Source organism: Sminthopsis crassicaudata, chromosome 2, assembly GCF_048593235.1.
Source record: "Sminthopsis crassicaudata isolate SCR6 chromosome 2, ASM4859323v1, whole genome shotgun sequence".
Lineage (NCBI taxonomy): Eukaryota > Metazoa > Chordata > Mammalia > Dasyuromorphia > Dasyuridae > Sminthopsis > Sminthopsis crassicaudata.
Window position 1 is genome coordinate 41676037 of NC_133618.1, and position 124978 is coordinate 41801014.

Below are 124978 nucleotides of genomic sequence, written 5' to 3' on the forward strand. Positions count from 1 at the left end.
CACTCTCTCTCTCAGCTGGATATAACCAAAAAATACCAAGATATCCTACTAATTATGAGTTATTTGGAAATCAAAGGGAAATGAGGGGAAAATCATATGGAAGAGAAAAATTATGATCTAGATCTAAGGTCTAATGGGAACTAGGGGGGGCCTTAGATGCTCCACTAAGGCTGGGCCAGCTTCTGGCCAATGAAGCACGCGATATCTAAACTACACCCTCTTCCAATCCAAAGTTCTTTACTCTATTGGCTCAGTGTCTATGATCTTGTAGGAAACTAAACATACCCTATTTCTTATAAAATTCTCAGGCGAACATTTCCTCAGCAATTCTGCTCTCAAATGGGGCCCCAATCCTCTGGTCTCATGAACAAGTGTGGAACTTAGATCTCCATCCCCTTAGAATTTGATGAAAGCCATTCCCTCTTATCTTACCTTCAGCCTCTTGTCCTTTTAGGTATAGCTTCCAAGGCCACATTTTTGGGTCTGCCATTCACATGCTCCCCCCCCATCCCACCCCCTCCCTATTCTCTCTTACAATTCAATTATCTCAAAAATTTGATTCTCAAGCGTTCTCCCTGCCCAAAATAACAGCTGGATTTTGCATTCAGAATGACATGCACGATATGGACAGTGAAGACAATGTCACAATATTAAGCCCCTAGGTGCCAAATATTGAGGATAAAGATAAATATCTTGTTCTCTAAGCTCCCAGAGATTACAATATAAATCATATAGCAATAATGGTAAAATGGACCAACAATTATAAGCTGGAAGAGGATTTTGACATTAAATAACCTCTAAAAGAAACAATCCCCAAGGTTATGATCGGCTTAAGTTAAGATGTAACTTGATTCCAGGCTTTCAGTTGGAAGAAAAGAATAGCTATTCCAATTTTATCAAGTTAAACAAGCTTACTAAGCTGTTCCCAGCCACTCCATCCTGCAGAGATCTCCATTCGCTGAGTCCTCAGTTATCTGCACTCTACAATGAGGTTCAGCATTCTTTACAAGACTTTGCTTTAGATTTCAGGACGCTTGAAAAGGGAGTCATCTATGTAAGAACAGTTAGAGACACTGACCACAGGTCTGTTTCCAAGATTCCCTCCAACCACCAAATTCCTTTTAACTTTGAAGTCTTAACCTGCATACATTTCACTCTCAGCTTTGTTCTTATTTACATTCCATTTAATCATGTAGTTCCAAACATTGGTCACACTTTTCTTTTTTATACCTGGCTTAAAGAAATCTCAAATGATATTCTTCTTCCCCTCCCATCTCCATCCACTCCCATCCCACCCACACATTTTCCAAAGAGACTATTTCCTGCACATGTGACTACAGCCACAAGACTTTCTTCCTTGTGGTCCCCTCTGCGGCCAGTTTCTCATCTGTAAAAGGGGTTTCCTAAAGTGAATTCTAAGCAGTTTTCATGCTGTCAATACTATGATCCCATGGAAATTCACTTTAGAGATGTGGCCAATACTGTGACTAAAATGGTAATTGAGTTATTTTGTACCCTTCCTCCTATAAGGTCACCATCTGATCCTGCCTTATTTTATTATTTGTCTAAATGCCCAGCACCTGGACTTGCATACAATAGCTGTGTCAGGGTGAATCCAAACCCAAGAATGATCAAGTACCTACAAAATTGTGAGAAATGAAACAGACCACACAGCAAAAGGTTGTAGCCAGGGGATGAATGGGCTGGGAAAAAGGAAACAGTCACACTCAAGGGGGGAGGAGGGGAAATGTTCTTGGGTCCAGTTTTTTCATAAGATGCAGATGTCTTTCAACAGATCCTCAATGCTTGAATTACAAATATCCTTCCTTGCATCCCCCATCCCTAATTCACCAATGTGAAGAACAGCAGACAACCATAAAAGGTTATCAAAACACTCAATACTGACTCAGTTTCACTATTAGAAAACTAGATCACAATAATTTAGTGACAAGATTTACATAATTGGAAAGTGGAAACTACAAAGCAGCACTTTTTACCAAATAATATATGACCGTCAAGTTGACAATTTTTTTTTTTTTACACTGATTATCCCATTTCCCATTTCCTATTTCATTAAAACTTCCAGCACAAATCAGCCATTCTGCTGAAAGGGCCCAAGATGCCTCTTCCCCAAAAAGAAACAAACTATTCCAACTCACTACTGTGAGCTAGGAAATACCAAAGCTTCTCTCCTTGCCAAAGGACCCAGGAAATAATCTAAGGGATTCTTTAATGTTGCACACTGCCTTATGCCACAGGTTTTCCCAGAGATAGTCCCAAACTTTTCCTCCCCTCGGCTTCAGCAAAGCCCTGCAGTTTAACATGAGGAGCTGACAATGGGGGAAACCTGGGGGCGATACATCCACACCTCTGGAGATCACATTTTATAAACAACTTGTATCTAAAGTAATGGAGCTGTTCAATTTCTTTTCAGAGTCTGGGGAAACATTGCCAGGACAAAAAGGGCATCCAGACAGACAGATGGGGTGGCAGGGGCTTCCCTTTCTCACGTGGGCCTTCCTAAAAGCAGAGACCAGGAGCCTTCAGTCTTTCTTTCAGAAGGCCTTGTTTCTCCAGTCAATTCTGAAATCTATTGGAGAACTGTGACTAATTCAATGAGGAGTTGGCTTGATCTCCCCTTTTCCCAGATAACATTTAAGTCAAAACAAATTACAGCTCTTTTGTTCCCCACCCCAGCCCACTAAAGGAGGCATAATCCCTTAATCAATTTCACCCAAGGAAAGGAAAAAGTCAAGCTTTCCCAAGGTGTGGGAAAACCTGAAGAGGAAAGATTGGAAACCAAGGGAAGCAGAAATTCAAAAAAGATTCAGAGAGGGCAACTAAAACAGATCAGAAGACAGAACCGGCAGCGTCCATCCAGAGGCCACAATCTACCCCCAATGTTGAAAGCCACAGATGCCAGAAGCAGCTCAAAGAGGTTCCATAGCTTCAGCAATTTCCCCAGATATCCTCCAGTCCCCCTACTGTGCAGCTAAACTCTAGGGAGCTGAAAACAAGGAGCTGACACTCAGCCCCAAAGTTCTGTCAGGCTCTCCTATTGCAAGGGGTGTGCAAGGAAGACTGGAGAAGAGCAAGGCTCCATCACCCAAGTCATTTCCCCACAGGAGCCAACACATTCTGGGAACCAGACTACACATTCTACAAGCCACGCCATGCTGGCAAAAACAATGAGATACAAGGTGGTGCTGATGACCTCTTCCCACAGGACTGCTCTGAATACCACAATGGGTTGTTAGAGCTGTTTTCTAGTGGTGGAAATTGTGGGACCCCACGGTCCAGGAAAAGTCTGGGCTGTTTTTTCCCCAGGTGGCCAGTCACTTCTTCTTCTTAGGGCCTTACAGAAATTAGGTTGACTGGGCCCATCCTATACTGGGGTAAGAGAGCAGGTTCAGCAGCCTCATAAATCTTGCTGTTGGGCCTTCTTATTGCCCCACATTTCCAGGTCTTCCAGCTGGGTATTATGGAGAGAAGCTTCGAAGCAGGTAGCAGACAGAATGCAGGAGACAAGACAGAGTTGGGGAGGCAAGTGGCAGTCCTTATGGGGAGAATGAATACTTAATCCCTTGCTGTACATGATGGTCCAGCCATTTTTATTGCTACAGATGGTAGAAACCTTTCTTCAGTACAATTACCAGGGACCTGAAATGATGTCCCAAAGCTTACACGATTTTCACTGAAAGAATACGGCCACACTGCCAGGACAATGAAGGCATGTAGCACTCAAAACTTCTATGGTGAAGATGACCTCCTGCTGCTATGTCCCTTTTCTAGGGTCTCCTCAAGTCACAGAGGCAGAGACCTGCTGCCTTCAATGCTTCCAGTGGAGAACCCCAGTCCTAAGATCATCTTTCACCAGTTCCATGTCACATTTCCCATAGATCCTCAATATTTTGGGGACCTTGCTGTGAAACTAACCTGGCACTGGAGTAGAGTCACTATGATTCCATAATGATAAAGTTATTGAATTGATACTGGGAACATCAGAAGTCAAACCCCACCCTAGGTTTAGTTCCTTTACATATCTCGTGTATTGTTTTCATCACCAAACAATTTTTTCCTGCTGTGGATGGCAGGAAGGAAAGAGCTGCTCCATCCCAGCATGGGATCTCTTCCCAATCCTTTTTGGCTTTGAAGCTGTCCAACAGGCCCATCTAAGCTGTGTCTTCACCTCGGCTCTGTCCCTTTACACATTTTGCTGCAGACAAGTTGGCACCCTGGGATATTCTTGACTCATTCCAAGTAAGAGACCAGAACCACAGTGGACATGGAAGCCAAATGATCCAGATATAATAGTTCACTAAGAAGAGTCCTAAGATGGGAACACATTGGTTTCTTCTTTTGCTTGTGTTGCAAATAGATTTGTTCAAAAGTTAATTTCTGTCCATTTATACCTAATCATAAAAGCTTATGTAAACATTTTTCTACCTCCCCCCATTATTTGCACAATTATTTTTTTGTTGTTGTTAAATCCAAACATAATTTGAAATGAGGTAGGTAATTTCTATGTATTCCCGCCTTAGTCTTTTTTTTTGGTGACTGGCCGAGAGTTGCGGCAATTTGAAAAACAAAAGTCCAAATGGAGCTGATGATGCACATTCAGAGGGCGTAGGTCAACTCGAACCAATGCTTTTCAGTTGGCAATTTTCTCAATCTCATCCAAATCATCCGTGTCCAATCTGTCAATCTTCTTATCTGCAAAGGAATTCAGCCAGACACAATCAAAACAGGAGCACCTGGACAGTCTCTATTTCAGCTACTGCTGCAACATGAGCACAACCCTCAAACTTCTGCTTTACCTCAAAGGAATATCCAACTACTGACAAAGAGGGCTCCCCTTCCTCATTTGACTCAGGAAACCTTAATGTAACCGAGCGCAGCATCGAGCACCACCTGCCACCCTGGACACTCTTGTGTGAGGGTTTTGGCCCTCCAACACAACAGTGGACTCCTTTTTTCCCTCCCCCTTCCCTGGTTCTCTAACAACAAGGGGGGAGATGACAGAGGAGAGATCCCAGACTCTGCCAGGAGCCCTGGCCGTCCCCACTTCACTGCCCCAGAGGGCAAACGCTCTGAGACACTCACTGAAATGCTCTTGGATTCTGTTGAGAATGTTCATGCTGTGCTTGCTGTCCACCATGTTCACGGCCAGGCCCCGCTTGCCAAAGCGCCCCGTGCGCCCAATCCGATGAAGGTATGTCTCGTTGTCTGGATTCCCATCCTTGTCCACTGGCAGGTCAAAGTTGATAACCACAGACACTTGTTCAACATCGATACCTGCAGGGCAGGAAGATGGCAAAGCTGACAAAAAGTGCTGACAGCCACAGTCTCATCTGGCAAACTCAGTGCTAGCAGCTGGTACCCACAAAACAAGGCAAAGGCCCAAGGGCCATAAAACAGTATACGCTGAATGGATCAGATTCACTCAAGATGATTCTCTCCTTGGAGGGAGTCAAAGCTTTTTCCCAGGGAGTTCCAGATCAACCTGCCTGATGCTAGTCATTTGTCACATTGGCCCACAAGCTGAAGCTATTTAAACAAAAAGCAGCAAATAGGAGGCAGAACCCTGGATGGCAGGGCTGAAGAAATTCTCTCCTCCTACAGCTTAACATCAGGAGAGCTCCACAATGTCCAAGAACAGAAAATTCCTAGAGGATCATCTAGCTGCTGACTGCAGACAAACCACCAGGAGGCAGACCATCTGAAGGCTCAGGAGTCATGTTGGTCACCCAGAGGGGGAGGACCACGTGGCTCACACATGGAGGGGCAATCCATCTCCAGCAGACCACTTCTGCAAAGGCACAGGGAGCTGCTGACTGGGGCTCTGCGAAAACCCAAACAAGCCCCCCCCTAGTCTTTCCTAGGTCCCCAGGCCTCCTTGCTGGGCAGCTTCTTCTCACCTCGAGCACACACGTTGGTGGTCACCAACACTTTTTCCTTGCCCTCTCGGAAACGCTCAATCACTGCAGCTCTCTGTTCCACCATCATTTCACCACTCAGGAGGGCCACCTGGTGGCCTTCTTTGGACAGTTCAGCTGCCAGCCAACCAGCTGTTTTGCGGGTCTGAAGTGAAAAGAATTTTTTTTTAAATGAAGATAATAGAAAGTGGTTTCAATCAATAAGTTATGAGTGAAGTTTCTGAACTCAAGATTTTTCAAAAATGTTTTCACTGGGGCATTTAAGACCCTTTCCCCAAGAATATAATGAAAAAGCTAGAAAAGGCCTTCAGTACAAAGTGGATCTTCTTTTGTGGACTAATAGGAAATCTAACCAAGAACCACGTAGCCTGAGAAGGTAGGGTTGGCTTCTGCTACAATGATGAATGGGATAACCACATCAATGAGATAAGAACTTCAAAAGAAGATGCTTTTACTACTATCTATCTACCCAGGTTACTTATACCTTCAGAATCTAATACTTAATGTGCAACAAGAAAATGGCATTTACACACATATATTGTATCTAGGTTATATTGTAACATGTAAAATGTATGGGATTGCCTGTCATCTAGGGGAGGGAGTAGAGGGAGGGAGGGGATAATTTGGAAAAATGAATACAAGGGATAATGTTACAAAAAAAAAAAAAAAAAATTACTCATGCATATAAAAATTATAAATAAAATTTTTTAAAAAATGCTTTTTATGTGATATTAGTCTAAAGTATTTTTAATGATGAAAACCTGTCAAGTTCCATTTTTCGGCATTTATCCAAAATACATCACCCCTTTTCCAAATCAATGATATTGCTGGGAGAAGACCAATATCTCCTATAACTTTTCTTTCTTCCTATCATCAGCCAACACTTAGTAACTAAAATGAATTTATCTGAAAGGGAGAGGACATACTTTTTTTCCAATTTGGTGTTACAGCCTCGCCCTGCTGAGTGCTACTCACATGACAGAAGATCATGGCTTGTGCAATGGTGATGGCCCCATAGAGATTACAAAGCGCCTGGAATTTCTCATCCCGGTTATTGCACATCACATAATACTGTTTAATGGTGTCCAATGTCTCTTCCTCTCGTTTCAGTTTGATGATATTTGGGTCTGGAACAACTTTTCGTGCAAATTTCCACACAGACTCCTCAAAGGTGGCAGAGAAAAGCAGCATCTGACAATCCTTAGGGAGCATCCTAAAAAGAAAGGCCAAATACACAAATCAGAATTTTGAACTGGAAAGTTACACAATGTACTTTCACATATTAATGAACAGTTCTAGGGATTGAAGACATATCCACTCCCTACCTTCTATCAACACACACACTTCATTTCTAGCCTGTATTAAAAAGCATGCAACAAGCCAGAGTAAGAGAAAACCCTCTAGATGTTAAGTTTTTTAGAAGCAGGTCAAAAGGAAAATTTGTGAGCAATATTCAAGTCTCAGACACAGAAAACACAACTTGGAAGCCAGGAAAGAATATGAATCTTACTCCTAAATTTAACCAATAATTAAATAATTAACTAGGACTTGGACAAGTCACTTTTTTTCTATCTGGGTTTCCTTTATAAATGTGCAATAATAATAATTCAGTCTCTACTTTCAAATAAATTAACATATCTTACACCTAACAAACTGATAAACTAATGAAAGATGGAAATGTTCAGTGGTAGAAGGTTTTGGGATAACAGACACAAATATATTGTTGGTGAAGTGAAGAACTGTTCCAATCATTTTAGAAAACAACATGTAATTATATGATAAAAGTCATGATGTTGTTCATATCCTTTGATCCAACATCGCTGGGCATATTTTCCAAAAAGGTCATATTAAAAAAAAAAAAAAAAAAAACTGCAAACAAAGCTGGATATCTATGAAAGGATGGCTGAATACTTTTTTTTCTATGAACTTAATGGAATATTACTGCATGCAAGATGATATGCCAAGAATTCAAAGAAATGTATGAATATACTTGTGGTAACTTATGGAGAATGAAGAAAGCAAAACCAGAAGAACAGTATGTATCTATGATGCCCACAAGAATAAAAATGAAATGTGCAATAAAAGCCATCAAATGGAAATTATCTACATTGCCTTATGTTGGTCTCAGAGCTCTGCCTGAGCAGCATCAGCAAACTAGGGCATGAAACAGAGATAGATACCCACTGTTATGATTTCAGAAATAATAACAGTGGGAAAACAGCACCAATAAAATTGTAGGGAAAAAATTCAAGTGTGATACATGACTTATTTTTGCCCTCCATGGAAAGCGTCACCATGGACAGCTCCCTGCAGGCTAAAGATCACCACCTGTTGTGCGTATGCATCTCTCCAGCAAACATATCCTCTATCAGCTAAGAGTTGGAAAGAGCTTTTCCCATTATCAATGAAGAAATGATCCCAGAGCATTCCCCTCCCCCCCTTGAAGATCACCTACCTGACTAGTGATCAAGTCAGAACTACTCTTACTCTGTTAAACACAAGATGATAGTCAACTGATTTCAAATCGCAAAGCTCCCCACCCCCTTTCTTCAAAGTATAGTCAAGCTGTTGCCAGCAGAACCCTTTGGTCTCCCCTTGATCAACCTGAGAAGGGTTCTGTTCCTCCTGCTATGGTACATGCTCCAGAGGAGGACTGACAAAATAGGCAACCTTGTGCTGTCAGCTACAGGGGACTAAGTTGCTAGGAAGGGAACAAATAATCAAACTGATGAAATGATGATATTTAAGTGGGCCTGACAAATAAACAAATCCCTGTATTTATAATTTAAGTATTCTGGTGGCAATCCTAAAGCTATCATGACAAAGACCAAGTATCAAGAGTTTTAAAGCATTCTGTCACTCCTCCCCCCCCCCCCCCCCAGATAACATAACTATAGCTTGCAAATTGCATTCCTATCTTAAAGCCAAGCAGGGAACTACTCTGGCCTCTTCTCATTAAGAAATTTGATTCAGCAAATTCTTCAGCTTCTAGGTCTTTGTGGAAAGAAGGCAGCTTTGGAATAGAGCCAATTTCCTCTAAGAAGATTCCCTGTCCCTATCCCTACCCCTACCCCAACAAGGCCCCCATACCTTTGGATTCGTATACTCTGATCCTGATGGCCTTGGGTGGCTATCATTACGTCAGCTTCATCGAGAACAAACACCTTGATCTTCTTGGGATCGATGAATTTCAGCTTGGAGCACCAATCCAGGACAGTGCCGGGAGTACCAATCACAATCTGCTCACTGATCTTCTGGCCTCTTTCCACTGTTAAAACAAAAATATGTTCTCCATGAGATTGCTTTTGGTCATCAAAAATGATTTAAAAATCATTTAAAATCATTTTCCGCACTTGCCCACTGTATGTGATCATGATGTTTCTTTCCTCATGCCTATGATCCTCTCATTGTCATTTCTTTGACCCAAAATACTTCCTTGTCCTACCTACTCAGACCAACCTTAGTCAACCTTCTGGAACTAGCTCAAGTTTCTACCTTCCTCAATACTATTTTCTGCCTAGTTCCACCCAGATTCTATGTAAAGTTCACATCTGTAGTGTGACTATGGCTCATTGGGCCACAAAACAATGAGTTCTTCCTGCAGCTGCTAAAACTAAGGAGAGGGATTGAACTAAGTATCATTTCAGGTCAAGATTCCCAACTTTTTTCAAACAATATTTTTTAGATGACAATCTCTACCCACAGAACCTTCTAATATACTTGCCCAAAAGAAATCAAAATCTAGCAAGACTCTTGGTCTGGCTTTAATTACATCAATTCCTACTCCACTGAGAAAGCAAGAAAGCATTGCCTCAAGTTACTGACAATTTGGATGTTCCAGGGAATGTTCCCTTCCAGAGGATTTCCTAGTATTTGATTCCTTTCACCCAAAGTCTAAATTGCTTCAAACTGATAGCATCTCTTCAAGACTGATACCTGTAGGTCTTATAGATTCTCCAAATTTCACCACCATCTATGTGCAATTGTCCTTCAATCCCCCACTACCACCACCACTATCCTCTACTAGTCTTTAAAAGTGACTCACATTTGTTGCCTCGAACAGCATAAGCCAGCTTAAGTTCCGGATAAAATTTGCCCATCTGTTCAATCACCTTTCCCGTCTGAAGTGCGAGCTCATATGTGGGTGAGAGGCACAAACACTGAAAAGCACAGAGTACAAGACATGATGTCTTTCTGGATATTTCAGCATAGCCATTTAATAAAGAAGCCTCCTACAATGTCCTACAAAGCAGCAGCACTGAAAACATTTGTTTTCAGGAACTAAGGCATATAGGGACAAAGGAGTTTTTACTTTTCTGTTGGGATCCAACAAGTGCAATGAAGGGCAAGGAACAAATCCTCCACCTCATCTTTTAACTACAATACCACTCACAACAGCCTTTTGACTGTATCATAGTAAGCAGGCAACCTCAGTGTTATGGCACTTCTACACAGGCGCCCTGACTTGAGCAACATTCCTAAAGTGGCTTTTCACTGCTGTTTTGATATCTCTTTTTAGAGGCAGACATAGCAATAGGTATAAGAGCTATAATTATGGTTTTTCTAACATATCAAAAGCTCAGGGGCAAAGAATTGCTCAAGTCTACTTGAAGGGCTTGAGATTCAGGTAAAAAGCTTCCCCCTCCCTCCAAAGACTCAATAGCGTTTCATACACTAAATGTCATCTGTTCTCCAATGGTGCACCAATCAGGGAACCCTCACCCACCATATCCTCACCTGGGGATATTTGTTCAATGGTTCCACTTGGCTGAGCATAGCCAGGACAAAGGCAGCTGTTTTACCAGTACCAGACTGAGACTGGGCAATGAGATTCTGGGGGCTGCATCAATACAGAGTAGCAATCTCAAAAATCAATTTTGAAAATCAATTTTGTTTTTTAAAATGTCTAACAGCCTAAGTTCAAGGATTGATGTGAAGATAATTCAAACACCAACTCTGTAGCAAAACTACTTTTTCTTTTCTTGTTTTTTTTCCTTATAAACTTAGACAAATAATCAAACAGAGAAAATGAGAAATAAAATCTGGCATACTCTTAATAGTTAACAAAGCTAAAACAAATAAACTAGACAAAAATACCTTGGCTCTATGCCTCCTTTTCAAGTCTGTCTGAAGTCCTAACTTTGGCTTTAAAATTGACATACTTTAAATTTTTAACACTCCTTTTAAACAGGCTCAAATATTTCTGGATTAAACGTGTTTCTTGTAAATAGCATATTGATGAAATTCTATTTTAAAATCAATTCTGTCACTTTATTAGTGTAGTTCACTAATTATCAAGCTTGTCTATTCTTCATACCGATATTCATTTTCTACCTCTTTTCTTTTGTTAACTCTGCGCACTTCTGAAATATCTAGTGATAGCCAATATAGGGTTTATATTTGAGAAGACTGGATAATTTCAAATACATCTTAACAGAAGTGGGAGTTTTGACTTTTCTTCCAAGAATCGTTTCAAATGTTTCTGTTTCATGTATTGATCTACCTGCCATCCTGGGGAGGGGGTAGAGGGGAAAAGTTGGAAGAGAAGGTTTTGCAAGGGTCAATGCTGAAAAATTACCCATGCATATATCTTGCAAATAAAAAAGCTATATATATTAAAAAAAAAATTTCTGTTTCATCTCAAGTACTCCGATTTCTGCTAATCAGATCATCTGGCCTGTGCTTTTTGCCTCTGCTTATATTACAGTACTATTTCTCCCATATTTCTATGGCCCAAGGCAGCCCCAGGCTCAAGAGTTTCCAGACTCCTTCTGGACACCAATTTTCTTCCATGATTTAACAATGTCAGAGCTTGGGTATTTGGTCACCTTCCATGCTGGGTTTTGCTTGGTAAATTACTGCTGGCCATTATTATAAATTTAAGAAAGCTTTCTTCAACAATGTTTTGGACTGTCATTGCAGTTTTTTACATTTTTAACCTTTCTAGGAGACAACATGGAGAGATGCCTCCTTCTCAGCTTTTTAGATCAATATTTGCATCTCTAACACAGATCAAAGATTCCTATATCATGCTCTAGCTAGTCCTCTTTAATCAAAACTATTAATGAAATGAAGAAATCTATTAAAGTAGAAGTTAAAAAATTCAGGTTAATAAAATTATTAAAAATACTTCATGGCAAAGACATCTTAAAGTCTCAGATATTATTGGAGGAATATTCATAATGATACTATAGTCTTAAAAATGATTTAAGCTAAACCACAGCACTGAAAATAGCCTGTAATTGGAAAAGAATTAAAACTACATCATAAAAGGAATAAACTATCCAGATACATACGGTTCAGCCAGCATCATGGGTAGTGCATTCTCTTGTATCTTAGATGGCCGGTTAAAGCCCATAGCATAGACACCTTGCAGAAGCTGTGGTTTCCTGGAAGAAATATAATGAAAATGAGCCATTAACCCAAATCATAATCACTTAAGTGATAATCAAACATCTTCTTGTTCTACTTCCATCCAGCAAGGAGTGGTTCCTAGTACTATAGCCAAAGATTTCTCTGGGACATTGACCTGTAACACAAGCACCTTCAACTTCAACACCTTTTTTCAAACTTAGAAAGTCCAAAATAACTTTTTAAAAACAACAAATAAATTTCCACCCACAAATCAGGCCAAGCCTGGATGTTGAAGTTTTTTTTTTTGTTTTGTTTTGTTTTGTTTTTTTTTTGAAAGTCACAGGAATGATGATATCAATTTTTATAATTATCAATTATATAATATATATGTATTATATATATAATAATATATATTATATATATTATATATAATATATGTATATTATATATAATATATGTATATTATATATAATATATATATAAAATCAATTATATAATTGCAGGAAATTTTTAAAAAGAACAAATATTTAAAGTGAAGTGATTTTTCATCGTAAAAATATTATTTAGGTTTTAAAATACTATTATACTTTTGATTATTCTTACAGACACAATCAGATGTAGGTCAGAATGAGGAACCATATAACACTAAGACCATAATTGGGTTGTAAAAAATTAAGAAATATAATGATAATGACCTAGTTTGAAGCTAGTTGTCAGCTGAGAAGACATAAGTCTTAGAGAGCAGATAATATGAGGGAGGATCTTAATTCTCTGAAAGATTTATTCTTGTCAATGATAACCAAATTAAGATTAGAAATATCTTTAATTTATTTAAGAAAAGAATAGCTTTGTTCACCTTTGATCAAAATGAACAGTAAAGGCAGATTCCTGGGGCTCTAGTAGCCACTCCTTGATATCACAAGCCTTCTGTCCACTTTAAACTACAGCATAGGATTGGACGGGGGAAAGAAAAGGTAGTCAGAAATCTCTTCCTAAGCTCCAATAGCCTAAAAGTCATTTTCTTCAGTACCTGACTCAAATTTATGGAGAGAAAGCTATATTTTATGCTTTAAAAAAAAAAAATTTACATTATATTTTTCTAATCTTCAGATATTAAAGTCAATTTAATTAAGTTATATGGTTCAAAAATATGTGACATTAAAAAAAAATTTTCAACTCCTAAATATACTAGAATAACAAATCTTAAAACCTTAACCAGTTATCAAAATTAGATCCATAAAAAAAAATTTTTATGCGCTAGCAAAATTTTGAATAAACTATATGCTTATAGTTTATACTCTGTAAAATTTCATCTTTTGTTTCCTAATTACTTTAAAATGTATATTCATAGTTGCTTGGGATAGAGTATTCTGATTAGCAGTAGTAATGAATCCTTTTTCTCAAAGCAAAAATGCCTGTATATTAATATACAATCAGGCTAAAATGCAAAGCATGATTTTCTTTCACAATAACAAAAATGTTGTTTTGATCTTTGATTTCACAAGCAGGTAGTTGTTACTTGCAAAATGTCAAGGAAAAGGAAGAGGAAAAAATAAACGTGGGTAGCCAAATTTACAATACCACATGAGACTGCTCTTTTAGCTAGTCTTGCTAGGTGGTTAGTAACTATTTTCTGAATCTGTTGCCAAGGATACACTAAGGAATTACAGAATGAAGATTCGGCCCATGATTAGTCACTTTTCTTTGATATAATAAACTCAATATTTCAAATATAACTTAAAATGTATTTTTGAATCAAATTTTAATTCTGTATCTACTGGCTATAGACTATAACCAAAGACAAGAGAATCTGTCTTTTAAGGAGACCAATTTTTTGTCATTATGTACATTCATTCTTTAAAAAAAAGTGATAAAAAAGGTGGAATAATCCTTCTCCAGTTTGAAACTATACCAAGTAAACAGAAATCCAAATAAAAGCTTGATCCATGAGTACTGACTTGTGTAGCCACTTATTTAAACAAGTAGGATAGTTTTCAAGTCTGTTAAAAGGAATAAAGAGGGGCAGCTAGGTGGCCCAGTAGATAAGAGCACCAGCCTTGAATTCAGGAGGACTTGAGTTCAAATCTGGTCTCAGACACTTAACACTTCCTAGCTGTGTGACCCTGGGCAAGTCACTTAACCCTAGCCTCAGAAAGAAAAAAAAAGAAAAAAAAAGGAAAAAAAAAAAGTAGTCTTTTAGGCTGAAGCACGTGAATTCCAGGATGTCATTGCAATGTCTAACAATAAAAAACACATTTGGATGCGGTAACTTCTTTATCCATTCCTAGAGCACTGAAAGCTTTATACAAGGAGTCCCTCACATCAAGCCTGGGACTGAGGCAGGCTCATCTCCCCAATTAGCTCTTTTCTGTCCAAATCCCATTCTGACTTCTCAAATGCATAAATTCTTCCTGGGGGTGAGGACGGAAACAAAACAAGTGATACTTACAGCCGAAGTTCTTCGAAAGACTTCACTGAATAGAGGGGAGAATTCGGATCCCTCTGCAGAACCTCCACTTGATTGGTGTTGTCCACAAGGTTGCTTCTAATCAGCTTGTTTAGCAAAGACTGAGCAGCTCTGTCTTCTACAAGTGGGAGGATAACGGCTACAATCAAACTGCCCACCCAGCAACTCACTCCCTCACCATCCAGTGAGGGGGGGTAGGCAGCTCCCCCCCCCCCAGCCTGGCCCAGCATCTGTCCTTAAGACTTCAGAGTCACGGTTTCCATTTCTTACTTTGGCATCCAACCTATTCACCAAACTATGAAAAGGATCAAGTTTTGCACAAAGGTGCGCCAAAAAAAAAAAAAAAAAAAAAAAAAAAAAAAAGCAAACTATTTAATGGGCAAAACTGACATCTTGCAATTTTCACCTAGCATCATGACAATGCACGCATTAGCTGACTGACCATTACTTGGAAGCCTGCTAGACAGATGGATTTCATCTCTAGATGACTTCAGGAACTTAGGATTTTGTGCTGCCAGTCCTGTGGAACAAGCTGAGAGCAAATATATTCCACTCACTTCTTCTCCACAGGGTCTTTGCTCAATCATTTCAAGTCATGTCTCACTTTTTATGACCCTATTCGGGGTTTTCTTGGCAAAGACACTGAAGTGGTTCCTCTTCTCTTCTCCAGCTTATTTGACAGATGAGGAAACTGGGGCAGACTAGGTGAAGTGATTTGCCCAAAGTCAGACACATCTAGGAAGTGTCTGAGGCTAAATTTGAACTCACAAAGATTAGACTTTCTGATTCTAAGCCCAGCCCTCTATCTTCTGTACCATCCACCTGGCCCAAGAGTAAGCACTCAGTCTGTTCTGAATAAAAAAATTCTAAGTTCTTATTTTTAAAAAGGCAGCTTTGAAGCACAGCCAATATGATTTATTAAGAACTTAATTCCCAATGAATTGATCCAAGAGAGTTCCAACAGACCTGAGATTCAAAATACCATCTGCAACAGAGAGAATTACAGAGACTGAATGTGGATCAAAGCATAATATTTTCACCTTTGTTTCCTTTTTCTCTCATGATTTTTCCCCTCCTTTTGGTCTGATTTTTCTTGCACAACATGACAAATGTGAAAATGTTTAAAAGGATGACTAGCTCTATTGGAAAAAGAGGTAAGGAATGGAGAGAAAACATTTGGAACACTTACTTTTATAAGTAAATGTTGGGGGCAGCTGTGAGCTATGGGAACAGCACAGAAGATAAGAGCATAGGCACTGGAGTCAGGAAGACTAGCTTAAATTTGGCCTCAGACACTTAACACTTCCTAGCTGTGTGACCTTAGGCAAGTCACTTAAACCCCAATTGCCTTGTACCCTCTTCCTTCCCAAGGAATGTTGAAAACTATCTTTGTGTATTCGAAAAAATAAAATACTATTGGAGGGGAGGAGGGGGAAAAAACTTAATTACCACAATCTAACTTCTCCTGGCTATAAAAATGGCAAAATTACCTTTTTCTTCTTCATCGGTCTTCCCTGCATTCTCATCAGCTTTGACAATATCTGTATCAGAAAGAAAACAGATGTTATTTAAGAGCACCTAACATATTTGGTCATTTAAATACAATAACAGATTTAGTTTCAGAGTTATCTAATGGTATTATACCTTTACTAGCTATACTCTGGCTATTTTGGCCACACCAAATGGCCACATTCATAACAAATGAAAAGAAGAGCTAACATGAGTTTTATGTGATTGTAAAGATAAGGCATTGGCACATGGAGCAAAATTTGCTCAAAGATGATTAAGGCTAATTCCAATGATCTTGTGATGAAGAGAGCTATCTACACCCAGAGAGAGGACTGTGGGAACTGAGTATGGATCATAATTTAACATTTTCACTCTTTGTTGTTGTTTCCATTTTGTTTTCTTTCCCATTTTTTTCCCCTTTTTGATCTGATTCAAATTCAAAGCATAAATCTCCAAGGAAAAACATCAATTTTTACATTGGCTGATGGTTACTAACTACTCACCGTTGGCATCTGGCTTGATTTTCTCTTCCTTGAGATGCAAGTTGCTCAACTAAGTGGAAAATAAAAAGCAAAAGTTTCAGGGCAAATTATCCAAACAGAGACTTCCAACCCTAAAAGCCTCACCAGAGAGGCCAGAGACAGGAATAATCTCTTACTTTTTACAGTACCTTTGAATCTAGATATTGGGGTCGAAGGCCAGATTTTTCTCTTGTGTTCAGAGTACCCGTTTCCATGTTTGCTTCATGACTGATGAACCTGGTTGATTCTGTTCGTCAGTCACACACTCTTGGGTGAGGCGGCAGTTTTAAGTGCATAGAAGTTGATCTGAACATCAGGAAAACTGGGTTCAAGTCCTTATTCTGACACATGCTGCCATGTGACCAAGGCCAAGGCACAAACCTGTGGATGCTCCAGGCATCTCAGACTCAAAGGTACACAGGATAAGCTACACCTCTGTCATTTGCCATACCAGCAGTGAAAACACAAATTACAAACTGATGTGGTACAGCCTTTGGGAATGATGTAGTAGAAACCCCAATACTTTTCAGGAAACCTCCAGGCCTTAGTAATGTAGCTACTGGAAGTGCTGTGGCATAATCTTAGAGAGTATATGTAAAAGAAAGGGAGTTGAGCCCGCTATCTTTATTCCACACCAAGCTATCCTTCAAGATGTCTGGTTTGTCATTCAGAGCTCCGAACTGCTTATCTTAACTTTGTACACAAATAATGAGCATTTCTTAGTTTCAAGGACCTTGTGGTTGAGGAACTTAGAGCAGGACTAGAGCACCCATGTGAGCCCAGTCTCCCCCTGAGAGCAGTTTGCTTCCCCTCTGCCTCTGACTTAAGTAGTGCCTTTTCCCTCTCATCCCCTCAGAGATCCCCTTTGATTAGTGAGAGTAACTTTCATGAAATAAAGGGCTTCTTTTGGCTATGAGAACACCTTTGTGAGTTTTTCTGTAAAGGGCTAGAACTGAGCAAATGCACTTGGATAATGGAGCACGTGAGACTAATTGCCAATTGGACTGTTCTCAATTAACTTGTTTGAAGGTTGACCCTCCCCAGCTGTTCTGTGCTGACTTGATTGGTGGGACAAAGAGGGGGAAGTGACATGTGTGTGTGGGGGGGGAAGAGTAGGAGGAAATTGAGGCATTCTCTCGTGGCGGTAGAGAGAGGAAGGTGGGGTGGAGAATACTAGATCTAATCCCCTGATGGTGACCTCAAGAGACCAAGAATAAAGACTTTTGGTGATCCTGACTCTGGCTGATTTCTGGGAAGACAGTTCCAGCATTTTTCCATATTCTGAACCGATCTCCTACCCTAGGACATTAATCACAAACCACCTCCAAAAACCTTCAGAAACACAATACTACCAATGACTTTGCATAGTGGGAAAATGTCATCTAAACATCTCAGACCTATTTAGATTTTCTCCAATGAATCTCAAAATGATATGAAAAACTGAAAGGAGCATCCATCAGTGGGCAAATAAACTAGGGCTTATGGGTTTACTGGGCTCAGGCTTGGTTTCAGTACTGTTTAAAATCGTGATTAACATCTTACAGTTACTACTCTTCATTCCTGGTCACTGTGAGCTCTTATTCATGGAAGGGGTCTTTAGGCCAGAAAACACTCTTGATTCATGATTTGGGGTTATCAAGATCAAGTGGTGATTATTCTTGGCTCCAGTCATTTTTTCTGGCTGTCCCTCATGCCTCCTCCCCTCCTGGCTTCTCAACTTTCCTCAAGACAACTAAAATCTCATCTTTTCCTGGAATCCTTCTCCAGTCCATCTTAATTCTAGTTCTTCCCCTCTGCTGTTTCCTATTTATTTTGGCCCCTGAAGTCCCTGAAGGTAGGAACTGCCTTCTACCTCTTTTTGTATTCCTACTTCTTAGCACACACAGAGCCTGGTAAATGTTAGGGTGCTTAAATAACAGTTTTTGGCGAATTGATTGTGACAGCAACAGCTTGAATTTATTTAGTACTTTATGATTTGCAATGTGTTTCCCTTCCAAGAACCTTAGCAGGCATGTGGGGGCAGATATTTTAACTTCCATCTTGTAGATGAATAAACTGAAGCTCACTAGGGTGACCTGTGAAGCACACAAATAATTTCTGTTTGCATAAAATCTTAGGTCTGTCAGTCTTCACTGTTAGATTACTAGGTGCTAACTCAGGTTGTCTAAAGAATTCTCTGTTCAGAGTTTAGGTTCCAGGTGTGTGTTTCTGATTGAGATCCTACCTACCAAAACATTCAAGTCCAGTTCCTGGGGGGGAGGGGAAAAGGGAAGGAACACCTAGTGGTTACCTCCATCATTACTCTCAACCTGAAAGATGAAAGCCATGCTGAAGCTAACACCTGGTGAATTTTTGGAAATGGGAGAGAAAGAACAGAAGAGAGAGTAAATCAAGAAGCCAAAGTACATACAGAGGAGCAGCACTTTCATAATTCCTTCTGACCCAAGATCTGGTCATACTATTTTCAAGTTATACCAATAGCAGTACATATGAATATAGTTCTAATGAAAAATTTATTTAGTTTCCTTTCCCAGCCCAAATTGTTCAAGGACAATTAGAAGAATTGGGAGACTCCTTTATCTTTTTCACAATCCCACCTGCATCTCAGACTGCTGAAGGTGATAAAGATGAAGACAAGAGTAAAGATAATGGTTGTGACATCAGTGATGAAGTCATCTCTGACAATGATGACAAGCATCATGAGGATGCTTTTGATATCTGGGGCAATTGTAAGTTCAAGGATCAGGATGATAAAGATAGTAATGAATATAATGCTAATTATGTTGATGGTGATAGTGATGCTGATAACCCCAAAGAGGCTGATGATGGTTATGGCCAAGATGACAAGGACCATAACACAGAGTGACATCCATTATGATGATGACATTAAAGATATTGACAACTTTGATGATTATGAGAAAATTTTTCATTTGTTATGCCCTGGACTACAATGAATACTGCAAGGACTTAAACCATGTCTGTGTCATCAGTTAGACTGGCAAAGACAAATAGAAAGCATGAATATGCTGCATGATATGCAGAGAAGCTTTGTAACACTTGGTAAACCCATCAACTTCACCTCTGGACCCCTGGACAGTATGTGCATTATTTCAGCACCATGGATCATCTGTTTAGACATTTCTGCACAAATTGTATCTTTGGAGGAACATCAGTTACTACAGTTCTGATTGTTGCATCATTGGCTCTGTAAAGCATTTAGAAAGTGGAAAATAAGAGGAAATTAGATAGGTTAACTTCCTGAAAGAGAGGGTTTGCTTGTATTTTAACAGACAGAAGGAAACAGATGGGTGGCAACAAGCACCTGGAGAGAGACAGAAAAAGAGAAAAACCTCAAAATAAAGGAGAAGATCTAAGAAACATCTTACACTGAAAGAGCATGGCTGATAAGGAGACTGTTAAAGATTTCCTAACACAAGATGAGTCTATTATAGGACTTTAAAACTTGCAGGAATTATTGGATTTCTGACACATGAACTAACAATGGACTTATGGACATGTATAAATTCTCAATTTATGATTATTTGATCATGTCATTTGTTACATCACTTCTAGCATGTGTTATGTTACTATGTGTTTATGTAATTATGTGTAATACCTCCATATTGATGGATTTGTTTCAAGGTCATGACCACCCTATGTTCTAAATCAAAAGAAAGGGGGAGATGTTAGATTACTAGGTGCTAACTCGGGTTGTCTAAACAACTCTCAAGCTCAGAGTTCACACCTTTAGTTCAAACCTTTAAAAGGAGTTTACACCTTTAGACTTCAGAAAAGGAGCTTGCTCATTGGTCAGTAAGGAGTTCCCATAAGTCCCTGGGAGTACCCACAAGCCCATTCTCTGGGAGGATATAAGGAGCCACCAAGGCTGCCTCCCGGGACATTGAGTTTGGAAGGCAATCTGAAAAGAAGAGTCTGGATTGGGGAAGGACAAGACTTCCTGAGAGAACTTGAAGCTGGAGAAGATTCAGAGCCAGGATTCAGGAAAAAGAGGATTTGAGATTCTACCTTCACTCTGGCTGGAGGCTCCAGAAGTCTCCCAAGAAACCTGCTCACAGAGAAAAGGATTTAAAGAAAAGAAACCTTCTCTCAGAGAAGGATTACAATTGAGAGACAACAGGACATTTACAACTGCTGGTTCCACAAAGGGAGGCTCTAATGGGTGTAACAAAAATTCACATGTATATGATGCTTGCTATATAAAAGAGCCTCTAACAGTATTGTCCTCACTTTGCAGATCAGGAATCCAGAGAGGTTATAAGTGACTTAGAAAAGGGCCCTCTGACATTATCCTGGTCATTTCCCCCCTCCCCCCAACTCCCATAGCTCTGAGATCTATCAAGCCCCCAAGGTCACATGGGGAGCAGATGACAGAGCTGGGAAGTAACCTCATGTTCTGGGGCCATAAAAAACTTAATAAATGTTTATTTCTTCAATTCCAACTTGCCTTCAGTCATTTAGCTAGCCTGGAGCCTATTCCCAACCTAAAACTGAAGAGATTCTAAGCCTGTGTTTCCTCCACTGGTCCCACACTATCTCTACCTAACATAAGGCCTCTAAGACAGACCCAACTGATCTAGCCCTAGTCTCTCTCCCCATGGAGCTTAAATTCAAACTGCTTCCCAAACTCAACCTCCCTAAATTTCCTACTGCAATCAAGGGCACTAGCATCTTCCCAGTCATCCAGGGCTTGCAATTTAGGCATGAGGCTCAACTCCTCAGGCTCTTCTCCCCAAATCCAAATCTATGGCCAAGTCCTGTAAATTCTATTTTCACTGAGGTTCGACTGTGTTTGACCCGCTGAAATGTCTACCCTCCCCTTATTTTCACACCACTTCTCAAATATACCTCCCCTTTCTTTCCTCTGACTCTCATAATGCCACTCCCCACCTCCCATGGCAGGCTCTCATAGCCTTACACTTAGAAAACTACCATAGACTATTCAGAGATCTGGCTGCCTCAAGTTTTTCCCCACTCCAATCTATCCTCCAGCCAGCAAAAGTCATTTTCTTATAGCAACCATCCAACCATGTTGTCCCTCTAGGGACTGGCTCATCGGCTCCTGGACCAAACACAAAGTTTTCTGTGGGGCATTCAGAGTCCTTCCTCACTTGGCCTCCTTGCTATTCCTCCCACCAGAAAATGAACCTCCCAATTGGGAGGCTTTTTTAACCAGCTGTTTCCCATAACTGGCTCCTGGACTCTATAGCTTCTATCACAAACCTTTCCCAGAGTCTGCAATTCTAGCTCTTACCATAACTTGCCATATTGTTGCCATGTTTCCTCCTCTCTGTGCATGCCTAGAGAGCAGGCACTCTGATTTTTTTTTTTTTTTTACTTTATCTGCAAGCCCAACGTGTAGCACACAGTAGGGGATTGAATGAACGCCCATTGAGTTGATTTGGGATTAGGCCCCAAATACAATCCTTGACCTTAAGGAACTTCATTCTACTGAAGGACACAACTTGTAGATTGAGGAAAGCATTAACAATCACAAGGAGTAGCCAAATGAAAGCTTCAGAAAAGAACCAAGTCACACTGTGCTTTGAAGAAAAAGCCGGATTCTGAGGGGCAGGGATGAGAAGACATCCCTGGCAAGGAAGGGAAAACAAGAGCAAAAACATTCCCCCCTCACCTGATCCAGGGCCCCATTTAACAAGCTTGCTTTCCCATCTCTTACCCAGAGTCTCTTCCATCCTTCCCAGGCTTCTCCTTAGCATGCATGTTGCCACCACTCCACCCATCATCCTTATCCCCTTGTCCTACAGGAAACACCTTGTATGTCCTGTTCCCCTAGCTCAGAACAGGAAACTTTTTGCTTTATCTTGACCAGAATCAGGACTTAACACCACTTCCAGTCACTTCTGCAGTGACAGAATTGTTCTCAGCCCCTTTTCTAGCTCCCCTTGATTTGGTTATCTTTCTCCCTTAGAATGCTCAAAGGGCTAACAAAACTGTGTATGCTTTTTGATCCAAAATAGGTCTATATCCCAAAGAAATCCAAGAGAGAGGAAAAGGACCTATTTGTCCAAAAAATTATATTATAGCATCCTATTTTGTGATGGAAAAAAATTGGAAATTGAGGCAGAACAAGTTGTGGCAGATGATTGTCAGGGCATACTACAGTGCTATAAGAAATGATAAGCAGAATGCTTTCAGAAAAATCTGTTAAGACGTATAAGAAATGAGTGAAGTGAGCAGAACCAGATTATTGTACACAATAACAGCAATATTGTAAAGATGACCAACTGTGAAAGACCTGGTTAGCTCTGAGAGCAATAAAATGATCCAAGATAATGCCATGGGACTCTAGATGGGGGGGAAGAAAAAAAAGTCATCTATCTCCAGACAAAGAACTGTTGGAAAAAAAGTGGGCGATAGGAAGAGATCGTCTTGCTTCTTGTATTTTTATCCAAAGGCTTAGACCAGTGCCTGACGTTTGCTAGATTTTAATAAATGCTTGGCTCTTTGTCTTCCAAAGGCAAATAGTATTGAATTCAGGGAATAATTCCTAGTAATGGTTAAAATGTCAACTGTATGAAAAGGAACAAAGACTGGAAAGCAGAGTCCACCAAGAATCAGACAAGTCACTGGGGTACAAGATGAAAGCAATGTCCCTCAGGGAAGTCACTAGCCCCAGGGTGAGAAGTTGAGGCCCTTATCTCCTACTATACCTCCCCCCCCTCATTACCCTCTACTGCCACAACAATGGTAGCTTCCCTATTTCCAGGCATCTGAAGCAGCAGCATCAACAACTTAAAAAGGTGCTAATGGAAGACTTTACCCCATCCTTCTCATCACTGACATACACATCTGAGGTTTTGGTATCATATTTGACTCCTCACTCTCTCATACTACACATCCAGTCAGGTGCAAACTCTTATTTCTACAACCAGAACATCTTCCTCACCTCCTCCCTTCTCTTTGCTCATGTGATAGTAACTTTCCTGACTATTTCACAATATAATCGCAAAGAAAAAGCAAAGTACATAATTATTTTTTGTTTTTCAGTTGTATCTGACTCTTCCTGACCCCATTTGAGGTTTTCTTGACAGAAAATCTTGAAGTGGCTTGCCATTCCCTTCAAGGTCATGACAGATGAGGAAACTGAAGCAAAGAGAGAAGTGACTTACCCAGGATCACCTGATTAAATAAGTGTTTTGAGTCCAGATTTGAACTTGGCACTCAAGAGAAAATCATGTTACTCCTCTGATTGGGCTCACTACAAGTTTATGTTACACAACTTCAATAGGGCCCTCAAAGTGACCAGGCAATTCTTCTAGCTCTTCCAAATCTTTACATACTTCCTCAAATTTCTCATTGCTGTCTTCCCCAGACTCTTTGAGAACTTTGTCTCATTTTATACAAAAAACTGAAGCCTCTTGCCATGAGCTCTCTCTTCTACCCCCTTACCCAAGCTTTTCTCCCTCAGGTAGTTTCTGTCACTCTCTTCCTTCATCCCCGTCTTACATAAAGTTGGTGGCTCTACTTACCAAGGTTAATGGCACTATTTGTTCAAGTGGCCCCATTCCATCCTGTCTCCTGTCATCCCCACTCTATCACTTATTTTCAATCCTTCTCTATTGGCTCATTTCCTACCAGCTAGAACCATGCCCCACTCTACTCTATCCTGAAAAAAAGCCTCCCTTGATTTTTCTAACTATCTTCCTGTAGCTCTTCTGCTGTTTGTGACTAAACTCTTTTAAAAGGTCCTCTACACTAAGACTTTACTCTCTCCCTTCACTAGGCTCCTTTAATCCCTCACAATGTGGCTTCTGATATAACCATTCCATCCGTACTGTTCTCTCCAAAGTGACCAATGATCTAATTGCCAAATCCCATGGCTTGCTCTCAAGTCCTCATTGTCCTCTCTGTAACCTGAGATCTTGTCATTAGGATACCCCTCTTTTAGTTCTCTGCCTCCTGCCAAACTGTCACTTTTCAGGTTCCCTTGCTGGATCCTTGTCCAAACCACAACACTCACCCTCTCAGTCAGATAGACAGAGCTCTGTCAGGGCCTTCTCTTCTCTCTCTAGACTACCATCTTTGGTGATCACATCAGTTTCCACAGCTTTAATGGCTATCTACCTGGGGATTCTCAAATCTGCCTGACCTATCTCAGTCTCTTTGCAGACTTTAATATCAAATGTCCTACCCCCTTTTTCAGACACTTCAAACTGAATGTATAAGGAGATGCCTTATCATGGTTCTGTGCAAAAATTCATTCTTTCCCTGGAAGCCTCTGCTACTCCTCCATTCTAGATCACTAGAGGACAATCCCATCCTTCCATCCCTCAAGCTCACACCCCAGGAGCCATCCAGGGCTCTTTGATAGCTTCTGCCTCACTCCTACCTTCTCCATTTCCAACCTGTTGCCAAAGCCCATCAGTTCACCTTTATGGCATCTTCTGTCAAGATAGTAAGAGACAAACCATTCTGGAGAGCAATTTGAAACTAAGCCCAAAGGGCGAGTAAACTGTGCATTCCCTTTGATCCAGCAGTGTCTCTACTGGGCCTAAATCCCAAAGAGATCATTAAAAAAAGGAAAAGGACCCACATGTACAAAAATATTTGTAGCAGGTCTTGTTATAATGGCAAGGACTTGGAAACTGAGTGGATGCCCATCAGTTGGGCAATGAACTGATGGTAGTTATGGTATATGAATGTTATGGAATATTATTCTTCCATAAGAAACAATCAACAGACAGTTTAGAGAGGCCTGGAAAGACTTACATGAACTGATGCTGAATGAAGTGAGTAGAAACAAGAACATTGTACACAGCAACAGCAAGATTGTGATGATCAATTCTGATGGATGGGGCTCTTTTCAACAATGAGGTGATTCAGGACAATTACAACAGACTCGTAAGGGGGAAGAGCATTCAGAGAGGTTTTACTGGAATTGAGTGTGAATCACAACATACCATTTTCACTTGTTTGCTTGTGTTTTTTTTCCCCTCCACATCCCCCAACATCTTTTGATCTCATTTTTCTTGTGCAGCATGACAAATGTGTAAACATGTTTAGAAGCATTGTACATATTTAACCTACACTAGATTGCTTGTTTTCTGGAGGGGGAAGGAGATAGAAGGGAAAAATTTTGAACATGGGGTATGTGTTGCATGTATTTTAAAAAATAAAAAGCTATAAAAAAAAAAAAAAAAAAAAAAAAAGAATAAGAAACACTGCTGTAAGCCTAAGCTTGGTATAACCACAATTCTTTGTGCTCAGGCTCTGGTTGACCTCGACCTTTAGCAAAACCATATAATTATTATATTGCTTTGATCAGCACCAGACAAACTGACAAATACCCACATTCTGGTCACAAATCCATGATAAGACTCAAACTTGTCACATTGAGACACCAAGGCCGCAAGCTCACTGCACAGCTATTGGCGTAAGTATTTTGAGATGTCGCTACACTGTCTCCAGCCCCCACAGTAAGAATGGTGGTCTGGTCTTTGTGTCCTTGCTTCCAAGCCAGTTCCCTCACTTTGAAATTAAGACCCACTTTCCAGACTCTAGACTGCTCTGTTTGGCTCTGGCCATCCAAATTTAAGAGGCCAATTCCATCCAGGTGACCCTCCCCAAATGTATCTTCTTTCCAGACACTGCCAGCCCCAGCACAGGCCCTGGTCCATCCCAGCAACTGCTCCTCCTGTCAGCCAAAGTGTTTTCCTAAAGTGCAGGTCTGCCCATGTCACCTCAGCAAACTCCAGAGGCCCCTTTTCTCTCTCAGTCCCCCCTCCTGCCTCTGTGTTCTTCCGTATAGTGGTGCTGGCCTCCTGGCCAAGTCTCCCCCACTGCACTTCCCTGGCTTCCTTCAAGCTCCAGCTAAAACCAGTCTTTTACAGAAAACCTTTCCCAGCCATATTAATGCCAGGGCTTCCCTCTGTTACCGATTTCCTCATTTCCCTGTACATAATTTGTATATATCTGTATTATTTGTTGTCTCTCCCATTAGATTAAGCTCCTTGTCAGCAGATGCTATCTCTTCCTTCTTTTTGTGTGCTTAGTACATAGTAGATCCTTAATAATTGTTTGAGTAACTGATTTAACAATTATTAAGCATTTATTTCCCAGGTACTGTGCTAAAGCCCTAGGGATACAAAGAAAACATAAGAAAAAAAGTTCCTGTCTTCAAACAGTTTACATTCCATGGGAAGAAAACAGCAAAACAAATAAGTAAACACAAAGTATATACAAAGTAGTTTCCAGAGGTTCTATTTAGAATGAAACTATGTGGGCAAATGGTGTTTGAGCAAGTTGAATTCTCTGGCCTTGTACATTTTTTTTTTTTTTAAGTTTGATGTATGCATCATTCACAGTCATTAAGCACTGCCACCCTGTAGTAATGGAAAAGGCAATGGATTTGTTGTCCAAGGAAAGATTTAAACACTAATTACTTGTGTGGCTTTGGGCAAAGCTCTCTAACCTCCCTAACTCTCAGCTTCCTCATCTACAAAATGAGAGGGTTGAATTAATTATTTTAACCTCAAGGTCTCTCTCTAAATCCCACATTATCAAAATAAGCAGAATTAAGGCAATTTAGCAGATTCCGTGTCTACATGAAAAACAGGCTGATGGATCAATTAAGCTCCCAAATAGGGCTAATGTGTGTGATGCCAGCATGATGAGCTCCTTAGGAGGGGTAGAAGATCAGACAGCCAAAAGAGTCAATTGGCCCATGCTGAAAAGAGCAACTTAAAAGTTTCTGTGCTGATAGTAAAATGGGAAGGAGAAGGGAAGAAGAAAAGAGGAGTGGAAAAAAGGGGGGGAGGAACGGGACAACATGCATTTAATTAAGGAGGACTTGATAATAGAAAGCACAATCAGAAAAGGAAGAATAATGGCTCATTCATTTAAACCATGTGCTCACTAAAACAATAACAAAATGGAAAAATTGAACAGCTTTCTTTAACTTCCTTTCTTTACCAATATCAATGACATATCTAAGACCAATTATGAACTAGAACAGAACTGGTTTCTTGGATATCAAATACATCTTACTAAACAATAAACAAGGAAGTAAAAATATCCCAGGGCACAGATCTTTTTTAAGCCTGTAAATATTTCGAGAATGTAGTCTAAAACTAAAGCAGGCATTAGTTCATTCACAAATTTATGAACTACTAATCCCCATACCCCCAATCATTCAAAGAATGAGGAAATGAAATAATCATGGGGTCTTTTTCAGTTCATCAATTCAGAAATGTTTAGTGGTTTAGCACACCTAGAATCTGTTAGAAATCTAGGTTCTGGGGCAGCTGGGTGGTGAAGGAGATAGAGCACCAGCCCTGAAGTCAGGAGGACCGGAGTTCTGATATGACCTGAGACACTTAACACTTCCTGGCAGTGTGACCCTGGGCAAGTCACTTAACCTCAATTGCTTCAGGGAAAAAAAAAAAACTAGCTTCTCAAAATAAACAAAAAGAATGAATGTTGGGCATCATTAAGGGGAGAGGAGAGGGAGGGGGAGGGTCAATAACTTCTTTAAACTCCCAGGCACTCATTCTAGAACAAAATTCTGGGCCCATTTCTAGTTGCCTTAAATATTTATCAAGGACAGAGTCCCCACATTTTGTGTAGAATCATGCATCTGTCTTTCAACAAAGCAGAAAAACATGTAGAAGATGTCAACATTCGCTTTCAGACTTCTCAATAAAACTGCCTCGGGGTGGAAACAATGACTCAAATGTCTAAGATACAAAAGTCAGCAACATTGTTGCTACTAGTTTGAAAAACTAGCCTGCCCAACTTTCAGATAGTTAGCCCTGCAACTGAACTATAAACCATTATGTTAAACCTTGCTATCAGAAAACTAACTGGTCAAAACTGTATCACGATACTGATTCAGAAGGCAGTTAGGTATCATGACTATTTCTGATAATCCTTCTGGGCCACGAAAAGGGCCACTATAAAAAGTCAGGTGCTCATAGCACAAACACCAAACATCCCGGTTTAGAGAACGATGCCTTCTTCAATGTTTACACAAACAACCTCATTACCTTTTAAGCACCAGAAATAGTCCGCACTGGAAAGGCAAGTCTCAAGTAGATAAATCTGACAAAACTTCTTTCAACTGAAGAAACAGCTCTACAGACCACGTGGAGCTTGGATATTATTACAGGACCACACAAGACACAAAAGCTAAAGATTCACTTCACAGCTTGAATAAAAGATTCAAAAAGGAGTCTTAAGGGAGGGAATCAATTTTGCAAATTACCTCCTGCAGCATCATTAGACGGGCAACTCCCAAATCCCCAGCTGTAGGTACTGCATTAAGTTACTTTCTTACAGCTGACGGTCAGCTACGAATTTATATAAGTTTTGGAGGGGGAAAAGTGACTTTTGCAGGGCTTTTTCATATCCCCATTCGTTTCTAATCAAGCTTTTCTCAGGCTCCCCCCTAGGTGCCCAGAACCGTGCCACCCTAGGAGATACAAAGACAAAAACGACAAAAATGAAAGTCTGTACCTCCGGGAGACGCAAACACATAATTAAATTAAAAACAAACACCAAGTAAAACACACCAAACAGGATGTGTTTGGGGGACTGGGGTGGGGAGACGACTACAGGTGAAGATAAGAAAGAGCTTCAAGTGGCACTGATGCCGATTCTGGCTGGAACCGAGGGACGTTGGCTGAGGAGGTGAGAGGGGGAAGCGGCCGGTCCGCCTCAGGAGCGCAGATCTCCCGCTGCAGCGAGTGCTCAGAGTCAGTCCTTCCCCCAACTCCCTGCTAGAACCCCCCGAAAACGAACCTGAAAACCTAAAACCAACCACTTCGGCGACTTACATGAACATACGCCCCGCTGCATTCATTCCTTAGGGCAGAGCGCCAGCAGGTGATTTCACCAGGTCTCTTGGGGTTTGCGGGTTAGGACCAAGCCTTAAATCCCGATCCCCTCTGACTCTCGTTGACTGGCCAACAATAGGTGGGCCCAAGCCCCACCTGGTTACAATTTGGGCCCTGATTGGCGCAGAGTGCTCATCAATAACCACTGTTTCAGTTTAAGGCCATCACCCCGAGAGTTTCCCCTCCTAGAACATTCTGGCCTTTAGCCCCAGTCAGAGTGGGGGCGGCCAGGTAAGATCGTCACACGAACAGGCCGGGCCTCCCACGGCAGCCCCACCTGCGGCTGGCCCGATCTCCATCCCGCCCCTGGACTCAGAGGACAGAGGCGGTGTCCTTGCCCAGGCCGCCCTCCCACGTCGCGGCCCCCTCAGTCCTCTCGGAGCTATGCCGCGCTCCGCCCTCCCCTGCAGCCCTTCTTCCGGAGGTCTCGGGCGCCTCACGTTCCATCGCCACCCAGTTGCCTTCAGCGCGGGTTCCGTCCGCATCATTGCGCCGGCGGCCGCTTTATGCCATTTCTCCCACTGCCCTCGGGAGGGGCCCCGCTTTGTCTCTAAGCCGCGACAAAGCCCCGGTCCCGCGCTCCGTTGGGTCTCCCCGAAGGTGCATCCGCAGCAGGACGGCCGGTCCGAGGTCACGCAGGCACGGCCGGCGGTCCCCGGTTAGACAAAGGCACAGCAGCCCCGGCCGCGGCAGCTCTCCTCTCCTCTCCCATCTTCGCTAACGGGCGTGGAGAGGCGCGCTTCTCTCCGGGGAGGACTCGCCGCGGCCCGGCGCCCAGGGAGGCGGCGGCGCCCTGGGGCCTCCGCGAAGAGGCCGACGCCGGGGGCGCGGAGGGGGCGCCCCCGCGGTATGCAAGCGAGAGCAGCGGAGGCTGCCCGAGGGCCGAGCAAGGGAAGCCTGGCCAGGCTGGCGCTCCCCGCGGCCCGGGCCTCTTCGTGGCCAGTCGTTTCCCATGACAGGAAACTGGGGCTGAATGGGCCACACGGCCCCCCCGGAACGGGACCGGCCAAAGGCGGGGCCCCGAACCGCCCGAAAGCCGAGGCACGCCCGCCGCGCCGGGCGCCGGAGCGCGGCGTGGACTGCACGCGCTGCCAGAAGCCGCCCACCCTGCCCAGGGCCTGTCGCCTCCCTTCCTAGCCCGGCCTCTTCGCGCCAGGCGCGGTCACTCACCGACTCGGCCGCCGCCTCCTGCTCGTCCACCGCCAGGGCCCACGAGTCGGTGGCCATGGTCTCGAGGGCGTGGGGCGCGGCAGGCAGACGCAGCGGGGACCGGCGCGGGGCACGGACACATTCGCAATGGCGCCGCGGCCAGGAGAAGGCGAGCGGGCAGGGAGGGAGAGCGCGCGCCGCGATGGGAAGCTTTAAGGCGCCTGCGCGGCCCCGCCCCTTTGGCTCGGCTTCGCTCCCTCCCACGCCCCCATCCTCACCTGCTCGGAGGTCCGGCCGAGCCCCGGGGGATGAGCGGGCTCCGGTCCCGGCGGCGTGCCGAGCCAGCCCCAAGGCATCTCCCGGCCCGGCTTCGGTCTAGCCCCTAAAGAGGTTCTTTTTCCAGCGCGCGTGCTGCCTGCCCCAGAGCCTCCCCGCCGAGCGCAAGGCTGCGGAGCTCCGGGACGTTCCGCGGCGAATGCGCCCTCCCCAGCAGCGCCCGCCCGCTTAAAGAGCCTGCGGCGCGCGCCGCCTCAGCTCTGCGGGGGCCCAGGGCGTGGCCAGCGGGCCTCCAGGGGCGTGGCCAGCCGGCCTCCAGGGTCGAAGCCCGCGTTCAGTTCCTTCCGCTCCTCCGGCTCTGCGAAGCACCGTGGGTCATCCTCCGCGGCCTCGTAGTTCCCCCCCTTCCTCCCCCCCCCCCAGAAACCCCGGCCAGACCGGCTTTGCCTCTGACCCTGGGTGACTCCCGGCGGTCCCGGAGGAAGGGGGCTGGCGCTGCGTGGGCAGGAGCTCGCGCCCCCGTTCTGTGGCCGTGTCCCCTCGGCGTCCCGTGGGCTTGCGCCTGAAGGGCGCAACCCTCCGCGCCTCCCGGGCGCCTCCGGCCGAGGTGCTCATTAGAGAGGGAACCGGCCCGGGGCAGGACTTGCGCGGCTCCCCGGACTCCTGGGCCCACGCTGCCATTTCATTTGCAGGAGTGGACTTTTCCATTTCAGGCCCCCACGTGTCAAGTTACAATTAACTGGCATTTTAACCAAATTCTAGCGCCACAGTTTGGGGTTAGTCTCGGGACGGGATTCTGGAAATCATTCTGCATTCATGTACTTCCACTACGTCAATCACAATGGAAAAATCAGTCTCCACCGCTAGCCTGGTTCCCCCCCAAACTGAGGGCAAAGCAGGCACCAAGACCGTCTCCCATCGTCATGGGGATGACCCAAGGCCTCTGGCTCAATGGGAACCCACCAGAAATTCCTTCCACCCCAATTTCTCCTAAGATCTATACTCACTGGGGTTCTAAACTATCCAGGTCTGGCTCCCAGCATCTTTCTGCATTGTGGATTTCTTGACATGGAATTAAGTTGAAAACTTCAATTTGGAACTACTTACTTAGGAAGATTTTACCTTTACATCGCTAGTTTGTAGAATTTGATCATCTCTTACCCAGAGAAAATGAAGACAAATTGTTGGGAGTGGGAGGAGGAGGTCACTGTGCAAAGTCCCACAGACAGCCTTCAGGAGCATCAGCACCCTCACCACGCAGCTCCTCAGACTTTTAAGTCAGGACTTCTGTCATTATCCTTGCTGACTTATAACAGTAGATACCGAGAGAGCAACCCTTCAGATAATTCTCATCAACAAGGACTTTCAGCATCCATTCTCTGAGCCCCCCCCCCCCATTTAGCTTTTTACAAAACAGAGCCTTGACAGCCCAGCTCTTGTTCCTTTCTACATGGCCATCACCTTTGGGGTGGATGGACTTAGCCCCTACCATTCTCAACAGCAACACATTCTCCATAAGGAGGGTGAAGCGGGGCCCAGGACTTGGGCTGGGGCATGGCCACTCATCCCAGCAGTGGCAGTTACCTCTTGGCAATGGCAGCTTACAACAGCTCCTGCTGCTGTGGAACCCAAGCTTTGGTGAGGGCCATGACTGGGATCAGATGGATAAGCCAACCAGATGAGGGGGAGGGAGGGGCACTAAATCAGCCCCCCCTTTTCTGGGTAGATTTTTGGGGGCAGAAGAGGCAACTAAAGGGAAAGGATCTGACCTTAGAGAAAAACAGGAAGCAGCATTTTATTCGTCTTCAGTAAGGGACAGAAACCCTGTCAGCTGTGATTAAAACAATGGTGAAAATATCAAGTCTTTGTAACTTGTCCTTGGTAGCAACTTGAAAAGAATCCACCAATCAATATATCAATCAGCATTTATTAAGCACCTACTCCATATCAGGCACTGTGCTGGGAATACAAAGACTGAGACAATTCCTACTCTCAAGGAGCTTACATTCTATATATTCATTCATATTAGTGAAGCTTCTGGAGAGTATGAAATAAAACATTTCACAAACCATATTAAGTAGGGGAAAATGGGGGCATAAGAGGAAATTTGCTTCCGGGATTTCTCAAGCACAGGACAGATGTGAGAATTAAATGATCTCTTTGCTGCTCATTTGCAACCCATTCTATAAAAAGCCATTTATGAGTTTGAAGACTAGACATTCATTGGATAAATAAAAAATTGACATTTTAAGGAAGTAAGGCAGTTCCACAGATGAATCCAGAGTAAAATACTTCCAACTTAACTGTTATTCTTAACTATCTGGCATGCTCCAAAGTGGAAGGTCTGGGTTGCTTAAAATTGGGAAGGCTACTGGGTGACTCTATATTCAGGCACATAAATGTGAGTCATAGTGAACACATGGTCTAAGAAAACCATTAGCACTGACTTGCCCCGAGATGGACTAATGGTGCATATGGCTAGACCCACTTGTAACTGTTAGTTTTCTGTATTGTGTAGAGTCAGCAGTTTTCCTGCCATCTGTCTGAAACCGTCCCCTATTCAGGATCAAGGTGTTCAGAAAAAGGGAACAATGCATAAAAAGGGAGTGTTTTCCAGAGAATCAAAAAATCATTAAGTCTTGTGTTGTTCAAAAAATAAAAACATTTGTTACAGTATGATTCAGTTTAGTTTATAGGTTAATAAAATTAACAACCAAAACATTATTGAGAAGTGGCCTTGTTCCATTGGGCTGGCATGGCTGAATGCTAAGAAAAATATGTGTCTTGTTTCTTTTGACCTGGGGTAAAATCCTTCCCAGAAATTTAATGTAGAAATATGCTTTTGATTTAATCAAAATTGTTTCTATGCGTAAAAAAAAATGTGATTTTCATTCATTCCTGGGTTTTGGGAGTAATAATAAACAGATTCAGAGATACAACAATGGGCATGGGCATGCAGTTCCTGGAGCCACAGAATCCACAGACTAGATATTCTCTTAACTCCTCTACTTCAGTGTATTGGGTGGAGTCAAGATTTATCACACTGCAGAGCAATTAATGTCAAAATATTCCTCTCTAGACAGGGTCCTAAAAATAACTCCAAAAACTCCCAGGAATGCAGAAATTCCCCCTTTTACAATCTTGTACTCTCACTCAGTGCTGGGACACAAGGCAGCTTACAAGGAAAGTCCCAGTTTGGCTACCTCTTCCTTCCCACTTAGGTCCCTTCAGTTGAAAGTAAAGGGAATGAGGGTTTAAATATTTAAGCCAAGGGTCTGAGAGCTAAAATGTACCTGAAAGGTATTCCCAAATTTTTCCTCAATTCACCCTCTGCAACTAAAGCTAGTGTAATTACATATTCTTTTCTGCTAGGCCCCAACATCCAGAGAGCTTAAGCCAAGGCATCAGTGAGACATTGGGCACATTTGTTTGGGTAAGACCAGAACCTGTGGGGTTGACCCTCAATTTCTCCATATCTTAGATGGCCAATCTCATCATTTCACTCTCTTGAGGATTAGTGTTTTCCTACTGACTACCAAATTCCAATTCCTCTGTAAGGTTTTATACTTCATGTATCTACTCCTCAGTATTCACTCAGTTTCCCTTTGCCCTCCCCGCTAGAAACACTTGTATCACATCAAGATCCTTTTGATTTTTTAATCAGAGATCAGGAATATGAGGCTCCCAAAAGGAGTTGACCAAAATATCCTTGTGATTTGAGTTTCTGTGAATTTAGTCTTCAATACAGTGGCCACCCTAGGGTTAAAGGTACAGCATAATGATTAAAATCTATTAACATAACAAAATAGGGAATGAATGTACAATTAGGCGTTTCTCATAAATACAGTCCGATATGATGCTCAGGAGGCCAATGAAGACATTTTTCAATTGATAGGCAAAATAGAGAGTTCTAACCAGACCTGAGTAGCAAATCTGCTCAAAGGCACAAGTCAGAACCAGAAATCGATCCTACGAAAGCAGGTATAGATACTGTATTCATTCATCTCTCCTCTGTGCCATATATGCTCCATAGCATCCATGGCCTTGCCCTCCATTCCTTAGCAGAATTCATCAAGACGGCCATAACCCATATGGAAGAAGCAATAGCCTACTGCTCCCTCTTAAAAAGCTTGACAGAAAAGACAAAGACAAGAAACCAACAACAAAGGAACAGAACATAGCATTCAAAGGAGGAAAAAGACTCTTAGTCACCCTTCCTAAACCAATGCCCCTTCTGCTAGAGGATCCTTTGGAGGTACATGGGCCCTGGTCTGCTACTGTTTTCCCCCTTAAATCCACCAGAGGAAATAGCAGCTGAACTGTATGTTGGGAGAACCAGCCTAAACCCTAGCAGGAAGCCTGCTCTCCCTATCTCTTACCAGATTTCTGTAACATTACACAATTATCTCAACCCAACTAAACTAAACCATCTTTCTATCCATTTACTTTCATCTTTAAAGAAAAAAGGTAAAAATTAGTTTGAAATTTCCTTGTGTTTAAGGCTGGGGTTAGGCAAAAAGGTAGAGGAAAATAGAACCAAAAACATCAAGGAAATTTAGGGGAAAAGTTCAGAAAGATTCTAAAAGGCTGAAGATCATGAATCGGCTTTCTTAAGTGTAGCTTACATTAATTATGACATAAGAGCAGCTATTAAGATATACCCATCCTGAGACAGATGGAGATGTCAGGAAATAATTTGATGAGTTCTTCCTCTCACTAACAATATGTAAAATAGAGAAAGAAGCTTTATAACCCAAGAGAAGGGACATGCATAAAGCAACTTGGTGCCATGAGCACACCTAGTAGACACAATAAACTATCTTACTAGAGAAGCTCAGAATCCATTTAGAATGAGTCTATCTGGGGTCTAGAGCAATTCTTCAATGATAAAAAAAAAAAAAAAAAAAAAAAAAAAAAACCCTAGTCCTTTGGGATTGAGATGGTGGGATTAGAGAAGCAATGTTACTGAGAAAGCGTAGTAGTTCCTCCTCCTCCTTCCTCAGCATCTCCAGTTTAGGAAATCAGAACTACCCAACTGCCTTGTATCCACTGAATTACACTCCCCCATTTTTCTTTGGATAGGAGAAGCTTAGGAAGGCTATTCTACTTTGAGAGGCATCAGGTCTAGACTACCATTCAAAAGAATAATTGGTCCTTGTTAAAGGACCTCATAGAGAAACCTAGACTAAAATATCCCATCCTGGGAAGATAGAAGGCTGGCAGTCCCTAAGAACAGACAGCTGTGGTTTATCCTTGTTCTTTCTGTCCTTTTTGAAAGAGGCTACACAGTCCAGTTTGAATGCCAGAAAGAGCAAATTACTATTGCCAGTGAAAAAATATTCAGTGTAAGATGGTCCCATGACTTTTTTTTGGTGACCACTACTGATTAAGATATAAATAAGCTTGAAATCAAGGCTACAGATAAAACACGTCAAAGATAGGGCATTTCTAGTACACTTCTAATTATGACTGCAGGCATTTGCATACCAACTACTTCAGACACCGAGTTAGAATCTCTATTTGAAAAGGATTTCTTATAACCCAAGTAAGTGATTCCTCCTAAGCCTTCTCTTTTAGATCAGGACAGCAATGCCAGAGTAACAATATGTGACCATTGCTGGCTACAGTGTCCAGGGTCTCTTCCAATCTCATTCAAACACTTCTTCTGTCTTTTCTAATCTAGTCACAAAAGCAGAGATTTTCAGCATCTGGTTTTGCTGGAGGAAAAGATCCAAAAACATTTGTCTACTTTCCACTAGTTATCGCTGATTGATCCTGGTCATAACAAGGATGCTGGAAAAATATTTCCTACCAGGCATCAGAACAGCCACATGTAGTGGAATGGTACCTATGATGCTACACCAAAGTTTGTAATGACTCGTGTCAGTACAACAGCCAGAGAGGTTAAGACAGGATTCTGGAATATAAGCCTAAATGCAAGAAAGGCTCCAAGCATTCTTCAGCCAATTCCTGATTGCTTTGTCTGGCTGAAAATAGCAAGAGAGTAAAAGTATCCCAGATTTGCTTTATCGTGCTAGTCTAGGAAATCTTAGCTCATAAAACACATCGGATTCCCCTACTCCACCCAATCTAATAATTCAGCATGCCTAGGCCCTGGTGGCCAGCACCATACAGCTTCTACTACAGTTTCTCCTCATTTCTACAATGTCACTTTTTCAGACAGATGCAAGCAGGTACATACACTAATATATGCCTATCCCAGGCGAAAGAAGAGACAGCTATACACTACCACAAGAAGGTCAAGAGGCAGAAATTAACCAAAGCTTTGACAAGTCCTTAGTTTACATTTAAGATTGGTACACATTAACTTTAAATAAGAAATTTGTCAAAAAGGTAAATTTCTGTGTATTCATGCCTAATCTTAAGAGCTTATGTAAACATTTTTTCTCTTTCTATCCTCCCCCCATTACTTGCACAATTTTTCTTTTTTTTTGTTAAATCCAAACGTAATTTGAAATGAGGTAGGTAATTTCTATGCATTCCCGCCTTAGTCTTTTTTTTGGTGACTGGCCGAGAGTTGCGGCAATTTGAAAAACAAAAGTCCAAATGGAGCTGATGATGCACATTCAGAGGGCGTAGGTCAACTCAAACCAATGCTTTTCAGTTGGCAATTTTCTCAATCTCATCCAAATCATCCGTGTCCAATCTGTCAATCTTCTTATCTGCAAAGGAATTCAGCCAGACACAATCAAAACAGGAGCACCTGGACAGTCTCTATTTCAGCTACTGCTGCAACATGAGCACAACCCTCAAACTTCTGCTTTACCTCAAAGGAATATCCAACTATTGACAAAGAGGGCTCCCCTTCCTCATTTGACTCATGAAACCTTAATGTAACCGAGCGCAGCATCGAGCACCACCTGCCACCCTGGACACTCTTGTGTGAGGGCTTTGGCCCTCCAACACAACAGTGGACTCCTCTCTTCCCTCCCCCTTCCCTGGTTCTCTAACAACAAGGGGGGAGATGACAGAGGAGAGATCCCAGACTCTGCCAGGAGCCCTGGCCGTCCCCACTTCACTGCCCCAGAGGGCAAACACTCTGAGACACTCACTGAAATGCTCTTGGATTCTGTTGAGAATGTTCATGCTGTGCTTGCTGTCCACCATGTTCACGGCCAGGCCCCGCTTGCCAAAGCGCCCCGTGCGCCCAATCCGATGAAGGTATGTCTCGTTGTCTGGATTCCCATCCTTGTCCACTGGCAGGTCAAAGTTGATAACCACAGACACTTGTTCAACATCGATACCTGCAGGGCAGGAAGATGGCAAAGCTGACAAAAAGTGCTGACAGCCACAGTCTCATCTGGCAAACTCAGTGCTAGCAGCTGGTACCCACAAAACAAGGCAAAGGCCCAAGGGCCATAAAACAGTATACGCTGAATGGATCAGATTCACTCAAGATGATTCTCTCCTTGGAGGGAGTCAAAGCTTTTTCCCAGGGAGTTCCAGATCAACCTGCCTGATGCTAGTCATTTGTCACATTGGCCCACAAGCTGAAGCTATTTAAACAAAAAGCAGCAAATAGGAGGCAGAACCCTGGATGGCAGGGCTGAAGAAATTCTCTCCTCCTACAGCTTAACATCAGGAGAGCTCCACAATGTCCAAGAACAGAAAATTCCTAGAGGATCATCTAGCTGCTGACTGCAGACAAACCACCAGGAGGCAGACCATCTGAAGGCTCAGGAGTCATGTTGGTCACCCAGAGGGGGAGGACCACGTGGCTCACACATGGAGGGGCAATCCATCTCCAGCAGACCACTTCTGCAAAGGCACAGGGAGCTGCTGACTGGGGCTCTGCGAAAACCCAAACAAGCCCCCCCCTAGTCTTTCCTAGGTCCCCAGGCCTCCTTGCTGGGCAGCCTCTTCTCACCTCGAGCACACACGTTGGTGGTCACCAACACTTTTTCCTTGCCCTCTCGGAAACGCTCAATCACTGCAGCTCTCTGTTCCACCATCATTTCACCACTCAGGAGGGCCACCTGGTGGCCTTCTTTGGACAGTTCAGCTGCCAGCCAACCAGCTGTTTTGCGGGTCTGAAGTGAAAAGAATTTTTTTAAATGGAAACACCTGCAAAAAAAATTAAGACACCTGCAAAAAATGGCTTTATCTCGTTGAAATAAATGAAGGCTCTAATTCTGAAAGCAACTAAGAGACGCAATTATTAAAATGCCTCTGTAGTGTCTCAGTAATAATTTGAAAGAATCTAGTATTTTGGAGGTTTTTTTTAGTAACTACAAAAAAGATAAACCACACATGCTTTAATTTTCCCCAGTTTTTCTTTACAACAATGATAAACTCTAGAAATAATCTCCTTGGTATAATAATCAGAAATCCTTTTTTTCTTTAGTAAATGAAAGAATTTCTGGCTGAAAAAGCAATGGCTAAGCTGACAACACACAAGTTGAATTTTACCTACTTGATGTTATAGCTGGATGCTACTCACATGACAGAAGATCATGGCTTGAGCAATAGTGATGGCCCCATAGAGATTACAAAGGGCTTGAAACTTCTCATCTCGATTATTGCACATCACATAATACTGTTTAATGGTGTCCAATGTCTCTTCCTCATCGTTTCAGTTTGATGATATTTGGGTCTGGGACAACTTTTCGTGGCAAATTTCCACACAGAATCTTCAAAGGTGGCAGAGAAAGCAGCATCTTGACAATCCTTAGGGAGCATCCTAGAAGGCAAACCCAAGCTATTCAGCATTTAACTAAAGTCTTGAATTGGAGGAATACAGAATGCACTGCCCTCACAGCTTAGTCTGTCTCTTATGTCCCAAAATGTTGTATGAGTTGTTGGCAGAGAATAAAGATTCCCCAAGTCTCTCCTTTCATCCCAGGACTCAAACAAGACAAAAATCTTCTAATTAAAAAAAAACAAAAACAAAAACAAAAAAACAAAAAAAAACAAAAACAAAAAAAAACAGAACATAAACCAGTGTCAACAAAAGAATTAAATCAACATACAAATCAAAAGGCATTTACCCCTAATCCTTAACATTTAAAAGGCAGACAAAATGAATATATACAATATAATACTTTTATTTTTTCACCCCATCTAGACCTACCTAAAATTCCTCCTTTCATTTTTCTCCATATTTAAATGATACTCATCTGTCTTGTTTTGTTTAAGAATTTTTTTTTTTGTTTTTATTTTTGTTTTTGGTTCCATTTTAAGTTCTAAGTTGTCTTAACCATACTATGCATGCTTCTATTTTATCAGTTCTTTCTCTGGAGGTAGATATCAGCAGTACTTGCAATATTCAAAATACCTTACTTATTCACAATTATTTTTCAAACAGTATTAGCATTACTACATATATAAAATTCACTTGATTCTGCTCAATTTCATTATTACATCATGAAAAGTCTTTCCATATTTTCCTAACATCAACCTGCCTGTCACTTTTTCTCTTTTTTCTTTGCTGAGTCAATTGGGGTGAAGTGACTTGCCCAGGGTCACACAGCTAGGAAGTGTTATTATGTGACTGAGACCAGATTTAAACTTGGGGCCTTCTGACTTCAGAGCTGGTGCTTTATGCACTGTGCCACCAAGCTGGCCCCACCTGTCATTTCTTACAACACATTAGTGTTCCATCAGAATCATCTATCACAACTTGTTTAATCATTCCCCAATTGAAGGGCATCTTCTCAATTTCCAGTTTTTTTGCTACACAAAGAAAGATACTGTAAATATTTTGGGAATACATAGATTTTTTTTTTTCCTTTTTTCCTGAACACGTCGGAAAAGAGACCTATTAGTGGTACTGCTGGGTCAAAAGATATATATACTCACACCCATATTCATAAAGGTTATATACGATTTTATAACACTTCTGCATAATTTCACATAGATTGTTCACAATTCCACCATCAATGTTTAGTATCCCAATTTTTTCACATCCCCTTCAACAACTGTCATTTTCCCCTTACAATATTTTATCAATTTACAAAGTATGAGATGATTTCTCAAAGTTGTTTTACTTTGCATCTTCCTAATTAATAATTATCTGGAGATTTTTTTAAAAATGTGATTATACTATTTATTTAGTGCTATACCAATCAGACTCCCTAGAAACTATTTTAATGACCTAGAAAAAATAACAACAAAATTCATATGGAAGAATAAAAGGTCGAGAATTACAAGGGAACTAATGAAAAAAAAAGTCAGAGGAAGGTGGTCTAAGTGTACCTGATCTAAAGCTATATTATATAGCAGCAGTCACCAAAACCATTTGGTATTGGCTAAGAAATAGACCGGTAGATCAGTGGAACAGATTAGATACAAAGGACAAAAAAGGGTACATCTATAGCAATCTAATCTTTGACAAACCCAAAGATACCAACATTAGGGATAAAAATTCATTATTTGGAAAAAACTGTTGGGAAAACTGGAAATTAGTATGGCAGAAATTAGATATGGATCCACACTTAACACCATATACCAAGATAAGATCAAAATGGGTCCATGATTTAACCATAAAGAATGAGATAATAAATAGATTAGAGGAACAGAGAATAGTCTACCTCTCAGACCTGTGAAGGAGGAAGGAATTTATGACCAGAGGAGAACTAGAGATCATTATTGATCACAAAATAGAAGATTTTGATTACATCAAACTAAAAAGTTTCTGTAAAAAAAAATACTAATGCAAACAAGATTAGAAGGGAAGTAACAAATTGGGAAAATATTTTTAAAGTTAAAGGTTCTGACAAAGGTCTCATTTCCAAAATATATTATAGAGAACTGACCCTAATTTATAAGAAATCAAACTATTCTCCAATTGATAAATGGTCAAAGGATATGAACAGACAATTCTCAGATGATGAAATTGAAATTATATCCACTCATATGAAATAGTGTTCCAAATCACTACTGATCAGAGAAATGGAAATTAAGACAACTCTGAGATACCACTACACACCTGTCAGATTGGCTAAGATGACAGGAACAAATAATGATGAATGTTGAAGGGGATGTGGGAAAACTGGGACACTGATACATTGTTGGTGGAGTTGTGAAAGAATCCGGTCATTCTGGAGAGCAATTTGGAACTAAGCCCAAAAAGTTATCAAACATAGCCTTTGATCCAGCATTGCTGTTATTGGGCTTATATCCCAAAGAAATACTAAAGAGCAGAAAGGGACCTGTATGTGCCAAAATGTTTGTGGCAGCTCTTTTCATAGTGGCTAGAAACTAGAAGATGAATGGATGTCCATCAATTGGAGAATGGTTGGGTAAATTGTGGTATATGAATGTTATGGAATATTATTGTTCTGTAAGAAATGACCAGCAGGAGGAATACAGAGAGGCTTGGAGAGACTTACATCAACTGATGCTGAGTGAAATGAGCAGAACCAGAAGATCACTATACACTTCAACAACAATACTGTATGAGGATGTATTGTGATGGAAGTGGAAATCTTCAACATAAAGAAGATCCAACTCACTTCCAGTTGATCAATGATGGACAGAAATAACTACACCCAGAGAAGGAACACTGGGAAGTGAATGTAAATTGTTAGCACTACTGTCTATCTACCCAGGTTACTTATACCTTCGGAATCCAATACTTAATGTGCAACAAGAAAATGGTAATTACACACATATATTGTATATAGGTTATATTGTAACACATGTAAAATGTAATGGATTGCCTGTCATCGGGGGGAGGGAGTGGAGGGAGGAGGGAGATAATTTGGAAAAATGAATACAAGGGATATTATAAAAAAAATTACTCATGCATATATACTGTGAAAAAAAATTCTAAATAAAAAAATGTGATTATATATTTATATGTATATATAAATATATATTATATATTTAATTTCATCATCCAAAAACTACCTGTTTGTATCCTTTGACCATTTTTCATTGGGAAATAATCCATATTCTTATAAATTTAACTAAGTTCCCTATATATTTGAGATGAGAACTTTATCCAAGAAACTTAACAAATTTCCCCAATTTTCTGCTTTCCTTCTAATCTGAGCTACAATGATTTTATTTGTACAAACGCGTTTAAATTTAATGTGACCAAAATTATTCATTTTACATCTCATAATAACTTCTATCTAAAAGTCAGATAAGCAATGTGTTTCATGTTCTACTAATTCTTATATCTAGGTCACATATTCATTTTGATCTTATATTCATAAATGATATAAAATATTGGTCTATACCTTCCTTCTGTCAGACTGCTTTATAGTCTTCGATGATTTTTTTAAGCCAAATAGTGATTTCTGATCCTATAAGTTTAAATCTGTCAAACACAAGGTTACTATAATCATTTACTACTGTGTTTTATGTCTACCTTTTCCACCGATCCATTTTATTTCTTAGCAAGTACCAGGTAGTTTTGCTAATTACTGCCTCAGAATACAGTTTAAGATTGGCTACTGCTAAGCTCCTTTTTTTTTTCTCACTAATTCCTTTGATATGTTCAACCTTTTGTCCTTCCCAAATGAACTTTAAAAAATTTTTCTAACTCAAAGTAATTTTTTAGTAATTTAATTGGGATGGTATTGAAGTAGATTAGTGTAGATATAACTGTCATTTTTATTAAACTAGTTTTGACCCAATTATGAACAACAATTACTATTTCTCCAATCATTTAAATCTTAACTTTACTTAATTAAAATGGTTTATAGTTATGTTCATGTAGTTTCTGGGCTTGTCTTGGGTGGTATACTCTCACGAATCTTATGTGATCTATGTTTATTTTCCATGGGATATCTCTTACTATTTCATTTTGTTAATGGCATATAGATATGTTGATTTATGGGGATTTATTTTATATCCTGCTAATCAACAAGCCTTTAAGTTGAATCTCTAAGATCAATTCTGATAGAAGTGGCTATATTAGGCAATGAGAGGATACAATTCAGTTCCAATTGATCAGTGATGAACAGAACCAGCTGCACCCAGCGAAAGAACACTGGGACCACAACATAGCATTTACACTCTTTCTGTTGTTGTTTGCTTGCATTTTTCTCTTCCCAGATTATTTTTACCTTTTTAGATCTGAATTTTTCTTGTGCAACAAGAGAACTGTATAAATATGTACACATATACTGTATTTAAGATATACTTTAACATGTTTAACATGTATGAGACTGCCTGCCATCTAGGAGATGAGGGTGGAGGGAAGGAAGGAAAAAGTTGGAACAGAAGTGTGTGCAAAGATCAATGCTGAAAAATTACCCATGCATATGTTCTGTCAATAAAAAGCTATAATAATAATGAAAAGTTGAATCTGTAAGATTTTCTAACTATGTCTTCATCTTGTCTGCAAAAAAATCGTTTTATTCCGTCATTGCCCATTCTGATTTCTCAGATTTCTCTTCTTTTTTTGAAATTGCAAGCATTTCTAATACAATACTGAATAATGCTGGTGATATATTGGGTATCCTATGTGGTTTTTCTAACAGTCTTCAATCTGACTTATTACATAGCTTACTAAGTTCACCACAACATACCAGGAGCAAAGAAAAACATTGCTAGGTAACAGTTACTAACATATAAAAAAAATTTTTAATTGATTCTTTCAATCTAGTGAGCTAGGTTTTAGTTATTTATTTTAATGACCCTAGGATGATTACTTACTGTCCCAATACTTTGCATTCCTCTTTTCATCTCTTCTGAGGAACTTAAAAGTGGGAGAGTTAGGGAGAAGTCACTGTATCATTCCTCAAGGTTTAAGACTGCATCATAATTAAATTATTACAAACAAATGAAGTTGCATCTATTTATAAACATACAAAGACTCTACCACCTTTGGTTAATCTATCTGAAGGTTGGATATCCTGTGAATGAATTAAAAGCACTAAACGATGCAATTCACTAAACGGTGAATTGAGCACCAGGCCTGGAGTCAGGAAAGCCTGAGTTCAAATCTGGCCTCAGATATTTACTAGCTAATGTAACCCTGAGAAAGTCACTTTACCATATCTGCCTCAGTTTTCTCAAATGGAAAAGGAAATGGCAAACTCCTCCAGGATCTCTGTCAAGAAAACTCCAAATGAGGTGACAAAGACCAGACATGATTTAAATGACTTGACAACAATGGCAGCTGTGCACAAGGATGGGTTTTGGAGTCACAGAAGCAACTACAAAAAATGATCTGTGGTCTGATATTATGAGCTTGCTTCCTGTAGAAAGATTTCCTCTCTTATTCCCACAAGCACCCCATACCTCTGGATACGGATACTCTGATCCTGATGGCCTTGGGTGGCTATCATTACGTCAGCTTCATCCAGAACAAACACCTTGATCTTCTTGGGGTCAATGAATTTCAGCTTGGAGCACCAATCCAGGACGGTGCCGGGAGTACCAATCACAATCTGCTCACTGATCTTTTGGCCTCTTTCTACTGTTGAATCAACAATAAATTTTCCATGAGAGTTTCCATAATCATATGATTATTAACAAAAACATTACACAGATATACTTGAACATAACTCTCTTGGAATCTTACTCTCATCAGATTTGGCTCAAAAAGAAAATGTTAAGACATATTTGGTTTACAGAGAAACTTCTCTCACACCTCATTGAAAAGTGGGAGGGGAAAATAGAAAGGGAAGGGGTAGGCTAAATAGAAAGAAATCTAAAAATAGGAGGGGGAAAGTTTAAGAAAGGGGGAGGGAGGATTCTAAAAAGGAAGGGCTTCATGAGGGCAAGTGATGCCTATAAGAACATTGCTCTCTTAAACGGAAGGACAGATTATCACAATAGAGTTTAAGTGTCCACATACATAAGAAAAAAGGAAATAAAACTGAAACAAGCCAGGGGGTAGAGAAAAGCCCTTATATCATATTATTTATATAATTTTGTTCATATTTTACATTAACAGTGAAAACAGCAATGTTCTTTCTATGTGGTTCTTTAATTCCATTTCCTCGGTCACTTTTGGAGATAAGTACTTTGGTACTATCCCACTTACAGCTGAGTAACTGGGGCCCATCAAGCCAAAGTGGTTTGTCTACTTATTAGAGGTCATTCTGAAAGCAAGTTTGCATTCTTCACATTCTTTATATACATATAAAACCACTTACCCAGTCCTATTATTTCCTCACTACAATGGCTCATGTCCTAACCTCTTTTTCATTGTCACTATCAATAGCACAGTCCAAGAACAAGCTGATTATAACAGACTTACAGTTTGATATACAAATGGATAAATGTTCTTGTTTGCTGATGTTTGTCAAGTTGATTATAAAAGAAATATAAAACTAAAAAATAAAAATATTTTTAAAACTTCAGTACAAAATAAGGGAGACAGAATCTGAGATGTCTGAGTTAAAGCTTCAAATTTCCTTGACAGTGTGTTAATAATGGCCCTCAACAGAAAGGGTAAATTAGATGAGATCAAGAATTTATATAGACCAAAATAAAGATTTTTTTTAAAAGTATTTCTCAAATTTTCTGTAATCAGTACGCAGATACACCATGTTAAAACCAGATCTACACAGTTTGAGAAAAATAAAAAAAGAAAAATTAACTGTCTTAAAAGCCAAGTTGACATGAATCTCTTTTTAGTCCAAGTCCTCCCTTTCTGCTTGTCAGAGGCCTCTGTCATCACACATCTTTTTCATCCTCAGTTTCATTTGCCCTAAAATAAGCTTTCATGGCCTTCACGTATGCCTCCTCATTACTCCCCCCCATCCAGATTGTTTTTTTCTTTGCCAATATAATTTCTATTACCTAAACACCCTCCAAGTTATCAAGTGCACCTCTATAAATGCTATCCATCTTTTCAGTGTCAGCTTGATAACCACATCTCCTATAGTAAACCTTTCCTTATACTTAAAACACTCCCTTTAGCTGTGTGAACTTGGGCAAGTCACTTAGCCCCAACTGCCTCAGGAAAAAAAAAAAAAAAAAAAAAAAAGAGCTGCCTTATGAAGCAGTAAGCACTACTCAGATCAGTGCTTTCTTTCTTTCTTTCTTTTTTTAAAATAAAGCACCATCTCATGAGTGATATTTTTTCCAATTCTATAAAACTTGACAAGATAAAACTACTTTTTCTAGTCTCACTTTTTTTTCCCACAATTTGCTCAAATAAAAAAATAAAATGTTTATTATTAACAAGAGGCAGCTAAGTGGTACAGTAGATTGAGTCCTGGCCCTAGAGTCAGGGAGACTAGCTTCCCAAATTCAAATCTGGCCACAGACACTTACAAGCTGGACAATTACTTTACTTAGTTTGCCTCAAATTCCTCATCCAAAAAATGAGCTGGAGAAAGAAATGGCAAACCACTTTGCCAAGAAAATCTGAAATGGGATAACAAAAAGTTGGGACAAAAGAGAAACAACTCAACAATAAAATATTAATAAGAATCCAATTACATTTAAGGCAAAATGTCACATCAAATTAATTGCTCTATTATTTTCTGCCTTTCCAACTTTTTTTTTGTTTTGGTTTGGTTTGGTTTTTTGCCTTTTCAACTTAAAAGCTATGATTTGGTTTGAATGTTTCAGAAGTATTTTTTTTTTCATTCAAACAAGTATTTTTTAAAATTTCACTCTCACTGTTCCTTTCATCCCAATGAAGCAATTTTAAAAAGCATATCCCTTTAACATATATTTTACAATAGCTTAGCAAAACAAATTTCAAATTCACCTGAAAACAAATTTCTGAAAATTTCATGTCTGAAAACTTAAGTCTCTTTCTGCATTTTTAATTCATCCCCTCTCCCAGAAGGTGAATATGGTCTGTTTTCATCTTTATCCTGATAGCCTTGTGGTAAACTTGTAGTTTACCTTAGTGGTTTACTTTGTATTGATCAGATTTTTTTTAATTTTTTGAAGTTATGTTTCTTGGGGCAGCTAGGTGGCACAATGAATAGGTGGCACCAGCCCTGAAGTCAGGAGGACCAGAGTTTAAATCCGGCCTCAGACACTTAACACTCCCTGGCTGTGTGAACCTGGGCAAGTCACTTAACCCCAATTGTCTCAGAAAAAAAAAAAAAAAAAAAAAAAACACCAAAGTTATATTTCCACATAAATTGTTCTCTTTAGTTCATAAAGTTCTTCTCAGATTCCTCTGAAATTGTCCAGATTCACAAATATATTCAGTCATTCTCTAAAGGATGATATTGCCTTAGGATGATATTTCAATTCTGAGACACCAAGATTGCAGATATAGTGGCCCTTTTTTCTTCTCTTTCTTTTTTAATTTCTCTAGTGATTGGCCTAGTAGTGATGTATCTCTGTCAAAGTATATGCAAAGTTTAATAACTTTCTAAGCATAGCTCCAAATCATTTTCCAGAATAGGACCAATTCACAGCTCACTAACATGGCACTAGGATCCGCATTTTTCCACTGCAACCTCTCCAGCATTTGTTATTTTCCTCTTTTATCATTTTTGCTAGTCTGACAGATGTGAGGTGATAATCAAAAAATTGCTTTATTTTGTGTTTAGAAAATTTTTTCATGTTATTGCTAAAAGCTTGAATTTTCTCCTTTGAAAAACACCCATTTCTCTACCCTTCGACCATTACTTTACTGGAGAATGGCAATTCATTCTTCCTATATCTTAGAAATGAGACCTTTATCAGAGAAACTTTTTTTTTTTTTTAATTATAGCTTTTTATTTACAAGATATATGCATGGGCAATTTTTCAGCATTGACAATTGCAAAACATTTTGTTCCAATTTTTCCCCTCTTTCCCCCATCCCCTCCCCCAGATGGCAGGTAGACCAATACATGTTAAATATGTTAAAATATATGTTAAATACAATATATATACACAAAGCCATATAGTTATTTTGCTGCACAAGAAGAATCGGACTTTGAAATAATGTACAATTACTATTTCAAAGTCTGATACTTTTTATATAGCAAAATTACTGTTTGGACATGTATACATATATTGTATTTAATTTATACTTTGACATATTTGGCATGTATTGGTCAACCTGCCATGGGGAGGGGGTGTTAGGAGGGGAAAAATTAGAACAAAAGGTTTGGCAATTCTCAATGTTATAAAATTACCATGCATATATCTGGTAAATAAAAACTCTTAAAAAAAAAAAAAAGAAAAAGAAATGATGTACAATTAACCTGTGAAGGAAATAGAAAATGCAGGCAGACAAAGGGATTGGACATGCTATGTAATGGTTCGCACTCATTTCCCAGAGTATCAGAGAAACTTCTTGAAAATTTTTCTCATTTCCCAGAGTATCAGAGAAACTTCTTGAAAATTTTTCCATTTACCCATTTGCCTTATAATTTTTATTATATTGGTTTGTGCAAAAATGTTTTGATTTTATAGAATCAAAATCACTTCTTTTCTCTCACATGATCTTCCTTAGTTCTCATTGGTGCAGGACTTCTCTTCCATCCTTATATCTGGGAATTGAAACTTGAAAGTTAGCTTGCTAATTAGTCTAAACCTAAATTCTATCAGATTGCTGGTTCAGTTTCCTGGCCATTTTTGTAACTAGTTGAGTCCTTTTCCCAGGAACTGGGACTTAGGGACTTGTTTTTGCTTACTTCTGTATTCTGTGTTAACTCATCAGTTCCATTAATGAAATCTGTTAGAACTATTTCCAAGGAGTTTTGATGATTATCCTTTGTAGAAGAGATTTGAAACTGATAAAGTAACTTGTATCTTTTTCATCTCAAATGTAACTCAACTTAAAATTTGCACTACTAACAACTTAATGGTTCTTTAAGCTTTATAGAAATAAAGGAAAATCTCTCAGTTTTCTTATAATTCTACTTATTAAATAAGATTTTTATTATCTTTTATTTGACCCTCCTCCGAGGTAAGCCATCCCTGAAAAAAATAAAAGAGTAATCAGTTTGGAAAAACTAACCAAAGCATTTAAAAATTCTAACATCACACATATTCCAATAAGAGGGAGTTTTTGTTCTTGTTTTTTTTTTTAAGCTTAAATACTGTATCATCCTCCTTGTATACTCACATTTATTGCCTCGAACAGCATAAGCAAGTTTAAGTTCTGGATAAAATTTGCCCATCTGTTCAATCACCTTTCCTGTCTGAAGTGCGAGCTCATAAGTTGGTGAGAGGCACAAACACTGAAAATATAAAATAAGACATGCTCTCCTTGTAATTTAACAAAGTCATTTAGCATGAGAGAATTCTGAGGTATATAGTTTAAGGAAATATTTGGACATTTTGTTTTAGTTAGGTAAGGTTACTTAATGATTTTAACCTCTCCCAATGACCCCCACCAACCAAGGTTAAATAGCATTAAAAAGGAATTTTTCTCAGACTGAAAATTACAATACATACTATTTGCATTTCTTCTGGCTACTAAAAGCCCTTCTGTATGAGAGTCCTGACTCACAGGATTGCTTATTCCTATTTTACAAGCTGTTCTATTTAAAGTAGGAATCAAAGAATTATAAAAGTCCTGCCCAAGCTGGGTCATAAGAGCATGAGATCTTTAGAAGCTCACTTCCTTAATTTTCTACCTTAACCTTAGAGACTAATTATTTTGCATTGTTCCAAAGGCTTTTGGGGAAAGTGAGAGATACCATTATTAATAGCTGTTCTCTATAAGGCATAGTAGTAGAAAAGGGAAATGTTTAAAAGTTTAGCAACTAATCAGGAAGATTTTCAAGATACACTGGCAAAGTATGATCCACTTCTTAGGGAGTGTTGGTATATCTACTATTAAAGAAATTAAGACACCAGTCCTTTATCATATGGCAACATCTCTCAATTCATGCTAGTCAGGGAATACTGTTATAGGAGCAACCTGCTAGTGGTTGCGGGGGATCTACTTCTGATCAGCAGAATAGATCCCTCCATGTGAGAGATGATAACAATACAAGGAGACTGAGAGGCAGTTGCATTCTCTGACCTCTCTTCTCTTCCCTCTAGCTTTTGATTTATTTCATTTCCAATTCACAAGCAACATCTGTGTCAATAAAGACTGATTTGCAATTCCTTCAAGTGTGTTATGATTCCCCTTGGTGGGGGCTTTTGCACTTAGGTGTGGTCCTTAACAGAACACTTACCACCAAATTCTTACCTGGGGATATCTGTTCAAAGGTTCCACTTGGCTAAGCATAGCCAGAACAAATGCAGCTGTTTTACCAGTACCAGACTGAGATTGAGCGATCAAGTTCTGTGGGCTATGTCAAGATAGGGCAGAAATTAGTAAGTAAATTAAAAAAACAAACAAAAATTTATTTTGGGAAAAATAGATAAAGGAGTCATAACAAATTCTTTCTATTACAAATATGGTTTTGATACCTAAACCAGAGAGTGCAAAAATAGAAAAAGAAAATGCAGAACAATTTTCCTAGTAAATCTTGATATAAAAGCTTTATTTCTTAAAATCAGTAATTTATTTATTTTGGATTCTAAATTCTCCTTCCCTGTAGCTTCTCCCCTACCTATTGAGAAGGTAAGCAATATGGTATCAATTATATGCAAGAAGTCATACAAAACATTCCATATTAGTCATGTGACACAAAACTTAATAAAATACTAAAACAAGGCAATTATAGCAGTACATCACAAAGATCAGACACTATGAAAAAGTTGGATTCAAACCAGGAATTCAGAGTTGGTTCAATAATAGGAAAACTATACACATAGTTAACCATATCAAAATCATATGTATATATCAACAGATATAGAGAAAGCTTCTGAAAAAATACAACATTTATTCTTATTAAAAAATACTAAAAAGCACAGAAATGGAGCTTTAAAAAAAAAATTAAGTAGTATATATATGAAACTTAGAACAAGCATTCTCTTTAACAGGGATACATTAGAAGCTTTTCCAATAAGATCAGGGATAAAACAAGGCTGTCTATTACCAATATCATTATTCAATATTGTACTAGAAATGCTAACTATAGAAATAAAACAAGAAAAAGAAATTGAAGGAATAAGAAAAGGCAAGAAGGAAAAAGCCATCACTTTTTACCAATGATTTGATAGAGAACTCTAGAGAATCAATTAAAAAAACTATTTGAAATAATTAACAACTTTAGCGAAGTTGCAGGATGTAAAGTAACCACACAGAAATTCATCAGCATTTTTCTATATTACCAACAAAATCCAGTAGTGATGAAGTGAAATATAATTTTGGGGGCTTCTGCTATGAGAACCAAAAACATGATGAGGTTTAGGTTTTGGGGTTTCTTTAGTAGGGATCCAAAATGAGATTAGGGTTTCTGGTGGTCAGGGAGTTAACTGATAAGTTCTAGTGGCAAGTTTGGGGTTCAGGGAACCAAATGGAGAGGTTGGGCTCCCCTGTAACCCTTGGGATTTGGCGCAAGGATAAGGAGTTTTGGGGAACCCTCTTCTGGCAGTGCAGACATTCTCTGTAAAAGAATTTACAAACCCGAAAACCTAGAGTGATAAAAGAGGTTTATTATAGGGATTGGGAAGTAAGGTTAGAAATCCTGACAGAGAGGCATAATGTCTTGTTAGGGAAACAGGTGAGGGTAAAGAGAGGATAGCACTGGAAAAGAGTATTATTCCAGTGAGCAGAGGCTTCCTTGGCATAGCATGGCATAGCCTAGCATGGCATAGCATGGCATGTTTGGAACCTCTGCAAAGAGAGGATTTTATAATAGGAGCTTTGGCTACCAGCTGAAGGGGGCTAGTTAGTGGAGTTCCAACTTGGGCTCTATCTACAATCCGGATTTCAGCTTGGGCTGGAATTTGAAAAGAATTCAATGAATTTCTTTAATTGAATAGGGTTGGAATTCTTTTGCTCAGGATTGAAGCAATCCCACCTAGATAACAGAATGAAACTGACTTGTTTCCCTGGGGGGTGGGGGGGTGGGGGGGGTTTCCCTCACTGAGGCAGAGTTGAAAGATATTTTCTCCTTCAAGGAGTTTTAGAGTTTCAGGGTCCCTTTCTTCAGTAGGAAACAGAAAGATAAATACCACTTAAAATAACTGTATATGGTATAAAATACTTGAGAATCTACCTGCCAAGACAAATATAGAACTCTAGGAACACAATTACAAAATATTTCTCACACAAATACAGATTGAAACAAGGAATACAGATTGCTCCTTAGTAGGCCTGATGAGAATTAGGTAAGGGGTAACCCCTTTTGGTTCGGCGCAAGGATACGTAGTTAAATGTAGCGGCGCAGAGTCCCCTATAAAGGAATTTACAGGCCCAAAAACCTAGATTGATAAAAATGGTTTATTGTAGGGGTTTGGGAGTAAGAGTAAAGGTAGAAAGACGCCAGGGCCAGAGCTGGCGCCAGGCAGACAGGAACCCTTGGCATGGCTGACATAAGAATGCCATGTTTGGGCTCCTGCAAAGAATGGGTTCTCCTTTTTATAATCTTGAAGGTGGGTGGAGTCCCAGGCTCCTGGTGGGCTGGTTTAGGCCAGCGTTAGCATTGAATAGAATTCAATTGGTTTTTAGATAAGAAGAAGCTGTTTGGGGGGGGTTGGGGAAACCTGAGCAGATAGTGGGGGGCTGGGAAAACCCAAGTTAAGCTCAGATCCTGTGGGGGCTGGGAAAGCCCTGATATCATTGGAATTCAAAAGGGTGCTTTTGACCAGGAATGTTTATCAAAGGTGCTAACTTCTTTAGCCATGGGGGAGGGGGGGAGGGGGAGAGGGAAGGGTTGGGAATCAGAATCTTAAAGGGACCTCAACCCACATCAGGCTGAATCTAAAAATGATACTACTTAATTTATTCATTCAGTGCCATGCCAACCAAATTACTAAATGATTATTTTATAGAGCTAGAAAAAAATAATAAAATTCATCTGGAAGAACAAAAGTTCAAGCACATTAAGGGAATCAATAGAAAAAATGTGAAGGAAAACAGCTTCAAAGTACCAGATTTCAAATTATACAACAAAGAAGTAATCATCAAACAATATGGTACTGGTGAAGAAATATAGTCATTGAAAGGCCACAATAGCCTAGTGTTTGATAAGCCCAAAGATCCCAACCATTGGTTTAAAATTTTATATCACAAAAATTGCTTGGAAAATTTAAAAGTAGTCTGGTAGAAACTAGGGGAAAAAATCCACATCTCATAATATATACTACAATAAGATCAAAAAAGATTACATGATTTAAACATAAAGAAGTGGTGGTAATGAGGGAAAGGAAAGGGGGAACCCCATTTCTCAGCACATAGATAATCCCATGAGGCGCAGTGTTCCCTGTAAAATGAATTTACAGGCCCGAAAACCTACATTGATAAATAAAAGGTTTATTGTAGAAATTTGGAAGTAAAGTTAAGTTAGAAAGATGCTAGGGCCAGAGGTGGCCACTGGGCAGGCAGGAACCCTTACATGGCTGGAAGGATACCATGTGTTGGCTGGGAGGGCTCCTGCAAAGAAGGCATTCCAGCTTGTTTCTTTTCTACCTAGAAGATGATGGGCCGTACCCCCCAAGAATTTGGGGGGTAGGGCTTTTCAGTTAGCCCAGATCAGGTGAGGGCTGGGGGAAGCTGAGCTGATAGTGGGGCTGGGCCCGGATATTCAAAGGATTCCTTTGACCAAGATTTGTGAATCAAGGTCAGCCATGGGTTGGGCAATTAGAAAGGACTTCAACCCCCATCAGTGGCATTAGCAAATTAGTGAAGCATGGAAAAATTAACTGACAGATTTATGGATAAGGGAAGAGTTCATAATCAAACATGAGATAAGAGAGGGATCATAGGAGATAAAATAGTAATTCTGATTACATGAAATTAAAAAAGGTATGCACAAACAAAACCAATGCAGCCAAGATTAGAAGGAAAATAAGAAAGTGAGAAAGATTGTTTTACAGCAACTTTTCCTGATACAGGTCTCACTGTTTTGGTATGAGTGGAAGTTGAAATAGGAACATAATACCTATTAATAAAGAAGTAAAAAGGGACAACCAAAAACTTAAATGATTATGTATATCAAGTTTTGACATTTAAAATGCCTATTAGTGATATTAGAGACTATTCCAAACTGTATTCATTCTAAATCACACTTCCTAAGAACAACCTTTTCAGTTCTATGGAAAAGTTAACATTACTGAAAGGAGCTGGGAAAAAAAAAAAAGAAAGAAAATTATAAAAAGGCTAAATTTCAATTGGATACATACGGTTCAGCAAGCATCATAGGTAATGCATTTTCTTGTATTTTAGATGGTCGATTGAAACCCATAGCATAGACTCCTTGCAGAAGCTGAGGTTTCCTATAAAAATGATAATGATACACATTTTACTTGTAATTATCAATACTAAAAGTCACATTTATGCTCAGCCAATAAGAACATACATCATCTAAAAAGTACTACAATTTAATGAAACCTTTACTATTAAAAAAAAAAGGAAAGAAAATGTATCCATGCTAACTTATCATAATTTCTAAGAGAATAGAAAAACATTTTTCTGTAATAGAGAATACACATATCTAACTAGCTATATGACATTTAAAGTCTTCACTAGATTATATGGAATGCTGTATTTTGAATGAAATGCTATATTTTTGCTGAAGGTAGTGTTATGGCCATTACAGACATAGTAATTAGAAAGACTTACAGTCGAAGCTCTTCAAAAGACTTCACTGAATAGAGAGGGGAATTTGGATCCCGTTGTAGGACTTCTACTTGATTTGTGTTGTCAACAAGATTGCTTCTGATCAGTTTATTTAGCAATGACTGAGCAGCTCTATCCTCTATAGTAAAGGAAAAAAAAAAAAACGCTTTATAATAACAATGATGAAAAGCAATTCATAAAAATGAAAATAAAGTGGTTCATCTATGGTTAAATGTAATAACAGCCACAATACTGGTTCATATTATCAATACCTTTTTTTTCCTACCCTTTCTCCTTACTAGTAACCTCCATCCATATTATCTATTCTTTCCTTTGTCTTCCCTACAAACTCCATCTACTATAATATAAAACTTACAAAGAACAAGTAAAATTCAGATGATGCAATGATGTCTTGTCTACCCTTACCTCGTCTTTCAGGACAATTTTTTCTATGATACTTTTAACTTAACTTCTTTATTGGGGGAATATTTTTTAAAATGTCTAGTATCCTACCAGTCAGTCAAAAAGGATTTATTAATTTTTTATTATGTGGCAAATACATAAGTGCTAATAAAACAATGAAAGGCAAAAGAAGGTCCCTATTCTCAAAGAGTTAAACAGTCAAGTACAAACAACACACAAAGAGTAAATTAATCAAGAGAGGAAAGACACTCACTACAATTAAAAGGGATCAGGAAATATGCACTCAATCAAGACATAAAAGGATGACCTAGAGGTTAAAAGCCTGTGTTACTAGGAAGTAGGGATGTGTTATATAGTTAGGAAAAGAGGGAGAGAAAAGGAAGAAGAGCTATAGGAGGACAGCTAATGGAGAGGACATACCAAAAGAGGTTTTCAAGTGCTACAGAAGGGCATGTGTATAGGTAACAGAGAAGCAGCCAGGACACAGGAAAACCCTCAGGACTAGTCAAAGAAAGATGACAGAGAAGGCCGGATGCACTGGGATCTCCTGAGCAGGCGCAGGAACTTCTCCTGGCAAAGAGAAGAGCCCTCGCTCTTCATGTGAGACAGAAGGGAAGGAGGAGTCCTGTTCTAGTAACAGAAGGCATCTGGATACTCAAGAATCTTAGGACAAGAAGACTGATAGCTCTCTCTGAATGGCCTCTTGTGAAACAAGATTATCAGCCTTAAGGGAAGAGGAAGTGGTGGTTTGGAATGAGAAAATTTAAAAATTCAATGAGATAAGTGGAATAATTAATCAATTAGGGAGCTATAAAAGGATTTTTTATTACAATGAGGGCCCAGTTGAGATTATATAACACACTTCTGTAGTGGACCTAGGCAATAATTTCATAATTTCATCCAAGGCTTGACAGGGCAAAGTCAAAGATTCGGTAAATATTTGATGCTAAAGATCACTTCAAATACAGATCATTAGCACAATCTCTTTAATATATTAAAAGTCTAGGACTTCTTTATCTATCCTGTGATTCATATTATTATGTGTTAAAATGAAGCCTTACAAATAAGTCCAATTCTTTATTTTAAATTTAAGAAATTAATTCTTAGAGTACTTTTATTCTTTCTCTAAAATTAGTTACCTTTCTCCTCTTCATCTGTCTTTTCTACATTTTCATTGGATTTTACAATAGTACCTGAAGAATTAGACAAAAAAGAAAAAAAATTGTTATTCAAAAACATATCCTACACCCAAGAGTTAATTATCAATTGCTATGTTAATACAAACTATGTATGATTGCTATAAGATCTGAGAAAAACCATGAAGGAAACTACACTTCATTTTTAGCTCGTTTATATTACAAGATTACTCACCATTGGTATCTGGTTTGACTCTGTCTTCTTTCAGATGTAAGTTGCTCAACTACAGGAGAAAACAAAAGAAAAACATATCAGAACCATTATCCACCTAAATATTTTTAGCTCTGAGACAGAAACCATTAAACCCCCAAATATATCAAAGGTAATTGTTCTACTTAGGGCAACTTCTTTGTTTAAAAATTGGAGGTTAAACAAGTTAATAGAATGAAAAATTATTTTTGACAATCCAAACTCAAAAACTTTTTTTGACTAATGCTCCCTAAACAGGACTATAATTCATGAATTTTCCAATTGTTCTGAAATCACTTCTCTTATAATGAGAAAATATCAGTTACAACATCAGGCTGTATTCTCTTCCATTTGAAGAGAATCTCCTTTCACAGAAGCCTCCCCATGAGCTGAATTATTATCTCAACTGTGCCAACTCCCAAATGTATATAGCTACCTTTAACCCTAATTTCCCAGTTTCTTTTGAGTGTATTCCATTGTCCAGGTTCACATAGGAATCATCCTTAACTCTTCATTCTCACTCACCCCTCATATCCAATCAGTGGTCAAGTTTTGTCCATTCTCTCTCTCAACATCTCTTAAAACATATGCCTTCATATAGCATAAACATTATGATTCAGACACTCTTTGTTTTTCAATTATCTAACTGGTCTCCCTTTAGCCAATCTCTCCCATATCTAATCTACCTCTCAAATTGCTGCCAAATTAAAATTCCTCCCCATCCCCATCCCATCCCAAAGGAGGTGACAACAGTCCAAAAAATTTTAATATATGTAAATATTTGTAATATGTAAAATATCAAATATATTGTTATTAAGATTACCTAAATATCATTTAACTCATGAAACTGGTATAGATGATTCTACAAAATAATGAATACAACTCCTGCAGTCCAGTGAATGGTCCCCAAAGCCCAACAGGACATTCAAACACCAAATTATCAAAAGCACAAATCTAACTATGTCAGACCCTACAAGAGGTTACAGTGACTCTTGGATAAACAAAATCCAACCCAACTCAACCTCCCCCATTTAGCACATAAAGCTCTTCACAGTCTGGCTCCAGCCTGAGCACTGTGATTTCCCCTCACTTGTCTGATCTTGCCAAAAAATGACCTACCTGCTCTTCCCTGGACACAATCTTCCCTATTTTGCCTGGAATGCTCTCTCTCCTCCTTCTCTCTCAGAATCTTCTATCTCCTTTAAAAATATGACTTTAAGGGCCAGCTCCTAGAAGAAGTTTCTCCTGACTCTCAGTTAAGTCTTCTCACCTCTAAAACTGCTTTGAATATATCTTCTATTTCACTATCAACATGTTTTAGCTTTCCATGATAAACTGGAAAAGAGGGAAGTGACTGCCACTTTGTTATCCCTAGTGCCTAACATTGTATGTATTACTTGGCTCTTTTCAACAATGAAGTGATTTCAAGGCAATTCTTGTAATGCAAAGTGTCATCTACAGCCAGAGAAAGAACTATAGAGACTGAATGTGGATCAAAGCATAGTATTTTCACTTTTGTTATTGGTTGTTGTTTTTTCCTAATGTTTTTTCTTCTTTCATCTTTTGATCTGATTTTTCTTGAGCAGAATGAGTATATGGAATTTTTTTCAAAAAATAGCACGTTTAACCTAAAAAAAAAAAAAAAAAAAAAAAAAAAAAAAAAAAAAAAAGTCTTTGACCTTAAGGAACCTACAATCTAATGGGAGAGACAATATGCAAACAACTATGTACAAACAGATATGTATACAGCGTCAACTGGAACTAGGAACACAAGGAAAGGATTTACTGCAGAAGGTGAAATTTTAGCTGGGACCATAGGAAAAGAGAAATGAGGAGAGAGAAAAATTCCCACATAGGGAATAGCCCACTGAAAATGCACTGAATCCCAACAGGGAGTATATTGTGAAATGAATAAGCAAGAAATAACATGTAAAAAGAAGGTATACAAAGACTTGAAAAGCTGAAGGGCCTGTATTATCAGGAACTTTAAAAGAAAAAAACTGAGTATTTTATATTTGGTTTTCTAATCACTAGGAAGCCACTATACAGTACACTAGATGAAGTCATGGCATGGTCAGAGCTGAACTTTGGGAAGATCAATTTGACCACTGAGGGGAATGGACTGGCATGAGGAAAAGACCTGAAGTAGAGAGACCAATCAGTAGGCTATTGTACCAAGTTTGAGGTGATAAAGGTCTGTACCAGGGTTGTAACAATATCAGAGGAGAGAAGGGAGATTACACTAGAAGATGTCACCAAGGAAACATCAACAGGACTTAGCAACTGATTGAAAATGAGAAGTAAGCCGAGTGAAATGAGCAGGACAGGAGATCAGTGTATACTTCAACAACAATACTATATGATGATCGAGTTTGATGGATGTGGCCATCTTCAACAATGAGATGAACCAAATCAGTTCCAATAGAGCAGTAATGAACTGAACCAGCTACACCCAGCGAAAGAACTCTGGGAGATGACTATGAACCTCTACATAGAATTCCCAATCCCTCTATTTTTGTCTGCCTGCATTTTTGATTTCCTTCACAGGCTAATTGTACACTATTTCCAAGTCCAATTCTTTTTGTACAGCAAAATAACTGTTTGGACATGTATACATATATTGTATTTAACTTATACTTTAACATATTTAACATGTATTGGTCAACCTGCCATGGGGGGGGGGGAAGGAGGGGAAAAGTTGGAACAAAAGGTTTTGCAATTGTCAATGCTGAAAAATTACATATATATCTTGTAAATATAAAGCTGTAATGACAAAATTTAACAATAAACAGCAGTAGCAAAAAGAAAGAAAGAGAGAGAGAGAGAGAGAGAGAGGGAGAGAGGGAGGGAGGGAGGGAGGGAGGGAGGGAGGGAGGGAGGGAGGGAGGAAGGAAGGAAGGAAGGAAGGAAGGAAGGAAGGAAGGAAGGAAGGAAGGAAGGAAGGAAGGAAGGAAGGAAGGAAGGAAGGAAGGAAGGAAGGAAGGAAGGAAGGAAGGAAGGAAGGAAGGAAGGAAGGAAGGAAGGAAGGAAGGAAGGAAGGAAGGAAGGAAGGAAGGAAGGAAGGAAGGAAGGAAGGAAGGAAGGAAGGAAGGAAGGAAGGAAGGAAGGAAGGAAGGAAGGAAGGAAGGAAGGAAGGAAGAAAAAAGAAAAAGAGAAGAGAGTGAGGAGTTGATAACACCTAAATCATGAGCCTTAGTGACTGGGAAGATGGTGGTGCTCTTGAATGTAATAGGAAAGTTAGGAAAAGGAGAGGAATCTGAGAAAAAAATAAGTTCAGTTATGGACTCAGTGGAATTGATGAGATGATGATTCTCTAACTCACATATATACCTAGTACTTAGCATAGTGATGTAATGGTTTTCTAGTTCACACACATTCAGTATACTGTAATGATGTAATTGTACAGGATCTGATGCTAAGTGATATGAGCAGAACCAGGAGATCATTATATATGGCAACGACAAGACTATCTAATGATCAATTCTGATGGACATGGCTCTCTTCAACAATGAGATGATTCAAATCAGTTCCAATTGTTCAGTGATGAAGAGAGCCATCTATACCCAGAGAGAGGACTGTGGGAACATAACATCCTCACTCTTTTTGTTGTTCACCTGAATTTTGTTTTCTTACTTATTTACTTTCCTTTTTAATCTGATTTTTCTTGTGCAGCAAGAGAATAAGTATGTTTACACACATTGGATTTAACATATATTTTAATATGTATAATATATACTGGATTGCTTGACACCTAAGGGAGAGGATGGGGAAGGAGGGGAAAATCTGAAACACAAGGCTATGCAAGGGTCAATTTTTACAAATTATCCATGCATCTGTTTTGAAAATAAAAAGCTTTTTAAAAAAAGTAAAAAATAAAAAGAATGAAAAGATCTTGGAAGCCAGAAAAAAAAAAAAAAAAAAAGGAAAGGGATAGGTCAACAGGCACTGTGAGGCACACCAGGGGCATAAATATAAAAACAACAAGAATCCCAGCCCTGGAGGAGCTTCTCTTCTACTAGGGTCTATTGTAAGTAAACAGATCAAGTTAAATAGTATAGATAATCTGAGTTTAAAAAGTACGAGGGTCAAGAAAGGCTTCCTATAGGAAGCTGAATCTGAAAGAAGGTAAAGCTTTTAAAGAATTAAAAAGACTCTAACATAGCACCATTTTTACTCTAAAGTAAGTATTTTTAAAAGTTAAAAGGATTAAGTAATATTTAAATCACTCTCCAGAACAAGCCAAGGTTAATGATTTTTAATAATTTTTAAGAGCACCCAGCCCTGAATTCCGGATGATCTGAGTTCAAGTCTAGCCTCAAACACTTAATTCTCAGTTGTGTGACCCTGGGCAAGTCACTTAACCCCAACTGCCTCAGCCAAAAAAAAAAAAAAAAAAGGAGCTAGTAGGTATTTTCAATACTTATGAAAAGTTAGGTCTGAAGGAAAGGCAAGAAAATAATTGCATCTGTTGATCAGTTACGCAAGGAGAAGATCCTAACCCTAACAAAGGAAAAAGACAATAATAGCACTTCCAGGTATCTGTTAGAATAAAATCTACAAGGGAAGTCATGTTGATGAGGGGAGCCTGAAACTGGGTTACCCCGAAATGCTCTGAAAACTCCTTCAAGGAGAAATTCTCCTTGAACCCTGCCTCTCTGTGAGACCTGCCCCAAGGAACCAAGATAAAATGGTTTATCTTGGTGGGTCTAGTAGAAGTAATCTCATTTAGCCAGACATCAATTTCTATTGACCCCTACTGTTGGCTCATAACCACTCCCAGTAAGGGGTCTCATCTAGGACTGGGGGCAATGACAGCACTGAGGGAATCTCATTTGATTGAAACTTCTGTCTCAGATTTCCTTATAAAAACAGCAACTTGGGTCCTTGCAGAGGATCTGCCATGTCATGCCATCCTACCATGGAAACCTCTGCTCACTGAAATAATATTCTCTTTCAGCATTACCTCTTTATCTGCCTCATCTATTTCCTTAACAAGACTTTATATTTCTCTGTTGGGACCTTGCCACTAAGGAATTCAGTCTTTTTATTCATGTATAGCAAAGGCTGACTTCCCAATGCCAATAATAAAACTTTTTATCAGTCTTTTCAATAGAAGATATGCTATTTAATATATTATCCTTCCTATTAAAAACAACAAAAACTTACACCAAGTTATAACAATTAGAATATAATTTTCAGGTAAATATATACGAATAAATAAAATAAAATTTCTAGCATTTTGTAGATCCCAGCACAACCCAACCATAGACTGCCCACCTGGTTCTATGGAACTTAGCTTAGATTAGAACATGTAAAACACATTCTCACAGACCCATAAAGCAAACCCTTCAACTCCTTCCCTAATTCCTTTAATTTCCAACTCTTATTTTCCATCACTAAGGATAATGTACTGAATTCAAAGAACATAAGAATGAAAGAAGCACAAGTTACCCTCCTACAACTCTCTTTACTTTGACCAAAGGAAAAGAACTAAATGTTACATATCTCCCTGGAAACATTTTCTACCTCTGGAAATTAACCAGCAAACCCAAAGAACAATTTGAAACCTACCAAAGCACTATTCTCACAACTACAAACTTTCAATTGGCCTTTATCCAGGCACTTAAGAAATCCTAAAATTCAGAGATCAGTGAAGATCTGTATTTTCCTTCTTTATAAAAAACAACTACTAAAGGAACCTTTAGCATTAATTCTCTGGAACTTTCCGGAAGAGGAAAGGCAGTATGATGCTGGTCTTTGCCAAAAATGAAAGAGTGGCAACCTTAAACACCCACCTGGCCAGCTTTTTCTAAACCATAGCTCTCCTTAGCCTTAGAACGTACATATTCTTAAACACCTCGGGTCCTTAGCATGCCCACCCAACCGGAACTATCCTCAACCAACACTGCTCCTTTACACGGCTCTCCTTCCACTAAAGCCTGCAAAATCAAAAGTATCTTATAAAGCAGATATTACAGTGTTAAATAATAGATGATGGTTTGTCAGTCCCAAAGGTACTGTTATGTTATCATAAAAATGCTTTTCAAATTACATGCGAATTGGTCCTAAATCAGGGACTTACAACCACTTATAACCAATGACAAACATTTGTCCAAAAAGAGGTTGGGAGGGGTAAAGGAGAGGGGTTTTAGTGCATCCGTGGGCACAGAGGGAACGCTCCGATACCCATAAAGGGAACGAAATCAAACAATCCACAAGTGTTTACCCAGCACCTCCCAGGCAGGGAGAACAAAAACCAAAACGAGTCGGGGCCTGTCCTCAAACACCCTAAAGGAGGGGACGGGCCCTGGAGAACAGCCGCCGCAGCGCCGGAGGCCGCCCCCTGGGTCCGGGCGGGCGGACGGGCAGCGCCTCCGAGAGCCCAGGCCTGGGCTCCCCCGGCCATTCCCGCTCCCGCGCCGCTCGCGTCCGGCCGGAGGCGACGGACGGAGCCCGGCAGGACCCAGCAGATCCCGACCGCGCCTGCCCGCAGTCAGCGCCTGTTCCGGCAGATGCAGAACGCGAGCAGACAAAGGACACTGCGCGATTTCGAGAGCTCCGGCCTCCCGCCGCCTCCCGGCCCGCTCCCCCCGCTCTCCCGGAGCCCGGGCTCCGTGACTGTAGGGCCAGCTCACCGACTCGGCGGCCGCCTCCTGCTCGTCCACCGCCAGGGCCCACGAGTCAGTGGCCATGGCTCCGGGCCGGTGGCTCGGGCTGCAAGGATCCGCGGCGGGAACGGAGGACCCCATGAGCCAAGGCCGAGCGGCGGAGGCCGGAGCGTCGCTTAGAAGCTGGGCTGGACCAGAGGCCACGGCTTCCTTTCCGGGGCGCTCAACCCCGCCCCGGTCACTCCAGAGCCCCTCCCGCGGCCCGCCCCCGGCCCGCCTCCTCCAGCGGATCCATACGGAGGAGAGGAAATCCGCAGTTTTCCGACAAAGGAGTCCCAAATCACTATTAAAGAAGGACCGATAAGTCGAGGCAATTTGGTTCCACCTCAAATCTGGCAATGACGCGTACATACAAACTGCTCTTCTAAGCCTCAGTTTCCTCATCTGTAAGAGTCAAGTAGGTCGAATTTTTTTTTTAAAAGAACTGAAATTAATGCAACAGTCACCAAAACCATTTGGTATTGGCTAAGAAATAGACTAGTTGATCAGTGGCATAGGTTAGGTTCACAGGGCAAGATAGTGAATAAAAATAGCAATCTAATCTTTGACAAACCCAAAGATCCCAAATTTTGGGATAAGAATTCATTATTTGACAAAAACTGCTGGGAAAACTGGAAATTAGTATGGCAGAAACTAGGCATGGACCCACATTTAACACCACATACTAAGATTAGATCAAAATGGGTCCAAGATTTAGGCATAAAGAACGAAATCATAAATAAATTGGAGGAACATGGGATGGTTTACCTCTCAGACTTGTGGAGGAGGAAGGAGTTTGTGTCTAAGGGAGAACTAGAGACCATTATTGATCACAAAATAGAACATTTTGATTACACCAAATTAAAAAGTTTCTGCACAAACAAAACTAATGCAAGCAAGATTAGAAGGGAAGTAACAAATTGGGAAAAAAATTTTACAGTTAAAGGTTCTGATAAAGGCCTCATCTCCAAAATATACAGAGAATTGACTTTAATTTATAAGAAATCAAGCCATTCTCCAATTGATAAATGGTCAAAGGATATGAACAGACAATTTTCAGATGATGAAATTAAAACTATTTCCACTCATATGAAAGAGTGTTCCAAATCACTATTGATCAGAGAAATGCAAATTAAGACAACTCTGAGGTATCATTACACACCTGTCAGATTGGCTAAGATGACAGGAACAAATAACGATGAATGTTGGAGGGGCTGTGGGAAAACTGGGACACTGATGCATTGTTGGTGGAGTTGTGAAAGAATCCAACCATTCTGGAGAGCAATCTGGAATTATGCCCAAAAAGTTATCAAAATGTGCATACCCTTTGACCCAGCCATACTACTACTGGGCTTATACCCCAAGGAACTACTAAAGAAGGGAAAGGGTCCTGTATGTGCCAAAATGTTTGTGGCAGCCCTTTTCATAGTGGCTAGAAGCTGGAAGATGAACGGATGTCCATCAATTGGAGAATGGTTGGGTAAACTATGGTATATGAATGTTATGGAATATTATTGTTCTATAAGAAATGACCAACAGGAGAAATACAGAGAGGCTTGGAGAGACTTACATCAACTGATGCTGAGTGAAACGAGCAGAACCAGAAGATCATTATACACTTCAACAATGATACTGTACGAGGATGTATGCTGATGGAAGTGGATTTCTTCAACATAGAGAAGAGCTAATCCAATTCCAATTGATTAATGATGGACAGAACCAGCTACATCCAGAAAAGGAACACTGGGAAATGAATGTAAACTGTTATTTTTACCTTCTGAATCCAATTCTTCCTGTGCAACAAAAAATTCGGTTCTACACACATATATTGTATCTAGAATATACTGTAATATATTTAACATATATAAGACTGCTTGCCATCTGGGGGAGGGGGTTGGGGGAGGAAGGGAAAAAATCTGAATAGAAGTAAGTGCAAGGCACAAAAATAAAGTCAGATTTAAATAATTGGAAAGACATTCAATGTTCTTGGATAGGCCAAGCGAATATAATAAAGATGACAATACTCCCCAAACTAATCTATTTATTTAGTGCTATGCCAATCAGACTCCCAAGAAACTATTTTAATGACCTAGAAAAAATAACAACAAAATTCATATGGAAGAATAAAAGGTCGAGAATTGCAAGGGAACTAATGAAAAAAAAGTCAGAGGAAGGTGGTCTAAGTGTACCTGATTTAAAGCTATATTATAAAGCAACAGTCACCAAAACCATTTGGTATTGGCTAAGAAATAGACTAGTTGATCAGTGGCATAGGTTAGGTTCACAGGACAAGATAGTGAATAAAAATAGCAATCTAATCTTTGACAAACCCAAAGATCCCAACTTTTGGGATAAGAATTCATTATTTGACAAAAACTGCTGGGAAAACTGGAAATTAGTATGGCAGAAACTAGGCATGGACCCACATTTAACACCACATACTAAGATTAGATCAAAATGGGTCCAAGATTTAGGCATAAAGAACGAAATCATAAATAAATTGGAGGAACATGGGATGGTTTACCTCTCAGACTTGTGGAGGAGGAAGGAGTTTGTGTCCAAGGGAGAACTAGAGACCATTATTGATCACAAAATAGAACATTTTGATTACACCAAATTAAAAAGTTTCTGCACAAACAAAACTAATGCAAACAAGATTAGAAGGGAAGTAACAAATTGGGAAAACATTTTTACAGTTAAAGGTTCTGATAAAGACCTCATCTCCAAAATATACAGAGAATTGACTTTAATTTATAAGAAATCAAGCCATTCTCCAATTGATAAATGGTCAAAGGATATGAACAGACAATTTTCAGATGATGAAATTAAAACTATTTCCACTCATATGAAAGAGTGTTCCAAATCACTATTGATCAGAGAAATGCAAATTAAGACAACTCTGAGATATCATTACATACCTGTCAGATTGGCTAAGATGACAGGAACAAATAATGATGAATGTTGGAGGGGCTGTGGGAAAACTGGGACACTGATGCATTGTTGGTGGAGTTGTGAAAGAATCCAACCATTCTGGAGAGCAATCTGGAATTATGCCCAAAAAGTTATCAAAATGTGCATACCCTTTGACCCAGCCATACTACTACTGGGCTTATACCCCAAGGAACTACTAGAGAAGGGAAAGGGTCCTGTATGTGCCAAAATGTTTGTGGCAGCCCTTTTCATAGTGGCTAGAAGCTGGAAGATGAATGGATGTCCATCAATTGGAGAATGGTTGGGTAAACTATGGTATATGAATGTTATGGAATATTATTGTTCTATAAGAAATGACCAACAGGAGAAATACAGAGAGGCTTGGAAAGATTTACATCAACTGATGCTGAGTGAAACGAGCAGAACCAGAAGATCATTATACACTTCAACAATGATACTGTACGAGGATGTATGCTGATGGAAGTGGATTTCTTCAACATAGAGAAGAACTAATCCAATTCCAATTGATTAATGATGGACAGAACCAGCTACATCCAGAAAAGGAACACTGGGAAATGAATGTAAACTGTTATTTTTACCTTCTGAATCCAATTCTTCCTGTGCAACAAAAAATTCGGTTCTACACACATATATTGTATCTAAATTATACTGTAATATATTTAACATATATAAGACTGCTTGCCATCTGGGGGAGGGGGTTGGGGGAGGAAGGGAAAAAATCTGAATAGAAGTAAGTGCAAGGGATAATGTTGTAAAAAATTACCCATGCATATGTACTGTCAAAAAATGTTATAATTATAAAATAAAATAAAAAATTAAAAAAAAAAAAAAAAGAAGTAAGTGCAAGGGATAATGTTGTAAAAAATTACCCATGCATATGTACTGTCAAAAAAATGTTATAATTATAAAATAAAATAAAAATTAAAAAAAAAAGATTAGGAAATTAGAAAAAAAAAGATAAGTATCAATCATTTCTCTCTCTTTCAAAAAGAATTGAAAACTTTATTTTTAAGCCATTTGCATGCATGTTAATTTAATCTTGCCTTTTCCTTAAAGCAATGGAAAGCCATAAAATTATTTTAATGTTTTTTTAACTAGTTGTTTTCAAATAACAAGCAATAAATTTTCTTTTGCTCCCATCTTTTTTACTCCCTAAAAAGAAGAAAATTTGTTACCAAATATGCATAGCCAAAGAAAATAAATTTTGAACATGTTAAAAAAAAAAAAAAAAAAGAAACTATGCTTCAGAAGTCAATGAATTGCTTATAGCTCCCTATAGATGCCACCACTAGGCACATATTTCAAAGATATCAAGGAAAAGAAAAAGGAACTAGTATATATAAAAATGTTTACAGAAGCCCTTTTGAATATAGCAAAGAACTGAAAACTAATTGTTGAACGGGCAAATAAATTATATTTGAATATTATTGCATCAAGAGACATGATGAAAGGGAGTTTTCAGAAAAATCTTGGAATACATTTATGTGACCTGTATATGCCAAAATGTTTGTGGCAGCCCTTTTTGTAATGGCTAGAAACTGGAAACTGAATGGATGCCCATCAATTGGAGAAGAGTTGGGTAAATTATGGTATATGAATGTTATGGAATATTATTATTGTTCTGTAAGAAATGGCCAATAGGATGAATATAGAGAGGCCTGGAGAGACTTACATGAACTGATGATAAGTGAAATGAGCAGAACCAGGAGATCATTATGCACTTCAACAACGATACTGTATGAGGATGTATTCTGATGGAAGTGGATATCTTCGAGAAAGAGATGATCTAATTCAGTTCCAATTGATCAATGATGGACAGAATAAGCTACACCCAGAGAAGGAACACTGGGAAATGAGTGTAAACTGTTTGCATTTTTTGTTTTTCTTCCCAGGTTATTTTTACCTTCTGAATCCAATTCTTCCTGTGCAACAAGAAATTCGGTTCTGCATACATATATTGTATCTAGGATATACTATAACACATTTAACATGTATAAGACTATCTGCATCTAGGGGAGGGGGTGAAGGGAAGGAAGGGAAAAATAGGAACAGAAGTGAGTGCAAGGGATAATGTTGTAAAAAAAAAAAAAAAATTACCCCTGCAATGTACTGTCAAAAAAAAGTTATAATTATAAAATTAAAAAAAAAAAAAAAAGATTTATGTGAACATCGATACAAAATGAAGAGACATAAAGTAAACAATACATACTGGGACAGCAATACTGTAAATGTAAATAACAATCAGTATAATCAAAAGTGAAAGTTGTGATACTACAAAGAACTATTTCTGATTTATTGATCAGTTTTACAGATTTTTGGCTCCTTCCATTTTTCTTTAAAAAAAATTTTTCTGAGATCCCAAGATGAAAACTCCCCCAAATATCACAGCCAATTTCTGATACTTTCAGGTCAAGGAGAAAATATTGCAAAAACATCCAGAATGAAACAATTCAAGTATAATGGAGTCACAGTCACGATAACATGGTGTTCCAGGAGAGCAATGGAGCTAGGATTACAACCAAGAATCACCTACACATCGAATTATAATCCTTCAGGAGAAAAGATGAACTATTCAATGAAATAGAGGATTTTCAAGCATTCATCATCATCATCATCATCATCCATCATCATCATCATCATAATAAAGATCAGAGCTGAATAGAAAATCAGATTTAAGAACTCTGAACTTTGTAATGATTAAACATGATTCCAGAGGACTGATGATGAAATATGCTACTCACCTTCCAACAGAAAGGTGACGGTACTCAAGACTCATAATAAAAGTTTTTTGAACATTGGGAATGTTTTGCTTGACTATGTATATTTTTTGTTACAATCACTTTTTTCCAATGAGAGTGTAGGAAGAGAAGGATCTATGGCTAGAATAGGAAGGAAGGAAGGAAGGAAGGAAGGAAGGAAGGAAGGAAGGAAGGAAGGAAGGAAGGAAGGAAGGAAGGAAGGAAGGAAGGAAGGAAGGAAGGGAGGGAGGGAGGGAAGGAGGGGAGGGAGGGAGGGAGGGGAGGGAGGGAGGGAGGGAGGGAGGGAAGGGAAGGAGGGAGGGGAGGGAGAGGAGGGAAAGGAGGGAGGGGAGGGAGGAAAAGGAGGGAGGAAGGGAGGGAGGGAAGGGAAGGAGGGAGGGGAGGGAGGGGAGGGAGGGGAGGGAGGGAAAGGAGGGAGGAAGGGAGGGAGGGAAGGGAGGGAGGGAGGGGAGGGAGGGGAGGGAGGGAAAGGAGGGAGGAAGGGAGGGAGGGAAGGGAGGGAGGGAGGGGAGGGAGGGAAAGGAGGGAGGAAGGGAGGGAGGGAAGGGAAGGAGGGAGGGGAGGGAGGGGAGGGGAGGGAGAGGAGGGAGAGGAGGGAGAGGAGGGAGGGGAGGGGAGAGAGAGGAGGGAGGGGAGGGGAGAGAGAGGAGGGAGGGGAGGGAGGGAGAGGAGGGAGGGGAGGGAGGGAAGGAGGGAGGGGAGGGAGGGAGGAAGGGAGGGAGGGGAGGGAGGAAGGGAGGGAGAGGAGGGGACAAGGGGGGAAGGGAGGGAGGGGAGGGAGGAGAGGGAAAGAGGGAGAGAGGAAGGGAAGGAAGAAAGAAGGGAAGGGAGGAAAGAAATGGGAAGAATTAAAAGTTTTTTAATGCACAAATGGAAAGTCAAAAGTAGAGTAGGGCAGCTTTTGAAAGTTACATCTTGAATTTAATATACATATTTCCCAAAAATGAAGCTTTAAACTTAATAATTTCTGAAGTAGAAATGCTACTAACTTACCAAAAAAACAACAAAATTATTGCCTTGTCTCATTAAAGCTTATTCAAAATTTACAAAAGTATAACAGAAATTTAAATATTTAACTTTCAACTGATTTTTCATAACTTGTAGCATTTATGCTTTTGAAGTTAAAGATTAAAGTTTAAACCGTCACTAAAACCTTTAGGCTACCCTATATACTTAAAAAGAAAAATTGTACCAAAACAGAGATTTCTGATTTCATGTACATTATCTTCCACTTTAATGGGACTATAGCAATGCTCATTTTATTCAGTGCTTAAGGTTCATAATTTTTTTTAAAAATGTTATTTTCTTAAAGATTAGCTATTACAAGGTAAGACCATTTAATCCCAGTTAAAACCCTCAGTTCATTCACCTGTAAAATGAGCTGGAAAAAGGAAATGGCAAAACCAACCACGCTAGTATCTCTGCCAAGAAAATCCCAAATGGGATCACAGGGAGCAGGATTGAACAACAAAAAAAGTCTGAAAGGAGGTTACAATTTTTTAATATATACTAACACTTTTTATAGAATCAAAATACCAACCTTCTAAAACTTCCCATGTTACTGGGAGTTAACACAGTTGCAAACAACTCTCACTGAATTTGGAATTAAAGGACTTGAGTGCAAATTCCTTAGCTCTGCATTTGGAGTTATAGGAAACTTGGCTCACTCAGATCTGAGCTCTGGCTTCTATGGACGTCTCAATCTCTCTGGGCTTCCATTTCCTTATCTGTATAGTGAAAAAGTAGATCTGGATGACCCCTTAGGTACCTTAAAACACCACAATTCTTTGTGGCAAATGGGGGAGGGGGAGGGGAATGTTACATTATTTTTATTCCCTATGTTAGCAAAATCTGCACAACAAATGTTTTTCTCTGGTACCTAATGAAATCTCTTGTTACAGTGCAGTTTCATTCTGATGGAAGTAAAAACTGAAAAGCAATAATTTCTTTCCAATTCTTCCTTCCTTCTTCAACCCCACTTTAAAACACTCCAACTACCAAAAGGTTTCAGATTCACCAAAAGAGAAGAAGAATAAATAGCCCTTCCACTACTCAGCCTCAGAAGATGGGGAGCCTGGGGCAGCTAGGTGGATAGAGCACCAACCCTGAATTCAGGAGGCCCTGAGTTCAAATTTGGACTCAGTCACTAAACACTTCCTAGCTGTGTGACCCTGGGCAAGTCACTTAACCCCAATTGCCTCAGCCAAAAAAAAAAAAAAAAAAAGAAGAAGAAGAAAAAGAAGAGGGGGAAACCTCTTATTTCCTTATTCTTTCCCTCACTGGGTTCAAATTTTTTTTGGTTCTTTTTAATTCCTTTTAAACTCAGGTCCTGTAATTACTAAACTGTGATTTCACCTTAACTCAGTTTCACAATCTCCAAATGCCCTGGAGATGTCAGAATTAAGGATGAGATATTCCTTATTCCCCACTGTTGCAATTTGGGGCACTAAACAACTTGGTAGCCAAATCCAAGTTCAAATTCCTCTTCCTTCCTTGTCTGAGAAGCTGACTGGGCCTGGGGGGGGGGGGGGAACTGCCTGAATGGACTAATCACAGGCCTGGGGCCTCCTCTTCCTGCTCCATCTCCCCCCAACATAAGTCTCCCCCAACCCCCAACAACACTTACGTCTCCCACAGGCAGGGCCAGAGAGAAGAGGCCCAGGGCACGGCCCCGGGCTCGGCCATTCCTGCCGGCCATGGCCTCCACAGCTCCCCCCTGGGCAGCGGCAGTTACAGCAGCTCCAACTGCCACCCTGGGTAGGACCCAGTTGTGGAGGAGGCTGTTATTGGCCGGGGAGAAGATGGATGGACTGGGACAGCCAATCAGGACCAGGGAAGGACCCTCAAAAACAGCTGGTCCTTGAGGGGGTAGACATCTTGAGGAGACTTGGCCAGCCTCCGACCTGGGGGAGCAAGAAAGGCCCATGGGTGGCAGAGCCCAGTCAGACCCCAAAGGCCATCCCCACCCTGCTCCCCAGAGCTGTAGATTCCTTCTCCCCCAGGCATCTCTGAGGTGGTGTCAACCACACATCTAAACACCTGGAAGCTGGAGTCATCATAGGACTAGGCTACCAAGCACCCCTTGCCATCCCTGAGGGGCCCTACTTTGAGGTCCTCGGAAGCCTTCCTTAAAGCAGTTAGGGAACAGACTGCTCCTATTTTAGCTGTCAGTCCAGCCTGAGAGGTGATCCCTTAACACAAGCCTTCCAAGCTGGGCACCTCAAAAAGGGGAGTATCCCCTATCCTGCTCGTGAGGCAGAAGAGAGAGAACCTTTCTTCTGAGACCTGGATCATGAGCTTAGGCAATACTATGACATCAACTGCCCACAAAGTCTTAAACAAGGCCTGGTCAGCTCTAGGACACATTTCAAAGGGCTGGGAAAGAACAAGCAGGAAAGGAGAGCTGGAGTCCAGAACTGTTCTCCTCTCTAAGTGAAGCTAATAAGAATCGGCATGAGGATGATTTCAGAAAGGCCTGGAGAGACTTACATGAACTGATGCTGAGTGAAATGAGCAGGACAAGGAGATCATTATATACTTCAACAACAATACTATATGATGATCAATTCTTATGGACATGGTCATCTCCAACAATGAGATGATTCAAACCAGTTCCAATAGAACAGTAGTGAACTGAACCAGCTACACCCAGCAAAAGAACTCAGGGAAATGAGTGTGAACCACTACATAGAATTCCCAATTCCTCTATTTTTGTCCACCTGCATTTTTTATTTCCTTCACAGGCTAATTGTACACTATTTCAAAATCCGATTCTTTTTGTACATCAAAACAACTGTATGGACATGTATATATTTTTGTATTTAATTTATATTTTAACATATTTAACATGTATTGGTCCACGTGCAATCGGGGGAAAGGTGTGGGGGGAAGGAGGGGAAAGTTGGAACAAAAGGTTTTGCAATTGTCAATGTTGAAAAATTACCCATGCATATATCTGGTAAATAAAAAGCTATAATAATAATTTTTTTAAAAAGAATCAGCATGAAAAGATCTGCCAGTTTAATTGACCAGAATCATCTTCCCTAAAAGAAAGCCACTGTATGTTCCAACCAGTCTCTCACTGTCAAACTATTTTTAGTGATAACATACACATGTGCAAGGTCAATGAGTAAGGTAGACCATATCACCCTAAATCAATTCATAACAGATTAATCAACATTAAATTTAGTTATAATTCCTATTAATTTTCTAACGTTTCACAAGCAATTTTTTTTCCTTTAGGTGAGTCTGAATCCAGGTTTTGTTTCTTACTAGCTCTATGATCTTATCACCTAATCTTCATTTAGGCCTCAATTTCCTCATCTTTAAAATTGAGGTGTCCAAACTCACTGCCAAATGGAGCCCCTCCTAAGTGCTACAGAAACAAATTAAACTTGAACAAAAATTTAAAATTTTAAATGGACTGTGTTCATTTGGGATTTTCTAAGTCCACATGCAGCTTCAAGGGATCCATTTCTAGGTGGGTTTGATACCCCTGAATAAGACAATGATGACCTCTGGGAATCTGCACCCCCCCCTCAGCTCTTATGAACCATGTATGAAATGATCTAAGGGGCTGCCAAGTGAAAGTGAGTGATCAAAGAACCTGTCCTTCTGATTTAGCTTCTGATGAATCATCTGCTCCTAGAAACACTGGCAGAAAAAAGACTGGCTACTGAGGCCTTTCAGTTTCCCTTCAAGACTACTTTTCTAAACTTAGATTCTAAATTTAATTCAACAAGAACTTTCTCCTCCAGCCAGACTACTAAATTCCTATGCAAATCCCACCATTCTTCAATTTACATTTAAAGTTTCAATTTAAGGGAAAAATTTATTCTCAGTTCCTCCACAGAGCCTTCCTTTATCTCTTCACTTCACATTGATTTCCTGAAGTGAGAGGCCAAGATGACTTATCAAGTCTTTTTTAGCTGTTTTAGGATTCTATGAATTCTATAAATAAGACTTAATAGACTCCTTTAAATTTGTGATATACTAATTTGTTTTGTTACTTAGATACTTCATGCATGTAATAATCTGTTTTCCTAACAAGGTAAACTTTTAGGTATCTTACAGATGTTTAGGAACCAGAGAAGCAGAGCTGCCCTGGGAATGAGGTCCATTTCCCTGTGTCCAAGAGAAGTTATCCAAGGACCAGATAACTTCCTGATTCAATTGGGACTCCAGACAAAATGTGCTGATTAAATGGACATTGGGAATGAGTTATTAGAATAAAAGAGACTTGATTTTAATATTGATGAAAGTCATTGCTTTGGCTTTTTGTTTCACTAGGTTTTAAGTTTTCTTTTTATATAAATTTCCTTTCTCAAAATTAGACCATCGTTAGCTCTCTCAGTAGTTTTACATAGCTTGACTTACACATATGAATATATGAAAAACCTTCTAAATGTGGCATATGGATATGATCCACAGGGAGAGCAGGCTGGGGGAACTAAGAGCATTCAAACAAATGGTTCTGGGGACTGAGGTCATGCAACTCTGGAGCTAGATCAGTTTGTCTTTTCAATTGTGAGTCTAGTCCAATTTTTGTCTTATGAAAAAACATTGAATTGTGGAAACTCAGTTGCATTGTTTGAACCTAACTGAATGACTAGGAAGCCTGGACCACTTCTACCTGATTTCTACCCTTAGAATCACCCAGAATATTTACATGGTGGAAGATCCATTGCTAAAACGAAAGCCACCTGAAATGCTCTGGGTTATATGGTAACAGGTGATTGTGCCCAGGATTTCAAAGATGCCTTTACTATCCATCTGCATAAAAGTAAAGGAAACACTGGCCTGTGGCAATCACAGGGGTGTCTCAGTGATTCCTGGCAAGATTCTTGCCAGACTCCTCTTTAATAAACTGATCCTTCCCCTGGAAGATGATCATCTACCTGCTGCAGAAAGGACCAAGGAATGGTCCATGGTGTTTGCTGGCCAACAATTCCAAGAGAAATTTCAGGAGTAGAACAGAAGTCTGCATACATCATCTGTCACTCTAAGACCTTTGATCTATCAGTATCAAGGGCTTTTGGAAAATTGTCAAAATCTGGTTGTCTGGAGAAGTTCACAAGTTTTGTATGACAGCTTGCTCGCCCAGGTTCTGGATAATGGATGATGCTCTCAAGCTTTCCCAGTCACCAGTGGAGTGAAACAAAGCTGTGTGATTGCTCTAATACTTTCTGTTTAGCATATTTTCAGTCATGCTGTTAAATGCCTTCAATAAGGATGAACATGGCATCAATGTCAGCTACTGCGTTGATGATAAATTATTTTATTTGAAGAGACTACAACCAAAACTAAAATGGAGAGTGCTTGATTTTTTGTTTGCAGATGATCATGCATTCACTTCAATCTCTGAAGCTGAGATGTAACAGAGTATGAATCAATTCTCTACTGCTTGTGTTCTTTTTTACCTAACACTATCAGGCGCTCCACCAGCCAGCACCATGCCCACCACATGTAAAACCATTGGTTACACCAAATAGGGAAGTTCTGAGTTCTGTGGATAAGCTCACTTAATTTGGCAGCACACTCTCCAGAGAAGTGTATACTGACAATGAGACTGACGCACGAAGCACCAGACTTAACTCCGTGTTTGGGAGATTGTAAAAGAAAATGTGGGGGAGCAAAGTGGAATTGACTAATAAACTGAAGGTCTAGAGCCAGTGTGCTGCTCTCGTTGCTGCATGCCTCTGAAACCTGCACGGTCTATCTACTTGTCTGGCCGAGTCACGAAACTGAATAGCTTCCGTTTGAATCGTACTAAAGGATTATAAAGATTGTCTGTCAAGATGAGGTACTGGACACCAAGGTCCTTTCCTAAGCTGAACTGCCAAACATCCGAACCCTATTGCAGAGGCAGCTCTGATGGACCAGCCGTGCCGTTTGAACTCTTGCTTGCCTAAAAGACTACTGATGAAGAACTCACAGAATTATGTTAAGCATTCACTCAGTGGTCAAAAAAAGCCAAAGATGCTCTCAAAGGCCTCTCTAAAGAACTTTAGAACTGACTACCGGACACGGGGCATTCTGGCACAAGACCTCCCAGCATGACACATCCTCATTAGGGAAAAGTGCTGTGCTCTATGAGCAAAGCAGAAGAAACAAAGAATGTGACTATTTAGAGACTCCTCTCCCAAAGTTCTGTGGGCAGCCATCGTCAGACTGTAACCTGATTCTAACGTGGTGATGTCATTTTGGTCCTTTCCCCTTTACTAAAGACCTCAGTTTCTGGTCAGATCCAAAGACTGATGTGAATTTTCTTATAAGTATACATCTCAAGTGACCAGTGTCTTTATCTGAAAACCGAGGCAGTATTGATCAGTTATTGTTTCCAGGTTCCTCTGAGTGTTTTACAGACACCTAGGGTAGGACCACATTTTTCTGATTTCAGGTTTGGACTCCCTCTCCCAACAGAGAAGGTCTCTAACCCATCCTCCAATGAGGAATCAGATTACTAATATTGTGTTTGGTTAACTGTTTCCTTTTAATTCATTGGTCTTATTTAATAACTTGTTTCTATGTATCAAAGTCTGTCTCCCCCTTCACTTGGGACCCAGCCCGAAGTGGAAGCGGTCTGGTACAGATCTGTGACGCAACTGCATGAATTGCTTAATAAATCAATATCCTCCTTTACTTTATCTTTTCCGCACCACAACACAGAACTCCCTTCAATACTCAAGTCAGCAGTCCTCTCTCTCCCAAAGGAGGCTCCTCCTTCCCCAGCCCTCCCTCCTGGGTTTATTCCCTATGTATATTGCAGATAACTCAAGTTTCCCTCAATTACAACCTCCTCTGCATTCCCGGCTCTGAGTCCCAGCCTGGCACAAGGCAGTCCCTAATGTTTGCTGGGTGTCCGTAGGCCGAGGCACCTCCTAGTTTCTTGGCTTCCCCAACTCCAAGGCCTCCTAGCACAATGACCAGCTCCACCCGCTCTCCCAGAGCGGCCTGCAAGAGGCCAGGGTCCCTTGATGCCCAAGATTGGCCTCTTCTCTCCGCAGCTTTCGCCATTCTTGTCCCCACTCTGCCTCTGGAGCCACAGGCCCCCTCCCCCAGAACCCGTCCGGGAGCCTCACTTCTCCCCTGGGGATGACTCCGGCCGCTCCGCACCCAGCCCTCACCTCTCTCCTAAGTGATTCAGCATTTTCAGCCATGGCTCCTCGAAGAACCCTCTCCTGCACTCCGGCCCACTGTCCCCACGTGGTCACTTGCTGCGGTCCAGCCTCGCTGCTCTGGGCTCCCTGCATCAATCCTACTTTGCGGCAGCCCGAGCGGTACCTCCAGCCTCGGGGCCTCGTCCCTTGCTGCCTCCCGGGCCGGGCGTGCTCCTGCTCCCGACCCGGCTCCCCCTTCTCTCTGGGGCTCCCCTGCATGCCCTAAGTTTGGGCCCTTTCTCGAGGGCACCCGCCTGTAGACACCGAGAGATTTGGGGGAGCAGACACTTGACCTATATCCACAGCCCCGTCCCCCGGGGCTCTGACACTCGGCTCTGGCCAGCCGGGACCCTCCCCCACCGGGGCCTCAAGGCCTGGCCCAAGGCCTCAAACTGGCACCCTTTCCACAGACCCAGCTCAGGGTCTTTATCCGTTGCCTCTCGCCAACGTCCCCAAAGCATGACCACGCAAGGTCAGGACAACCGTATTCTGGCCAGTCACTGGACTTGGAGCACCAGCGTCCAGCATCGAACGAGGTCAAAGCTCTTTGAGTCTCATCTCTCGTCAAAAGAAAATGGCGGCCTGGATCGCCCGGCCAGTTGGAGTACGCGTCACGTGACAGACCCCGCCCCTCCGCTTTCGGCGCCATTGCATCAGCCAGCTTAGATGTCTCGCGCTTGCCGCGGTACTGGGCAGCTGCGGCTGCCGGAGATTGACTGGCGGGGCAGAGAACCAATCGGCGCTCGCCGTGCTTCGGCTGCCGCACCTTCGCTCTCTGTCCTCTCGCTGCGATTGGAACACGGGCTGGGCAGCTGGCTAGGCTTGTGTGGAGTCCGGCTGATCCTGAACTGAAGGATACGACAGCCTTGGTCCGGCTCAGGTAACGGCCTCGTGGCGGCGGGAGGGAGTGGCGGGGGCGCCGGGGAGGAGGGAGCGGGTCGGGGTCGGAGAGGGGTGCGAACCCTGCAGTGTCCCCCGAGACCGGGGAGCCGGATGCGAGGTACGGCGTCCTGGAGGCGCCCCGGCAGTGGAAGCGGCGGCGGCCGGGGCCGCGGGCCTCCTCCGGGGGTCGGGCCGGTCGGCCGCGGGTGGGACGAGGCTTCTTTCTGGACTCTGCGGCCTCTCCCTTCTCTGTGAGGGCGGGAGGAGGGAGTGAGGATGAGTGAGGGGCTCCCTGTCTACACCTGCCCAGGGTCACTGAGCTTTCAGCACCCCCGGGGAACGAACGGAGGAGAACTGAGGTTTTTCTGTGCTTGGTTTTATCTGTGGGGTTTTTTATAATTCCACCGCTCTGGGAGAAAGCACCTTCCTCGCCTCGTGGACCATCCCCCTGGAGAGTTGGCCACGTGACCGCCTGCCGAGTGGGTTTGGTCCCCGGGAAGCTGAGCTTGGGCTCGCCAGGGTCGGAGCCCGCGCTGCGCAGGAATGGGGGACGCCGGCCCAATCCTCGTGTTTTCTCCGACTTTTCTTTCATAGACATTTTGTGTTTCTGTGTCACCATCCCTCCCGCGAGGCAGGCCTTGGTACAGGAGGTGCTGACCCGGAATGACTCCCAGGGGTGAATGACTGCTGAACCTTCCTCCTCTTTTCTCTCGTGACTGTGCTCCCAGCGCCTTCCCTTGCCTCGTGTCTGAGGCTTCTCATTGTGCTGGGAGGGACCCCGAGCCCCAGTCTGCATCATACACAGTCCCGTCACTCAGAAAGTTTCCCCCAAATTCCGCCGCACTCGGAGAGTTGGAAGGAAGGATGACTGAGGAGCTCTACGCTTCGGGCGCTCCTCACTGATTCTGATGCCGATTAGCATTTCCTCCTGGAGACTCCGGGGTAGCGGCCCTTTCTTAACTTTGTGTCTCTATCCCTGGCCAGCTTGGAGAGATTTCCCAAGATGGAGTCAACATTAACTGCCAGTGAAATCCGGCGGCGCTTCATTGATTTCTTCAAGAGAAACCAGCACACCTACGTCCATTCCTCTGCCACGATTCCCCTGGACGACCCCACGCTTCTTTTTGCCAATGCCGGCATGAACCAGGTAGGGCCCGCAGGAAGTGGTGAGAGGCAAGAGAAAGTCAAAGCTAGGGCACAGTCCGGTTCTTGGGAGAGAAATGTAGACTTTTCCTTCTAGATCTCCTGCATTCACATAGTGCTCCCTAGGTGCTAATCACTTTCAGTTAACATCTGCTTTGATACTCTCAAAGAGCTGCAGGGCTTAGGAACTTCCTTGTCCATGCATTAGGACCCTCCAGGACGGCTTTACCGCCATCCGCCAGTGCCCTGCGGCGACAGCTGCCAGTCCCGGGCTCCGTTATAATTCCCACTTGGAGAAGTTGGATCATTAGAGGTTTTCTCCACAGGAGAACAGGATCCTATATTCAAAGCTCAGAGACACCGTCTAGTTCAGAACCTTCAACTCTTAGTTGAGAAAACAGAGAGCTGAAAAAGTGATTTGGCCTAGAGTGTTTCTCCTCCCTCTCCCCTCTCTCTCCCTCCCTTCCCCTCTCCCCTCCCTCATCTCCTCCCTCTCCCCCCTCCCCCATCTCCCTTCTCCCCCTTCCCTCATCTCCTCCTCTCCCCCCTCCCCCTTCCCTAGTCTCCTCCCTCTCCCCCCCTCCTTGTCTCCCCTCTCCCCCTCCCCTGTCTCCCCCTCTCCCCCTTCACAGTTTTGTTTTTAGAGAGGCCATTGGGGTTAAGTGACTTGCCCAGGGTCACACAGCCAGGAAGTGTTAAGTGCCTGAGATTTGAACTCAGATCCTCCTGACTTCAGGGCTGTTACCCTAACCACTGCGACACCTAGCTGCCCGAATTTTCTTTTTCCACAGACCATTCCTTATCTGGAGGAATGGGACAGTTTCTCTGCCCTAATCTTATAGAAACATTTCCTGTTATCCGCTGACTTTTTCTTTTCCCACAGCCGTTGGGACTCTGGATAAAGAGCAACATTTTCAAGTATGTGTGTGAGCCTGCTATGTTTAACTCTACTTTTGAGGTACAGGTCTTAAGTAGTTTCTGAAGTTGAAAGTTCTCCCCTTTTTTTCTCCAGTTCAAGCCCATCTTCCTTAACACAATCGATCCCTCTCACCCCATGGCCAAGTTGAACAGAGCTGCCAACACCCAGAAGTGTATCCGAGCTGGGGGCAAGCACAATGACCTGGATGATGTGGGAAAGGATGTTTATCACCACACCTTCTTTGAGATGTTGGGCTCCTGGTCTTTTGGGGATTATTTTAAGGTAAACCATGTCATGCTTTTGAACAAAATGGTTTTCTGGATTAAAAGAGTCCCTTGTTTTCACCATAGAAAAAAGCATCTTAAGAAGCCTGTATTTCATAACCTCTGGTTTCTCACATGGGTTTCTTATAATGTTCCACCTTGAACATTAATGACTTTGGAATGCTGGCTGCCTCTATGTCTGGAGGGTGGGGGGGTGGCTCTTGACTTGATTGTTATGTTATTTTATCAACACAAAATGGTTAGTTCCGTTAACTCTCCTTGTGTTTTATGCAGGAACTTGCCTGTAAGATGGCCTTGGAACTTCTTACCCAGGAGTTTGGCATCCCAGTAAACAGACTGTATGTCACCTACTTTGGAGGAAATGAAGCAGCTGGTTTAGAACCAGACTTAGAATGCAAGCAGATCTGGCAGAATTTGGGGTAGGAGTATATGCAAGTAATCCAGAGTATAAATGAGTGCGAAGTACTTTTTCATCCAAAGAATCACTATATTTTGTTGGTATTTATCCCATTTCTCTTACGTCACCTTGGTCAGTTTGTTTCATGCTTTGAGTCGGGAATTCACCATCTTTGTCCCTTGGAACACACCTTGCTTGCTTATTGCTTAATACTCTCTTGTTAGTTTTTGATACAAAATCAATTTGTCCTGTGTGAAAATAAAGGTATCAAGGAAGAATAGGGAAAGAGAGTAGAAGAACTCCCCCTACCCCCTCCCAAAAAACTGCCATTAAAACATACTATAACTTCCATTAAATCCTGTCTTCCCTACTTTGTAATCCTGTTTATCTAGACAATCAACAGCCTGTTTGTGAAGGGCTAAACACTTGAAGAAGATCTTGTGTGGCTGCATTTTTTTTTTTTTTTTTTTTTTTTTTGTCTAGGCCACTAATTTCATTGGTACTTCCTTTGAAGTGGGGACCAGAGCAGAGAGCAGTTCTTTCTGTCTCTCTTCCTCTCTCTGTCTCTCTCTCTCTCTCTGTCTCTGTCTCTCTCTCTGTCTCTCTCTCTCTCACACACACACACACACACACACACACACACACACACACACACACAGTCCTAAATCCCAGCTTCGCAGTGTCAGTTTTTCTCATTCTTCTCAACACTATCACATTCTCCTTTATCTTCACATTGGCCTGGTAAAAAGAGAGAGGATTTTGTTTTTTGTGTGTCTGTTTGTTTTTGTTTGTTTGTTTGTTTTGTTTTTTCCTTTTACAGACAGAAACAGAGGTACTAAGAAACTAAGGGATTTGCCCTCTATCCCCATTCCTCCTTCCCTTCATCCCCCTCAGGTTTTCCAATGGCCTTTAGGGCAGGAGGATCCACTTGTATTGGTACAATGGTACCTGATAGATGACTTAGATTCCAAGGGTTCAAACAGCCCTTTTATTAAAAGCATTCCAATACCTTCAGAAAGAAGCAATTCCTTAGGGAGTCAGAAGAGGTCTGGGGAAGTAAAGCAGATGAAAGCCAGCTGTGCTGTCCCAATCTGCCGCCATCAGTCTCACCCAGGACTGTGGGAGGGTATGGAAAGTTAGCTCCTCTCTCCAGTCCCACCTTTCCCTTCCCAAGCCTTAGAGCCCCTGGTAAGGGAGAGGTGACCAGTAGGGAAGCAGTAGGAGCATTTACTAGGAAATTACACAGGACATAATTGTTTAATTGCCACACCTCTCCATCCTACCCCCATTTCCAACTGACAGGATTGCTTTAATGTGAGCACATAGTTTGAGGATTAGGAACAAAGGATGGGGAAAGGATTCCTGGTGCCTGTAAGGGCCATTTTGAGGGAATTTGAAGCTCTCTGGGAGGAAGGTGAAAATGAGCTGATGCTGAAAGGAGCAGAAGGGGAGCAATCATCAGATGTTTTACTCAGTCAACAGGCATTCATTGAGCAAACCCAGGATTGGGGTGAAAGAGATGTGAGAAAGCAACTTTTGGAAGAGAATTAGCATTCATAAAACAGCTGGAGAACTAGAGAAGATAGTACATTAAGGGCTAACTTGTGACATGCAGACTCTGATTTCTTTGTGAGCTCAGAAAAGGAGAAACAGTGATGGTGGAGTAGGTGTGATTTGAATTGGGTTATGAAGGATTGATAGCATTTGAAGAAAAGAGAAGGCATCCTGGGTATGGGAGAACATAGCAGCCTGAACGAATGGAAGGCTGTGAGGGGAAGATGATCTCTTTGGGTCATATCTTATGGGTGAGGAGATGAAGACACAATAGACGAGTTCTGGTTCTGAGCTGCATGAACTTGGATGAAGTATTTAACCACTTTATCAGGTATTCCTGCCCTGTCATACAGAGCTTTAAGAATATAAAAGGTGGTGCAAAGGGGAAAAGTAATTACTTCTGAAGTTTTATAGCCTGAGAGATTTAAAGAATGACTAATTTAAGGAAGGATTATTTTAGCTCTGGGTATGTTAAATTTGACTGTAATGTTTTAAGTGGAAATGCAAAAGTGAAACATAGTAAGATCAGAGCTGGAGGTGAAAATTTAGGGATTATCTTAGAGAAATCATTGGCCAAGTCATTAAAAAGAGTCAATGTTTTGATTCTCTTTTTAAAAAATATTTATTTTTCATTTAACAAGCATTTGTGTTCTCTCCCTCCAACTTTCCATTCCACACCTCATTTCATTTTAAATATGTCAATATGTCTTTTACTCTTTACTACACTATCAAAATGCGAGTTCAGGCATTCATCCCCTCTGGTCTTTCTGCTTCCCAGCTCAGCGCTCTCATTCACCTCCACCCAGCTCCCAGCAGCACCAGCTCAAGCTTTTCCAGGCTTGGAAATCTCTCCCTCCTCACCTCTGTTTTCAGAGCACTTCATTCAGGATCAACTTGGTCATGGCTGCCTCTGTCCAGCTCCCTGACCCCTTCACCTATCCAAGGCTTCTCTCTTTAGGGAGCCGAGTCTCAGCTGTACCTACCTGCCCCACGTATGAAGCAGGCATCTCCCATAGGACTTGGCCCTCATTGGGGCCTTGCCTAATTAGGACCTCGGGGGGCCATTACAGTAGTGGGATCAGGAGCCCGTGCCTTCCTGAGGAGCAGAGACTCTTATTAATTACTGCACAGACCTGAGTTAGGTCAGTGTGCCTACATCTCTGATTCTGGATTCTTTGGGCAGGCTAGATGACAGCAAAATTCTTCCTGGCAACATGAAAGATAACTTCTGGGAAATGGGAGACACCGGCCCCTGCGGGCCTTGCAGTGAAATCCACTACGACCGGATTGGTGGCCGTGATGCTGCACATCTTGTCAATCAGGATGACCCCAACGTCCTGGAGATTTGGAATCTGGTGTTCATCCAATTCAACAGGTGATGTGCTGCCTACTTTCTTTCACTGGAGCATGTCAGGAAGTCTAGGTGTTTGCAATCTAAGGCATGGCAGGGTTAGAGACAGAGGGCCAGGGAGACCTAGGTTTGAGTTTTGCTTCTGACTTACAGGACTGTGTAACCCTCAGCAAAATCCCTTTACTTCTCACTGCCCCAGGCAGTTCTCTAGGTTTGGAAGTTGCAAAGCAGAAAGCAATCTGTATTGAGAAAGGGAGGTCCAGGTAGGAAGTGTCTGGAGCAAAAAAATAAAAAATCTGGCCCCCACCGTTTAAGTTACGTAGGGTCTTTCTTTCATAATTCACCAAGAGGGGGAAAGGCAGACCCAGAAAGAAGAGGATGGTCACTGTTACTGTCCGGGAGTTTTCATGAGCTGAAGCCTTCTCTTTGTGGATGATGACCCTAACATGGGAAAAGCACTAAAGGAATGGAACTGTCCCTTTGGAGGAGAGACTTTTCATTTTATTATGTTTTTCTGCTCTCCTCCCTCCCCCCAAAAAAGGTCAGATCTGAATTTTTTTAATTGGGATATTCTTATCTTAGTGATGACTCCTTATCATGTTGTGAACCAAATTCTGCTTTAGGTCCAGAAAAATTCATAAGTTTCCCCTGAAATCTCATTTTTGACTTAAGCCTGCTATTTTAAAACTAACTTTTTAGAACCTTATTTTATCTCAGTTCTGTTTCTATTGTGGAAAAACAAGTAATCACAGTTTGTTTTTCAAAGGCCAAGGACTTGGATGACCCCAGCCTGAATCCCCTGGCTCATGTTGGATTTTCTCTGAATCATGCAGGGAAACTGATGGCAGCCTGAAACCCCTTCCCAAGAAAAGCATTGATACAGGAATGGGTTTGGAACGGCTGGTGTCCGTGTTACAGAACAAGATGTCCAACTACGATACAGACCTGTTCGTCCCCTACTTTGAAGCCATTCAGAAGGTATGAGCCTGTGACCATAGCTACTGCTTCGGACAATAGCTAGGGCTTAACAGTGTAGTCAGAGATTCATTCATTCACCAACAGTTTATTAAGCTCCTACTGTGTGCAAACCCCTGTGCTGAGAGGTGGAAAAAGGGAAAGATATCTATCTGGTACCCTATGTGCGCTCCCTTTCCTGTCCAGCTCTGGAGGGGTCAGGGCCCGATGACTTAGGGCAGGAGTCAGGAGCATCATCAAGCATGTTAGCTTGTGAATTGTCTCATGTCTGGGATTTACAATTTGGGTTGAAGGGTTCCTTAGCAGCCATTTCATCCAAGCTGACCCAAAGTGGGCAGCCAATGGCCCCCATGGTGCAGAGAGTTCTGGGCTGGGAGTCAGGAAGACTCATTTTGCTGAGTTCAAGTCCAGCCTCAGACACTTCCTAACTGGGTGACCCTGAGCAAGTCACTTCTCTCTGTTAGCCTCAGTTTCCTCATCTGTAAAGTAAGGGGGAAATGGCCAACTAATCAAACATCTTTGCCAAGAAAACCCCAGAATGGGGTCACAGAGAGTTGGACACAACTGAAATGACAGAACAAAGAGTCCAAAGAAATCCCTATCATAACATAATGGACAGATGTCCATCCTTACTCTACTTGAGGACCCCTAGTGAGGGCAGACCACCCACACTAGGACACCCCCTAATTGTTGGATGTTTGTCTTCCCATCATACGTGGCCTCTTTGCAGCGTCCACCTTGGTCCTGCTTCGTCCCTTACTTTGAAGCCATTCAGAAGAAGTGAGCCTGTGTCCCATAGCTACTGCTTCGGACAATAGCTAGGGCCAAACAAATCTCATTCCTTTTCCACATCACAATCAACAGCTACATGAAGGAAACCATGATTTCTCCCAAGTCTTCTCAAGGCTCGTTGGCACCTTCCTTTCAGAACTACTTTGCTATGTTTTTCTTACAGGGCACTGGTGTTCGGCAGTACACAGGGCAAGTTGGAGCTGATGATGTAGATGGGATAGATATGGCGTACCGGGTGCTGGCTGACCATGCACGTACCCTCACGGTGGCCCTGGCCGATGGGGGCCGACCTGACAATACAGGGCGAGGGTAAGCCCATGGTGGCCTGAATAGCTCTTTACCAGGCTGGTGCTTTGACACCAAGGGGAAGGAGAAGAATTTGTGCAAGTCTCAAAAGATTCCCTGCCAGTTAGATCTCCATATCTGTTGAGTACAAAGTAATAGGATTTTATTTTTTTTCTAGCCAACCTATTTTTGTCTTTGAATCCAGAGCATAGTGCTGGCATATATAATGTATAAATAATGTATAAGTAATTGATTTTTAGGTTTCCCAATTTTAGTTTTAGTTTGAGTAGGGGAGTGACATGTCCAGGCCTGAAGCTTAAGGTAATTTTGGAAGCTGAGTCAAAGATAGACAGGAGTGGACAGAAGCTTGAGGCAGTGGTTAGTGCAGAAATACAAGGGGGGAACGTACCAGAGATTGTGTAAGGAGGGAGAGAATAAGGAGTTGAGGATGATACAGTGTGAACTTGGAAACCTGGAAAGTACCTTTGGAAGGGGGAGGGGGATTAGGGGGAAAGATGGTGAATTCATTTGCGCATGTTGTGATTGAGATGTCTATGCAATTCTGGAAGTTTAGGAAAAGAGGTGAGGGCTTGTAGTAATTATGAGAATCATCAATGTAAAATGTCTAGAGGAGACTTAGTTATAGGAGAAACCCATTTAAGTGATAATGAGTGCTTGGAAACCAAAGGAATTGGCTTTGGATTATGACTTGAAGTCTCAGAAAGTTTCCTTGCAGAACCAAGAGGTGCTGGTGTAATAATATGGATAGTATTGCCTGGACTCTCTAATTTTCCTTCAGTGGTCATTTGAGTTCGCTTGGTTTGCAGGCAGGGTGGCCATTGTTGCACTACCTGCCTTCAACCTGTCGTTGTGCTTATTTATAAATATGTCAGTGGTAGAGGGAGTAGAAATGACCTGGGAAAATATCTTGGAATGGGTAAAAAGGTCACTTGAATTGTTGAGCTGAGTTTCCAGATGAGCTCCTAGAAACAATCTGACTTAGAGCATCTCTGAGTACTTGATTAGACTCTGTCTTCTCCCAGTTATGTGCTAAGGCGGATACTCCGGCGGGCGATTCGATACTCTCATGAGAAGCTCAACGCCAAAAGGGGTTTCTTTGCTACCCTCGTGGATGTGGTTGTCCAGTCATTGGTATGTTCGTTCTCCTAAAGCAAGGTTTCTGAGGGGAGCCGCATTAGCCAGTGGCCACCACAGACTCCTGACATCACCTCTTTGTTCCTCCTGTGATAGGGTGACGCCTTTCCTGAGCTAAAGAAGGACCCAGACATGGTGAAGGACATAATTAACGAAGAAGAGGTACAGTTTCTGAAGACCTTGAGCAGAGGGCGGCGCATACTGGACAGAAAGATACAAAGTTTGGGAGATTGCAAGACAATCCCAGGTGAGAATACTATTTCTTCTTCTGATATCCAAGCTTCACTTTCAAACCAGTGACATTTGGCTTCCATGACCATTAAGAGATCGGTCTCACTTTGGCTAAAGTACTCACTGGATAAAGGTAGGTTTTTTTTTTTTTTCCCAGAAGGAAAAATTCTAGAGAATTAAATGGACATGATGGGAATCACACTCAGAGATAGACAGCTATCTTCCATGGCAGTCTTTTCCATTCGTTTTATCACTTTCCATTTCTTCTGGGGGGAAAAGGAGCTCACTCATCAATTTTTCCTGATATGACTCCCACTCTTTTGTGCCCATGTTCATCACAGGCGACACAGCATGGCTACTCTATGATACATATGGTTTTCCAGTGGATCTCACCGGACTGATTGCTGAGGAGAAAGGCTTGGTCGTGGATATGAATGGCTTTGAGGAGGAGAGAAAACTGGCTCAGGTAGCATTTGGATGGTGATTAGGAGGCTCCCTTTGTAAAACCAAACCTGTTCTTTGGGGGTTTCCTGATGGGGAGGTTTAGCCAGTTTAAAGTTGTAGACGTGATTGCATACTTAGTATTTGTCCCATGTGATCCATATTTATTATTTTGCCAGCTAAAGTCCCAAGGCAAGGGAGCTGGAGGGGAAGATCACATCATGCTGGACATTTATGCCATTGAAGAGCTTCGAGTCAAGGGTCTCAAGGTCACAGATGATTCCCTGAAATATAATTATCAGTCAGACTCCAGCGGCACTTATGGTATACTGTTGTGTTTATGCTCTTTCCATCCTTTTGATTTCATTTGATGGTTTTGGGGGTGTTCTGGCTGTACCGGATCCCATTTCTTTGTTTCTCATATAACAGGGTTAGAGCTGCATCTGCTATTACCAGCATGGATGCTGGCTTTGTCTTTCAGTCAACACATGGCTGTTAATTTTAGCAAGTATGATAATGAGCATAATTTGAAGAATATAGGCAGCAATGAGAATCTCTGTACTTATCTACACTTTCTGGAGTTTTAAAACAAGACCAAAGCCCTCAGGTATAGAATTCTCTTTGGAAGAAATCTGTGAAGATCTGTAGCTGCTCTCATCTTACCTGAGAAGGGAAGGTGACTTGCTTGGCTAGTTGGTGGCAGAGCTTGTTGGCCCTCAGCAGGCCTGACTCCCAGTGCCCTTCCTTCCTTCTCTTTGCCAGTCTGCCTAACCAGTTTCTGCTTAGAAATGTGGCAGGACGAGGAGGGCACTCCTGATAAGTCCAGTGAGATGCTGCTGTGATGTGTGCTAGCCACTTCTTGACCTTCTCTTCTTGTCCTGCAGAGTTTGAGAATCCCGTGGCCACGGTGCAGGCCCTGCGCAGGGAGAAGATGTTTGTGGAGGAAGTATCCACTGGCCAAGAGTGTGGCGTGGTGCTAGATAAGACCTGCTTCTATGCTGAGCAAGGAGGGCAGATCTATGATGAGGGCTTCCTGGTGAAGGAGGATGACAGCAGTGAGGATGTAAGTGTGACTGCTTCCTGTTAGCTAGACCATAGGACCTCCTTTGACAGATGTCAGATGTCTGTGGCAGTGGGGAGGAGGCTGCTGGCCAGGGGACCAGACACAAGATCAAATCCCTCTGCTAGGATCCCCAGTTTCCATACATGCTGGAAAAGAAAGAATTCGTGTTTTGGTTTCTCTGTTTGCTTCCTCAGCTTTGACATATTGCCTTTTCCATTTCTGATTCTTAATTGTAGATGTTCATTGATCAATTATTCATTTGTTTTGTTAAATCTTACTCTTCTCCCTTTTTAGAAAACTGAATTCACAGTCAAAGATGCTCAGGTTCGAGGGGGATATGTGCTCCACATAGGGACAGTCTATGGGAGCCTGAGAGTCGGGGATCGTGTCCGGCTGTTTATTGATGAGGTGAGTGACATCAGCTAATTTGTTATTTTTTACATCACATACATTTCCTGCAGTATCCATCTCTCAGTCCCCTCCCTGAGAGCCACCCCTCGTCATAAAGAAGAAAAAAAAGGATTTAATGGGTTCAGGATCTTAAACAGTCGGTCACTATGTAATGTTCCCTCAACCTCACCAAAAATCAAGGGAAGGTGTCTTCTATCTTTTCTTTGGAGACACATTCGATCATTACAATTTTGCACCATTCTATTCAGCATTTTTGCAGTTAGTCATGGTTCTTTTTTATTTATATTGTTTTTCCATTCTTCTTACTTCATTTTTTATCAGTACATTTAAGTCTTTCCCTGATTCTCAGTATTCATCATATTTCTTGTTTCTTGAAGCAGAGAAATTTTGCCTTTGCATTGGAGTGCCAGGGTTTGTTTAGCCATTCCCCAAATCAGTGAGCATTTGTTTTTTCATTGATCTTTGATACCTCAAAAAATGCTGTCAGAATATGTATAGGAGGCCTTTCTTGTAATTAGCAACATCCTTGGGGTATATGCCCACCAGTAAAAACTTAGAGCACAGGCTTTTATTTGTCTAATTTCAGATTCTTGTCCAAAATGGTTGGACATCTCCACTCTCAGTGTGTTCAGATAGCAATCACCTTCTAAATGGACTCCTCTCCCTCAGTCCATGCTGTCCTCTCTATAGCTGCTATCAACCTGACCATTTCATACTCATCCTCCCTACTTGCCACTCAGTAAATGATGTACTTTTCCCTTGGGCATTTAAAGCTCTTTAACCCTGACCCTTTTGTGCCATTACACTTTTATAATACTTTAATTCCCTCCTCCAACCCTGGAGGAGAGCCTCCTGGCCTGCTCCATGCTCCTCACACCTGATGCTCCCTCTCATCTCCCATCTCTGCACCCTTGCACTGGCTGTGTCTCCTCCATAATCTCAGGCTGTCATCTGCAGTGGGACTTTGCCAGGGCCCCCTGGCTATTGATGCCTTCTCACCCCCAGGCTCTCTTCTGCCTATGTTGTATTTGTCTTGTATGCCAGCTAAAGCTAGGTGGTCTGCCCATTAGAATAGAAGTTCCTTCTATTCTAATAAATAAAAGCAAAAATGCTTGCTTTTTCAAATATTGTTTTCTTTGATCTTCATAACAATTCCTAGAGGTAGGTGCTGTTGTTGTTCCCATTGTTCAGGTGAGGAAACAGGCAGGCAGACAAGGACTGTCCAGTATCCCATAGCTGCTGTGTGTCTGAGGATTTGAATTCAAGTCTTCTTGACTTCAAATCCATTCCTCTGTTGTGCTACAAGTGAATTATGAATTATTTTATAAATGCTGTTACACTAGATGTAATTAATTATAATAATCTAATTATAATTAAGGAAATAACATGGAAGTTTACTAAATTCCAACTTTTTTTCTCTCAGGAGTATTTCATTTTTCCAAATACATGTAAAGATACTTTTCAACATTCATTTTTTTTTATTAGTTTTTTTTATTTTTATTTTAAGACATATATGCATGGCTATTTTTTCAACACTGACTCTTGCAAAATCTTGCATTCCCAATTTTCCTCCCATACCTCCCCTAGATGACAAATAATCCAATATATGTTAAATCTAATATAGGAATAAGTATTTATGCAGTTATCTTGCCGCACAAGAAAAATCAGATCAAAAAGGAAAAAAATGAGAAAGAAAACAAAATGCAAGCAAATAACAACAAAAAGAGTGAAAATGCTATGTTGTGGTCCACACTCAGTCCCCACAGTCCTCTCTCTGGGCAGAGATGGCTCTCTTCATCACAAGATCATTGGAACTGACCTGAATCATCTCATTCAACATTTATTTTTGTAAGACTTGGTGATTCAGATTTTTCTCCCTCCTCCCCAAGACAGCAAGTAATCTGATACACCTTAACTATGCAATTGTTTTAAACATATTGCCATATTGTGCAAAAAAATCAGACCAAAAGAAGAAAAAGCAAATAACCCACTCCTTTCCTTCTCCCTCACCCCCCCCCCCCCCAAAATAGGTGGTCAGTCTCTGTAATTCTCTCTGCACATGGATGACATTTTTCATCTCAAGCCCATTGTCTTGGATCACAGCTTTGTTGTAAATCTGAACTTTTAAGTGACGGCTTCCTCCTGGTGTTGTGGGGAAGGGGAGAAGGCTGGCACCCCCGCGCTTTTATTCTTTTAATCTGGCTTAACCTTGAGGAAGACTCAGACCCTGCCTTTCCTGTGGCCTTTCCCCACAGCCCCGACGGAGGCCTGTCATGAGCAACCACACTGCCACCCACATCCTGAACTTCGCCTTGCGCTCTGTGCTTGGGGAGGCGGATCAGAGGGGCTCCCTGGTGGCTCCAGACCGCCTCCGCTTTGATTTCACTGCCAAGGGAGCAATGTCTACCCAGCAGATCAAGGAGACGGAGAAGATTGCTAATGGCATGATCGAGGCGGCCAAGGTCTGTGAACTGCCACTGGCACTTTAGCCCTGTGGCCCCAACTCCCACACCACCACCTCCCATTCCCTGGTGCCCTAAATTTCTCCCACACAAAGATTACCTGATCCCCTAGAGCTACCACCATGACTTTCTGTGGCTTAGACAGGCAAGGCCAGCCAGGGGATGGAGTTGGAGAGTAACCCTGTCTGCCATCCTTGCCTTGCCTTCAGGAATGTTTTTGAATCCCCATAAAACCTTTTATTTTCTCACTTTTCCCTCTCTGCCTCGTCTTCCCCATGTAGCCTGTGTATGCCAAGGATTGCCCCCTGGCAGCGGCCAAAGCCATCCAAGGGTTGCGGGCTGTTTTTGATGAAACCTATCCTGACCCTGTGCGCGTCGTCTCCATTGGCATTCCTGTGACCAAGCTGCTGGATGATCCTTCGGGCCCTGCTGGCTCCCTCACTTCAGTGGAGTTCTGTGGGGGAACGTGAGTATCCTGGGAGAATCTGATGATGGGTGGGGCAGAACTGCCATGAACCTGTCGTGTTTCAGGAACCTCCGAGGGAGGTGAGAGCCATGAGGGGCCCATCCCCAGTATCCCCAAGAGAGCAAGCAGGAGCTCATAGGCCTGGTGTCCAGACCTTGCTCTCTCTGTTGGCTACTTGTTTATCTGTGACTGTAAAAGTAGACCTAATGATATTCTTTAGAAGAGTTTGAGACTCATTATTCAATTATTTGAATACAGGTGTCTCTAGACTGATTCTGATCTCATGGCTTTATATATATATATTTGAATTTCAGAGGGGCTGAAGGTATCTGGTGGCACCTGAAGAAAATAGTACTCTTCCCTGACCTCCAGCAAATTCCCCCTAGAAAGCTCTACCTGTCAGCAGTGGGGTTTCCAAACCCCTAAATGAGACCCCATGTACACTGTGGGGATAGCTCCTTGGTTCTACTAATTATGGCTCAAATGTCATGGCTATTTCAGAAAGAAACAGGTACAGAACAGATGACAAGGCTCAATGAGGCCTCCTGGCCAGAGCCCCGAGCTCCCTGGGATTTCTGTTCTGTACCTGTCTCTGCTTCAGTGGGCAGCTTGGAGCCTTCTTGGGAGTTCTAGCCTCTGAATTTTAGAGAGCCTAAAACACCCCCACCTCACCCCCTCCCAGCAGGACTGCTGGCACCTTCCTAGGAGGGCCGCCAGAATGATTACTCTAAGAACTTCTCTTCTGGCTGATAACCTTATCCAGTCCAGCATTTTTAACAGAACAGTAAGTACACAGGTCTACCTATATTTGTATATTTTCAAGAGTTGGGTCATGCCTTTACCCCTGGCATGCATTTGAATGTTGGTTAGTGAATGTTGAGTGGGATCTTAGATTTAGAACATCTAGAATTGGATTTGAGTTCTGCCACTTACTGGCTCTACATTGGGTGCAGTGTTCTCTGTAAAGAAAGGAGATAGGATAGAATTATTTCTCAGGTCCCTTTCAGTATTCTAGGATTATATAGAAAGCAGAAAAGCAGAGACATCCCCAGAGCAGCCCACAAAATGACTGTCTCGATGGCCAGAGAATTGCCATGTTTGAAACAGTGGAAACTTTATAGAAACACATTGGAAGATGCCCAAAATTGGAGGGTCACAGCCAGCCTTGCCAAGCTGCCCCACATCTTGAGGGACTTTGCTATCCCTGGCACTTGGGAAGTCCCTTGGGGACCAGTCCTGTTATTTCACAAAGGAGGAAGGACAAAGTAGTCCAGGGTCACAAAGAGATTAGGCTGCAGAGCCGGAATGCACTCCCAGAGCTAATGATGCTGAACCTGGTGTTCCCTGCTCTCCTGGGTTGCTGCCATGGGCCAAAGGCTGGCTCACCTGGTTCCCATTTTGAGCTCTGCTGCTGCTTTGCTCTGTTATTGCTTAACTAGCACGTGCCGTCTTAAAGCTAATTTCTTCTGGTGCTCAGTAACTTTTGTTTCCAGATTTTTCACTCTCCTGCCCTGATACACAGGAAAGCACAGGGGAAGAGAGCGTAAAGCATCATCAACATATCAGCCCCAGCAGAGCCATGCAAGGACATTTGCTCTTCCCTTCTTTGGGCCAAAGTCATAATTACTCATTGTTTCATTTCTTTTTGGGGGTCCTTTCCACTTGCATTATATGGCTTTCTGAATCTGCCTAAGACTTTGCAGGGCTCTGAACTGCTTATGGTACAGTGATACTCGGTTTCCTTTGTGTTCCTCGATTTACCAATAGTTTCTCAGTTGCTGTGAATGATTACCTTGGTGGGGGGGGGGCAGCTTTTCCTTACCTTTGGCCCTCCAGGGTTTGATGCCTGGCTATGGGGTCTTGGTTCAGCAAGTATGGGCAGAACTGCCTGTGCTGGCCACTGTGCCAGGTGCGATGGTCACGAGGAGTCGTTCATGTCTGGCTGTTTTCTTTTAGGCACTTGCAAAATTCAAGTCATGCTGGAGCTTTGGTAATTGTGAGTGAGGAAGCCATCGCCAAGGGTATCCGGAGGATCGTGGCCGTCACTGGCACTGAGGCTCAGAAGGTGAGCATGAGGGGCCGAAGGCATCTGGGGGCATGGGGCCCTGGACCTGGAATCCTTAAGACCAAAGTTCAAATCCTGCCCCAGATGTTTACTAAATGTGTGATCCTGCAGTCACTTATTCTCCCTCAGTTTTATTCATAAAATGAGCATAATAATAGCAGTACTGACCTCATAGGGTTATTGTGAAGATCAAATAAAATAACTTATATACAGTTTTGAAAACCTAAGAGTATCACGAATATTAGCAGCTATTAATTTCAAAGATGGAGCCATTCACAGATTAAAAGCCCCGTATAGTTCTCAAGCTCTTGGGACCCCTCTGACATCAGTCCAGTGTCTGAAGAGGTGCCTGTGGCCCCGTGGTATTGATGAGGTTTAGATTATAGAGTTCCTTTTAGTAGGGAACCAAATGATAAGATCTAGATTTAGGGAACCAAAATGAGATTAGGGTATCTGGTGGTCAGGGAGTTAAATTGATATGGTCTAGTGGCAGGTTAGGGGTTTAGGGAACCAAATGGAGAGGCTTGGCTCCCCTGTACCCCCTTGGGATTCGGTGCAAGGGTAGGGAATGTTGGGGAACTCCCTTCTGGCAGCGCAGAGATTCTCTGTAAAGGAATTTACAGACCCGAAAACCTAGATTGATAAAAGAGGTTTTTTATAGGGAAGGTTAGAAATCCTGACAGGAGGCACAAAGTCTGGTTAGGGATATAGGTGAGGGTAAAGAGAGGGGGGCACTGGAAAGAATATTATCCGGTGGGCAGAGGTTCCTTGGCATAGCATGGCATAGCCTAGCATGGCATATTTGGATTTTAGATTAGCTCTTTTATAATAGGAGCTTTGGCTACAAGCTGAAGGGGACTCGTGGATGGAGTCCCAAGTTGGCTGGGTTTCAGCTTGGGCTGGAATTTGAATAGAAGATAACAGAATGAGACTGTTTTTATTTCCCTTGGTGGGGTCCCTCACTGAGGCAGAGTTGAAGGAGATTTTCTCCTTCAAGGATTTTTAGAGTTTTGGGGTCCCCTCTTCAGTTTGGTCCATATGTTCTTGGCCCTGGAGTGGCTTTTCATGGTGTACAATGGCAGCCTCCCTGTTGGCATATCTTAGGAGTTGGTGGGGCTGGACGAGGTTGTCTGCCTGCCTGAAGTCTCCCTTGCCCGTTCTAGGCCCTCAGGAAAGCAGACAGCTTGAAGACATCTTTGTCTGAGTTGGAAACCAAAGTGAAGGCCCAGACAGCTCCAAACAAGGACCTCCAGAGGGAAATTTCTGACTTTGGTGAGGTACGAGCCAGCCCGGCCTCCCCTCGAGTTACAGCTGAGGAAAACTTGAGGGGGATCTTGATCGTGAGTGCTCTCGTTTCAGCTGCTGGCCACCACAGTGGTTCCCCAGTGGCAGAAGGATGAGTTGAGAGAGAATCTCAAAGCTCTAAAGAAGATTATGGATGACCTCGATAGGGCCAACAAAGCAGATGTTCAGAAAAGGGTGAGTCAGGGGAGGGACCATGTGTCTGACGGGGGACGCAGGCTTCTACCCTATGGGCTCCTGAGCCTGAGCTGTTGGGTCTGCAGGTGCTGGAGAGGACCAAACAGCTCATCGAAAGTCAGCCCAATCAGCCCCTGGTCATCATGGAGATGGAGAGTGGTGCTTCAGCCAAGGTAACTCGCTCAGGTCCGGGGGCGAATGCCCGAGCTGGGCAGCTGTGGCTGCAGGTCATCCTTCTCCCCTTGGACACAGAGACCTCTCCAGAGCCCCTTCCCCTGGCCTGGTGTTCTTTCCCTGATGCTCGACTGAGCTCTAGGACACATTGGGAGGGCAGGAGTGTGGGCACTGTAGCCCTGGTCACCCCCAGACTGAGGGGTGCAAACTTGCCATCTCAGTGCTCTCTGGGCCACACTGGCCCAGGAGGAGACTCCTAGAGCCTAATCATTGTTTATTTAAAGGAGTCACTCTTTGACATAGAGCTGGTAGAACCTGAAAGGCCCAGAGGAGAACACCTGGTCTGTGTGGCAAAGCCCAGGACAGGACAAGGGGCCAGAGCCCAAGGACCCTTATGTTGGGGCAGCGGGGCCCCCCGGGGCGCCTCGCCCTCCCACCTCCTGACTTCTGGCTGTTCCTGCAGGCTCTGAATGAAGCTCTGAAGCTCTTCAAGACGCACTCCCCGGAGACCTCCGCTATGCTTTTCACTGTTGACAACGAGGCGAACAAGATTATCTGCTTGTGCCAAGTCCCCCAGGTGGGTCCTGGGGCCAGAAGGCCATGCTCCCCATCCTCTGGCGGGGGGGGGGGGGGGGGAAGGGGGGCCCTCCATCCTCTGCCCCTCATCCTGGGCTGTGGCAGACAGTGTCGGGGTTTGCCACTTGCGCATCTCTGGGGTCATGGCTGGGCACCGGGCTAAGACCACAGGCTCTTGACTCTTCCTACAGTATGGCCCCTGAGTCCCCTTTTTTCTCTTCTAGAATGCAGCCAACAAGGGTCTGAAGGCCAGTGAGTGGGTGCAGCAGGTGTCAGGACTGATGGATGGCAAGGGGGGTGGCAAAGATGTGTCGGCACAGGCCACAGGCAAGAATGTGGGCTGCCTGCAGGAGGCCCTGAGGCTTGCCACATCCTTTGCCCATCTGCGGCTGGGAGACCTGAAGAACTGAGTGTGGCCGTGTCCACTGGCAGGTGTCTCACCTCGCCACAGCAAGTGGAATGCTGCAGACATCTTAAGTCATCCCTTCCTCTCAGCCATCCGACCTAACAAAAACTGTGGCATTCTCCGGGACCCAACTGTCCCTGACTCAGGGCTTTAGTCCCTTGGGCCCTGGACCTGCCTGGAACCACTACCGACCCAGGAGCCTGGACTGTACCGCTGCTATGTTGCCCTCCATCCCCCAATCTCCCCAGCCCTGAGACTACTGTCCAACCTGATTGTCCATCCCATGAGACCCTTTACTTTGGAAATAGGTATAAAAGGGCTGTACCAGAATTAAAGAACCACATGCGTTGAATGTTGGCGTCTTGTGGTCATGGTCTCAAGGTGGCCTTTTATTTATTTTATTTTATTTTATTTTTTTTATTTTGCTGAGGCAGTTGGGGTTAAGTGACTTGCCCAGGGTCACACAGCCAGGAAGTGTTAAGTGCCTGAGGCCAGATTTGAAGTTGGGTCCTACTGACTTCAGGACTGGTGCTCTATCTACTGCACCACCTAGCTGCCCCTGAAGCTAGCCTTTTAGAACATATTTGGGTATGAGGGCTCCCCTGCAGTACAGTCTGGGACCCCAGAGCTGTTTGGTTGGAGAAAAAGGAGATAGGAAAATGTGTGTAGGGAGCTCAGGATGAAATAGTACTTTCTCTCCACCCCCGCGCTAAAAACTTTTTTCTTTTTTGGCTTTTTTTATTTTTTCTGGCTACATATGTATATTGACTTTGTAAATACTCATTTCTTTATGAATCTTGTTGGGAGAGAAAAATTGAAACAAAAGGAAAAAACTCCCGAGAGAGGGAAGAAAAAAACAACAGAAAAAAGAAGTGAACATAGCATGTATTGATTTACATTCAGTCTCAGTTCTTTTTCTGGATACATTTTCTGTCCAAAGTCTATTGGGATTGCTTTGAATCACTGAACTGCTGAGAAGAACCAAGTCTGTCACAGTTGTATCCCACATTTCTTGCTGTTATTGTGTGAGATCATGGCCTTCCAAATGATTGAAAAGTGTGTACTAAATTTAATATAGTAACAATATTGTTTCCAGTCCTGAACTTTTTTGTTGCACTACTCTAACCAACTTAACTTTCTTTTTCTTTATGTGACTTAACCAGGGTCACACAGCTAGGGAACATTATGTGTCTGAAACCAGATTTGAACTCACGTCCTTCCTGACTTCAGGGCTGGTGCTCTATCCACCATACCACTTAGCTGCCCTTTTTTTTTTTTTTTTTTTAAAGTTTTTTATTTTCAAAACATGCATGGAAAATTTTTCGACATTGATCCTCGCATAGCCTTGTGTTTCAGATTTTCCCCCACTTCCCTTCCCCCCGTCCTCTAGATGGCAAACAATCCAATATCTGTTATACATGACTAACCAGCTTTCTATTCTTTGCTTCCCCCTCAAATAGAAACCCTTCCTTTTAGCAAAACACATCAATACAAAGCATGTTCCCTCCCCCCAATACATCCCTGTTTGCTAAAAGGAAAAGGTGGGATGCCGACTTCATCCTAGCTCTCTGAAGCCAGAGTGGTCATTGCATTGCCCTGAGTTCTGAGGTCTTTCAATGTGGTTTTCCTTTTACTTGTTTTATCATCAGTGTAAAAATTGTTCCCAATTCTTGTCCCTTCACTCTCTTTGGTCAAATCCAGGTTTTTTTAGGAAGATGGAAAAACTGGAGATTAAACTGATGGAGCTGATAGACAAGAAAAGACAGATAATGAGATAGATAGAACATCACCAAAGTGACTGCTGAGGAAATGGCATTAAGATAATTTCCTCAAGCTAAAGTAATAAAGATGGGAGAAGTCATGGAAGGGTTTGGAAGTGTATCCACTCAAAGAAATCCTGTTTCTCCAGGAAAGCAGGAGGCTCAATGTTCTATGTGAGCTTCCTGTCCTTTGTATGCTGAAATGTTTTTCTGGGGTTTTTTAAGTAGGTAAGGTCACTTGGGGAAAAGCTCCCGTTTATAGAATGCTTTTCAACTGCATTAATGTTGTGAGGAAACTGCAGCAGGATCCTCCTTTTAGGGAGGAAGCTGTTGGAAGTTATTCAAATGACTTGCCTAAGACAATATAGTTCAGGTGAGATTCAAACCCAGAGCTTCTGAGGCTTCCAGAGACATTTGAAAACAGATGAAACTACAATTGAGGGAATAGTAAATAAGTGAATAAATGAACTAAAAAACTTGAAGCAACTATGTAGGAAGCACTATACATAGCACCTTCAAGGAGCTTATGCTCTTGACCAAATAGCAAGTATTTATTAAGCACTTAAATGTCCCACAAACTGTCGGGGCTGGGGATGCAGAGATAGAAGCTGGCCAACACCTGGCTCCTAGAAGGTCTTAGTGATTCATCTGGGTCAGACAAAGTGGCGTGCGATGGGAAGACCGCCTTCCTTGGCCCGTGCTTGCACTGACTCTTGAAAGAAACAATGATCCGATGGGAGCATCCAGTGTGAGGGGCGGACAAGAAATGGACTGGCAAAGCTGAAGCTCTCCAAGAGAATACGGCCCAGGCAGGACACTGGCCCTTGTTCCAAACACCATCACCGCCCTACGTGGGCAACATTATCCTTCCAGCCCTCCTTGACTTCTCCCTCACAACATTTCCCCAACAAAAGTGGGGAGTCGAGTCCTGCTTTTCCAGTCTGATTCCAGCAGCATTTATTAAGGTTTGCAAACCATTTTACAAATACCTGATTTTATTCCTCCTAACTCTGGGAAGTAGGTGCTTTATCCCATCTGCCAGATGAAACATTAACAAGGTCAAGGGAGCTGCCTGGGGTCCCCCAGCTAGTGCCGCCCTGCTCAACAGCCTCTCCCCCGCGTCAGCTCCTTTCAAGGCCCCCCGGACTACTGCAGGCCTCCTCCGCGGCTGCTTTTCTCATTCTTTCCCCTTCCTAAAGCACAGGCTTTGCTATAGCCTGTTCAATAAGCCCCAATAATCCCATTAGATGCTCCAAGATCCAGCAAAACATTCTGATGATGTCAGGGTGGCAGTTTCTAGTTTGAAATAAACCGGGTGAGTTCATGGTGGCCATTCTCTGGTAAATATGAAACAGATCTGGGAGCAATTGAGTTCCGGGGATTTGAAAGAACCCATTAGATGCCCCAAAGGCCAGTGTCACCTGGCGGGTTAAATCACAGAAGAGGCAGCACACTAGGAGGGAGAAAAGCCATCAAGGCGCGATTTAAGATGGAAAGGAAAACACCGCTAAAGGGAAGGCGCTGTGAGGGAGAGAACGTCCTCCTCCGGACAGGCGGAGGTCGCCAGGAACGCGTCTTTTACAGGGGAATAAAACCGGGGGCTTCTTAAGGGAGGAGTCTGATAGTTTAGGAGGAGGGATCGAGGAGGAGCCCTGGATCAGTGGACCCAGGAAACCTGGTCCCGGACCGCTCTGAAGATGAGCTAATTAATCCCTCAGGTCGTTTAAGGGGCGCAGAGATCGGAGGGGCGGACGGTGAGGCGGAGGAAGCCCTCCCAGTCACACCGCACAAAGCAGACAGACGGGAATGCCTGGTAATAGCGGGGGGGAGGGCTCTTCCAGACAAGGGAAGAGTACGCTCCAAGCCCACCTCGCTGGGGGATGGAGCGCCCTTTACCTGCCTCGCCGTCTCCTCACTTCGCGGTTAGCTCTTAGTCTCCCCCGCCCGGTGTTCGGTCCTCCCGAGGGGGAGAACGGCCTCCACCTGGCTCCCCGGCCTCGCGGAGCTTTCCAAGCTTGGACAAAGGTCACCTTCCAAAAGCCTTCTCTGATCGCGGAGCCCTTCCCACGAGCCGCCACGTGCGGGGCTGGGATCGTCCCCGGGGTGGATGGAGGGCGCCGGCCGCCACCCTCCGAGGGGCGTGCACAGCCGCGAGGGCTCCGCCGGCCACCTCCGAGGCGCGCGCACGCCCGCGCTCGCCGCTCTCCCAGGCGCTCGCGGGTCTCGTTCCGAGTCCACGGCGCCTGCGCGCTGCGGGACCGTCGCAGTTCTCTACCCCGGGCAGCAGGGGGCAGCAGCGCGGAGCAGCGCTCTCCCGAGTGAGGCGGAAACGGCGAGGGTCCCACGCCGGAGGCGGAGCTGCGGAATCGGCCGGTCGCGTCAGAAGCGGCGCCGACGATCCCAACCATGCCGGGGGATCACCGGCGCATCCGCGGGCCCGAGGAGTCGCAGCCGCCCTCGCTGTACGCGCTGCCCGGCCAGGAAGACGACGACGACGAGGGGGAGGCCGGAGCGGCCGGGGCCCGCGACCCCGCGCGGCTGCGGCCGGTGTACGCGCGTGCCGGCCTGCTGAGCCAGGCCAAGGGCTCGGCCTACCTAGAGGCCGGCCGCACCAAGGTGCTGTGTGCTGTGTCCGGGCCGCGGCCGGCCGAGGGCGAGCGCGCGGGGGCGGCGGCGGCCGGCGCGGGCGGCCGCCTGCTGTGCGACTTCCGGCGGGCGCCCTTTTCGGGACCGCGGCGGCGGCGGCCGGGAGGCGCGGGCGGCGGCACGGAGGAGCGCGAGCTGGCGCTGGCGATGCAGGAGGCGCTGGAGCCCGCCGTGCGCCTGGCCCGCTATCCACGCGCGCAGCTCGAGGTGTCGGCGCTGCTCCTGGAGGACGGCGGCTCGGCGCTGGCCGCCGCGCTCACGGCCGCCTCCCTGGCGCTGGCGGACGCGGGCGTCGAGATGTACGACGTGGTGGTGGGCTGCGCGCTGAGCCGCGGCCCGGGCCCGGACGCCGCCTGGCTGCTGGACCCCACGCGCCGCGAGGAGGAGCGCGCCGCCGCCGGCATCACCGTGGCGCTGCTGCCCGTGCTCAACCAGGTGGCGGGCCTGCTGGGCAGCGGCGAGGCGGGCGAGGCGGAGAGCTGGGCGGCCGCCGTGCGCCTGGGCCTCGAGGGCTGCCAGCGCCTCTACCCCGTGCTGCAGCAGTGCCTGCTCCGCGCCGCGCGCCGTCGGGGGGAGGCGGCCGCGCCGGGCCCGGGCCCAGGCCCGACCCCCGCCGCGCCCGGAGCTGCCGATGCTGCTGCTGCTGCTGCTGCTGCTGCTGCCGCGGCCTCCTCCGTCTCCTCCCGGACCCCATCCGAGGCTGATGCTGCTACTGCTGCTGCCAACGCCGACGCCGTGACCCCCGGCCCAGCCGAGGACTTGGAGGCCTGAGTGCCCTCACCTGGAGGGAGGGGACCCATCCTCCTTGCCACTCCATCCTTCCCCCCCCACCAAAGGCAGCTGCCCCTCCCCCCAGGCGATGGACCAATGCCTGTTCAGAAGTGTTCTGGAGCCCCACCCACCCCACCCGTTTCTCTTCTCCCCCTGACCTGCTGCAGCTCCGACCCACTGAAGGTCACCGACGCACCGGTTCGAAGCCCCTCCGGCCCGACCCATCTTTCCTCCCCCAGGCCTGAGGGAGGGGGCACCCGCCGTGATCACTGTCCTCATTCCCAGCGACCCCCATCCCCTGCATCAGCCTCGGGACCCCCACCCTATAAGTGCCTTCCTTGGACAAACTGAGGGGATAGTTGCCTTTGGAGCCATGGAGCCATTTCTGTATATGTTGATTAAAAGATTGTTTTGACATTTGATGAGCTGCTTTCTGTTGCCTCTCGGACCTCTAGTTCTGGGAAATCGGGGGCTTCTTGCCTCTAAACCCCCAGAGCCTGGTGTTGGGACTGGGACAGGCAGGGAAAGGAAGAGGGGCCCCAGAAGCTGGTGCTCTTGTTGGGGAGACCTCGGTGGGGGGGCAGTTTCTGATAAGTGCCTGACCGCCTGCAGGGGCCCGGCCCCTCCCCCTCAAGTGGTCACAATTATTGAAGTTACTGGCAGGTGGGTCTCTGCCACGGAGCTGAAGCGGCCCTGCCAAGAGTGGCTTTATTTGGTCTACTTGGAACCCAAAACATGGAGTTGGGTCAAGGGTGGGATCCTGGTAGTGGCTCCTGAGAGGTGGGTGCCCTACAGAGGCCTGGGTACCAGTGGCTGAGACACAAATCTGTAAGGAATTTAGAGCTGAGCTGCCCAAGGGGGGGGCTCCATCCCCTCAACAAGCAAAGGTGTGGACGTTTTCAGGAGTTCAAGGACCGTCTGGGTGTTTTGGATTGATCTGGAGCCAGGGAGGGCCCAGGCCTGCAACGTGGTTGGGGGAGAGCAGAGAAAGAACTCATCCAAGACCCATTTAACCAGAGAAAAGAAATACAAACTTTTTAATTTTTTTTCCTTTCAACACAATACACTTTTCCAGAGCAGATTTGAAATACACAGTATCATACCAGCAAGAAGACAAGCTAGAAACTGGACATAAGAATGAACTACACTGTTCTGAAAGGACAGCATGGGGGAAGGGGGGACAAGGAAGTAACAGGGCTAACCGGGGCAACATCGACCAAGGACCTGACTTATCTTCTATGGAGCAGAAACGCACCTGTCGGAAACAGAACTCATTTCCCATGCACCACTGTGGGTATGGAATTCTGCAGGGGCTGGGGGAGAAGAAGGGGTCACATGAAGGCTAATAGTGCAAAACATTGAAGCCACAGGGTCCTGGGAAAAGGGGGAACCTTGATGAGCCACCGGGAGCTGAGGCGGCTGCCCTTGGCCTGGCTTGGTAGGGGTTCTCGGGGGACCAGATTAAGCACAGAATGGTATCGATCCCATCTTCCCATGCCGCAGGGATGAGGGGGTACGTGGCCAATGTCTCCCTGACACTGGCTGAGCAGAAGGAGAGCTGGGGGAGCCCTATAAGGAACACTGGGGGTTTCTCTGTTGAATGGCTAATATTGAGAGCACAACTGAGGATGTGTCTGCTGGAGCCAGGAAGAGAGCCAATACTGTTACCATGGACCTACTGCCCAAGAGATGGGGGGCTGGGGTGGTACCAGTTTTACCCCTGGGAATATTTCTTCAAGAAGAAATGTTGAGTGGGTACGCGGTGGGGATGGGGCACTGAAAATCATCACTGAGCGATTTTGGAAGGACTTGGTATGGTTGGCCCAGACGCTTCCCCCAAATGCCCGTCCTGCCAAGCCTTACTACCAAGGGAACCCCTTTTTCATGAGGTGGGGGAAACAGCACAGAGGAAAGGAGGGTGGAGTTTTTTCAAAGGGAAATTCTAGACCTGCTGGATTTTCCTGCCTCCCCAGGCCCGTACTCTAGGCCTGCACCTCAGGGACTTGTGCCCAGCTTCTGGAGGAGAGGCTGGAGGGCAGGTCTCACGTGGCACCGGCTGGGAGGCCGACCCAGGAAGGGCCCCAGTGCTTCTACTGGCTCCCATCAGGGTCCGATGTGTGGTTTTTCATCTGTAGGGGAAAAAGATGTCTTTAGTCCTCCCCAGGAGCTGCTCAAGAGGACCAGAGTCAAGGGCTTGAAGGAGCTATTAGAGGCAAACATGTGGGGGAAGGGGAGGGGATCAAGTCAGCCATGGACTCGTTTTCAAGATCCCCATCAATGGTGGATCTGACTAGAGTTTTTGAAGAGACCACCCTGGTCTTGTGAGCCTCCCTGAAAGTGTGTCCCACAGAAAAATGGAGAACCACAAGAAACTGAACGCGGTGCCAGATGGGGGTCTGTGCCCGAGAACCTCAGCACCCAGGGCCGGGCCAGAGGAGAATACCTCAGTGCAATTTCTTCCTCCCTCCTCACCCCCAAAAAAGAGCTGAGCCAGCTGGGAGGGAGGAAGGATCCCAGCTCCATCTCCCAGCTGAGGACAGTGGGCTCTCAGAACCCAGAGAACATCAACAAGGTGACATGAGGATCCACTAGGAGGGATGAGGAGATTCAGGCCACTTCCAACACATTTGTGATGGAGGGAGCCGTCCGCACCCAGGGAGGTCCACAGAGCCCGAATGTGCCCCACAACACCACCGCTTCACCTGCTTGCTCATTTTTTTCTTTCCCATGGTCTAGTCCCTTTTTGTTCTGATTTCTTTTGCACAACATGGCCAACATGGAGATATGTTTACAAGAACTGCACATATTTAACCCAAATCACAGTCTTGCTAACTCAAAAACTTGGAACGCAAGGTTTCACAAAAAAACGAAGGCTGAAAACTATCTTTACATGTTACTGGAAAAACAAAATACTTGACTTTTTTTTTTTTTTAAAGAGTTCTTCCAGGCTTGGCTTTGAGCACCCCTTTTCCCACCAAGCTGTCTCGGCTCAGAGTCATGAATGATTCCACCTTTTAAATACTAAAGTAATAAAATAAAATAAAAATAAACAAATAAATACTAAAGTAGTCCTGGGGGGGGCTGCCCTGGGAGTTTCAGCCAGACTTTCAAGCCCCTGAAGGAAGGGGTCCAGCACCTAACTTCTTCCTCCCTCTCCCCAACTAATGAGATGCTTCTCCCAATCAGCACAGGGGCAGGAGGCTGGGGGAAGGGGGGCCGGCGCAGACACAGACCCTCACCGCCTCCTCCGTGTCCGTACTCTCCTCAGCACTGTCGGCATCCCGGCGGCTGCGACCTCTGGTCTCTGGGCTCTCTTTGCCCCTGGGCTCCCGCTGGGCCTCCGTGGCTGCACTGGAGGACTCTCCGCCGGCCGAGGCCGCCTTCTTGTCACTGTCTTGGGGTCCTGCACAACAAGAGCCACCCTGAGAGGAAGGCTGGGCCTCCTCAGGGTGCCTGGCCCCGCCCCCACCTCTACCCCTGGGGCCCATGGGCCCCATCTTCACTGTCCCCCAAGGTCACAAACACAGGAGTCCCTGTTCAGTGCGGGAGTATAGAGGATCAGCCCCCTCCCTGTCCCCAAGGAGCTTATTTCGGTCCGACGGCGGCTCTGGCCACTCCAAGTCCATCTAGGGCGGGCCAGCCCCCTCCACATGGCCCTGGCCAAAGTGAACGGGGCATTTCTGGTGAAAAATGGAACCAGTTCTGCCTGAAGCGGGTTCAAGCTGTGAAGAAACGTGAAGAGGGTTGGAGCCGGCTGCCATCTGAGCAGCTGGGCGAGCAGTGTCGGACCGGTGCCAGAAAGCCCAGACGACACACAGAGCTTCTTACCTGGCTGACTCTAGGACCCTGGTCAACTCCCGTCCCCTCTGCCTGCCTCAGTCTGCTCATCTGTAAAATGGGGATAAGGAGGGCCCCTCCTGCCCCAGGCTGTGCAGGGAGAAGGAGCCAGCACCGGTAACACCCTCCCCATTAGCCTGAAGGCGTTCCATGGTCCTGCCGTGCCTGGAGAGCAGCCCCCCGGGGACCTGGCCTCCACACCCCAGGGCCCCGAGGCAGCCTTACCTCCCAGCCGGTCTCGCCGCTGATCCATGCGCTCCAGACTCTCCAGCAGACTGTCCACCTGGGCTTTGATCTGGCTCAGCTCCCCCTTGATCGAGTGCAGCTCCTCAGCTCTTACTGTGCAAGGACAGGGGGATGAGGGGTTCAGGGTCCCAGAGCTCAGCAGCCCGGCTCCTGGGCCGGCCCAGACCGGCGGGAGGGGAAGGCCATCTGGGTCGTGGCTTCCAGCACGCTCCACCCCATCCCCCCGCCTCGTCTCCCCACTCACACTTTGTCCGGACAGGGGGTGGATTGTTGCTTCGTGGGGGGATGTGGGGATTGAGGCCACTCTTGCCCCCTGTTCCCATGTGAGTCCGTCTGCTCTTGACAGGCGCTCGGTTGATAAGTGGGGGGATCCTCTGATACTCATACACCCTAAAAAACAGCGGGGGCACCCTGATGGAGGTCAAGCCTCAGCACAGCCTCAGGACTGGCCCAGTGAGTGCCCCTCCCAGCAGAGCCCCAGGAAGGGGCACTCAAGCCAAGGGGGAAGCACTCACCTGTAGGGGAAGTCTTCCCGATACAGCTCGTAGTTCAGATCACAGTTACTGCTGCAGAGGAAACGGCAAACACCAAGGTCACCATAAGGCCCCAGGGGCTCCCCGAGCCCGGGACCGCAGGCAGGGCAGGGCCCAGCAGATCTGGCCGGAGCCACCCGGCTTCCTCCTGGCCTTCTGGTCCTGGCTGGCCATGGCACCAGCTCTGGTTCAAGTTCTTTCCCATCCCAAAAGGGCGCTTCCTTTCCTCCTCAGCCCCTAGGACAGGAACCCCTTGTTCCTAGTACTCCTGGCCCCTATCACTGTCAGGTTGTTCTCCTCTTTGGGAGGAGCACAGTTGGAGGGAGCAGGCTAACAGGCAAGGAAGGAAGCCCAGGAGAAAGGCCTGCATGTTGGGGTTGGTAAGCAGCAGATACCCCATGATGTGGGGGTCCTAAGACACCAAAGAGAACCAAGAACAAGAGCCGAGGGAGCACAGCAGCTAAGGGACGAGACGGCCCAAGGCCAAGGCTCCCCCAAGATGGAAGGAAAGACCTGGGAGCACAGGAGGCACCAACATCCCAATCTTAGCTGAGGGAGAGCCCCTTGTGCCCCAGGAGTGGGCTCTCCTTTACCACCCACGGTCACAGTCTGAGCTGCTGACTCTTGGCTGACAAAGCTACTGCTACAGAGCCGGAGCCCACGCAGAACCAGCCCAACGGTACTCTGTGGACGAGTGTAGGAAGTACAGAGAAACTGAAAAGAGCTTTAAAAAGCAATGAAAAGTGGAAAAAAGCAGAAACAAACAGATAAAAGGGGAAAAGCAGGGAAAAGCTGGAAGTATCTGGGACTTTAGGAACAGACGTGGACTAGCTTACATGGAAGCCGTTATCCTATAAATGTCACTGTCTGTCTGCTCCCGTTTCTAGTTCAGAGAGTAGCTGGGGGAGGGGGGGAAGAAGGGCTGGGAGCAAGGCCTATAAGATTCAAGTCCAGCCTCAAGACTTGTTTCCTCATCTGTAAAATGAGCTGGAGGAGGAAACGGCAAGCCCCTCCAAGAAAACCCCAAGTGGCCAGGAATCGAACCCCAGCAGCCTCCAGACCAGGCCTGAGCAGAACTGGTGCCCCCTTCTGGTCCCCACTGCAGCAGCAGGGGCCAGCCCTGGCCCCTCCCCCCCTCCTGCCCATGTGGCTGCAGACCCACAGGTGGACAGCAGGGGGCCTCAGGCACACTACTTGGGCAGCTGTGAGCCAAGTCTTCCACAGCTAGTGTATTGGTGGTTCAGTGGTAGAGTTCTAGCCTGCCACATGGGAGGCCCGGGTTTGATTCCTGGCCAATGCAGGACCTTCAAGCCTTTTAGGGGTTTTCCTCACTCCACACCAGCAGATTCTAAATTTAGTCCCTGGAGTTTAAGGTAAAAGCATCATTCCCTTAACTGGGCCCAGGGACTTCCATGAGCTGCCCCAAAGACTGAGAAGAGGGATGCCCAAAGTAGTCAGCTCTACCCTGTGGGCAGAACCCCCTCCTCCTTTGTGTCTTCGCCCTTGCCTCTCTCTATTCAGCAAAGCCCCACCCAGGACCCACCGACCCTCCCTCCTACTGTGAGCTAAGCTCCCTAGGGACACAAAAAGAGGCAAAAGACAGCTTCTGCCCCTAGGAGCTCACAGTCTAATGGGGAGACAAACTTCGCACAGGGAAATGAGGAAATCAGTAACAGAGGGAAGCCCTGGCATTAAGCATGGCTGGGAAAAGTTTTCTGTAAAAGCAAGCTGGAGCTTGAAGGAAGCCAGGGAAGTGCAGAGGGGGAGAGCAGTCTGTCTGGAGGAGACTCAGCCAGGAGGCCAGCACCACTATCGGGAAGAACATAGAGGCAGGAGGGGACTGAGATAGAGAAAAGGGGCCTCTGGAGTTTGCTGAGGTGACATGGGCAGACCTGCACTTTCGGAAAACACTTTGGCTGACAGGAGGAGCAGTTGCTGGGATGATGACCCTCCCCAAATGTATCTTCTTTCCAGACACTGCCAGCCCCAGCACAGGCCCTGGTCCATCCCAGAAGAGGTCTGAGTTCCAATTCAACAGACGAGATCAACACTTCTCTGATGTGAATCTAGAGACCTGATCTGATGTGGAAGAATGTGGATCACATTCTTCATGATTCTGAACCTACTGCATCTACTATAGGGCTGCTGGTTTCCCACAAAAAAAAAAAAGGAGAAATGTGGATATGTGAGCAATCTCTTGGCCAAGTCCATCTTTCCCTGACCCTTCAATCATCTCATTCCCTCTGCCCCTTTAATCCTAGATTGATAAAGACTATAAGCTCCATAAAGAAGGATCATAACTTTCCTAAAATTTGAATCTCCCCCAACGTTACAATGCCCAAACACAGCGGGGACTTAATGGTAGCTAAATCAGAGAGAATGCCAAGTGGTCTTCACCAATTCGAGATGGAAAGTCTTGCAGAGATCTCTCCCATTGTCAGGTTCCTCCCCCGCCCGCTGGACAGAAAGCCCAGCACACCTTTATCACCACAAAATCTGGACTGTACCTCCTCACAGTCACCTTCATTCTCTATTCCTTCTTTCTGCTGATCTGATCCCACCCCACAAGGAGACCAGTGAAGGCTCAAGCCAAGAGAGCTTTAAGGAGAACACCTTGAAGGATGGTGTGGAGAATAACCCAAATAAACAGAAGGACAGGAGAAATGATGGGGAGTGGGGAGGTGTGGTCAATGAAGAATGGCAGACAGCAACACTTAACAGAACAGCTTTTTGGATGTCACTGAGAAGGGACCAATGAAGCAGTATGTCCAGAGCTACCTGGCTGGAGCTGGCCCCAATCACTGATGGAGGAAAGGGGAGCTGCCACAACAGCATTCATGAGACAGAAAGACTTCTCCCTGTCTAGGCCAAAGCACTCCTGACCCATCCCCATGGCAACAAGCCAAGAAATTAGGCCTCTGAGCAGCTCCCTGGGCTGGTTCTCTCTCCTTTTGCTTCCCTCCCCCTTCCTGCTCTCTCTACCCCCATCCCTTTTCTCAGTAGGAGGATGCTCAGCCATGCCCCATGCCAAGCAGGAGACCCGTGAATGCTATGGGTGGTCAGTGGGGTGCAGCAAGCCTGTGCCTACCTTCCTAGGGCAGGCTGGGTCCAGAGGTTATCTCCAGGCCACAACCTTCACAAGCCATTGGTCCCTAATTTTGGCCCAGTTCTGGCCAGCAGACTCCTCTGGGTTCCCGAGAAGCCAGGGTGACAGGGAAGGATTGGTAGAAAGCCCAGTTTGTGCTGCATCGCCCCAGGGAGATTCTGTGCTGGCTCAAGAAGATGGAGTAGGAGCCTCTGGATCCCTGGCTGTCCTAAGTCAAGGGTCCAGACCCAGTGGAATGAGTGGCCCCCCAGCCTCCCCAGCCCCACTCGCTTTGGGCCCCTTGTCCAGCTTGTCCCCAAAGCTCTGAAAGAGACTCACTGGTAGAGGGTAGCGCTGTGCTGTCGCTTCTGGCCAGGCCGGGCCCGGCTCCCTTTGGGGTCTCTGGCCATGTCTAAATCTAAAGAAAAGGAGGGAGAAAAAGCAATTAGAAGCATGAGAAAGCAGGCTAGCTAGCGGGTGGGCAGGGCTATTAAGGAGAGGGGAAGGAGCCCAACAAAGAAACCTTAACTTTAAAAATGCCTAAGGATGCCAGAGGTAGTTGGAGACTTTAGCCCAAAGCTGCCTTGCACCCTCCAGTCCTCCTCGGGGACCCTGGACCAGGGCCATCCTAACCCAAAAGGATTCTTAGGTTCTGGGATCTAAGATCTATAATCGCTTCCACAAGGCCTTGCAGGAAAAGCTGAGTTCAGAAAATAAATTCTTCAGGAGCTACAAAGGGTGTTTCCTCCACAACCTAAAGTCAGGGTCCTGAGGCTCTCCTCTCCCAGGCTCTGGAGCCAAAGGACAGGTGAGAAGTATCATCTAGACCTTTTGTGCTCTGGGGGAGAAAAAGGCAAAGAGGCTCAGGAGCTCCTGGGACCACATCCCTCTCTAAGCAGGATTCTGGGGCAAGTACAAGAGGCCTTGAAACCTCCCACCCCCCAAATGGGCAGAACAGGCCACAACTTGCCAGTGGTTCACTGTGTCCTGTTAGCGGGCGTGAGGCTCAATCAAGTGCTGAAACCCACTGGAGAGTCTCACCAAGTGCATACTGACCCAGACACTAAAGCTTGGGGTTCTGGGGGAGGAGCCAGAGAGAAATTAGAGGAGGATTTAGAACATCTGTTTTTAAACTCTTTCTGATCTTTACTGAAATAAATTCAACAAACTGACAATTCAAATAAAAGTCCCCAATTAATCTGGATTTTTTTTTTTTTTTAAAGATCCACAAGTTCAAAGCTGTAAAGGATATTAAAAGATTATCTAATCCAACTTCACTTTAAGACCGCAAATGGAGACAAGATGCAGCAACTTGTCCAACGTCACAGTTTAGTGACAGAATTGTGACATGTTTGTAATTAATTTTATTTTTTTTAATGCAGAATTCTCTTCATCCCACCTCCACCTTTCTTATCTGTTGAGAAAATAATACAAACAAAATATACAGAAATGGATATCCCAGAAAAAAACCACATCCCCAGGTTGGCCCCCACCTCCCAGCCATCACCTCAGTCAAGAAGTGATAGCAGGCGGCACCGGACACCCTGTGAGGACTCCCCAAGTCTTTACAATGTTGCTCAACCCCTCTCTTAGTCGTTCTCCTGGGCCAGCTCACTTCGCTCCACATCGGTTCATACAAGACTTCTTGGGGTTTCTCAGAAAACGTCCCCTTCATTTCTTACGGTGCAACACACTCCATCACAGTCAAACACCCAGTTGATGGGCATTCCTTTGATCCCAACTCTGCTGCCCCAGAGAACTGCTCCAATGGGCTTTTCTTCTGCCTGTGGTCAGAGCTGTGACTGGAAGCCAGATCTGACTCCAGTTCTCATTACTAGACACCTTAATGTATACTTAAAATCACTTTAAGGAACAGCCATACCAAGAATTATCTTGAAAAGATTAATGGTATGCTGTAAATTGGTTATAAGGAACAGAAAAAACGCTGCCCTGGGTATCCATCAGCCAACAAGCACCTGCTAAACACCATGTCCCAGGCAATCCTAAATTTGGGCTACAACAAATGTTCTCACCCTCAAGGAACATTCTAAGGACAATGATCTCAGAAAGGAGGGGAGGGGGCCTGAGGGTCTGAAGGAAACCAGACAAGTCAGGAGGATGAGGTGGTGAGGAGAGCAAGCATTCTAGGCTTGGAGGAGCCAGGGCAAATCCCCGGAGCCTAGCCCAGCACCTACCAAGGCAAGGAGGCTGGATGCAAGGGCTGCCCAAGAAGCCTATGGAGGTCCCTGCAAAGGGCAGTGGCTGTGGGAGTGAGAAGGGAGCAATGGGGGACGTTTGGAGGGAACCTGAAGTATGCAGGCCCCCAGGCTTCAATGAAGAATGGAACAAGGGGATTGGAGCAGGAGGCTCTCTCTACCTAAGCAGGTCACTAAGAACAACAGATGTGAAGCTTTCTCCGAAAAAGCACAAAGCACTCTGCTTCCCCCACCATTCATCAAGTGCAAGGCACCGCACAAGCAACATCAGCAAGAAAACCGGCAGCCTCGTCCAGAGGGAAGCCTCACAATTTCCAGACACCGATCAAAGACTCTACTCAGTAAACATGGACACGAGTCTTTTTCTAATTTCCTTTTTCGTAGTCACAACAGCCCTGTAAGAGGAGAAGATTCTTCAGTGTCATTTAGGGGAGACACACCCCCCCACCCCCCGTTCAGAGAAGACGGGATTTAGGGGACTAAAGCAGGCAGCACGCCTAAGGATGGGAGCAGCCTCCCCACCGTTCACTGGACCCAAGCATCACATCCTGCATCCCAACACAGAACAGGTGGACGTCATTCAGAGTTCTTTGACCACTATCACTCAGCGATGATGGCATATGGGAACCAAGAACTTCCCAGTGTCCAATCAACATCGGCCTGCTTTGGTCTCCTGACCATACCACTGCCATACTCATTTAGATGCTCATCCTCACAGAACTTATTACAAGAGTCTTTTAACTGGTCTCTAACTCTTAGCTCTGCACTTTCCAATCCAAGCTCCCTTCAATAAGTGAAGCACAGTGGGGCACACGGCTCCTCCACATGAGAGCCCATGTGCAAAGCCAGGTCCTGATTCCAAGGCATACCCTTCTTTGGGGCAAACATAAAAGTGGATTCCAAAGGAAAAGGAAAAACCAGCAGATGGAACTCCAAGCGAGCTGAATTGTTCTACATCTCCTTTTACTTGGTTTTCTGAGGACTCAATTGCAGGCTCTCCAGGCCAGCAGGTCCCCACAAGCGCTGTGCAAAAACAAATGAACCCCCAGTCATGGGGAAAATACCTACCTCCAGAGATGGAAGTGTCCCTGAGCGAACGAGCGAATGAGCAAACGAGCAGGGTCACAGAGAAAGTCCCCAGAGAGCCAACCAACACTGTGTAGCCTCGATATGGGGAGCCACGCCTCTACTGCCCTCCTTTCAAATGCAGGATTCCCCCAACTTGTCTTCACATCTCCCTGGGATTCCTACTTTGTCCCAGATCCTGTCTGTGGCGTGAGGTAAATCTTTTCTAATTTACTTTTTCATAACTCACAACAGCTCTTGAACCTACTCCTAGAGAGAAATTAAGCTAAGGAATCCTCTATTGACCTCCTACACCTGACCTAATGATTTGGTGCTGCTTTGACCAATGAATGAACCAAGAGGGAAAGGAGTGAGAACCAGCCCAGCTGCTGGATGATTAAATTTTTAACTATTGCAACTTAAGACCTGTAGCTCAGATGGACAGGGGTTGCTGTCTTTGCCAGTCAAGGCATCTCCAAGAAAGCCTTTTATAATGGTGACTCCCATCTCCAAATATCTGAACAGCCAACATGGAGAGGAGAGGACAAAATTCTATTTGGGCCAAATTCCAAAAGTGGTCACCTAAAATGCAAGTGTCAAGAGGAGAGTTGAAGCTTATAGAAGGGAAAACATTAAGACTATTTAAAAGTGGAATGTGCTGTCTTGAGAACAGGCTTCAGAAGTTTTTGAGGCTGTATGAGGACCTCTGATTTTATTTTTAAAATTTTTTTTTTATCTCCAAACACATTTCCCTGGTATCAACCACCCAGGGACTCCGTCTAACCAGGGATGTCATTAAAACATGAAGGGCTCTCTACCTTTCTGCCAAAAAGAGGAATACTTCATCCTTTGTTCCCTGGTACCATGAAATCACCGAGTTTAGTTTTTTCTTTTCATAATTAGGGTCATTGTTCTCCTGGCTGCTCTTGTGTAACCACACTGATGGGGGACACACTGATGGGGGCTCAGGACTTACAGAGTGTATGGGACAGCTACTCTTAAGCTCTCAAACCCAAATCAAGACCCTAAGCATGAAAAACCTATGAGATGTAGAGCTAGTGAGCCTGGAGGGGACAAGAGCCCAGAGAGACTGGTAGGGTAGTCATCACCCCTGCTCTGATAATTTGGTATTTGTCTTAAGAGTCAGTTTTTGAAGGAGGGAAATAGCCAGATCTGTGACTTCACTGGTGCAGAAAACTCTTATTAAACCCCCAATGTAGATCAGCAACTGCTCTGTACAGTCTCAGAGAATGAGTTTCCTCCTCTTGCGGCACAATAATCCATTCCATAATTGACAAAACTTGGTTTAATTTTTCCTCAATTCATGTGGACCCACTTGTGTTTCAAGTTTTTTACTACCATAAAAAAAAGTGTTTCTAATATGCACATATATATTGGGGCTTTCTGTGACTGCCTTGATGTGTGACTCCAAAGAGAGATTTGTGGGAGTAAGGATCAAGTTTAGAGCCTTTTCTCACAGAATTTCAAACCATCTTCAAGAACATCGAGCCAATTTACAGCTTCAACATTTGTGTGTCTGATTCCCACAGCCCCTCCAATACTTTCCATCTTTGACAATTTGTTGGGTATGAGACTAAAGCCCCCCAATTCTCCTGATGTGTATTCTTTTAGCGTAATCTAGACTTGATCTCTCATATGACTGATTACTTACAGCTCTTTTGAAAACTACATCTATATCTTATGACCTTATATGTCTGTTTCAAGTAACAGCTGGATAAGAAAGCCATAGATTCCTCTTCTCTCACGTTTTGGAGCTCTCACTTCTGCATGCCCCAGGGCTAGTCCAGCCACAAAGCAGAAAACCCACTGTGTTCCTACTTCCCTTCCTAGCCCGGCCTTGAAAGAATTTCAGAGCACTCTATTCCCAGTCATTCCATCATCTTTTCCTCTTCTGGCTTTCAAAGTTCACTGGTTAAACCCAGCCTCAAACTGTACATCTCAATAGGCCTACCTCAATGATGGCGGTGGGGAAAAAGGGCAAAAGGTAGTGGGACCAAGTTGAGCTTTAGTTCCCTTCTCTCTTCATAGGTGAATATGTCAATTCACATTAGTGCGTGCCTCCCACTTGGCCAAATACTTCCATACCCATGGTCTTCTACGTGATCTTGACCATCCTGTGAAGCCGGCAGCACCCCTTCGCCACGCCATCTCCTCTCTATATCCTATCTAGGGCTTCTCTGTCTTTATGCCTGCTTGTGGTCTTCCACATTAGATAATGATCTCCTTGAGGGCAAGGGCTGTCTCCTGCCTTTTGTACAGGTCAGCCAGGTTGTTGGGAGAGAGCTTTGCCAATCTTAAGAGCACTATGTGAGTGATGTGCCAGCATCCTGCCCACTCTGTGCCAGCCTGTGGCCTCCCTGCTCCCATCCAGCCCCAAGACCAGGAGGCCTTCCTTAACCCCCCCCCCTGACCCTTGGCACTTCAAGGAGGGACAGTCTAGACCAGAGAAGAAAAGGGATGGGACAGGAGGCCCAGGGCAGGTGCACAGAGAGAAACCGCGCTGACTGCCTGGCATCTGGCTGCCTCAGGGACTGATCTGCCCTTCATTTCTTGCCCATCCTTCTGCTGGCTCCGTTGCCTGATCCTGATATGAGCGAGTGAGCAAAAGAGCCTCAATTAACTCAAGTGTGCTCTCAGTTAGCTATGCACTGTGGAGTGGACAGTGTTCTAACCGGAGTAAGGAAGACTTGGATTCAGATTCTAGCTCAGAGAGCCTGATCATGTCCCCAAACTCCTCAGCCTCCATTTCCTCACCTGTAAATGAGGTTGGAGGGAAGGATAAGACCCCCTCCAGCTCTCAGTTTGTGAGTGCAGGCCCTGGGACATGGTGGGATGAATTTGTGACCTTGCCATCTCAAAGATCATCCACCAAGCTGGAGAGAAGCTGGTCACCCCCGAGGAAGTCACACAGGTGACAGACCAAACAATGCTCCCCACTCACCGCCTTCCTCCCGTCAGCCTCACACTTAGGTCTGAACGTCGGGTAGAGATCTGATTTCCACATCTGTCCAGCTCCTCACAAATATCAAGGGGACCATGTTTCAGATGCCTCTGAACTTCCCCAGGCACACTTCAGAGGCTGAAATTAGTAACATTACTAAAGCTGAAGTTAGTAAGGCTCGGTTTTTGGATCACTCTCTGTGATCCCTCTAGGACAAGTATCAGCAAGATGAGGGACGGAGGTCGAGTCCGTAGATTCCCTTCACCAACTCCTCTAGGGAGCCCCCAAAGGACACTGCGGGCCAGGCAGCTCTGACGAACCCCCCCCCAGTGCTCCCAGAGTCACTCACTGATGGGCTTCCTGAGACATGACGGGGGGGCAGGACAGAAATGGGTGAGCAAGGGGACAGACAAAAAGGGCTACAGAGAACCCCTCCTTCTGGCAGGCTGATAAAGGGGGCCCCTTCTCAGCATCATTTAAATAATGTGCATTTCAAGATGAGTGAAAATCTAGTTGTCTCTCCCCAAGTTCTAGAAGGGGGAAGTGGGGGGTGGGAGTGGAGGGGGGACTCCAGATTAAAAACCTCCCCCACTAAGGGTAAAAACTTAAAGAGAAAGCATGGGGTCCAGTGGGATGTGCTTACAAGTGTCTCTGGGGCTAAGCACCAGCCATATTTCTACCTGGAACTTTTTGGCCATTATTCTTCTGATGAATTCAAGGCATGCCACACTAATTTTCACAGTACTGCGATGAAAGGAGGAAAAGCAGTAGCCCCAATGGACAAGTTTTTTACCTCCCAATTTTCCAATGCCCTCAGCCCTGGCAGAAGCTGTGGGCTAGACGGGGAGCCAAGGTAACTGTCATCAGATATTTGAAGGGGGATTAGGTTTGTTCTGCTCTCGAAAGGCAGAGCCAGAACAAAGAGGCAGCTGGCAAAGGGCAAGCTTGGGCCTGAAGCGAGAACCATCCTCCCAAAGAAGGACATCCACCATGCGCCCCTCGGGGAAAGCAAGGAATGGGTGGTTTACAACCCTCCCCGGGCACAGGCCCAGACTCTGGCTGTCTGGGGAAGGACTCTGGGCGTCGGGACTCCCCCGGCCAGGACAGCCCTTCTGGCACCTGCGGTCTGGAGCTCGGTGCCTACACAAGGTGTCCGAGGGGAGCAGGACCAAGTGACCCAGCCGGGACCACAATCTGGGTCAGAGGCAGAATTGGCCCTTAGGCCTTGCTGACCCTACTGCAGCCTTCTGGGAGATTCTGCTACTGCCATCAAAGGAGCACAAGCCCATTAAGATGCTACTTCCCCCTGGGGGGGGGGGGGGAACAAAGCCCTGCATGGAGGTCTCAGAGGGACTGGACAGCCAGGAGCCCAGCCTGGCCGGGCAGCCCCAGGGGAACAAAGAGCCAGCCGCCCCTCCAGCACATGGGCTGGGACTCGGCAGGTGGTCCTCCTCCTGAGGAAGGAGCTCAGCCAGCCAGGCTTCCCGACTGCGCATTGCTAATCCCCACAGACCAGATGGACAACGGCAGAGGAGGGGCCGAGAGGGAGGTGACCAAGATGGGACCAGAGAGGCGGGGCTGGGGGCTGACCCACAATTACACCTTCTAGATGAAAGCGGGCAGAACAGGTGGGGCCCACTTTGGGGCAGAACGCCCCCCCAAAGATTCCCAAATAAAGAACTGCGGCGGTCACAGACAAATGCAGGGGACGCTTCCAGCCTTTAACCCCGGGCTCTGGCCGGCTCCGGGCCCAGGGGCGGCCCGGCCCTGCCCGCCTCACTCACAGGGTCCCTCAAGCCTCGCCCGCTCCTTGTGTCAGCGGAGACGCATGAGGGCCCGTGTGGGGGTGCTCTTGAAAGGAAAGGCACCAACGGCGGAGGGGCGGGCCCGGCGCTGGCTCCGCTGGGTCACGCAGTGGGGCTGGAAGGGACCCTCGGGCACGCCCAAGCCCAGGCCCGGCCCAGTGGACAGTGGGTGACAAAGAAAAAGCGTGGCCGGGTGGCCCTCCCCCCATCGGGCTTTGTACCTGGGGGGCAAGGCCGGCCCACTCCCCTATCCTCTCCTCTGGGGGCTCTGCCGGTCGGGACCCCGGGCTTGGTCCTCCCGGCCTCCCTCCCGGCCCGGCCCATTTTACAGAAGCTGCAGCTCGAGGGCAAGGGGGACTTGGCCAAGGTCACCCTGAACGGTGGCCCCCAACTCGCCCTGCACGTGGGCGATGCACTGACCTCGCAGGTCTTGGCAATGCCCCCCGGCCCCCCGCAGTGCCCGCCGGGATGCCAGGGCTCCTCCCTGACCCAGGCCTCAGTTTTCCCGGGGAGAGGACGAACCTCAAGGAGATCCGGGGGAAGGGGCGGCGGGGTGGGGGAGGGGCGCCGCGGCAGAGCGGGGGGGCGGGGCGGCTCGCCCGGCCCAGCCCGATGGGCCCGGCCCCGCTAACCGCCGCCCCCCAACGGTCCGGGGCAGGGCCTTCGGCCCGCGAACAAAAGGCCCCGCGGAGTTCACGCGTGGGGCGGCCGGGGGGGGGGGAGGGGCGCGGTGTGCGCGCCCGCGAGCTGCGGCCTTCCGTGGGAGGGGGCCGCGCCGCGCGCTCCCGGCTCGCGCCCCCCGCCCGCGCCCACGCGCCCGCCCACGCGCGGCACTCACATCTCCGACACGCTTCTTCGCTGCCGAACAGAGTCATGCCAGCCCGCGGGGGGCCCGCCGGGTGCCAGCGAGGGGCGAAGCCGCCGCCGCCGCTGCTGCTGCCGGCTGTGGCCGTGGCCCGGGGCAGCGGGGGTGCGGCTCTGGGCTCGCTACTGCGCCCTCGGCCCCGGCTCTCAGGCCCAAGCCCAAGCCCCTCGTCCGCCGCCGCCGCCGCCGCCGCCGCCGCCGCGTCCTCCCCGCCGCCGCCGAAGCCCCCCCGGCGGGGCTGAGCGCGGGGCCACTGGAACGTACCAAGTCCCCGGCGGGCGCGGGGGAGTGCGGCGGCGCGGGGCGGGGACACGAGGCGCCCCACCTCGGCCGCGCGCGGGGGGGGCCTCCCGCCGCGGGCCTTCGGGCCCGGGGACATGGGGCAGTCGCCAAGCAGCGCGCAGGGTGGGCGGGGCGGCGGGCGGCCTCCCTCCTCCCCCCTCCTCTTCCCCCCTCTTCGCCTCCCCTCCCCCGCGGCGGCGGCGGCCGAGGCTCGGCCCGAGGGGCGGAGCTCGGGAAGGGGGCGGGGCCAGGCCCAAGCTCCCGGGAAGGGCGGGGCTGCCCGCGAGGAGAGCACGAGCGAGCCGGCGGGCGGGGGCCGAGCGATTCGGTGCCTCCCTCGTGCAGACACCTGCGAGCACTCACCTGTGCGTGCGTGCGTGCTCCGCCGTGCCTCCGGAGAGACCCGCGCGTGCATGCACTTCTGCCTGCTTCCGTGCATCCCGGGCACAAGCGTGCCTATGGAGCTGCCGCACGCGCGAGCGCCGTCTCTGAGCCACGCCGGCTCTCTTCACGCGCGCACATCTGCCCCTTGACGCGACGCCCCCGGGCGCAGATTGCACCGCCGGAATGCACGAGCGGGTCCGCGCTACTAATGGCCAGGCATCCCCTGCCTAGTTCCACCGCGGTGTGCGTGTATAATAAAGAGAACCCGGACAGCGGCCGCGTGGACAGAGCCGCCCCAGCCTGGGGCCCGCCTGTGCCGGAGAATCGGGAGGCCCCGCCGCCGCCACTCCGGGCCTGCTTCCCAACCTAGACGCTGATGAGTCAGAGCGGGCGGCGCGGGGCTCCGCCCCCTTCAGAGGGGCCGGGGGAGCGGGGCGGGCGCGGAACGCTTCTCCGGGCTCGGCAGCTAGCACGCGCACAAGCCGGGACTCTAAGGAAAGGTCAAAATCCGTGACAGAGGAGAGGAAGAAGCGGATAGAACGCGGACGTGCCGAGGAAATAAACTTACCCCCACCCCCACCCCGTCTCTGCGTATCCCCCATCCCCGCTGTCCGGCCGCGGGGGGCGGGGGCCGCCCTGATTAGCGGCATCACTTGGGACAAAGCGGCTCAGGCTCCTGAGGGGGGGGTTCGGAACAATGATGGGCTGAAAAACGGTCTCTCAGCCTCACCTCCCCCCGCTCCCGGGCTTGTTGTGGTTTTTCCTCCGCTTCTCCGGGGGTCGCGTAACCCACGAACGTTTATGAAGCACCTACTATGTGCCGGCGCTCGGCCTCCTCATCGCACGCCCTGGCGCTGGCTCCCGGTGCAGGCGGATGGGAGGCTCCCGCTCGCGAGGAGGGGGCAGCCCGCAGCTTTTCATACGTGTAAACATGGGAACCCATGGAAACTTTGCCTCTGCTGGGGAATGAGGGGGACGTCACCCGTTCAGTGATCGAGACCGGAGGAAGATGGAAAACAAGGGCGGGGGCGGGAAGAATAAATTAAAAGTTACTGGAGCCTGGCAGAAGGAGCCGGGGACCTCCACATCCATCTCCCAGGGCCGCCTCCAGACGAATGCCGACCACCGCCCGGCCGCCTGGGCTCTCCGGGGGGGCAGGGGAGAGAATGGGGGAGGCAGGCAGGTGGATGGGGGCGGGGCGAGAAGGGAGATCAAAAGAGGGGAGGAGAGAAAGTCTCCATCCTTTCACAGACCAGAGATGGTGCGTCAGGGGTTTGTGCTGGCTCTGGGTGGGGGGAGGGGAGAGGTGTTTCGCTGTGACTGACAAAACCTTGAGAAGATGAGACACAGATGGCTCCCAAGGAAAATTCGATGGAAATTTTTTTTTTTTAATTTTCAAAACCTATGCCCGGATAATTAGACAATATTGCCCCTTGCATAGCCTTATGTTTCAGATTTTCCCCTCCTTTTCCCCCCCCCTCCCCTAGAGGGCAAGCAATCGATGGAAATTCTAACAGGATTTGGGAGAAGGGTGAAAGACAGACCAGAATTTTAGCGTCAAGGATTCTCCTTCCCTTCCCCTCCTCTTATTGTAAAAATGAATAATCAGATTTAGAAGGAAGCCCAGAGAAGCAGAACAAACGCTGGAAAGAATATGTAGAAGTTATGTGATCTAAAAAAATAAGCCAGATGAAATGGAAATTCACAATTTTATATAGAATCGTGTTCAGCTATGTCTATAAAAATACTTTTGGGAGTATTTAAGTTCAGATCAAAATTTTTAAACAAGGAATGAGTGATCAAACATGCCAGCAAGAGCTACTGTTGACTGGGTAAATACATTAGGAACGGGAAGGGAGGCTCCCGAAATATGCTCTGAAGCGGCTGCATTTCTGTTAGACTGGGAAAGAGAAAATTATAGCTCAAATTTCAACTCTGGGAAGTGTGTGACCTTGGGGAAATGGTTTAATCTCATCTATAAAATGGAGATCATTACACCATCCCTCATCTCTCTCACAGGATGGGCACGACGCTCGGGCCAAAAGAGAAGCATTTGGAGGAAGGAAGCAGATTTTGGCGACCATCTCATTTCCCTGCTCCCAGCCTCAAAAATTAGAGCTGGGGAAGAGATTGAACTAGATGAACTCTTCCAGCTTGATGAGCTCAGCAGATAATTTGTTGGCTGGTTCATTTACAGCCAGGTGGATAAGTGATGGAGAAAGCAATTCCCAGGGCCATTGCTGGGGTTACTAAGAACGAAATCCTTAGGGCACCTTGAGCCATGCACTTATTCAGGGAGCACTACAATGAGATCCTGGACCCAGCCACCAGCAGGCTCTCCAACTACTTGCCCAAAGGGACCCCCTGCCCCTGACTCTCTTCAGAGATGCCCCTTAAGTCACACAATCTCGACTCTCATTTGCCAGCCAGGCTTTGGAACGAGAGGCAAGAGGCACACCTGGCTGTAGACTAGAAGGAGCATATGTAATTACAGCCGAGAAGGCCCTTTACAGTCACCGAATTTGACCTGCTTCACTCCCCATAACCAATCCATTGTCAGCTAGGTGTCAGGATGCGTATGAAGGATTTTGGACCAGGAAGATCTCGTTTAAATTCTACTTTAGACGCCAGCTAGATCCCAATCTTTGGGATGCCTCAGTTTCCTTTTAGTTCCCAAGGCAATTGTGGAAGTCAGATGAGAGCACTATATTAATGCTAGATAGTATTATAAGTCTTAGGGCTTCTACCTCCACATCCTCTCTAAACTCCTTTTTCTTTCCACTCCCATCCTGTCAGTGTGCCATGGCTTCCTCACTGGTTTCCCCACCTTACTTCTCTCCAGCTCTAATCTATCCTCCCACAAAGCCACCAAAGCAATCTCCTAAAGTGCAGGGTTGACCATATTGCTGCCCTGCTCAATATACAGCAGTGGCTCCCCACTGCTTCTAAAAATCAAAGCTACCTCCTTTATTTAGCATTTAGAGACTTTGACAAGGCTCTAACCTACCTTTCCAGCCTTATTAATCTGCTTTTCACAATTCAAACAAAGGCCTTCCTGCTGCTCTTTTGTTTAAAGACCTTTGTTTAACCTGGACTCTCCTTCCCTTTCAAGTCCAGCCCCTTACCCCCACCCATGTGCTCTAGGTTCTTCAAACAAACTGCTCCAGCAGGCTTTGCTCCAGCTGTCCCCCAGCCCTACCTCCGGCTCCTAGCTTCCCAGGCTTCCTTCAACTAAAATCCCACTCCACAAGAAGTCTTGCCCTTGGTTCCAGGGCCTTCCCTCTGGGGGATCTCCAACTCATCTCCAGATATCTTGCCTGTATATAGATATTAGCCATTGGAATATTGTTCCCATTGAGTGGATGACCATCAGTTGGGGAATGGCTGAATAAGTTGTGTTATATGAAGGTAATGGAGTCTTAGTGTTTTATAAGAAATGATGAAAAGCCTGGAGAGACTGACATGAACTGATACTGAGTGAAGTGAGCAGAGCCAGGAGATCATTGTACACAGCTACCTCAAGATAATGTGATGGATGGGGCTCTTTTCAACCATGAGGTGATTGGAGATAATTCCAATAGACTTGGATGGAGGGAGCCATCTGCATCTAGAGAGAGAACTATGAGACTGAATAGGGATCAGAGCAGGGTATTTTCCCCTTTGTTGTTATTGAAGGTCCTTGGTTTTTTCCCCTTTTCATGGTTTTTTTCCCCCCTTTTGATCTGATTTTTCTTGCTCAAAATGACAAATATGGAAATATGTTTGGAAGAGATGTATATGTTTAATCAGATTGCTTTCTGTCTGGAGAAGGGAGTAGGAGGAAGGGAAAAGAGACAAATTTGGAGCACAAGGACTTGCACATAGTTTATGAATGTTGAAAGCTACCTTTGCATGTATTTGGAAAAATAAAATACTATTCTAAAAAAAAAAAAAAAAGACTTGTTTCCCCACACACACACCCAACCTTCCCCTAGTTAGATTGTGGATTCCTTGATGACCAAAACCTTGTTTTTGCCTTTCTCGCCCAGATGCCTAGCTTCTAGGTATATAGTAGGCACTTCATAAATGCTTGCTGTTCCTCATACATAATATTCTATCATGTCTTTGCACAGGCAGTCTCCTATACTCAATCACTGAATGGGTGGGACCTCAGTCAAACTAAGACCTGTTAAAGATCTTAGCTTAAAAAGACCAAGGTCTCCCATTTCATCCAGGAGCTGATCCATATCTCTGGTCATCCTGATCTGTATCTGGACACTGGACCCAGATGGTTCTGGAAGAGAGGATGATGTGGGTGACCTTGCACAGTCTTCCCTTGATTCATGGCATGTCAAGGAGGTCTCTCCTCCTTCCCCCTCCTGTGGTCCCTAGCTTCACTCAAAGCTCAGTTCATACCACCTGCTCCATGAATTCTCCACCAATTACCTAGCATTATTTTGTCATTGTAATAATAATTATTATATTTATTTTGTTACATATTATGTTTGTTATTTGGAGGCAACATGGTTCCATGTTGCCTCTCCTAGCAGAATTTAGACTCCATGAGGCACCTGGTACCTTTTTTGGTTTTGCCTTTGTGTTTCTAGTCCCTAGAGCCTCTTTCATAGTTTTGGGTTTTTTTTGTTTTTTTGTTTTTTTTTTTTTAATAAAACTTATTGATTAAATGACCTACTCAAAGTCACATAATTTGGGTAGCAGAATCAGAATTAGAATCCAGGTCATAAGCTGCAAACCAAGTGCTCCTTGTATTGCATGATAGGACCTGATTTCAAAGTGCTTTGCTAGCTCAATCCTTTAACCATTCTTCATTATGTTTCTTCAACTGTAAACAACTGAATTAATTGTGTGGATTTCAGTTGAATTAATTGTGTCATCTCTAAGGTCCTTCCTGATTCAAGAGCAAAATCCAAATCTATTAATAGACTTCAGGATGTCTATGAGCTGGGATGGAAAAAATACATCTTTATATCATTTGTTTTCCTTAGAACTCCTGTGTTTTATTTTATGAATGTAAATAGGTGCCTCATTGAGAGAAAGGGGTCCCAAGCTTTACCACAGTGACTGCCCAAGAGGACCATCACAC

The 124978-nt window shown here is 44.2% G+C and overlaps 4 protein-coding genes and 1 pseudogene across 18 annotated transcripts; 2 read left to right on the forward strand and 3 right to left on the reverse strand.

Moving 5' to 3' along the window:
• Positions 1-3590: 3590 nt before the first annotated feature.
• Positions 3591-31454, reverse strand: LOC141554248 (ATP-dependent RNA helicase DDX19B-like). 7 transcript variants are annotated; one of them, XM_074285967.1, is made up of 13 exons: positions 30833-30960; positions 16937-17093; positions 16770-16818; positions 16248-16298; positions 14740-14875; positions 12233-12325; positions 10674-10776; positions 9982-10096; positions 9027-9204; positions 6912-7149; positions 5919-6081; positions 5104-5295; positions 3591-4713 (listed from the first exon to the last, which is right to left on the reverse strand). In XM_074285967.1, the coding sequence occupies exons 2-13, from the start codon at positions 17000-17002 to the stop codon at positions 4652-4654; spliced, it is 1446 nt and encodes a 481-aa protein (XP_074142068.1). In that variant the 5' UTR covers positions 17003-17093; positions 30833-30960; the 3' UTR covers positions 3591-4651. The 7 variants fall into 7 exon arrangements, with proteins under 7 accessions (XP_074142068.1, XP_074142067.1, XP_074142066.1 ...); XM_074285966.1 differs by lacking the exon at positions 30833-30960 and adding an exon at positions 29603-29667; XM_074285965.1 differs by lacking the exons at positions 16937-17093; positions 30833-30960 and adding an exon at positions 31090-31454.
• Positions 31455-37526: 6072 nt separating this feature from the next.
• Positions 37527-78166, reverse strand: LOC141554247 (ATP-dependent RNA helicase DDX19B-like; annotated as a pseudogene).
• A 492-nt stretch (positions 78167-78658) lies between these two features.
• Positions 78659-97790, forward strand: AARS1 (alanyl-tRNA synthetase 1). 2 transcript variants are annotated; one of them, XM_074285973.1, is made up of 21 exons: positions 78659-78807; positions 79794-79956; positions 80965-81153; positions 81429-81574; positions 84290-84481; positions 85291-85435; positions 86388-86533; positions 87553-87661; positions 87761-87911; positions 88237-88361; positions 88516-88660; positions 89221-89399; positions 89694-89807; positions 92066-92272; positions 92554-92738; positions 94695-94803; positions 95967-96080; positions 96163-96282; positions 96369-96455; positions 96920-97033; positions 97257-97790. In XM_074285973.1, the coding sequence occupies exons 2-21, from the start codon at positions 79813-79815 to the stop codon at positions 97440-97442; spliced, it is 2907 nt and encodes a 968-aa protein (XP_074142074.1). In that variant the 5' UTR covers positions 78659-78807; positions 79794-79812; the 3' UTR covers positions 97443-97790. The 2 variants fall into 2 exon arrangements, with proteins under 2 accessions (XP_074142074.1, XP_074142073.1); XM_074285972.1 differs by lacking the exon at positions 78659-78807 and adding an exon at positions 78843-78927.
• A 2352-nt stretch (positions 97791-100142) lies between these two features.
• Positions 100143-102748, forward strand: EXOSC6 (exosome component 6). The gene has a single exon (XM_074285974.1). The coding sequence runs from the start codon at positions 101605-101607 to the stop codon at positions 102613-102615; it is 1011 nt and encodes a 336-aa protein (XP_074142075.1). The 5' UTR covers positions 100143-101604; the 3' UTR covers positions 102616-102748.
• Positions 102749-103623: 875 nt separating this feature from the next.
• Positions 103624-120278, reverse strand: LOC141554252 (RNA-binding Raly-like protein). 8 transcript variants are annotated; one of them, XM_074285982.1, is made up of 7 exons: positions 119875-120278; positions 110656-110734; positions 107214-107264; positions 106943-107088; positions 106678-106791; positions 105855-106018; positions 103624-104744 (listed from the first exon to the last, which is right to left on the reverse strand). In XM_074285982.1, exons 1-7 carry the CDS (start codon positions 119948-119950, stop codon positions 104706-104708), a joined length of 669 nt encoding a protein of 222 aa, XP_074142083.1. In that variant the 5' UTR covers positions 119951-120278; the 3' UTR covers positions 103624-104705. The 8 variants fall into 8 exon arrangements, with proteins under 8 accessions (XP_074142083.1, XP_074142081.1, XP_074142082.1 ...); XM_074285980.1 differs by having other exon boundaries at positions 105849-106018; XM_074285981.1 differs by having other exon boundaries at positions 105849-106018; positions 107214-107261; positions 119875-120256.
• Between the last annotated feature and the right edge of the window lie 4700 nt (positions 120279-124978).

What these genes read in the sequence shown, in the direction of transcription:
- LOC141554248 (XM_074285965.1), bottom strand. Translation starts at nt 31,167, where the DNA reads ATGCCTTGGGGCTGGCTCGGCACGCCGCCGGGACCGGAGCCCGCTCAT. An exon ending in TCGGCCGGACCTCCGAGCAG is followed by an intron (nt 16,819 to 31,089) that starts GTGAGGATGGGG and finishes TTTTCCACTTAG; the next exon opens with TTGAGCAACTTGCATCTCAA. An exon ending in AAGCCATGATCTTCTGTCAT is followed by an intron (nt 6,082 to 6,911) that starts GTGAGTAGCACT and finishes TTTTCACTTCAG; the next exon opens with ACCCGCAAAACAGCTGGTTG.
- EXOSC6 (XM_074285974.1), top strand. Translation starts at nt 101,605, where the DNA reads ATGCCGGGGGATCACCGGCGCATCCGCGGGCCCGAGGAGTCGCAGCCG.
- LOC141554252 (XM_074285975.1), bottom strand. Translation starts at nt 119,608, where the DNA reads ATGTCCCCGGGCCCGAAGGCCCGCGGCGGGAGGCCCCCCCCGCGCGCG. An exon ending in CGAAGAAGCGTGTCGGAGAT is followed by an intron (nt 110,735 to 119,202) that starts GTGAGTGCCGCG and finishes CCTTTTCTTTAG; the next exon opens with ATTTAGACATGGCCAGAGAC. An exon ending in ACACGGAGGAGGCGGTGAGG is followed by an intron (nt 104,745 to 105,848) that starts GTCTGTGTCTGC and finishes TTTCCCCTACAG; the next exon opens with ATGAAAAACCACACATCGGA.
- AARS1 (XM_074285973.1), top strand. Translation starts at nt 79,813, where the DNA reads ATGGAGTCAACATTAACTGCCAGTGAAATCCGGCGGCGCTTCATTGAT. An exon ending in CTTTTGGGGATTATTTTAAG is followed by an intron (nt 81,154 to 81,428) that starts GTAAACCATGTC and finishes TGTTTTATGCAG; the next exon opens with GAACTTGCCTGTAAGATGGC. An exon ending in AAATTTCTGACTTTGGTGAG is followed by an intron (nt 96,081 to 96,162) that starts GTACGAGCCAGC and finishes CTCTCGTTTCAG; the next exon opens with CTGCTGGCCACCACAGTGGT.